The sequence below is a fragment of the Hyperolius riggenbachi genome, chromosome 5, assembly GCF_040937935.1.
Source record: "Hyperolius riggenbachi isolate aHypRig1 chromosome 5, aHypRig1.pri, whole genome shotgun sequence".
NCBI classification, from domain to species: Eukaryota; Metazoa; Chordata; class Amphibia; order Anura; family Hyperoliidae; genus Hyperolius; species Hyperolius riggenbachi.
The window spans coordinates 318,714,518-318,827,604 of NC_090650.1; the positions used below are offsets into that span (position 1 = coordinate 318,714,518).

General features: G+C 44.1%; 1 protein-coding gene across 3 annotated transcripts; it reads right to left on the reverse strand.

The window, feature by feature from the left end:
* Window positions 1–18,795: 18,795 nt before the first annotated feature.
* On the reverse strand, window positions 18,796–84,328 carry CLUL1 (clusterin like 1). Of its 3 annotated transcripts, XM_068237230.1 has the most exons (9): window positions 84,221–84,328; window positions 83,781–83,889; window positions 69,366–69,486; window positions 64,151–64,299; window positions 56,858–57,031; window positions 40,212–40,641; window positions 32,862–32,981; window positions 25,093–25,307; window positions 18,796–20,437 (listed from the first exon to the last, which is right to left on the reverse strand). In XM_068237230.1, the coding sequence occupies exons 2-9, from the start codon at window positions 83,823–83,825 to the stop codon at window positions 20,261–20,263; spliced, it is 1,431 nt and encodes a 476-aa protein (XP_068093331.1). In that variant the 5' UTR covers window positions 83,826–83,889; window positions 84,221–84,328; the 3' UTR covers window positions 18,796–20,260. The 3 variants fall into 3 exon arrangements, with proteins under 3 accessions (XP_068093331.1, XP_068093333.1, XP_068093332.1); XM_068237232.1 differs by lacking the exon at window positions 69,366–69,486; XM_068237231.1 differs by lacking the exon at window positions 56,858–57,031.
* Between the last annotated feature and the right edge of the window lie 28,759 nt (window positions 84,329–113,087).

Here is a 113,087-nt window from a genome sequence, read left to right on the forward strand (position 1 = left end):
AGATCTGCTATGCAGACAGCAAAAGAGTTCTCTTCGCCAGATCATGCGAGTTCTAGGATTGTTCTCAGCATCCATTCCAGCGGTCACCTGGGCCCAACACCACGGCAGAGATCTCCAGTCTCTGCTTTTGGCAAATTGGGACAGGTCCAAACTTTCCCTAGACTCACAGATAGCTATCCCAGAGGTAGTGAAGTCCAGTCTGGTCTGGTGGTTGGACTCTCAGAATCTAACCAAAGGACGTCTTTGGAGACAGGAGGAACCAATAAAGATCTTTACAGATGCAAGCTCTTGGGGATGGGGCGCAACGATGTTGGGCCATCATGCTCAGGGGCATTGGACGCAGCAAATTGCAAAGAAATCGTCCAACTTTAGAGAGTTTCTGGCAGTGCAGAAAGCACTTATATCTTTTCAATCCCTGATAGAAGGGAAGCACGTGTTAGTATTTTCCGACAATATCACGACGGTGGCTTATCTGGCAAAACAAGGAGGCACGAGATCAATCGAGCTCAGGCGCCTATGCTCAGAGACTCTGGACTGGATAGAACCTCAGGTTCTATCTTTGTCGGCGATCCACATAAAGGGGACTCTCAATGTAGAGGCAGATTTTTTAAGTCGTCATCAGGTGAATCAGTCAGAGTGGGAACTTCATCCGGAGGTTTTTCAGATGGTGATAAACAAATTCGGTATCCCAGAGGTAGATCTCTTTGCATCCCCGACGAATGCAAAGACGGACCAATTTTTCTCCCTGCACAGGTGCCAGAGATCTCTGGGGTTGGACGCCCTCAGCTTCCCTTGGGACTTCAACCTCTCCTATGCATTTCCTCCAACAGTACTGTTACCTCAGGTATTGGGGAAATTTCAAAGGGAGAGAGGGAACATGATCCTGATAGCTCCACTATGGCCGAAACGACCATGGTATGCGACCCTGCGGAGGTGGGCAGTGGCTCCGCCTTTTCTCCTGCCAGCTCGGCCAGATCTGCTAATCCAGGGCCCTCTCATCCACCCCAGGCCACAGTTATTCAGACTGGCCGCCTGGATCCTGAAAGGGTAATCTTGAGGAATAAGGGCCTTTCGGAGAAGGTAATTGACACTGTAATGAAATGTAGAAAGCCAGTAACTCAGAAGATATACCGAAAGGTTTGGAAGGTTTATCTAGCCTGGTGTGGAACTAGAACTAGAGATCAGAATTTGACTAGTTCAATTTTAGAGTTTCTTCAGGAAGGTGCAGACATGAAGTTGGCACTTAGTACCCTTAAGGTTCAATGTTCAGCACTTTCAATACTATTAGATAGGCATCTAGCGCAGGAAGAGTTGGTAAAGAATTTCTTCAAAGCACTACAGAGGTCTACACCAGTAAGACAGAAAGTATTTCCACAATGGGATTTATCCCTGGTCCTCAAGTGTTTAACAAAGGCACCCTTTGAACCCATTGAAGAGATTGAGATGAAATTCCTTACCTTGAAATTAGCATTTTTGATCGCAATTACATCGGCTAGACGTATAAGTGATTTACAGGCGTTATCTATCAAAGATCCCTTTCTAATCATTTGCCCTGATAGTGTCAGGCACAGGACTGATCCGGCCTATCTACCTAAGGTAGTCTCTGAGTTTCATAGGTCTCAGGACATTATTCTTCCTTCCTTTTGTGGCAACCCTTCGGGACAGAAGGAGGAAGAATTTCACTGTTTGGACGTAAAGAGATGTCTGCTAGTATACCTTTCGAGATCAAGAGAAATTAGAAAGTCAAGCAGCCTATTTATCTTATTTTCAGGGAAAAATAAGGGGCAGCAGGCATCCAGACAGACCATTACTAGATGGATTAGACAGACCATATCTATAACATATGAGTGTAGTAATTGTCCCTTACCACCTAATATTAAGGCTCATTCAACCCGTTCTCTATCTACATCCTGGGCGGAAAGAGCAGGAGCCACCATTCAACAAATTTGTCAAGCGGCAACATGGGCAAGTGCATCAACTTTTATCAAGCACTACAGAGTGGATGTACTGTCTCAACAAGATCAATCGTTTGGCAGAAAGGTGCTCCAGGCGGTGGTCCCTCCCTAGGTTAGTCTTTTTTTGCTATAAAGACTTTCTTGTTTATCTCTCAGGTTGTCCCGGATGACAATTAGAGAAAGACTCCTATTAGACCTACCGGTAATGGAGTTTCTGATTGTCATCCGGGACAAACATTATAACCCTTTCCCTATCTCGACTGCGCACCTTTCTTGTTACAGTTAAGATCACTGGGATCTAGTACATTCACCTTTTTTGGTGTTTTATGTCTTCCTTCATCTTGGTGTTTCTAGTCTTATATACTTTCAGACGCACTGAGGATGGAGGGTGGGCGGGGGCTTTTAATCTTCTTGGATTAGTGTTTCCACAGATCCGGGGCGGGACCGGATCTCAGGTTGTCCCGGATGACAATCAGAAACTCCATTACCGGTAGGTCTAATAGGAGTCTTTTCTGCACGCTTGCAGAAAAGCATTCAACCGAGATGCCGTGTGAACTGGGGGCTTCTTCCAGCCACCTGAAGCCTTACAGGTCACTCGTTGTGCTCCATTGATCAGCTGTGACACTAGAGCACCCATCGCCGGCTACTGCGTATGCTGGCCACAGAAGCACAAGCAAGGAGCATGTGCAGCGGGACCGCACATGCGCCGCAGCAGGCAATTTCACAGAGGGTACTTCACATCTCACAGCTGATCAATGCAGCGCAACTGGAGGACAGCGAGGAACCAGTAAAGCTTCAGGGGACTGGAAGAAGTCCCAGGTAAGTAAAATAGCACTCGTCCCTCCATGACAGGTACAGGAAAAACTTTGCCCTTGTTCCCTTTGCGTTCCGCTCTGCTTTTCCAGAGAGATTGCATTTTTTCACTTCCTGACGTCAGTGATTTAACTCTTTGAATCAGGAAAATAATAAATACAATGTATTTATTCTTAAAAACGATCACGCAATCACTGCACAAAGCAATTTGGTGAGAATTTTGCATTTTCCTATACCTTCCATTGAGGCAAAATCGCCTCAAAAATGGCCCATGCGGAAACAAACTGCTCAGATGTGAACTTTCTCATAGAGAATTATTGCATAAGCACTTTCAGGATGATTTTGAAAATCGCCAGCGCTTAAAAATTGTCAAAACGCCCCCAGTGTGAACGAGCCCTTAAAGAGACTCCGTAACAAAAATTGCATCCTGTTTTTTATCATCCTACAAGTTCCAAAAGCTATTCTAATGTGTTCTGGCTTACTGCAGCACGTTCTACTATCACCATCTCTGTAATAAATCAACTTATCTCTCTCTTGTCAGACTTGTCAGGCCTGTGTCTGGAAGGCTGCCAAGTTCTTCAGTGTTGTGGTTCTGTGATGCATCTCCCGCATCCAGGCCCCTCTCTGCACACTGCCTGTGTATTATTTAGATTAGAGCAGCTTCTCTCTTCTCTCTTATCTTTTACAAGCTGGATAAATCCTCCTCTGAGCTGGCTGGGCTTTCACATACAGAGGAATTACATACAGGCAGAGCTGTCTGCACTCTGCAGGAAGAAACAGCCTGACACTTCAGTGGAAGATAGCTGCAGGGGGAAAGAAACACACAAATGATCTCTTGAGATTCAAAAGGAAGGCTGTATATAGCCTACTTGTGTATGGATGTATTTTATATGTGTGGACATACTGTACATCAATCTACTTCCTGTTTTGGTGGCCATTTTGTTTGTTTATAAACAAACTTTTTAAAACTGTTTTTAACCACTTTTAATGCGGCGAGGAGCGGCAAAATTGTGACAGAGGGTAATAGGAGATGTCCCCTAACGCACTGGTATGTTTACTTTTGTGCGATTTTAACAATACAGATTCTCTTTAAGGCAGCCATACACTGGTCGATGTGCCATCAGATCGACCAGCTGACAGATCCCTATCTGATTGAATCTGATCAGATAGGGATCGTATGGCTGCCTTTACTGCAAACAGATTGTGAATCGATTTCAGCCTGAAACCGATCACAATCTGTTCAGCTGCTCCTGCCGCCTGTCCCCCCCCCCGTATACATTACCTGATGCGGGCTCCCGGGCGTCTTCTCTGCATCTTCTCAGCGCTGCACCCGCTCCATCCCGGCGCTTCCTGGGTCACTCCGTGACCAGGAAGTTCAAATAGAGCGCCCTCCTGGGATGGAGCGGGTGCAGCGCTGAGAAGATGCAGAGAAGACGCCCGGGAGCCCGCATCAGGTAATGTATTTTTCATCGGATCGGCCGCCGCTAGCGACGCGCACTTAACCGCGGGCGATCGAGGGTAATTTCCCGCACGGCGCGATCGACGGACCGATCCGATTTCGGGAGGAAATCGGATCGTCGGCGGCGTTTACCGCGAACGATTGGCAGCAGATTCGATCCCAGGATCGAATCTGCTGTCGAAACGGCCGGGAATCGGGCCAGTGTATGGCCACCTTTAGTGTTTCTAAGTGGCTGGACAAGCTGCATGTAATTGCTGGGGGCTGAACTTCCAACTGTGGTACTGGTCCTCCCCTTTTCTCACACACACAGCTGTACTTTCCCATATAACTTTAAAGCAGGGGTCTCAAACTCGCGGCCCGCGGGCCATTTGCGGCTATCGATACAATATTTTGTGGCCCTTGCTGGCAAAAGCTTCCTTATAGTTCGCTTCAGTGCTCCCAAGTAATCCGCCACATCCCTGCCGCTAAACGAGGGCTGCAGAGCCCCCAAATCGCCCGGGGGGCAATCCGCCGGCATTTCCTGGAAGGGGCAGAACTTTCAGCTTCAGCTCTGCCCCTCCTGACGTCAATCGCCACACGGATCGCCGCCTCTCCCTGCCCCTCTCTGTAAAGGAAGAGTGAGAGGGGCGGGCAGAGGCGGCGATGCGCCGAGATTGTGAAATTCCTTATGCGGCCCAGCCTCATCCTGACTTCTGCGGCCCCCAGGTAAATTGAGTTTGAGACCCCTGCTTTAAAGAGAACCCGAGGTGGGATTTAATTATGTTAGTGGGGCACAGAGGCTGGTTGTGCACACTAACACCAGCCTCTGTTGCCCCATAGTGTGCCTCCAGGACCCCCCTGCGCGCCGCTATCCCCTCCGCAGTGCTAGCGACACACAGCGTGTCGCCAGCACAATGTTTACCTACGCGTGTCTGTCAGCGCCGCTCCCCCGCCTCCTCTGTATCAGCGCTACCCGCCCGCGTCCCTTCCCTCCAATCAGCGGGAGGAAAGGGACGCGGGCGGGTAGTGCCGATACAGAGGAGGCAAGGGAGCGGCGCTAACAGACAAGGCATAGGTAAACATTGTGCTGGCGGCACGCTGTGTGTCGCTAGCACTGCGGAGGGGATAGCGGCGTGCAGGGGGGTCCAGGAGGCACACCATGGGGCAACAGAGGCTGGTGTTAGTGTGCACAACCAGCCTCTGTGCCCCACTAACATAATTAAATCCCACCTCGGGTTCTCTTTAAGGCTCCCTGCACACTGCATGCAATTCCGATTTTTAATCGTTACTGCATGCTGCGTTTTTTCTGCATTTTTCTGTTGATAGAATTCAGGGAAAATTGGAATCACAAATCGGAATCGCAAATCGGATTTGCAGTGTGCAGGGAGTCTAATTTGCGAAGATCCTACCTTCAGCTTGAAAGTTGGAACAACACAGTGACAGCAACTGAATTTGGTATGCAGGATGTTCACATCCTGCCTGGCACAGAAAGGGTGTTTACATTTCTATGCAGTGCATCATGTGATGAGGAGACCCAGGGGGAAGAGATCAGCACATAGCTCAAATGCAGTTGCCAGAGACAAACGCAGGATTTTCAAGGGGGGGATTCCCCAAAAGGTCTCTTTCAGAAAGCCACACACTACTGCGCATGTGCTACCGCAGCTTTTGCCCACAGAATACACACAGTGTGGCAGCAATTAGGTAGCCAGATAACCCCTCACACACACTGTAGTATATGTAACCAGATGACCCTCCCCCCCCAATTTATAGTATAGGTAGCCAGATGACACCCCCATTTATAGTATATAGCCAGATGACCCCCCCACCCAGTTTAGTATATAAAGCCAAATCCCTCTTTACTGTATACAGGGAGTGCAGAATTATTAGGCAAGTGGTATTTTTGAGGAATAATTTTATTATTGAACAACAACCATGTTCTCAATGAACCCAAAAAACTCATTAATATCAAAGCTGAATATTTTTGAAAGTAGTTTTTAGTTTGTTTTTAGTTGTAACTATTTTAGGGGGATATCTGTGTGTGCAGGTGACTATTACTGTGCATAATTATTAGGCAACTTAACAAAAAACAAATATATACTTATTTATTTTTACCAGTGAAACAAATATAACATCTCAGCATTCACAAATATACATTTCTGACATTCAAAAACAAAACAAAAACAAATCAGTGAACAATATAGCCAGCTTTCTTTGCAAGTACACTCAAAAGCCTGCCATCCATGGATTCTGTCAGTGTTTTGATCTGTTCACCATCAACATTGCGTGCAGCAGCAACCACAGCCTCCCAGACACTGTTCAGAGAGGTGTACTGTTTTCCCTCCTTGTAAATCTCACATTTTATGATGGACCACAGGTTCTCAATGGGGTTCAGATCTGGTGAACAAGGAGGCCATGTCATTAGTTTTTCTTCTTTTATACCCTTTCTTGCCAGCCACGCTGTGGAGTACTTGGACGCGTGTGATGGAGCATTGTCCTGCATGAAAATCATGTTTTTCTTGAAGGATGCAGACTTCTTCCTGTACCACTGTTTGAAGAAGGTGTCTTCCAGATACTGGCAGTAGGACTGGGAGTTGAGCTTGACTCCATCCTCAACCCGAAAAGGCCCCTTAAGCTCATCTTTGATGATACCAGCCCAAACCAGTACTCCACCTTGCTGGCGTCTGAGTCGGACTGGAGCTCTCTGCCCTTTACCAATCCAGCCACGGGCCCATCCATCTGGCCCATCAAGACTCACTCTCATTTTTATTTCATTAGCCATAAAACCTTAGACAAAAAAGTCTTGAGATATTTCTTGGCCCAGTCTTGATGTTTCAGCTTGTGTGTCTTGTTCAGTGGTGGTCATCTTTCATCCTTTCTTACCTTGGCCATGTCTCTGAGCATTGCACACCTAGGGCTTGATTCACAAAGCGGTGCTAACCTACTTAGCACGTCTAAAGTCTTTAGACGTGCTAACCAGGGTGCTAAGTAGGTTAGCACCGGATTTCTCAATCAGATCGCGCGCAAAGTTTTGCGCAAAGTCCTATGCGCGCGCTAAATCCCATAGGCTTTAACGGGCACTTCGCGCGGAGCGCCCTGCGCTCTGTGCAGTACGCACGTAAAGTTTTACGCGCATAAAGTTTTGCGCGCGTAAAGCTCGTTTAGATGTGCTAAGGGGGTTTTCACAGGCGTGCTAACAGTTAGCACCGCTTTGTGAATCAAGCCCCTTGTGCGTTTGAGCACTCCAGTGATGTTGCAGCTCTGAAATATGGCCAAACTGGTGGCAAGTGGCATCTTGGCAGCTGCACGCTTGACTTTTCTCAGTTCATGGGCAGTTATTTTGCGCCTTGGTTTTTCCACACGCTTCTTGCGACCCTGTTGACTATTTTGAATGAAACGCTTGATTGTTCGATGATCACGCTTCAGAAGCTTTGCAATTTTAAGAGTGCTGCATCCCTTTGCAAGATATCTCACTATTTTTGACTTTTCTGAGCCTGTCAAGTCCTTTTTTTGACCCATTTTGCCAAAGGAAAGGAAGTTGTCTAATAATTATGCACACCTGATATAGGGTGTTGATGTCATTAGACTACACCCCTTCTCATTACAGAGATGCACATCACCTAATATGCTTAATTGTTAGTAGGCTTTCGAGCCTATACAGCTTGGAGTAAGACAACATGCATAAAGAGGATGATGTGGTCAAAATACTAATTTGCCTAATAATTCTGCACTCCCTCTATAGCCAGATCCCCATTTACTGTATATAGCTAGATCCTCTTCAGTGTATATAGCCAGAGCCTCCATTAGTATATAGCCAGATCTCCCGTGTATATAGCCAGACCATTGTATATATACAGCCCCCCTCCCACCCCATACACACACACACACACACACACACACACTTGTATATAGCCAGATCCCCCTTCCATATAGCCAAATACCCATTGTAGATAGCCAGATCTCCCTTTTATATAGCCAGACCCCCCTCCATACACACACACACACTTGTATATAGCAAAATCCCCCTTACATATAGCCAGACCATCTTGTATATAGCCATAGCCTGCATCCCCACTGTCCATTTGTCACTTTAAACACCATTACCCTGTATTCAGGCAGAAATACAGGCAGCTTGGACGCATGAAGATCAGAATAGAGAGGATTGTACCACTGGGCAGCATGTCGAAGGGAGGGGCGGAGCCGGAGAACAGATAAGGATTGCCTGAGGCTTGAAAAGACAGTGCGGCAGGGACACTGTACAACAGCGGTTTCACTGCCGATTGCCCAAACTACGGTGGAGGGGTCGAGAGTGTGCCACTGCGGGGGGGGGGGGGTGTTCCAGACACCCGGAACACCCCCTTCCGTGCGCCAGTGGTTGCAGCCTATGACTAAGCACAAGAAGCAGCAGCCACCAGAGAGAAACTGTGAGTTTACATAGTTGCTCAACTGTCTCTACACTTAGCTTATCATGTGGAGTTGAGCTGTAATGTGTGTAACAGAAGGCAAATCGGGCTGCTGCAGTCACTGTCTGACTCACAGTTTCTCTCTGGCTGGCTGGTTGCTGTTTGTGCTCAGTCACAGGCTGTAGCTACAGTAAAGCTCCATCCCGATCGCCTCCACTTCGGTCTCTTCTCCTCTTCATATGATGCATGCACACCGTTCGGCATACCCCTCCAGCTCAACTTCGTCTTCATGCACTTCCGCTTCTCCTCTGTAAGGGCTGAGGTAGGCAGAATGCCAGACGATCACTTCACAGTGCAATTAGGGCCAGATTTACTGCAGAGTGGGTGGCAGCAGTGACATCAAAGGCATTAATTCAGCTGCTGCTCGCTCCTCTGAGCACATAGCGCTGCCTGTAGGCTCGAACCTAGAGTGCCTGTTTCTAAATACGGCCCTGCTTCAGGTCCAAAGCAGTGCTGCGTGATTCATAACTGCGCAGATGGGCGTTCCAAACTGCATATGCACAGCAGTACTTTCTTTACCTGCGCCAGTGGAGTAACTAAGGGACTTGGGGCCCCAGTACGAGTTTTACATGGGGCCCCAAGCCCTCTATTGATATGAAGCCCCAAAACCTAATTGAACAGCTGCAGTGTCAGAGGGTAACATTTATCAAGAGTGTCTGAGACAAAATATTAGTAGGTTTTATAGAAATCCGTGCAGAACTGTCTGAGACAGCTTAAGAGATCACTAGATGCAGATTCCTTCTTATGGTACCCATACACGGTACAATAAAAACGTTAGATTTTCCCATTTTTTTCGACCAAAAGTTGAAAAAAAATTTTTTTCTTTTTTTACAATCAAGAAAATTACCTCATTTTTTCTAAGATTCGATCAGACATGTTGGAAAAATCTATATTCGATCTAACGGAATAATCAAACTAAATGATCTAATCGGAAAAAAAAGAAAAATTGTACTATGTATGGGCACCTTTAGGAAGGTTTCTCAGACAGTGCAGTGTGTGAGGGAAATTGCGGTTGCTGTGGTAACCAATACATGTGCTGTATCGATACAGAAAAGAGAAGTTATAATAGCATAAATATATTATTTACAGTAGATTAGACACAATGTAATGTAGATAAGTATATAATGTAAATGTATTAGAACTAAAACAGTGGATCAATGCCCAGCACTGGAAGGACACTGCTGAAAGCCTATGCAAGCCCCCGAACGAGACACCGCCGCTGGAAGACCTCCGTTTGAACCGGCCCTAACTGTAGTGCTGTTCTAGAAATTCACGCTAACCTGCCACTATTAAGTAGAATTTAAGAAGTTTCTTTTTATCATGCAGAACAGTTGCTCCTGATGGTTAGAACGGTTGAAAGAGACACTGTAATGAGAAAAACGTCCCCTGGGGGTGTCACAGGAGGCCCTAGTGGTCAGACCTCAAATGGCCTTCCAAGCGGTGCCAGCGCACGGATTGTGCGAACTCTGGTCGCAGTCAATGCGCAGGAACCGTTGGGAATTAGCCGCAGACAAACCAGAAGGGAGCCTGTGAGATACGGTAATTACAAAATACACACTAATTCAGGGTATAACTGCCACCACCTCGGTTACCATGGGCCCGAGGAGCCCGCTGACTGACTAGTCCTGCGAATAAAAACGGTTAAACACACTCTATTCTGTCTAGCCAACAACAACCAATAGTAGCGTCTCTTCAGAGATCCGGGATCAGTTCTGTGCGTACTGAATAGTAGGGTAGCTAGAACAACAACTGACGATAGCGTCGGTTTATTGAAAGCAATATAAATAATTAATATATACAGACAATTATTAAAATCAACAATTATTAAAACAGTAATAGCCAGTATGCAAAAATAAAAGAAGGGAGAAAAAATACTTAGTTCCTGGAAAGATGTCCTTTAGTGGGAAAACTTGTAAAGTTCTTGGTTTCAATCAAAGTTCAGAGTTCAGACCAGTTGGATGCCAGCTTATCCTCAAGCTGGCACAGATGAGTTCAAGATGTTTCAGGGTGGAGGACTGAATTGCCCGGGCAGCTCATTCACTTTTAATGGAGCTGAGTTCAGAGGCGGGCTTCCAGAGTCGGCCCCCAGGCCGGATTACGGTAATCACATCTGGGCAGGGGCTTTCAGCAACCTCATAATCCTGACATGTTCCCTAGGCCGACCTACGCGGCCGGCACACAAATAATAATTACATACTATCGATCCCCAGAACCTACCGATTAATATGATATCAGACATGGCTAGTGCAGCGGATCAGGTTCCTGAGAAGATTCATACCTGAGTCGTAGGGGCTCCGGGCCCCCCTCGACTGGTATCAAGAGATTCAGCATGACCCTACGGATCCAATGATACCGCTCTCATAACTGCCCTATTTACTGTATTCTGTAAATAGGCAAAAAATTATATAACACATTCATTTCTTCCTGGTGAGGCTGCAGCCAGGCTGGCTGGTGTCAAGCTGTGACCAGCTTCCTGGGATCTCCCTCTATGAAGAGGACCACCAAATGGAGGTAATTGAGAACAAACATCCTCTTGGACACAGGCCTGGCCCAGGCTCATTAGCATATCAAAAGAGCCATCCTGCAGTTAAGCTGACGCTATCTCTCTGCTGAGAAAAGACTCAGCTGCTCCTACACAATCAATCCAGATTCTAGTGATCTGAAGCGCAATCGATGCAGAGAATCGCGTGCGATCGGTTTTTCTTCACGTTCGGTTCCAGGACGCGTCTGCGGCCCCGCAACCGTCCGTGACAGGGGGGTAGTCACCTCGGGAGCGGGAAGCCTCAGGATCCTATTGAGGCTTCCCCCGTCTTCCTCTGTTCCACAGGGGTCTCGCTGCAGCCCTTCAAAGCCGGCGCGACAAATCCGACAGCCTGTTCAATATTTACCTTTCCAGGCTCCAGCGGGAGCGCTGTTTCGGCTCTTCTGACGGAGATAGGAGGAAATAGCCAATCTCCGTCGGGTACGCTCTACTGCGCAGGATACTTGCGCCTGTGCAGTAGAGCGGCCCGACGGAGATCGGCTATTTCCGCCTATCTCCGTGGGAAGAGCGGAGCCTGCGCTGAAGCCACGGAGGTAAATATTTACATCGCCGCCGCTCCGGGAGGATTTTCGCTGCCACCGTGGGACCGAGGAGGACGGGGGAAGCCTCAATAGGATCCGGAGGCTTCCCCCACCCGAGGTGAATAACCCCCAGGGGACGTTTTTTCGTTACAGATTTTCTTTAAGAAGAAAAAACTGTTGGTAATGCTGTGATAAATCTGGCCCACAGAAGGGTATTTAGAGTTAGGAAACAGTTTGTGTTAATGATTACCATTATGCAATGCACATATAGGGCCAGTGTACACCAAAAAGCGCTAGTGTAATCGCAAATGCTCAGCGCTTTTTGAAGTGATTTTTTTAAGGCATGTGCCTAGCGATTTGCTAAGCATGCCTAGCGATTTTTGGAGCATTTTGTTGTAGCGTTTTTTTTTTGTTTTTTTTTACAGTAGAGCTGTAACTTAAATCGTTCTGATGTAGCGCTTTCCTATACTTAACATTGAGGCTGAATCGCCTCAGAAATCAGCAAATGGGCTGCAGGACCTGCATTTGCGTTTGGGAAAAAAGCTCATCGCTCTAGTGTGCTCCATCCCATTCAAATACATTAGCCAATCGATTTTCAAAGTGCAAGTGTTTTAAAAAGCGCTCAGAAGCGCTCTTGGTGTGCGCCAGCCCATACAGATGTTAATTACCAGCATAGCACCAATCAAAGCTAAAAAGGTGGATAAAGGAGGGTGCCTAATGGGCCCCTATGGTCCAGTGGCCCCCGGAGCGGTTGCAACCTCTGCAACCCCTATTGCTACACCACTGCCTTGCGCATGTGCAGTTCAAAACTCACGCACTTAGTAATATACAGACTTTTGCAGTTTTGACTGAAATTTTCCCAAATTTAACCATAATTTTTTTTTATTACATTTTTTTCTAGTTTTATATTCAATTTGTCACTATTTTGTTTTTAGATGGCAGCAGCATCAGGTTAAAACACCCCAAAATCTATTCTACCACTTGTAACGCTAAAAATGGTACCTCATATGCCTGACTTTATTGGTCTCTGTGCATAATACACTGTTAAACCACTTCATATCTAGACCATGTTTCCCCCTTATGGACCAGAGCGGTTTTGGCATTTTAGCTATGAAAATTTGCATGCAATGGAGACTACTCCATTGACATGCATTGGCTTCAGTTTTGATGCGATGCGATGCAAATTCACAGCTAGTGGAAACAGGCCCTTAATCAACAGTAAATTTATCCCTACCTATTCCACCTAAAAGATGTATATATATTGTTGCTTTCAAGACAAACTAGCCTTTCATTGGACAGTTTTTTTCCCCCAAGAACAATTTTATTTTCTATGTTTTTTAGTGGGAGAAATAAGAAAAAAAATTGAAAAAAAAATACATGAGTTCTCAGTTTTTACCCATTAGAGTCTAAAGAAAAATAGTGCTAAAAACCCCCATTTTTATTTGGTTATTTAATCCGTTTATCACAAAATGTAAATTATGTTCCTGTCACAATTTATGCTACAGTGTGTACTTTTCATGTAGTACTAGCGTCCCCTTTACTCACCCAGTATTGATAGCCAGATGTGCCCCAGTATTAGCCCCCAGTAAGGATAGCAAGGCGTGTCCTAGTATATGCCTGCCCCCCCCCCCATAAATAGCCAAATGTGCCTCTTTATTAAGCCTCTCATATAACCAGGTGTGCCCCCTTTATTAGCCTCCTTATAGCTAGTTAGATGTGTGCTTTTATTACCCCCCCCGACCTGGCGAGGTCAGCATCTGCGCCGTTGGGGACTGGGAGCCAGCGGCTGAGAGCGGAGCTGCGGCGAGGGACATAGCGGCTGCCAGGATACGCATACGCCATATGGATACGCATAACTCATACAATAACAGAGAGCCGGATTAAGGCTAAATGGGGCCCTAAGCAAAGTAACTGATTTGGGCCCCTCCATCATGTCGTAATTGAATCAGAAGATATGCAGATGCACAGCAATATGCCGCACACACCGGGGCAGCCGTGCTACTGGTTGCTATGGGCAACAGCCCGCTTTCCTCTGTGGGTGCACAATGCAGGGAATAGCAGCAGCAAAATGCAGAGTGAGGCCTGGAACCCACTGAAAACCGCAAACGCAAAACGCAACCGCTAGCGTTTTGTCTGAGCGGTTTGCAAGCGGATTCATGCGCGTTTTTGGTCGTGTTTTGCAACATTGTATTTTTTTCCCCAGCGGGTGCCTAGCGTTTTGCGTTTTTATCCTGATTGGTCCTGTGAATTATTTTTCATTTTGTTACAGTGTGCTGAACCGCAAAACGCTAGCAAAACCGCTCAGTTTAGGTTTTGCTGAGCGTTTCCGCTAGCGGTTCAATACTTTACATTGAAGCGCTAACGCTCCCAAAATGCTGCACGTCCTGCGTTTGCGTTTCTGAGAAACGCAAACGCTCCTGTGGAAGTTGCCCCATCCATTAACATTAGCCCAGCGTTTTGGCAAACTGCTAGCGTATCGCAGTGCTGCCAAAACGCTGCCAAAAGCGCTCCTGTGGGTTCCAGCCCTGAGAGATGAATGGATGGGACATTTGTACTCAGGGGCTGGGGCACCCCTGTGAAGAGGGCGCCAGATATCACAGCAGCAGCACTTTCCCCCTGCATCTCCAGCCTGGCAATAGCAGAAAGCTCTGGACACCGCAAACCGGAAGCCGTTCCCCAGACAGAATTACATAACCACCCCCACCACCGAACAACCGATTTCCTCCCAAACTAGACAGCCACCATGCAGCCTCCATCCCAGTGAATACGATAGTCCAGCAGAGAAGGTAGCCGCAGCGGGGGAGAATGACAGCACCAGATGACTCTCATTCACCTATTGCGATCCAAGCAATAGAGGTCCCGTCATCCGGAGCCCATCTGTCGCCTCTAGAGTGCTGCCGCTCTGTTACTACTTCTATTACTACTTCCTACTTCCTGTCTGATCTGAGAATCAGGAAGTTCAGAGTGAGCGGCTGCACTGTAGAAGAGACAGATGGGTTTCAGATGAGGGGATCTCTATCGCTTGGATCATGGATAGGTGAGTAAGCGTTTGCCATCTGCTGCTATCATTCTTGCTGCAGCTGTGGTTCTCTGTGGGAAGGGAGGGAGGAGTGGGCAGCGGCAGAGCGCACAGTAGCAGGAGGGGGACCTAGGAGGAGAGCCTGACTCTGAAGACAATCAGCAGCGCATGGCATCATTTGACAAGACAAGACAAATAACATTTATATCGCGCTTTTCTCCTGGCGTCTCAAAGCGCCAGAGCTGCAGCCACTAGGACGCGCCCTATAGGCAGTAGCAGTGTTAGAGAGACTTGCCTAAGGTCTCCTACTGAATAGGTGCTGGCTTACTGAACAGGCAGAGCCGAGATTCGAACCCTGGTCTCCTGTGTCAGAGGCAGAGCCCTTAAACAGACTCTGAGCAGTGCCTGTGGGTATGCCTTTAAGCATACCCACACTAATTAATTACGTCCTCACACCTACCAGCATGATGTTTGTAATTATATCCCCCTGGGTTCCTTATATTTCATTGCATTGTGCTGAATCGAGCTGCCGAGAAAAGTAGTCCTGTGTAATACAGTGTAACTATGGAAAGATGCATATCATTTTGAAGCTCTCTTTCTCCTTTTTCCAATGATAGATAAACTGCCACCCTCTGCCTTTTAGTTTTCGCTATTTTCCCAAAATTGCCATGGCCGCGATTTCGATCGCGAAAATTGCGAAAACTAAAATACATAGGGCGGTGGTTTATATATCATTGGAAAGAGGAGAACAAGAGCTTTACAATGATATGCATCTTTCCATAGTTACTGCACTGTTTAGAGTCCCTTTAACCATTATACTATCCAGCCACCGCTGACAGGATGGCGAGGGCTGGTTTATGTGCTGATGGGGCCCCTTTGACTCTGAATGGGGGCCCCAAGCGACTGCTTTTGTTGCCTGGCCGGTAATCTGGCCCTGGCATCCACAGATATGCCGACGTGCCTCTGAACTGCAACAAAGCCAGTTTCATTCAGGAGTTCCGACTGTATCGGTGGATGCAATCACTTGCTACACATATAATGAGCATATTCACAATGGGACAGGTCTAATTCAGTTACACTGGGGGCTATGGAAGGACAGAGACAGGGCCAAGGAGAAGGTAGGTCATGTTTAGAAATTGCATTGGTATACATTACAAAAAATACATGCATTTTTAAGAACGCATAGTGCAGACTTCATCAGGCCTATTCAGACATATGCACTACATTTGCATGTGCTCTGTGGTATTTTCTGGTTTTTAGATGCCCTGCATGTTGAATTTTTAGATATAATGAAGCATTTTTTTCCTATGCATACTGTAGAAAACACAAGCATGTTCAGGTTTTTGCTAGCCCAAAAGAAACACTGTTGAATGAAAAAGTCCTTATTTTGTATCTATTATCTTTTTATTTTCTCAGCAAGGGCCCATTCAATATGTTTGATGTGTAAAAAGAAATGTAAAACTAAGGGCAATATTACCATGCTGAACAGACAACCATATCTAAAAACTGATAAAGTCAATAAGCTGACACAAAGTGCTGTGATTCTTTATGTTCTTCAATATTCTAATTTTAAGCAAGATATAAGAAATACATACAAAAAATGATTGCTGTAGTTCCTGAGAGTAATACGTTATATTGGGGACCAGTCCTTTCTCATGCACACCACAACTGCCACACTAACCTGCTGCCCACACTAAGCTGCCACCCACAACTGTGCTTCTCTTAGGGCTGGGGCACACCGAGCGGCTTTTTGAGCGTTTCTGCAGCCGCTTGCGGGTGCGGATCCGCTTGGGTAATGCATTTCAATGGGGGTGTGCACACCACAGCGGGAGGCGTTTTGCAGAAACGAATCCTCCCGGGGTGAGGCATTTTTTTGGATTGCGGAGGCGTTTCTACCTCAATGTTAAGTATAGGAAAAACGCAAACCACTCTGAAAAACGGCAGATCAGAGCGGTTTGCCAGGCGGTTTTGTTACAGAAGCTGTTCAGTAACAGCTTTACTGTAACAATACATATAATGTACTACACTGAAATCCACAGCAGCAATCCGCAAAACCCCTCAGAAAATAAAAAAAAGCGTTTAAAAATCTGCTAGCATTTTGCGGATCTGCTAGCGGGTTTTGGTGTGCACCGGGCCTTACTAAGCTGCTGCCCAGGATCTGTGCATACACATAACCTTCAGCTAGTATATAGGATTCCTGGCGGAAGGGATATTGAACGAGCAATCGCTACTGTGCAGTTTCACATCAATAAGCACAGGTGGCTGTGAGTGGAACGCAACGCGTACGATCGCACACCATTTTTGCTGCTATGCGCTGCGCTGCTCATCCCATTCACTACAGTGAATGGGTCAGTGCTGTGATGCACGAAAAATGCATGCAGCGCAGAGCATATGATGGGAATGGTAGAATTTCTGTCTATGCACTTCTACCGTTCTTGTGTGGCACGCACTATAAGCGATGCCGAAATGAGCATGGCAGTGCGTATGACAGTGGGAACAAGGCCTCAGTGTGTTCATGCCATGCATAATTACTACTATTTTTTAGTTATATAGAGATGGCCTGAACAGTTTGCTGGCTGGCTGTATTCTTCGAACATTGGCCTGTTAGCCGTTCGCGGTGAACAAATTTTTTTTTTTAATTAGCGTTCCCATTTTTCCCATGATGGGTGCTCCAGGGTGCCAGTGTAGGTGGGGGCGATAAGTGCAGTGTGCGGGGAGGACAGCGTAAACCCGTGCAGGGAGATGCAGCTCTGCTATACTTAGTTTAGCAGAGCTGTGCAGGGTGAGCAGCGTTGTGTGGCGTCAGGGTGCGCGGAGATCTTCAATCAATGTATCAAGAAGAAGGTTGCAAGTTAGAGGATATTGGCGTGGGACCTTTTCCGAGGATATTGGCGTGGGGAACTTTTTTTTAAAGGTACAAGTAAGTATTTCTGGTTAATTAAGATTAATAAAGGACTTTTTTCATTGTTGTGTTTAACTTCATTTAACCCTTTGTGGAAATGGCTACTTTGTACCTCTATACTCATTTCTCCTGGGAGAGGGGGGGCATCCCAGATGCCACCATGAACCCCCCCCCCCCCCCCCCGAGAGTTGTCGCCCCCACCTCCTCCTGGGGTACCGGAGATGGGGAAGAGCCCCTTATCCATGGAGTGGACAGGGGCTCAGGGGGAGGGGGAGGCTTGGCCGCCTCCCCCCCAGAGCCCCCCCCCCCCATACCATGGAGCATGAGGGCTGGTATAGCTCAGGGTGCAAGCCTCACTTGCCAAGGGCACCACATTCTGGCTATCCCAGCCTGCATGGGGGACAAGGGGTTAAAGAGGCTTGCGAGGGGGGACCCCATATCATTTTGTTTTAATTTCCCACACTCTGAACATAAAAAGAAGTTTGAAAAAATAGGAAAAGCTGCCAGGGATCTTTATAGAGCCATATTGCGGCTATATAGCTATCCCTAGCCAAAGTGTGTCACTGCGTACGGACCCCCTGAAAACCCTGTCATGAAATTCATTGCTATTTCTTTTGATATATGTAAATTTATACTACCCTTAGGTTTGCTACATTATCTGTAATTTACAGCATTGAAAGAGAGTCTGAAGCGAGTATAAAACTCGCTTTTTCCCTTATATTCACCGGTGGCATGTGTGCCCATGCTAAAACGCCTCTATCCCGCGGCAGAACGAGGGTCCTTTACCCCCCAAATTGCCCTCCTTGCTGTGCCGGGAGCGCTTCCTGCTTGTGGCAGGGCTAACGGCTGCAGCCCTGCCTCTCAGCCCATCAGGGCTGATCGCCCCCTCTGCCCCGCCCCTCTCAGTCTTCCTTCACTTAGAGGGGAGAAGGTGGAGATCCGCCGCTGATAGACGCGCATGGGGCACAGCTACAGAGCTCATAGCTCTGCCTCCATGAGCAGCAAAATCTACGACCAAGTTGGTAGTGGATTTTGCAGGGGGGATATGGGGGTAAAGGACCCCCTTTCTGCCACGGGATAGCAGCGTTTTAGCAGGGGCAGACATGCCCCTGCTGAATATAAGGGAAAAAGCGAGTTTTATTCTCGCTTCAGAGTTTCTTTAAATGTGTACTTTTTTCCTATGAAACTTTAAAATCGATTTTCTCAAAAACTATAATGTCTTTTTGAAAAAAAAATGCTCTTGTACCCACTGTCCCTATTCACATGCCCTGCAAATTTGGTGTTTCTGGCATATAAGGTGGCTTTGCTATTAATCATTAAAGTCGGCGGTTGTTCGCCTGCCATATAAGTCTATGGAGCCAGCAGCGAAAAGCCGGTTCGTGAATTTTTGAGGTAATTTGCATTCGCCGCTTGCTCACGGAAAGTTCTATGTTCGCTACATCTATAGTTATATAGATGCTGTCCTAATGCTTTACACTAAACATCCCTAATTTAAACCTTGACTTTACTAACCCCTGGGGCCTGATACAGTAACTGGTGCTAACCTAGTTAGCACGACTAAAGGCTTTGGGCGTGCTAGCTAGGGTGCTAAGTAGTTAGCACGCAGCAAGCTGAATCAGATCACGTGCAAAGTACCGCGCGCAAAGGCCGGCGCGTGCAAAACGTTGCATCGGGTGCAACGAAAACAGTGCATTGAATGCAACCTTAACGTCGCATAGGTGCGACGTTAAGGTCGCATCCAATGCGACCTTATAGGCGCATAGGGTGCGCCGTTTTTGTCGCACCCAATGCGATGTTTCACACTCGCTGGCCTTTGCACGCGCAAAGTTTTGCGCATGGTACCTTGCGCGCGCAAAGGATTTTTAGTTGTGATAAGAGGCTTTTCACAAGCGTGCTAACAGCACCGCTTTGTGAATCAAGCCCCTGGTGTTTTGGATATTTACCTAGCAGGACAGAGAGCCCCAATAATTCCTTTCTGAACAGCTCACACCCTATGCAGCTTTGTTGAGATGTGCTACTTTGGTTTGCATCTGCTATTCAGTCCAGCAAGTGCTGTTGGGTTACAGAGCTGGCCACAGACATAATAATTATATTGTAGACTTACTGTTTTTATGTGGACCTGTAATTGAGATGATACAAAAGTACAAGCCTTTATATGTCAGCACAGTTACTAGTAGCACTACATGCTATCTCGTTGTTTAGCTATAACTGGTTTCAATGTGGTACTTGCACTCATACAATACATATAGATGCCTTTTAACCCAACCACTAGATTTCCTATCCATCCTGCAGTCTGGAATCTCTGGGCACAGTTTTCTTTTAATATCTTCTGTGTCCATAATTGTATTGTATCACAAGCACGTAATAGTTTGTTTCAGTCCGTCCACTGAGAACCACAAGGTATTTTCTTTTCTTGCATTCTGAATGGTGAATTGGGACAACTGTAAAATTGTGCTTTAGGTTCCTTAGCAGTAACATTATTTGATGGAAATGAATTGTAGATGTAGCCAAGATCTTTGTAAAGTAACTAGTATACAAATATTGTTAGAAATGATGCAAAGCAGCCAGTGTAAGGAAAATGGATGTTCCTACAAATGATCCACCTGGTTCCTAAAAATTGTTTTTGTGATATTCCAGTGCTTTCTCTGTGACATATTGTATGAATTCTTGGCTCTCAATACTGATGTTGGCTGGAAGCTTTATCTCAACATTTGGGGAAGTGAAGATTCTCACTTCTACAACTCTGTCATGTACATTCTGTTCTTCAGCATCTGGACTAAACGACACCTACAAAACAGAGCATGATATCAATTTCATCCAAAAAAGGGTACGTAACGTAACAATGACACAGAACTGTTATAAGAACACAGCTGCTAGCAGAGAAGAGAAAGTATCAGTCATTTTATGCAAATCTGCGCCAGTTACAGTCAATATATTGAGGCATCTTTATAAAATGACATGAAGTTTAACCAGCTAGGGACCACGCTATGTAGATTCACTGCATCTGTGGATCCCTAATTTGGATGCAACGTAGAATCTACACCTGATTTTTGCATTCCCACCGCAATTGTGCACACCCAATGGGAGAGATTCTATTGGCTCCTGATTAGAAGAAGAGCCGATTGGCTCCTGATCACGTGATTACTATGATCGTAGTGACCACTAACAGCCAGCACACGCAGGAGACCCAGTGTTGTGGCTCTCACCTCGTCTCATTCCTCTTGCGATCTTCAGTCCCCTCCACACAGAACGGCATATAGGCTCCAGCACCACACTGCCCCTAGTGTCGCGACCCGGCTTGATGTCGTCATCAAGCCAAGACGCGGTACTTGGCAGCAGTGTGGTGCTGGATGCCGATCTCTGCAAAGGGGAGAGCTGCTCATTGCTGGATCTAAGGGGGGGTGAGTAAGTACTTACCCAGCATGTTTCCTGCTGCCAGCTCTGCATATGGGGGAACATCAGACCACCCCACCAGATCACCAGGGACACCCACCAGCCCACCAGAGGAACCTGCCAGATCCCCAGTGACACCCATCAGCCAACCAGAGACACCCGCCAGACCACCAGGGACAGAGCAGCAAATATTAAAGTTATATATATATATATATTTTTTTTCCTAATAAAAATAGTTTATCGTATGCATACTTGCGGACAGCTAGCAAGGCTGCAACTTGCAAGCAGTCTGCAAAAATGCTGACAATGTAAAGAAAGGCATACAAAATGTACCACTTGGTACAAAAATCTGGCAGAAATTGATGCCAGGGAGGTTAAGGGAGGCTACTAAGAGGAGATATAAAAGTATGCCACATCTTATGGTGCCTGTTGTAATACTACACTGTTTCATATTTACTTTATTGTACATTGTACATGTATTTATTGTACATTTTAATATTGCAAAAAACTGTATAGCATGAATTTATCAACCTGCCACAGCCCAGATTGTGTAGTTGTTTTAAATTATGCAACTAGGGTAATATCTCTGCTACTGAATGAGAGCAATAGCTAAATCTGACATGTTTTTAATTTGCATAGATATTCTGTTAACAAATGTGCAGCTGTAAATAATATGTAGAGGTTGACCAAATGCATTCAGGAAAGTTCAAATAAAGACGACATTCAGATCTTGCTAAAAGGGAGAATACAGCATGCAACTGCAACAACAGATTGTAAATGATTCACAGCTGCTTCAAATAGATACATTTCTAAAAAATAGGTCCACTTGAAGTGAAGATCTCCATGGTCATTTAAACAAACAATAATGTCTTTCCTAATTTTTTTTCAGACATAATTAGGGGGCAGACTGTTAAAACAATCCACATAGGAAGCTTGTTTTATCTTGCTTGGAATGCTGAGTACTCCATACTAGTTTTCTGTGGTGGGTCCAGATGTAGCCTGACACTGCCAGTACCTCCCTGGTGTGACTTGCCTCACATCTTACAGCTTCACATGCTCACAGCAAACCCCTTTGTGTTTAACAAGCTAAATGTGCCTATAGATACATAAGTACAGTATATGTGTATAGACAATAAGATGTGTTTATACATATAATCACATGCAAGCATCCATTGCATTAAAGTGGACTTAAAACAGAAACTGATCATACCTTGGCTTACACAATATTTTTTTTTTCTTTTGAAAGAGAATGTGAAGTAGAAATAAAAATAAAATAAACAGATACTCACCTAAGGAGTGGTAAGGCTCTGGGTACTATAGAGCCTTCCCGGTCTCCTCATGGTCCCTGCATTCCCGTGGTGCAGGCTCCCCCGTTAGCAGTCTCTGACCGATCGGAAACTGCTCTCTTCTGCTTTTGGTGGGCTTCGGTAGTCTTTGGAAGCACTCAGGTTTTCCAAGAAGGGCCGCTCCGTCCTCCGCATGCGGGAGCTCCCTCTCTTGCGCGTCTGCAGAACAGAGCTGCCCGCCCAAAAATTTCCAAACCCTCTCACGGTGGGAGATTTGAACCAGGATCCAGCGCTGGAACGCGGGGACCATGAGGAGACCGGGAAGGCTCTAGAGAACCCAGAGCCTTCCCTCTCCTTAGGTGAGTATCGGTTGTCTTTTTATTTCCACTTCAGATTCTCTTTAAGTATAACCTTCCCTGTAACCAATTGCAAGCTGAAGAAACCCAGCACTTACTGAAAGGGAACCTGAGGTGAGAGGGATATGAAGGCTGACATGTTTGTTTCCTTTTAACTACTTAAGGAACGCCGTAGTTGAAATCTACCCCCTGTTTTGATGGCTATCAGGCTGTCAGGGCGTAGATTTGAACTTACCATCGCTACAGGCATCCGCCGTTGTCGTCGCTCCCGCCGATCTTGCCTCTGTCTCCCATTGCAGCTCACTTGCTCTGCCTGTCTCTATGATGGCAAAGCCCTGTGAGTGGGTTAGGAGCCGATTTTATTGGCTCCTGGCCCTGTTTTTCAATGTAAGCAACTCCCATTGACCAATGAAAGCAGCTCCTGGCCGGCTCACAGGAACTCTGTCTCATAGAGACGGCAGAGTGGGTGGCCCGGTGACGGCAGTTGTATGTGCAGCGATTCGTTGGGATTGTGCCATTTCTGTACCAGCGGTCTCTGGTCCTTAACCCCGTGCCGACCGCACGCTTATACCGTGCGTCGGCAAAGTGGCAGCTGCAGGACCAGCGACGCAGTACTGCGTCGCCAGCTGCAGGCTGATTAATCAGGAAGCAGCCGCTCGCGCAAGCGGCTGCTTCCTGTCAATTCACGGCGGGGGGCTCCGTGAATAGCCTGCGGGCCGCCGATGGCGGCTCCCAGGCTAAATGTAAACACAAGCGGAAATAATCCGCTTTGTTTGCATTGTACGGCGCTGCTGCGCAGCAGCGCCGTAAGGCAGATCGGCGATCCCCGGCCAATCAGTGGCCGGGGATCGCCGCCATGTGACAGGGGACGTCCTATCACTGGCTGCACAGGACGGATAGCGTCCTGTGCAGCCCCGATCACCGGGGGGACAGGTAGGAGAGGGAGGGGGGTGAATGTCGCCGCGGAGGGGGGCTTTGAGGTGCCCCCCCCGCAACTAGCCTGCCCACCAGAGTGATCAGACCCCCCCTGCACACCATCCCCATAGGGGGGAAAAAAGGGGGGTGATCTGATCACTCTGCATGAAACCTGATCTTTGCTGGGGGCTGCAGAGCCCACCCAGCACAGATCACAAAAAATAACGCTGGTCCTTAAGGGGGGGTAAAGGGTGGGTCCTCAAGTGGTTAAGGGAGCAGAGACGGCTGGTACTGAAGTGGTTAAATACTGCATATTTCTTGGCTGTATTTAGACCCTACTGATCAGAAAGATCAGCAGCCTGCCAGGCAGCTGGTATTGTTTAAAAGGAAATAAATATGGCAGCTTCCATAGGTCTCACACCTCGGATTCCTTTCTCTTATGTGCTTCAACATAAGTTTGGTTACCCAGTAAAGCATATCAATCAAAACTTGCTCAGTGGGACACATCTTAAACAGCCTCTCCTCTGCCCACATGATGTTATCATTCATCACAACCTCCTCAGGGGTTTGTGTTTATTTCTATAGGCACAGATTAAATCCCTAAAAAAACCTGTTGAAAATACTGTGCTGAGCACTGTTCTGACCTGTGCTATAGGTGTAGGTGTTCAGTGAATGAGTTCTCTAACAAGTGGCGCAGTAACGACTGTCTTCCGAGCATGATAAGAGTGCGGATGCACTTGATCAAACAGCAGCAAAAAAATGTGTCCCAATTAAGCAGGTGTACAAAGTCAAGGCAGAAAAAGCAGCAAGGAACATGAGACTACTAGCATCTGCACTACAAGATATACATATTATTAAAAGCAAGTATGTTTACCAAGGTACACGCTCGGTAACTCCCCGAATATTTTCAGTTGGGAATATTGTTGGGAAATTGTCAAATAACAACAGATGCAAGGACCAGCTTCAAGAAAAGTGACCAATAATGTTGATTCATTTTTCACATTTATTTTATCGCATTAGTCTGTTTTTATATGGTACTATAAAGCACTTGGTCAGTTCACCTTAAAACTAAGTCTCCATAACAGGACAAGGAGCATTTGGTCCTTGCATCTGGTGTTATTTGTTTTGTAACATTTCTCTTTAGCATTCCTAAGTTGTTATGTACTGTGTTGTACTGCCTATAGTTGCTGATATGGTAAATATATACGGTACCTTTTTTGTTTTTACTGTGATTAATAAAGTTGTAATGTTTTGTTGATAGTGCAGCCACTGGTATTTTCTTTCCCCTTGCTGTTTGGAGTTGATTTGAAATGAAGAACACGTGTGCTGTGCAATTGCATTTGTACTGATCATATTTCAATATATATTTATTATACAGTATTTGTTTTGGTGGATTGCACTGATTATCTACAACAATGTCAATTACTTTGTAGTCTTTTCTTCTAAATGCATTTGCTCCATGCACTATTGTATTAAATTATAGTTGGATTACCTTTTCTATGCTGAAGATGGTACCAGTCCTAGAAGTTGCATTGGCATGCCCAGCCACCCATCCAAACTTTTGTTTCATCTGGCTTACGAGGTGAAACGTGTCATCAGTGTGCTGCTGTGCAAGCTGTACAACATCTTCGTACTGCTCAGCAGACACATTTACCAACTTAAATGCTACTTCAGACTTCAACTGTAACTCTTTCACATCCGGGCAGTCTTGTTACCCATTGATGGTATAGTAAAGAGAGACATGGGAGAAACAATGATAGAATAAAGTACATGAAATCTAGAATTTATATTGCACTTTTTCAAAATCTGTCATATTACTTTTGTAAACAGTGAAATACAAGGCCTGATTCCTAAGTAGAAGGCTTATAAATAGCAGTTGTCCAACTTAGTCTGATGCTGCAGCCATGATTAGTGGCTTGATGCAACTCCATCTTACAAGACAGCTATGCAGATTTGAAATCCAGGGAACTGCAGGACCCTTTGGCTCTCTGCATATTAGACAATAGTAAGGGCCCGTTTCCACTAGTGCGGTGCGAATCGCTGGGATTCCACCGCTGACAAAATCGCATGCGGATGCGATTCCGCATGCGATTTTTGCCGCGATTTCGCATAGGCAGGCTATCAGCGATTTTAACCATGTCACTGCCTGGCTCAATGTACATTAGTTTTAGTGCAAATTCGCACGCGAAATCGCGGCAAAAAACGCATGTGCGATTTCCTCTATTAAATACATTGCCTGCGAATCGCCTGCATTCCACACGCAGGCGAATTCTGCAGGCCCTACCGTGCAGAAAAATCCTGCACAGAAAAACGCACCAAAAAACTGACAAGTGGAAACAGTCTCATCCACTTGTATTGGTTATGCGAATCCGCATGCAGACAACGCATGCGGATTCGCTCTAGTGGAAACGGGCCCTAAGGGTTATCTCGCACACCTTACAGCAGGGGTCTCAAACTCGCGGCCCGCGGGCCAGTTGCGGCCCTCGATACAATATTTTGTGGCCCGCGCCGGCAAAAGCTTCCTTATAGTTCGCTTCAGTGCTCCCAAATAATCCGCCGCATCCCCGCAGCAGGAAATGCCGGCGGATTGCCCCCCGGGCAATTTGGGGGCTCTGCAGCCCTCGTTTTGCGGCGGGGACACGTCGGATTACTTGTAATGGGAGCACTGAAGCGAACTATAAGGTAAAATAGGCAAAATAGTTCGCTTCAGTGTGAATTTGATTTTGAAATAAAAATCAATGCAAAGTTCCGGGGGTGGGGCGGGCTGGGAGCTGCTGATTGACTTTTTTTGTGAAATCCCTTATGCGGCCCAGCCTCATCCTGACTTTGCCTTCTGCGGCCCCCAGGTAAATTGAGTTTGAGACCCCTGCCTTACAGTATAACCAACAGTCTATGATAGCAGGGTGCCAGGGCTGTAGTAAGTGGATGACGCCTCTCATATAGCAAATCAATTGAGTATATGTTGGCACCACCTTGTTTCAAAGGTAAGAACCTTTAATTGTGATGAGTAAGAAAAGCCAACGTTTCAAGACCACACAGGGTCTCTTTAAAAAGATGAAATGTTCTTGAAAAAATCTGGCAGGCTGCCAACACAAGTTCCGATATTTCCAGGATGAAAGATGAAGTGTATTAACCTCCATGTATCCGCTCAGCAGCAGAGTAACTAGTCTTGGTGGCAGCAGTAATTTATACTGTTTCATCAGTAATGTGCAGCCCTGTTAAACTAAGGAAAACAAGAGTTTGCTTTCTTAAAATAGAAAGAATTTGCGATAATTCAGATTGGAGTGAGCTTGAGATGTCTCCCAGTGCATCACTGCTGAATATATGCAAATTAACCATTGTTGCCCTTAGAAGCTAAACACACCTCCAGAACCGCTGGAATGCAATGATGTGTCAGATTGTTAATTTGTACAGAGCCATAATAATCCAACATGCATACAGACTGTTTCAGATTGTTTGATCCTCATCAGTGCATGGCATGGATTAATTTGGCTTTATGGAGTAGGGCTTGTAACACCGAGAGGTACAGACTAACCAGCAAGCTCATGGTGAACCAGAACTCATTGGAGTGTGTGAGGGACTACAATTGTCCTAAAAGCCCCCTTACTAAAATACTAAAGAAAACAAGAGTTTGCTTTCTTAAAACAGAAAGAATTTGCAATAATTTAGGTTGGAGTGAGCTTGAGATGTCTCCCAGTGCATCACTGCTGAATATATGCAAATTAACCATTGTTGCCCTTAGAAGCTAAACACACCTCCAGAACCGCTGGAATGCAATGATGCAAACTCTTGTTTTCCTTAGTATTTTAGTAAGGGGGATTTTAGGACCATTGTAGTCCCTCACACACTCCAATGAGTTCTGGTTCACCATGAGCTTGCTGGTTAGTCTGTACCTGTTAAACTATGTGCATATCTATGAGACCTACTCAGAGGGGTAAATGAAGCAGAGCCACTTTGCTGTTTTATAAAGAGGACTGCTTGTTTACTAAGGCCTCGTTTACACTATACATGTTGCTGTGTGCATTCCTGCAACATGTATAGGGTGCAACATGCTAGAACATCAGAAGTGCTTAGTCTGCACTGTCTGATGTTCAGACTATATGCGCTTTGCAGCAGTGCGGTGGGCTATGGCACTGCTGCACACATTTTTCAGGCAAAGTGTATCACTGACAGCAGCGCAACACATGGCAGTGCAGATCAGGTGCGTTCGCGGGCGTTGCGCCATATGCGCTTAGAAGTGTGATTGAAGCCTAAAAAGGATTGTCTGCTCATCAAGGAGAGTGGGAAATGATGAAGAAAGTTCAGCTGTACATGTAATACTCGATTTTCCATCGAGAGATTAAGCAGTTGCATTTATTAGGTGAACGAAAACAGTGTATGTCATGATATCGCAGCTAGTTATGATGTTGGGATAATACGGAAGCCATATGTTTCATTTTTCTGCCTGTGTCACATGTGTAGGTCTGCTAAAAGGAAGCTGTTACCTTGAGTTGCTAGCCTGGGGCAAGGAAATGGCTCATTAGGCCACTAGCCAGTCACCTTTGATCTGCTGTCTCAGATGTGATTGTCTGTGAAACTACACTTGAGGAAGAATAGGCTGATCTGCATGGCTTTTGAACTCTGTGTACATGTAGACAGCCCATTGTCCCAAAATACAATCGGACTAATTGAGTCTGCCAACTTCATAGGCTATCGGGAAACGCTGGAATTTACATATGACAGCCTGCTGAAATGTTAAGGAAGCCTTAATCAATTGTCACCTGGAGTAGGGAAGTCCTTTTTGATGATCTGAATATTGGGACAGGAAAAACCTTTGAAGCTGCAGATCACAGAAAGGATATGACCAAATCTACAATCAGACTCAGTCTGGAAAGATGAAGTGTTTGAATTGCTTTGAAGTCTGCAAAGTCAAAGTAGGACAGGAAAAGCCTTGAAATTCGCATGTCACAGCTAGCCCAGATGTGACAAGGGGCTCGGCAGGCCGTGATGTCACAATCTGGGAAATTGCGTTAGTTTTGGGGACGGAACATTAAATGCCCCAGGCCACCAAGCGGCCTATATAACTCAGCCTGGGACAGTCACAAATCATCTTCTTTTGGAGGTAGCGCATAGCTAGGGATGATCCCGAGCGAATCGGAACCGGCGTTCTCCCGCCAACCACGTTCTAACCTACGCTGGTAACGTTATTTATTTCCCTTTTATTTTTGCAACTTGTCTTGTTGTGTACCCTTGTAACTTTTATTTTGTAACGTTTTACTTTGTTTTTGTAAATCTTTTGTATATATTATTTTCTGCATTGTTCCACTTTTTTCCTGGAATATTAAATCGTTATTTAATAAGTTTGACTTCTGCTGTACTAAACTAACACTCATAGCCTAGAAGGAGAGACTGCAGTGTAGCTTGCATTACAAGTCAGTGCCTGATTGTGCCGTGCTACTGTACGATTGTACTGTGTGTGCGTGGCGTTCCTGTATTCGGCCTAAAGCGCAAAGCTGACCCGAATACGAAAACACGGATTGCGTGCAGATTACTCGACAACAGAGTGGAAGTGTCTAGCGGCAGCTAGTGGTGGCAGTGAGAAGTGTTTGAGGGCAACAGCCTTGTTGTAGCTTGACTAAGGCTGCTCCCCTCTCGATCTGGTCAAACCCGCAGTCGAGACCGTATCTGCAGGCGTGCCGCGGGCCGGTTCCTGACAGTGTGTTCCAACAAAAGGGAATTGACAAGTGGCCCACACACTGCAAGCGAAATCCTGTCGATTCTCCTTCATTAACCGATCTGAACGATGTTGTGTGTTCTATGCTCTGAAACACAAAATTGATTCTGTGTCAATTGAAATTATGTGAACATTAGCCGATTCCTTTATGATTGACAGATATTTTCCATCCTGGGCAATGTAGTAAATTTGCAAATTCGGGCAGATATTGGCCCATTTCCACCGATCGAAACATAATCGATTCTCCGCCGATCCGATAACCTGATTGAATCGACTGGTCAACGAACAGGAAAATCGAGTAAAGTATGGTTGTTTTATCTCTCTCCCCAGAGGTCTCAGATAGTGCAGTCACCTGCCTGTTAATATGATTTAGTAAAAGAAGTTCATGCTTATCAAGAGTAGTAAAAGGTGGTAAGTTGTGTTCTTTCTAGAGAGCTGCTGAGAGCAGGAAGATGACAGTCGAGTCAGGCAAAAACGGCACTGAAAATTCGGGCGCCACCACAGACCGTAATGTGAGTTACGGCAATAGCGGCGGTGCTCAGGAGCTGGGAGCCGTGTAACGTCTTTCCCCAGTGTCAATGGTAGACTGGAGGGAGAATCGTTATTAACACCCCTGGGACTTTTGCAGGAGCAGGGTGAGCTGTTTTTTGGCTTTACTATGTGCCCAAATTTAATGGCGCCTTAATTACATGTATGTGATGACAGTATCTAGGCAGATTTCTGAGTTGAAGCCTGGTACCCTGCCTTATAGTTCAGGCCAGCAAACCCCAGTCTTGGCAAGTAAAATAATACTGTTTATGGGTCTGACTGCTGATCTCTCTGGTTTTCATCCTGTTGGCTGTGAAGGCCTGAAAGCTTTCTGGATGAATTACAGCCAGAGGTCTGCCCTCCTATTCACTGCCCATCCAGCTCACCCATGGAGCTCTGCCAGGGGTAGAGGGGTGCCGAACGGTGATTGGGAATCTTAGTAATGTGCTGAATGAACTTGCAGCATAGTTTGACAGCCAAACGGTGAACCTTCATTCATGTTGGGATTTTCTGGTAGGTAAACCCACATGGTTACAAACACTAGCTCGCGGGTTCGGTGTTCGATCGCAAACCGTACTGCAAGTGAGTGATACTATTTAACCATTTCAGTCGGACGGACGTGAGCTTCATGTCCTCAGCGGCAGCAGCTAGAGCCGCAGGGATGCACTAGTCACGTCCCTGCAGTTTGGGGTTCTGCAGGTGATCATGCGGGCAGATGCCCGCGATCGCACTGTTGCTGCTAGCAGGGGGGATTGGCTGCAGGGGACAAAAGTCCCCTGAGCCAATCCGAGCATGTCCGCCGAGAATAAACACTGTTTTTTGTTCAAAAACAGTGTTTATTCTGTAAATGGAGCCGCCGCGTTTTTCCGCCGTTGTCCTCTGCCCAATCGTTCATTTTATGATTGTAAACAATGTTCCCATTCATAATCTCCGTGCCGGCAATGTGATTGGAGGCTTCTGATGGAAGCCTATGTCACTTCCCTGGTTACAATGCAGTGATACATTATATCCCAATTAGTGTACATTGTACGCTAATGGGATTTTTGCTCAGCAGGAACATCTTGTGGCCGAATAGTAAAATACACCTACTGACTTTGGGGAATAAAAATAAATTATTCTCTATGTCAAGAGGGCATATAATTAATAAATAAAGGGCTAAAAATTAGTGATGGATGTAAAACTGAAAAAAATGTTCCTTTATTTCCAAATAAAATATTGTCACCATACATTACACTAAGGGGTATAATTTTAACGTTGCAATAACCGGGACAAAGGGCCAAATAAATTGTGTGGATTTTAATTATGGTAGTGTAACGGTTGGGTGTCGCAGCTCAGATGTCTGATTATTTGGTGATCTGCAGAATCACAAATAATGCAGACGCTATACCTGATTATGTGTGATCTGCAGAATTACCAATAATACCAGTATAGCAGCACAAGGAGCTGAGTATGTAGTGCTTGGTGCAACCGTGACTTATAATTTGACAAGACCTCACCAGAGGGGCTAGTGAGGTACTATCGGCTCACTGACCGTGTGAGGGAGTACAATAACTTTAATAGTTTAGCGAGACCTCACCAGAGAGACTGGTGAGATACTATCGGTGTACTGCCCGTATAATAAAGTACAAACCCCAGCAAGCTGGGGATACTGGAACTGAAGAGATAGAATCTCCCAATAGGAGCAGGTGATTCAGACAGTACTGCTACCCAGTAATAGGCGATTACAACAATACTGCAATTACTAATCACCTGAGGCGCAGGCGATTAAGGCTGTACTGCAGCCTAGAGGACACTTGAGGAGCAGGCGTTACAAATAACACTGTAATTACTGATCACCTGAGGAGCAGGTGATTAAGGCTGTACTGCAGCCTAGGGGACACCTGAGGAGCAGGCGTTACAAATAACACTGCAATTGCTGATCACCTGAGGAGCAGGCGATTAAGGCTATACTGCAGCCTAGTAGAGCAACTTCACCAGAGGAGCTGGTTAAGCTAACACCTCACCAGTGGCGAGGGCCCACTGGTGAGCAGAATGGTCAAACAGGCAAGGGTCGGCAACAGAGAAGACAGTATCAGAGCAGAATCATAAGGCAGAAGAGTAAACGGAAATCGGGCAGAGGTCCAGCAACTTGAGGCAGATAGGCAGAGGTACAGAATCAGTAAGCGAGATCAGAGTCAGAGTTTAGCCAGAGTCATACACAGGAATCAATAACAATATAAACAATATCCTAGACTAGGTATGAAGTCCTTGGTTTTAACACCTGGGATCTAATCTAAGGTCTGAGCGCTAACACACGAGGCATTCACGACACCAGACAGCGCCAGACTGAAGCCAGGAGGCCTAAGAAGCAGAGGAGACCTCACTGGCACTCCTCTGAGGTCAGCTGACCAGCCTCCCTCCAGCATAAAGGTCCCGTGTGTGCGCGTGCCCGCGCGAGAATGGGACCCCATTACCTAAGTGACGACCCACCTTGGCGTCCTAGACGCCGGAGGGACGGGTGCGGGAATGGAGGCAGCCGCGGCGACGGTGCTGTTCGCCGCGGTTGCCTCTTCAGTTGTCACAGGTAGCATGAATTCTTTTAAAACTGTAATGGCTGAAAACTGAAAAACGATTTTTTTCCATTTTTTTTCTTACTATTCCCATTATAATGCATTTAGAATAAAATAATGCTTAGCATAATTTACCACCCAAAGAAAGCCTAATTGGTGGCGGAAAAAACAAGGTATAGATCATTTCGCTGTGATAGGTAGTGATAAAGTTATTGGGGAATGAAAGGGAGAAGCACTGACAGGTGAAAACTCCTCTCGTCCATAAGGTGAAAAATACCCGTGGGCTGAAATAGTTAAATTGATAGTAATAAGTATCTGTATGTGCAATGCAGTAACCTTTAAAAAATACAGAAGCGTAAAATGGAAAGTCACAAACTTTGATCTTCCTCTAACATATTTTGTGTCAACACAAACATCATTTTTGTCTATGTAAACAGTTAAACCACAATGCATTCACATACGGTACTGTACCTTTCATTGCAGACTCGTAACATTGTTGACACTTATCTTGAAATAACCAACATTCTGAAGCATTTTGGAGTTCATTGCATTTTATATTGCTTGGTGTAGATTTCAGATGAGCAGGAGCCTCTGGAAAATGCATAAAAAGGTGTATTCTGGTATTCTGAACCTATATACACATGCTCAGTTACTGTCACTCTTAAAGAGACACTGAAGCAAGAATAAATCTCGCTTCTTGTCGCATGTGTGCCCCTGCTAAAATGCCGCTATCCCGCGGCTAAACGAGGGTCCCTGACCCGCCCCCCCCCCCTGCAAAATCAACGAAGTCGAAGATTTTGCTGCTGTTGAGGCAGGGCTAACGGCTGCAGCCCTGCCTCTCAGCGCCGTCTATCAGCGGGGCATCGCCGCCTCTCCCCCACCCCTCTCAGCGAAGGAAGACTGAGAGGGGCGGGGAGAGGCGGAGACACGCGCTGACAGACGCGCAAGAGGCAGGGCTGCGGCGGTTAGCCCTGCCTCAATCCGGAAGAGGGGATGCGCTGTTCGGAGGGGATTTCGGGGGGTAAGGGACCCCCGTTTAGCGGCGCGATGGCGGCGGTTTAGCAGGGGCACACATGCCCCTTCTGACTATGAGGTCTGAAGCGAGATTTTTTCTCGCTTCAGACTCTCTTTAAAGTGGATCCGAGATAAACTTTTACTCATTGCATAATTGTGTTCCTTTCATATAGTTTATAGGGCATTCTTCAAGCCAAATACTTTTTTTTGTTTTGTTTTAATATTCTAATTTCCTATAAACTAAACAAGCCTCGCCGACAGCTTTTCACAGTGCCTTGGCACTGTAGCAAGGGCTTATGAGAGCTCAGTCTGGGCAGGAGGAGGAGGAGGTTACTAGCCATTGATGTCAGAGGCAGAGGGGAGGAGGAGGGGACAATTTACACACAGGCAAGCTGATAGCATCTCCAGCCCTCAGCCTGTGACAATGTGACAAACAGAACATGGCTGCCCTCATTGTATCACAGGAATAAATAATCATAAACTTTTGAAGCTATTTGCAGCTAGATATGCTGTGTAAACTACCTAAACTTTAGATAAGATATATAGACAAGTTACTTGTTATAGTTAGTTTTTCATCTCGGATCTACTTTCATAAGCATTAATCGATCATTAGGGAAACAGGCCCGGAATCGAGCACCATACAAGCATGCTCTTTTCCCTTACCCAAGCAGAGTGCACTGTTCTATGGAGAGGAGGAGCGCGCGGTATCCTGCAGTGCAAAGGAGAAAAGACCATGCTCTTGTTGGTTGCTCGATTTTTACGCGGCTGATCACTAAACATTATTATTCTTTATTTATAAAGCACCAACATATTCCGTGGCGCTGTACAATGTAAGAAAACAAACAAGGGATACATAATGATATAGAAAATGATATACTTCAAGTATGGACACTGGTACAAAATACAGAAGTGGTGATTACAATAGCAAATTTAACATGATGACTAAAATGTATAACAGTGCAAGCTATTCAATGAATAACATTCCAAGACACAAAAGGGTGAGAGAGCTCTGCCCTTGCGAGCTTGCAATCTAAAGGAATGGGGTGGAAACAAGAGGTGGGGAAGTATACAGTATATATGCAGGCAGTGCATGATTAGGTTATTTAATAAGAATTAAATCTAGGCGCGAGGTTGAAGGGTGCATGGTCTAAGATAGAGCATATGCTTGTCGGAAAAGGTGGGTTTTGAGGGAGCGTTTAAAGATTTTAAAGGTGGGAGAGTGGTGGATGTGCTGTGGAAGGGCATTCCAAAGGAGGGGTGAGGCACATGAGAAGTCTTGTACGTGTGAATGTGAAAAGGTAATTGTAGAAGAGGATAAAAGAAGATTGTGTGCAGATCTGAGACTGTGGTTGGGTTGGTATCTGGAAACTAGTGAGGAGATGTACCGGGGAGAGAGATTGTGGAGAGCTTTGTAGGTTATGGTTAAGAGTTTGAACTGGATCCTCTGGTTGATTGGTAGCCAGTGAAGAGCTTGACAGAGAGGAGCAGCAGAGGAAGAGCGAGAGGAGAGATGAATGAGTTGAGCAGCAGAGTTCAGTACAGATTGGAGGGGTGCTAGTCGGTTAGTTGGACATTGTTGTGGGGCAGCTATTCACATACTAGGCTGTCAGCTGAGACAGCTTAAAGAGAACCTGAGGTGAAAGGCAAATGGAAGCTTGCATAATTATTTTCTTTTAAACAACAAATTTTACTTGGCAGTCCTGATGATCTTTTCGAAACCAATAGTGTCTAAATCACACACCTTAAACAAGCATGTTAATAATCTGGTCAGACTTCAATCAGAGCACTTGATCTGCATGCTTATTCAGTGTCTATGGCTAAAAAGTATCAGAGACATAGGATAAGTAGGACAGCCAGGCAATTTGCATTGTTTAAAAGAAAATGAATATATCGGACTCCATATTCTTCTCACCTCAGGATCCCTTTTTCTCTGCCTTGATTGAGGAGTATCTGGCATTCATATGAAGCTTAACCAGATCGGACCAGCCATAGTTAAATCCACTTGTGGCTGCCTAAACCTGATGCAGCGTAGTTGCGATCCTGATGCGATAGCGCTTCCCCTCGGAAACCAAACCCGGCTGTCTAAAGAGAGCTTAGCTCTGTACCTTGGTCAGAAGCCAATTTCATTGGCTCCTGACTCCATGATCACAGTGATCCAATCACACTGATCAGGAACGATAAAATGAAAAAAAAAAAGGCTCTGGTTCTTAACCACTTTATCCACCACTACAGTATATCTTTGTCCTCAATGACTTAATCTAAGCCATGAGGACGTAGATCTATGTCTTGTAGCTGAAACACAGCTGATCATGATTGGGCTTGCTCCTGTGCAAACCTCTTGCACTATCTGCTGTAGCACTAATTGGTGAAAGGGAATATATTTTCCATGAGCCAATAAGATTGATTTTTGCCATTAAAAATACTTTTATTTTCTCAGTTCATAGTAAAAATTCTTACTGTAATATTATTTCATAATCAAATATCCTCACCATAAATTGTGACAGGAACATAATCTAAGTTTTGTGATAAACGGTAGTAATAGCCAAATAAAATTTGTGTTTTTTATCTACAGTAGCGCTTTTTTATTTTTAAACTCTTAAAGAGAACCAGAGATGAAGCACCCTCATGTATTTTATTACATTTATCAGTGGGAACATGACAGTAAACACCTACCCTGCTTTTAGTTTCATTGTTATCTGCTTAATTAGTCTATTAGCAACTGTGATAAGAATCCATCGACTATTCAGTCGAGGTTTGACCTGGAATCATTATAGCTGAGTCACTCTTCTGTGGAGTCCTTTCAAGCCCAAGCCTTCCCCCTCCTGGCTTAGATCTTCTGCTTTGCATACTGAGAGCTGTGATGACTGGGAGGGGCTGCTGCTCCTGAGAGAGAAGCCCTGTGGCTGTAATATGATCCCTGTGTGCTCTGTGTGCACTAGATTCTCATAGGAATGAAACTGCAGTTATTATCAGTGACACTTCCTACTGGCAGATCATACCAAAATGAAAGCACACAGATGAAAGGCTGCATAAGCCTAGATAGCAGCATAGTCTCATATAGCCTAGACAGCACATCCAGAACAACTCATATAACCCGGAAGGAGAAGGGATATGAGCCGGCGGCCATATTTGATTTTTCCTGGAGCAATAATGGATAAAAAACACTAAAAAAGGCACACCAGAGCGGCAAAATTATCAGGTAGAGCATTTATTCTTTACAAGCTATCAACTAATATGTTTATTTTGTGTGAAACGTTCATCTCTGGTTCCCTTTAAGGGCTGAAACCCACTAGCAGCTTTTTCTAAGCGCTAGTGATTTGAAAAAGCTCTTGCTAATGCAATGCTATGGGGGAGTTTTATAAAATCACATTGTTTAAGTGGAATCACACCCATAGCATTAAATTAGCAAGAGCTTTTCAAATCACAAAGTGCTCAGAAAAGCACAGCTAGTGGGTCCCAGACGTAATTGGTAAAACTGAGAAATAATGTGTTTTTTCTATTTGTTTGCTCTTTTTTTCCATTAAAATGCATAAAAAAATAATTTGAGGGAAAAAATGCCATACAATGAAAGCCTAGTTTGTCTTGAAGAAAAACCCTATATATATTTCATTTAGGTGTCATATAAGTAGTAATAAAGTTATTGCTGATTAAATAGGGACACAGCTAAAATGTGAAAAGTGCTCTGGTCCATAAGGGGGGAACAAGGTCTGGATGCGAAGTGGCTAAAGAGAACCCTAGGTGGTCAGATGGGACACAGTGGCATGGTCTCTGCCTCATGACATGTCTGTGTCCCCACAACACCGCTCTCTGGCCCCCAACGCTGCTCTATAGCCACCCGAGATTAGCGACATTATTTGTCGCTATCTCAGAGGTAGAGGAGAGGCATTCCCTATTCAAACGCCCGCCAGGGGGCGTTCCTGCAAGATTTCCAGAGCTGCCATTGGGCAGCTCTCTCTCCCTGGCCCGGCTCCCCCGTCTCCCTGCACGCTGCTAGAGACACACAGTCTCTGCTTGCAGCATTGTGACCTATAGGTCACGAAAGTGAAAGTGGGCCAGTGCGGCCCACAGGAGTGGCGGGGAGCAGCATTTTTTGAGGCTACCTGATCCGCTCAGCCCCCCATATCAGGTAGCCTACTTTTTTTTTTTCATTTTTTGAGCCCACCTCGGCCTCCTCTTTAAGGAGCCAGTGCCGCACAGTCCGCAACCACTTAATTGGCCATTGACACTGCAAAGTGACTTTACAACAACACAATACAATGCAACCACTGGACAGTTAAAGGACTGGTTAAATGAATGCATAGTTTTGGAAGGACCCTGTCACACCAGACTATTTTGGTTCTATCTGTTGCATTTTACATTTTGCCAGAAATCTACCCCTTAGCAGATGCCACACCCTTGGTCAAGGGTTTAGCCAGGATCCGAGCCAGAGCAGTGCAAATGATCTCAGATAGACCTTGGAGAGAAGACTTAAACTCAAGCTTCAATATATGGTTGCAAGAAGATTTGTTCATGGTTGAAGGCTGGAGGACATGACAAAATAGACTATTAAAAAAAAAAAAAAAAATTTCAACCTACATAGAAAAAAAATGTTCTGAAAAGGTTTCATACAGATAGATTTTTTTTCCATTTATATCCCTCTTTTTAAGGCACACCTAAAGGGTACCTGAAGTCATTTTTTGGAATCCACGTTGGCCAGATCGATATGTGCTGACATACCTTTCTGCCAGGTATGTTCAATCTTGCAGCACCCCTATTACCCGAATATTGCTGGTAAAATCTTTGACATTACTGTTGAATCCTCACAGACAGAAAGAGGCTGAGCTCCTCTGTCTGTTCCTCCCCTTTGTGGCCATGTCCTCCTTCACTCCAATGATAACAAATAAAATGGACGTGTTTCATTTGGACACAGGGAGAAGCCAAAAGACGTCTCTCCCTGTGTTAAATACTCTCGGAGAATATAACAAATAAATTCTCTGACTGATTACCTGATTTTATCCTTTGGCCCTGTAATTCAGGGTCTGGTTACTGCCAGCACCAGAATTACAATGATTTCACAGTGAATCAGGCTGCGCTGCTATAGCCGTAATTTAACATTATGGCCCAAATCAGGTGCAGCATGGTGGCAAAAGGAAGCTGAAATTGCATACCCGAGTTGCACTGCTCCTATTTCCAAGTCTGCTGTTCCCTCCCCCCCTGCCCCATATGTCCTTGTGCTTGACTGGCTCATCCCAGCTCAGAGTGCTCTTGTACCAAGTGCATATATTGTGTACATGCAACAATATCCCGGAAGTACTTCCGGGTTTTAACCATCTTGGAAGAATATTTTTAAATGAAAAAAAAAATGGAAAACAGCATTGGGGTATCCATGGAGGCATATGGATTAATTTTTCTTTCCAGGTGCATCCATGGCAGCATGAGGTTTCCTCCCCGCATTCAGTGATTCCGAGGTAAACAAAACTGGGGAGGTCAGCTCAGGGGAAAATGTTGTCTATTCACAGTGTCCTATGGGGTAAAATGGGCAGGGCTTTAAAAATTGTTCTGCCATGGATGCATCTGGAATGGAAAATTACCGGTAAGTGAGTATTCAATTTTCCATTAAATGTACAATTCATGACAACAGTCTAAAGCGGTATTGCAGGACCTGCTGGCACAGTTAGCTAAGGGTTCTTGAGATGGGCACTCTGCAAAAGGGAGCAGAAAGCTTTCCTCTGCCTTGTGAAACTCTTTGTGCACATCTACTCTATTTGGTAACAAAGTACACTTCCCACATATAAAATCATTAATTAAATAATAACAAAAAGCACTTCAGTATCTCAGTAACAACAAGACAAACCTACCTAGCCATTCTAAAAGGCCACATTTTTGTATTATTTTTTTTAATAAAAGAAGAAACGATTCAGTCTACTGCTCAATTGGAATTCTGTCCTTGATCTGTCTACTATAATGGGTTAACAAATAACATACCAATCTTAAAGGACTATTACCATGAACAACAGTAAAATGTAAAATACATGTGTATACATACATATAACAAGTGCATTTGTCCCAGAGTAAAAAAAAATTCCCATGTAGCTGTCACTTACTGTAGGTACCGTAGTATTATTCTGAAAGCTTCGCGCCTCTTAGGTTTTGGACTACTCTATCCCCCCATTGAGGATCTTATAGTTCCCTCTATTTTCAAAATATTTTAAAAGCATTCCCTGGATGTCAATGGCACAGTCCATCCTCCAGCATAGTGTTCACATAAATAGGCAGGGTGACATATTTGTATAGGTGCTTTCCAGGGAGAGCTTTTAAAAAGGATAACAAAAACTTTGAGAATTTCCCGTAAAGAAATGGACCGTCAGTCATACTGACAGTGTGATTACAGCCTGTCAGTGAGAGGTTTATGTCTGTCAGATTGAGGCTACCTACTGTATGTTAAGTGCTTACCAAATTAACTCCTTACCACAACAGATCAGGACAGCTCCATCTCTGGACGTGTTTAAATCCAGACTGAAAACCCACCTGTTCAGTTTGGCATTTGCAGAAATATAACTTTTGTTGTGTGAATACTTCATCCAACTACCAACTAATGAATCTGAGAGAGCCTAAGCGCTAATATGTGTCCTATGGGAGAAAAGCGCTATAGAAATGTTATTGTATTGTATTAAGTGACCATGACATAGGGAAAACAAGTAATTTATAGTGCTTCTTAACTAGGAAAAATGTCAATTTTATATGTACAGTATGTGTATAAATGTATTTTAAATTTTACAATGGTTTGAGATAGTTGTTTACCCCACACTACTAACAATATAATCTTACCTCCAGGCAGTATAGAAAAGTCTTCTGTATTATTGCTGATTGTTTTGTATATCTTTACCACAGCATCACTCATGGCTTCAAAAACGCTTTGTCCAAATTCATATAAGCTTTGAAACAAGCTGGAGAAATCCCAGTGTTCATCATGATTAGAAATGATCACAGGGTCCCTGTCAGGTCCAGCAGTGGTAGCATCGCCTTGTTTCACATCTGATAAAAATAACTTCTGAAATGAGTTCCCAATCACCTTCTGGACGCTTGTGAAAAACACAATGCTTTGATTAAACATAATGCCAACATCAGACATTAGCTGGCTGAATATGCCGTTTGCCTGGCTGAGCTCGTCAGCAACATTATATCCACTCATGGACTTTTCCTCAGTGGTGTTGGTATTGGAACTCGGCAGTGACCATTCTTTAAGGAACTCACAAGCCTGTCCATAGAGAATAAAACATGTCTTAAAGAGTAACTGTTAGGCATAAAATCAAAAATTAATTCTCTATTCTTATCTGGTAAACAAATAATAAGGTTACTAACCAAGTAATCCAAAAGTTAAAACGCACTCTTACTTTTCTTCTCAATAGACAATAATTGCAAAAGAGAAGTTGCAGTGCATGCTGTTTTTTTTCTTGTTTACTCCCCCCCCCCTTTTCCCCTCAGACATAACTAATGCAGCCTGATTGGCTGAAGTTTCTTTCACTCCTGTTTTCCCCTCCCACACCTCTTTTCCTCTGATTGTCCAATATTTCTTGTGCTATGAAGCTGAGAAAGCGACTCGGCTGAAATCCGATCCATACAAATAAACCAAGTCTACAAAGTCGCACAATGATTTGTGACATTATTGCAGAGCTATGTGGGAGTTTTTGAAGACTGGGAGGAAGCCCTGCAAGCATACTAAATCAGAAAGATGAGAGGAAACAGAGTAAGGGAGGAAATGACATCATGATTGGCTTCAGACACAGGGATTGCAAGATGGCAACTGACAGAAACAGAATTCTCTTTATTTTCTGTATAAAACTCACTGAAATCAAAATGTGGGCAGTGCAATACATGTGTTATGTAAGTAGAGCAAGTATTTATTTACTAATATACAGTATGTGGGATTTTTTCCAAGATAGTATGGCTAGCAGCTCCTCTAACATATATTTTGTACAAATCAGATTATCAATGCAAGAAAAAAAATCTCTTTTGTGTATGCAGGGATGGATTATCCACAAGGCAACCAAGGATTTCCATGTCCACCGAACGGGACCCTCCATCCTCCTATCTGATGATTGTCCCAGCATGTCTTTGGCTCCTCATGCAGAGATATACCTCAATGAGGAGACACAGGAGTATCGAACATGCTGATCAGCTTGAGGAGGGATCACAGCAGCAACACAAGTGAGTCACTTGGTGAGTGACCCAGACATGCCAGTGGTGTGGTGGTAGAGTAAGATTTACACCAGTGTCCAGCATTGGGCACCTTTATTTCTAAACTCCCCCCTCAACTGTCCAGCATGTGCATCCCTCCATCAGTCTACATGCTTCCATCATGCCTCTTCTCAGTGACCCAGCGCATATAACACACTGAGAAGATGCGGCCAGTAATGAATGAAGACGAAGTGTACGGACTGATGGAGGAGCGCAGCAGCTGGACTGGGAACACTGGGCAATTGAATAGTTTGCCTCTATGGTCATGACCATTGTGAATAACATGATCTTAGGTGCCCTGCAGGGGCGTAGCAATAGGGGGTGCAGAGGTTACAACCGCATCGGGGCCCTTGGGCCAGAGGGGCCCTCCTTCAACTATAGTATTGTCTCTCTATTGGTCCTGTGCTCATAATCACTTCTATAGATACTTTGAATTGTAGTAATCATTAAACTGTTCCCCATCCCCTTCTTGCACCTCTGACACTGTAGTTGCCATTGGCAGGTTTTGGTGCTGCATATCCATTGTTATATATAGATTACTTGGGGGGCCCCAATGTAAAACTTGCATCAGGGCCCATAGCTCCTTAGCTACGCCACTGGTGCCCTGTGACATACAGTGGTTAGGAGCGCTAAATATTTTTGGATATTTTATCTATGCAAGTGATAAGACTTCTGTAAGTGGCAGATTCAACTTTGTTTTGTGCTGTACTTAACGATAATACTTTAGCATGACGGAGAAAGTGCTTGAGGTGATAATTACATGAAAACAATTCAAAATTGTGCAAAGTTTCCAGCTGTAAGACAGGAGAGCCTATACACTCAGTAAGAGGCAAAGCTGTAGATTGGAAGTTAAATAAGGAAGGCCATAGTCATGACTATGTACAGTACTCTGTAAAGCACTGCAAAATATTTCAGCACTATGTAAGTACACAATGATAATGTGATCCCCGTTAACGTTCAGAAACGCACTCTCTGTGGCAAAACAGTCCTATTTTTCCTCGCTAATATCCGCCCATGTACACAATCCAAAACGCTTGTTCAGCACCTTCAACTCCGTTCTCCATCCCCCTCCTCCTCCTCCTTCATCCTGCTTATCAGCTGAAGAATTTGCAACATACTTCACTGATAAAATTGACAAAATCAGAAGTGAATTCTCCACGCAGCCCTCAAATCCCACCTCCAAACCTCTCATTGACTGCTCTCTAACTGCCTTCTCTACACTCTCTGAACATTCTTTCCTCTATAATATCCAAAGCTAATCTAACCACTTGTTCTTTGGATCCTATTCCCTCCCATTTTATTCCACAGCTATCCTCATCTCTCATGCCTGCACTAACATCGCTATTTAACCTTTCCCTCTCCACTGGCATCTTTCCGTCGCCACTCAAAAAGGCTGTTGTGACACCACTACTTAAAAAAACCATCTCTAGATCCTACCACACTCGCCAACTACCGCCCAGTCTCACTTCTCCTATTTGCATCCAAACTAATTGAACGCCACATACATGCAGAATTAAGCCATTATTTATCAGCTAACTCCCTACTTGATCAGTTCCAGTCTGGCTTTGGCTCCAACCACTCCACGGAAACGGCCCTTACCAAAGTGGCCAATGACCTTCTTACAGCTAAATCCAAAGGTCAATTTTCCATACTCATCCTTCTTGATCTGTCATCAGCATTCGATACGGTCGACCACACCTTACTCTTACAAATACTTTCAAATGTAGGAATAAAGGGCCTTGCTCTCACATGGTTATCTTCCTACCTCTCTGAAAGGTCCTTCACAGTCTCCTACTCAGATCAGATCTCTTCTCCTCATGCTTTGTCTGTCGGGGTTCCTTAAGGCTCTGTCCTTGGTCCCCTCCTCTTTTCCATCTACATGCATGGTCTTGGTGACGATACTTGGCAGACGATACGCAACTGTACCTCTCGGACCCAGACCTTAACTCCCTCCTCAAACGTGTTCCTGACTGCTTGTCTGCTATATCCTCCTTCATGTCCTCTCGCTTCCTTAAACTTAATATGAGTAAAACGGAACTAATATTTTTTCCACCGTCTCTGGCCACCTCTCTGCCTGAAGTAACTATAAATGTTAATAACAGTCCCATAACTTCAGTTCCCAAAGCACGGTGCTTGGAGGTAATATTCAACTCTTCTCTCTCTTTTATTCCTCATCTTAACTCCATAACCAGCTCCTGCCATCTCCAACTCAAAAATATATCTCGCACCCGTCCCTTTCTCACTCAATACACAACCAAAATGTTAATACATGCTCTTATAATTTCTCGCCTGGACTACTGCAACGTACTACTTTGTGGACTACCTTCTAACAAACTGGCCCCACTCCAGTCGGTACTGAACTCAGCTGCTCGTCTCCTTCATCTTTCTTCTCGATCTTCCTCTGCTGGCCCTCTCTGTCAAGCTCTTCACTGGCTGCCAATTAACCAGAGGATCCAGTTCAAACTCCTAACCCTAACCTAAAAAGCTATCCACAATCTCTCTCCCCGGTACATATCATCACTAATTTCCAGATACAAACCCAATCGCAATCTCAGATCTGCACACGATCTTCTGTTGTCCTCCTCTAGAATCACTTCCTCACATTCACGCTTACAAGATTTTGCACGTGCTTCACTCCTTCTCTGGAATCCCCTCCCACAAAACATCCGTCACTCGCCAACCCTTGTTGCTTTTAAACGCTCTCTGAAAATTCATTTGTTCCGACAAGCATGTGCGCTACCTTAAGCCACTTCCCTTTGTCCTAAGACCAAATTGCACTCCTACTAGGTATCCTAAAACACACTGCCTTTATAAATTTTATCGTATACTACCCCTCCTCTTGTTTCCCCCCATTCCCTTTAGATTGGAAGCTCGCAAGGGCAGGGCTCTCTCCCCCTTTTGTGTCTTGGAAATCATTATACATTTTATTCATCATGTTATTTTTATCACTGTCATTACCACTTCTGTATTTTGTATTCTGTATGCTGTATCGTTTTTTGTATTTTGTCACTAATTATGTATCTTGTATATTAGTGTACACCATTGTCTGTGTTATGTACCCCATGTTTGTTTCTTACTTTGTACAGCGCCACGGAATATGTTGGCGCTTTATAAATCAATAATAATAATAATAATAATTATAATAACATGTGACAGCAAGAAGTCAGAAAAAAAAGGAACTGTTCAAATATTATGGGCTGTCAGCTCCTCTTGTTTCTATGAAAGCAATCAGATTCAACCTCTATTGCTTACTGGTATAATGAGGTGGTAGGAATGTATGTATTTCCCTTAACTTTGGAAGTTTCCTCTACAGCATTTATGATCTTTCTTTGCACTCAGAATGTGGACTGGAAGTATTTTGTTCCAACACCAGGGGGAGATAAAGAGCTGTATAGAAGAAGCTGTCTAATACAACTTCCTGCCCCATAGCAGTGATCATTCAGGAAAGCTAGAACACTTCACTTCAGCCATGAAAGTAAATGAATGCTGGTATGAATTGATGTCAGTAGTGTTCACTTTATTGCTGAGGTCGGGACAGACCAACACCAGTGAAAGTTTAAAGCAAGGTTAGAAATATGGAACTTGCTGTCCCTAATCTGTTGTTAAAGGGGAACTTCAGCCTAAACAAACATACTGTCATTAAGTTACATAAATTAAGTTAATTAGAATAGATAGGTTATATAATTTTTTACCCACCCTGTTTTAAAAGAACAGGCAAATGTTTGTGATTCATGGGGGCTGCCATCTTTGTCATGGGGGCAGCCATCTTTGTGGTTGAAAGGAGGTGACAAGGAGCAGGAAACAGTTCCAACTGTCCTGTGTCCTGATAACCCCTCCCAGCTGCACACACTAGGCTTTAAATGTCAAATTCAAAATGAAAAAAAAAAAATTGCACCAAAACAGCAGAACGAGAGCAATAACATCAGAAATCCCATCATGCTTTGCACAGCATCAGGGGAAAAAAGCCCGGGCAGTTTTCTTCTGTGCAGCTAAAAATGAGGCTTGGATAAGAAAAACAAAGTTCTGATGCTGTGAAACTGTTAAAGAAACACCAGGCCTTTTCAGTGCTGCTGAGTCGATTTTTAGTCCGGACGTTCACTTTAAGTGTACCTTTAGTCTGAGAGAATTGTGAATGCTGACATTGCTGACCAGGTTATAAAAAATACTATTTGCCCATATACAGTATAATTCTGATCTGTTGGCTTCAGCGGTTTCAGTCACACATCTGCTAAGCATGCAGCTAATGTTGACAACACCTGATCTGCATACTCAATCTGAGTTAGTGACTCTAAAAATATTAAACACAAAGGTACATAGCAATAGCAGCATTTTTAGGTTAGCAATGACAATGGCAACTTTCATAATATCTCAGTAATAGTCCAATCTAAAGTGAAACTACAGTCAGAATTTCATATCTGCTCTTAAAGCCAATGGGTACCGGTTAAAAAAAGATAAAGTCAGATACTCACCTAAGGAGAGGGAAGGCTCGGTCCTAATGAGCCTTCCTTCTCCTCTCCCGGTGCCCTCGGTGCTGCGCTGGCTCCCCCGTTCGCGTCCGCCGCCGCAGGAACTTCAGAGGTCTTCAGGAGCGCTCGGGCTTCCGAAGACGGGCCGCTCCATACTATGTACGCGCGAGCGCGTCATAGAGGGCGCTCGCGCATGGGTAGTATGGAGCGGCCGCGTCATCGGGAGCCCGAGTGCTCCGAAAGGCTTCCGAAAGGTCCCTTCGGCATGCGGAAGTGGCAGTATTTGACCGAACTGGTCGAATACTGCCACGGGGGATCCTGCGCGGGACCGGGCACCGGGAGAGGAGAGGGAAGGCTCATTAGGACCGAGCCTTCCCTCTCCTTAGGTGAGTATCTGACTTTTTCTTTTTTTAACCGGTAAACATTCACTTTAAAGATTAGCAACACAGTTATAACTTCTAAAAACAAACTCTTTAAAAAAAGTGCCTAAAAGGGTTAATAGGTTATGTTCATTTTGTCCTGGGAGCTTTATCTGTGTGCTACACTGAGTAGCTGCCAGAGTGTTCCTTCATTTCAGACAGCAGAAGATAAGACTTGATTATTGCAGTGAATTTCTGTGTAAATTACACTGACTTATATTCTCCTGAAAGTAGTAGAATTTTGGGTAGTATTACTTTGGGTCAAAGGCAGGTATTGCCTACTGTCTAATGACTACTGTACAGGCAATGAGGAGTTGGGAGACAGATTTTTTGTTATATATTCTACCAGACTGTAGGTGCAAAAAACAAAACAAAAACAAAACATATACTCAGCTATGTAGAGGGGAGGCTCTGGATCCTATAGGGCCTTCCCGTTCCTCTTGCGGTCCCCTTGTTCCAGCTCTGTTGCCTCCATTGTGCAGTGTGGGAGCACTTGGGCTCTCGAAGCCTCCCGTGGCGGCACAGAGCAGTATTTGACCCATCGGTAGAATACTGCTAATAGGAAAGATGGTGCTGGAACGAGGGGACCGTAATGGCTCTATAGGACCCAGAGTCTTTCATCTCCATAGGCTAGTATCTGGGTTTTTTGTTGTTTTTTTGTTTTTGTTTGAGGCCTGCTTTAAAGGGGCACTTAAGTGTAGTAAAAAAAAAAAATGAGTTTTACTCACCTGGGGCTTCCCTCGGCCCCCTTCAGCCGATCGGTGCCCTCGCCGTGTCTCTCCGATCCTCCCGTCCCCGCCGGCGACCACTTCCGGTTTTGCCAACAGGCTGGGAACGTGAGTGATTCTTCGCATTCCCAGCCACAATATCACCCCCTATACTGCTATTGCTGCAAGGAAGGCCGCAATAGCAGCATAGGGGGAGATATTGTGGCTGGGAACGCGAAGAATCACTCGGGTTCCCAGCCTGTCGGGTCCTGACGGTGAAACCGGAAGTGGTTGCCGGCGGGGACGGGAGGATCGGAGAGACACGGCGAGGGCACCAATCGGCTGTAGGGGGCAGAGGGAAGCCCCAGGTGAGTAAAACTCAAAGGTTCACTTTAAGGTTTGCCATACACATCTTGATTTTTCTGCATAGTTTCTAAAAACTTAGATCGAATCTGCTGGGCATATTTGCCCCCAGTATAAACAATTCATTCACTCATGCATTTTGGGCTATTTATCAAATGAAAGTGTGATTGAACATGTTGAAAAGCCTCTGTAAGAGGTAGGAACGGCAGGAGCAGTGGGGGATCGATGGCTACATAGTGTTGCACTACAGTAAGCACTACAGCACGTGGTCTGCTAAATGCTCCAAGTTGAGTTTGCAGTTTGGTGTATTGATCAGGGGCGTCGCTAGCCCTTTTTTGGGGGGCACGTGCCCCCAATCTGTCCTGGGGTGCCACGAATCTCTTCCCCAGGGGTGCCCGCAGGGCCGCGCCTGGGCTGGTGCATTGCACCCAGGCGCCTGTCTCTGACAGGCGCCGCCCGGCCGCCGCTCACCCCCTCTGTCCGCGGCTCCCTCCAGCCGCCGCGTCGTCACTCAGACCTCGATCAGGCGGCGACCAATCGTGCGGGCGCTAGGACCCAGCGCCCGCACTAATATGCGGAAGGGACATCACTTCCGCATATAGAGCGGGTGCGTCCGGCGCCCGCTCGTATTGGTCAGGTCGCCGCTGATCCTGAGGTCTGCTGGCTGCGAGTGCGAGGTAAGGGGGGAGCGGCGGCAGCGGGGGCTCCCTGTCACTCACTCACTACCTAAAGGGGCTCCCTGGCACTCACTACCTAAAGGGGCTCCCTGGCACTCACTCACTACCTAAAGGGGCTCCCTGGCACTCACTCACTACCTACAGGGGCTCCCTGTAACTCACTCACTACCTAAAGGGGCTTACTGTCACTCACTCACTGCCTAAAGGGGCTCCCTGGCACTCACTCACTGCCTAAAGGGGCTCCCTGTCACTCACTCACTACCTAAAGGGGCTCCCTGTCACTCACTCACTACCTAAAGAGGCTCCCTGGCACTCACTCACAACCTAAAGGGGCTCCCTGGCACTCACTCACTACCTAAAGGGGCTCCCTGGCTCTCACTCACTACCTAAAGGGGATCCCTGTCACTCACTCACTACCTAAAGGGGCTTACTGTCACTCACTCACTCACTCCCTAAAGGGGCTCCCTGGCACTCACTCACTGCCTAAAGGGGCTCCCTGTCACTCACTCACTACCTAAAGGGGCTCCCTGTCATTCACTCACTACCTAAAGGGGCTCCCTGGCACTCACTCACTACCTAAAGGGGCTCCCTGGCACTCACTCACTACCTAAAGGGGCTCCCTGGCACTCACTACCTAAAGTGGCTCCCTGGCACTCACTGCCTAAAGGGGCTCCCTGTCACTCACTCACTGCCTAAAGGGGCTCCCTGTCATTCACTCACTACCTAAAGGGGCTCCCTGGCACTCACTCACTACCTAAAGGGGCTCCCTGGCACTCACTCACTACCTAAAGGGGCTCCCTGGCACTCACTACCTAAAGTGGCTCCCTGGCACTCACTGCCTAAAGGGGCTCCCTGTCACTCACTCACTGCCTAAAGGGGCTCCCTGTTACTCATTCACTACCTAAAGGGGCTCCCTGTCACTCACTCACTACCTAAAGGGGCTCCCTGTCACTCACTCACTACCTAAAGGGGCTCCCTGTCACTCACTATCGGGGTCCCTGTCACTCACTACCTAACTGGAGGCGCCTGTCACTCACTAGCTAACCTGGGGGTCCCTGTCACTCACTACCTAACTTGGGGGGCTACCATATTAAGGGGGCATTCTGCCGATTTATGTGAAATGCTGTCTATTTATGTGCCTCATGACTGCTGAATTTGTCTTGTTGGGAGCCTTATGATTTGTTGGGGGCCTCAAGATTGCTGAATTTGTCTTGTTGGGGGCCTTATGATTTGTTGGGGGCCTCATGATTGCTGAATTTGTCATGTTGGGGTCCTTATGATTGCTGAATTTGTCATGTTGGGGGCCTCACGATTGCTGAATTTGTCATGTCGGGGGCCTCACGATTGCTGAATTTGTCATGTCTGGAGCTTCACGATTGCTGAATTTGTCATGTCGGGGGCCCACACGATTGCTGAATTTGTCTTGTCGGGGGCCTCATGATTGCTGAATTGGTCTTGTTGGGGTTCACATGATTGCTAACTGCGAGACTATGGGAAAAGCTGAATCCTTATCATATGAGACAATAGCATTAAACCTACTTTTTTAGCTTTTTAAAACAGAAAATAAAACTGGGAGGTTCTAAAAAATGTAATACATTTTCCTGATACCTCCATGTCGTCATACTTCCTGGGTTAGCTCCGCCCCCTTAACCCCTATAGGACCCATACAAACTATAAATAAAGGTCATGACCCCTGCAACCCCATTCTCTTTTTTGTCCTCAGACACTATAGGATCCAGGACGGTATAGTATATATATTTTGAACTAGTTTCTTCTATTCTTATTCATGCTAAAGTATTTTAGAAAACTCATTGAGTGCCTTATCCTGCCCAGGTTTTTCTTTAAGAAATTCTTTTCCTGGAAGAGATCTTTCCCATAGCTACTAAATGTGCATATATGGGAGATCTATGTATCACTGGGCTTGTCAGGCTAAATGCCTTAAGGATTCACTGTGTACCCATTTGGGTGCGCTTTCACTCTGCTGGAGTTCTGTACTAAGTTATAGGCTATGTTATTTTGTATGGTTTGTTATGGCAGTACTTACAGGAGACTGGTATGAGGTGCCGCTCGCATGTTGTTATGTTCAAAACACGCCGCCATGACAAGTAGCGCGGTTTTCCGGGTTCTCTGAAGCTCTGGGCGAAGGTTTCCGGTGGCGTCCGGAAGTTGTTTCTGCGCATGCGTCCGTTTGGACGCGTCTGCGCATGCGTCCGAAAGGACACTTTGTTACAGCAGGGGAAAGAAGCGGCAGACATGTTTGTCGTGGGCAAACATGCCCTCATAGCGTAACGACGCTACGCACGCTAGGGAGGGCGGTCTATTTAAACCAGGCGAGCTGCTGTCAGATCAGTGGCTCGCCTGGAAGGAGACTGCCTCGCTGCTGTGCTGCTCTGCTGTTCCGCTGCTCCACTGATACTGGGAGAGTGCAAGAGGCATATATATATATATGTGCACATGATTTAAAAACAAGTAAGTGGTTCTCTGATGTAGAGAGGCATTGTTGAAAAGGTTCTCAAAGATGCATACTGATATAGGTCATATGTTTCTTTATGTTCCCCACAGTGAATCCTGCCGCACAAAGTGATACTGCTGGTCCCTCTGGGTAAGGCTTATTTTAAAGGGATATAAAAAAAAAAAAAAAAAAAATAAAGGGGCTCATTTACAAAGCAATTAAATTATTGCTTATGTCTTGCAGTGTATGCGGCACAGCCCAGGAAGCATCAGGATCTAATAGATCACGCTCAAAATCAAAGCATAAGAAACAAAAATCAAAAAAGCATCATCATAAATCTTCAAGGTCGCGGTCAAGATCGCCAAGACGGAGAGATTCTTCAAAATCTTCTCATCACCATCATCACAGATCAAGGATTAAATCTCCTATTCCTTCTACTAACCAGCTACCAAATAAAGGACAATGCTGGGCATGTCCCAGAAAAGCATTACCTGACAAAACGGTATGCGAGGAATGTTTCGCACAACTTGCAAAAGGGCAGGAGGAAAAAACGGAAGATATTACAGAAGTTATCCGTAAGGTAGTTAGAGATGAAGTCATGGCTCATGCTTCTACATCCGGATATCAGGAGGAACCAGCAGAAGCAGAAGAAATATTGGAAGAATCCCCATGCTTATTTGATTTCAAGTTAACTAACCCATTTATCACTGCAATAAAGGAAGCATTAGAATGGGTAGATCCACCTGTGGAACCAGAATCAAATAAGGAGTATTATTCCCATCTCACGAAAAAGACAAATACTTTTCCTATCATGAAAGAGATAAAGAATTTAATTACAGACGAATGGCAGAAGGTGGAGAATAAACAGCCATTAAGTAACCGATTTACAAAGTTATATCCATTGAACGAAGAAGAAGTTCCATTCCTTCAAAACCCTCCTTCATTAGATGCATCACTCTCTAGGCTCGTGAAACATGTCACATTACCAAAAGAAGATTCTGCTATTTTTAAAGATGTTTTGGAAAGACGTATAGATAACGATCTCAGGAAATCATATTTGTTAGCAGGCGCTTCTTGTAAACCAGCAATTGCATTAACATCCGTAGCGAAGGCAATGAAGATATGGACTGGCAACATTGAACAAGCAATATTAGCAGATGCTGATAAGTCAGAAATTATCTCTGCCATGGAGGACCTCAAGATCACGGCAGACTTCATAGGAGAAGCTGCTATGGACATTTTAAAAAATTCTTCCAGAGGAATGTTAACGGCAGTTACAGCAAAGAGGGCCTAATGGCTTAGGCCATGGTTGGCAGATATAGGATCAAAACAAAATTGGATCAAGATACCATATGATGGAGCTACATTATTCAGGAATGAAATGGATAAAGCAATAGCAAGAGTAACAGGAGGAAAATCGGGTCTTATACCGCAGAACAGACCACAGAGAAAAAATTTCTCTAATCCAAAACGACAACAAACCAATAGGTTTAATGAAGCCAGATCATACAAGCCGGGAAGACAGTACAGAAAAAAACTGGAAGAGCTCGCAAGCATCCCTAGCGAGATCATTGAAGTCCAATACACAGAACCTTACTCAATCAAAGCAGTCCTTTTGAAATTACGCCCACTCATTTGCCCAAAGTAGGTTCGAGACTTCGAACATTCAAGGACAGATGGGTGGAGAAAGTTCGAGAACACTGGGCGATTTCAACAATAACAAAAGGTCATCGATGGAAATTCCATTGGAAGCCTCGAGAAAGATTTATTCAAACAAAACTTTCGAAGAATACGCACAAAGCAGCCACATTGCTAGAATATGTAAGTTCATTACAATCTCAAAATGCAATTATTCCAGTTCCCACAAAGGAGAGGTACAGAGGCATATACTCCCAGTTATTTCTAGTAGAAAAGAAAAGTGGGGGATTCAGGCCAGTCATAGACCTGAAATACCTAAACAAAGCCATCATGGTGCCAAAATTCAAGATGGAATCACTACAGTCAATTATTCTATTAATAATGCCGAACGATTGGTTGCTATCGATAGACTTGAAAGATGCGTATCTGCACATTCCAGTACATCAAAAGTATCAAGAATTTCTCAGGTTCTCAATAGACGATGTTCATCTCCAGTTCACTTCATTACCCTTCGGTCTCTCAACAGCACCCCGCACGTTTACCAAAGTTTTGATAGCAGCCATAGCGATACTGAAAGCAGAAGGGATAAGAATACATCATTATCTAGACGATATCCTGATCATAGCAGACTCGGAGGGCAAGCTTCTTGCCCACAGAGACAGGACATTGAGCTTCTTAATGGATCTAGGTTGGATCATAAATCAGGAGAAGAGTCAGCTTACCCCAACGAAGAAACTGATCTACTTGGGGGCAACCTTCAATACCTCAACAGCGACTGTGTCTCTCCCAACAGTCAAAATATGCAGGATCAGGGGAATTATTCTGCAGGTAATGAAGTACACAGTAATATCATCGAGACAATGTTTACAAATACTGGGTATAATGTCTTCCGTGATACCGATAGTGAAGTGGGCGAGATGGCATATGAGACCATTCCAACTCAACTTTCTGAACCAATGGAATCAAACTTCAATGAATCAAAAAATAAAACTGTCGATGTCATGCAGACTCTCTCTCGAATGGTGGACGGTTCCAGAGAATCTCAACCGGGGACACTCACTAGCACCATACTGCTGGAACACGATTACTTCCGATGCCAGCCAGATTGGTTGGGGTGCTCATTTCAAGGAGAAGTGGGCACAAGGACGATGGCCAATAGGTCAGAAAAGGATTGTCTCCAATGTGCTGGAACTAAAAGCGGCATTCAAGGGAACTCAGGCCTTTGCTCATCTCGTGAAGAACTCGGCTCTATGTCTCCAGATGGACAATCGAGCAGCGGTGGCCTACGTTCAGAAGCAAGGGGGAACCAGGAGTTTATCCTTGTTGAAGGAATTAGCCCCATTGATGCAATGGGCAGAATCGAATCTGATGACGATCAGAGCAGTATACTTACCAGGGACACTGAATGTCCAAGCGGATATATTATCCAGGAAGCAAATAGACAACAACGAGTGGAAATTGGACAGCTCTGTATTCAAGCAGATAATTCAACTATGGGGTTTGCCTCAGCTGGATCTGTTTGCTTCGAACACCAACAACCAACTGCCCAATTTTCTCTCCAGGAGATCAGTTCCGGGTACAAGTGGAGTGGATGCATTGATATGTCCATGGCAAGCCTCCCTGGTCTATGCTTTTCCACCAATACCAATGATGTTGAGATTCCTGAAGAGACTGCAGGTGGAAGATGTTTCAGCAATAGTAATTGCACCATTCTGGCCCAAGAGGCCATGGTTCCCTCTGTTACTCAGCATGTCGCAGTGCCCGCCATTGAAGCTACAGGCGGCACCGAATCTACTGTCACAGAACGGTCTTTATCATCAGAATCCTCAAGTGCTCGCCTTAGCGGCATGGAAATTGAGAGGAAGGTCCTTTTAGAAGCAGGGTTTCCTGAGACTGTTGTACAGACACTTCTAAAAGCAAGGAAGTTATCTACGAATAAGTCCACAGAGTATGGAAAAAGTTCATTCACTTCTCAGAGTTGAAAAAAGTGGACTTTCTCAATCCATCTATACCACATGTCTTAGAGTTTTTACAAACAGGAGTGGATATAGGTCTAAGCGTAAGTACATTGAGAGGACAGACATCGGCTATTTCAAGCTTAATAGGAAAAACTTTATCCTCAGATAGACTGGTTCAGTTATTCTTCCAGGCAGTTATGAAGATTAGGCCTCCTATCAAGAAGATTCTCCCTACCTGGGATCTTCCTCTTGTTTTGGAATATTTGTCCTCTCCTATCTTCGAGCCAATGGAATCATGTTCAATATGGAATTTAACACTAAAAACTACATTTCTGATAGCCATTTCATCAGGTAGGAGGGTATCAGAAATACAGGCCCTAGGTTTTTCAGAACCTCATGTGGTGTTCTTTCCAGATAGAGTAGTTCTGAGGCCAGTAATGACTTTCTTGCCTAAAGTGGTTTCAGTCAAACACCTTAATCAGGAGTGGACTTTGCCTTCTTTCCCGGACGAGGAAGGGAGGCCAGGCAATCATCCTCTGGACATTGCTAGAATATTAAAGTATTACATTCAGGTTACGGAATCATTTAGGAACTCTGAGCACCTCTTTGTGTGTCCTTCGGGCCCGAGGAAGGGTAAGGAGGTGACTGCCAGAACTATCGCTACATGGATAGTGAGGCTTATCAAGGCAGCTTATAGGTCCATGGGTACGGAGGACGTACCTTCCACTTCAGCCCATTCCACCAGGAGCATGGCTGCATCTTGGGCAGCTACTACAGGAGTATCTCTGACCACGATTTGTAAAGTTGCAAACTGGACCACACCAAATACTTTTATAAGACATTATAGCATTGATCCGTCTGTACTTACTACTGTTGCATTTGGAAGAAAAGTGCTTTCTGCTGTTGATAAATAACTTGTTGATAAATATTTTGCATTGTACCCTCCCGTCTGGTTATTGAGTGCTAGTTATATCCCAGGAAGTATGACGACATGAAGGTATCAGGAAAGCCAGAAAATTTGTACTTACCTCTGTAATTTTCCTTTCCTGATATTACTCCATGTTGGCATACGACCCACCCTTTTACTTGTCGTGTCTGAGTACTATGGGACAAGAATGGGGTTGCAGGGGTCATGACCTTTATTTATAGTTTGTATGGGTCCTATAGGGGTTAAGGGGGCGGAGCTAACCCAGGAAGTATGCCGACATGGAGTAATATCAGGAAAGGAAAATTACAGAGGTAAGTACAAATTTTCTGGCTTTTCAGGAATAGGATGGATGAAATTGTTTATCTTCACAGTTTATTTTCAACTTGGATTTTCCATAATGTTCATGTATGAGTTAAAACGTTTGTACAGTATTTAGTTTAAATTGCTGTTGCCACTTTGCGAGACATAAGTGACTTTTGGGTTGCAGTTTGGGCACTCGGCCTCCAAAAGGTTCGCCACCACTGTCATAATCTAATGTCCCACCATTGCTAGGTACATGTAAATTTGTCCCCACCCGTTACCACACCTATATTCTGGTCCATGGCCCACCCATTTTTCGGTGTGGCGCGATAAGCACGCCGCACAATGTGATCCTCATATTTTTGGCATGCTAGCTGCAGTGTGCTAAATTCTGCTGCCTACAGTATGTACAGTATACGCTGTTCTCTAGTGCCTGCACTGTGTGCTGATTTACCTCCAGTGTGTACAGTGTAAGGTGTTACTCTGTGCCTTTACTGATTGTAAACCAGCTGTATTGTATGCTGATCCCTGCTACTTTCAGTGTGTACAATATTAGCTGTAAAGCCTGGTACACACATACAATTTTGATTAGCCAATTTTAGCTCTGTTCATAAAATTCATTGTCTGTTGGCCCACTTACTGCATGGGGGTTGTAAAATTGGGGGTCAGTGATTGACCAATAAAAATTGTATGTGCGTATACATTTTTGATCTATGCCTATACTGATTGTAAATTATCTAAACAAAGGACAGGGGGCTCCATCCAATATTTCGATGGGCAGGCCCGTTATCTGTAACTTACACCGCTGCTAAGTTCATGTACATTTGGCCCCACCCATGGCCACGCCCACTCACCTCATGGCCACGCCCATTTTGCCGCATATACCTCCCCACCTGGTGCCCACAGGTGCCCCCGATCTCCAAGGACCCTAGAAACGCCCCTGGTATTGATCCCTATCAGATCGAGTTCCAATCAGATACAGAGAATTGGCTTGGTATATCGGACCATAATTGACCTGTGTATGGCAAGCTTTAAAGTAACGGCTCTGGGGAATTCATCCTTATCTGTGGTTATTGGAACAAGCATGCAGCTAGTAAACCTGATGTGCATCCTTGTCCCAGATTGAGGATTCATTCAGTAATAAAGCATAAATGGCAGCACTGGAGTTTGCCGCAGTGGGAGCCTCATTTCCAAATTCTGACTGCATTCAGCAATGTATGTTCTCCAGAACTGTTTGTGTGCTTTAGTGTAGATATGCTTAAAAGGCATTTTATGGTTAAATAAGCAATCCCTAAAATAACAAGCTTGTGAAAATATTTTAGCCTTACCTTAATGACAAATGCCTTTGAGCCCTGCTGGGAACAGCTGTTTGAATAGGAGGTTATGCAGGACCGTTGGAGGCAAGCTTGACATCCATCCACGTGAGCTCTCAGCATCTGTGTGCAGCTCATTTCTGCTTCCCTCAGCTTTTCACTGATGTCCTGGAAGAGCCTGACAGCCTCCTGTCCAACACAAGCCTGTATGAATCTGAGATCAGTCCACTATTACTCTGTCAGATCTAAGACAGGATACTGCACAATGTTTGTAATTTAATTCACTAATGCATTCTAAATTCTTCAGTTTTATCTTTTATTACTTGCGATGGAAAAGGTGACTTGCTAAACTGGAGCAGACATAAGAGAGTAGTCTTTATGTACAATTCATAATCCAACTACTGTCTTTTTGCCTGCCCAGAGATTACTGTGCAATAATGGATACTCGGGACCAGATTTCTAGAAAGACCATGTAAGCTGCAAATTAGGAGAATACTGCACATGGGGAGGGTCTGCACACAGAATAGGACAGGATGATGTACATCGCAAGAAGATCTAGCAGTAGACATTTGGCCTGACCACATGTGTTTGTTACATGGGGTACAAACAGAGGCACACTAGAGGAGCAAGAAATGGTCCAATTACAATAGTGGTCACCAGCAGATTGCTAGTCCCCTGATTATGGTTTGACATTAGAGGATGGAAACTTCTAGCTATATAGATAATGGTTTCCTGTTTCACTAATGAATGATCTGATCAGTTAATAATCATTTACTGTTTTTATAGAGCTTTAACCACTTCCCAACTACAGGTTTTTCCCATCAAAAACCAGAGCAGTTTTCACATCACTCTCCTCCTATACATTCGCCAATAACTTTTTTATTGTTACTTATCACACAGATATTACCTATTAATGTATTTTTTTCACCACTAATTAGACTTTCTTTGGGTGGTACTTTTTGCTAAGAAATATTTTATTTTATATGCATCGTACAGGGAATAAAAGGGAAAAAAAATCTAATTTTTCGACCATTATAGTTTTAAAATAAAACCTACTCATTTTATTTGCCCATTTGCCCCAGTTATTACACCATTTAAATTATGTCCCTAGTACAATGTATGGCGATAATATTTTACCTGGAAATAAAGGTATATTTTTCAGTTTAGGGATTTTTAATAATATATTGCTAATTACAAGCAATAATTTGCAAAATGTACAGTAATTTACAGTAATATACCATCATGACATACATACATACATATTAAAATGTCCATAAGGTAACTATTTATGTTTTGTTTTTTTAAATGGTGTAATTTTTATGTGTTAAAGTGAGATGAAACTCAATTTAATCTGTAAAAACATTAAACATAGCATAACACTAATAGGAAAAATATCTGTTTGTTTCAAAGATACTGGGTTATTAATCAAACTTTCACTTTACTCGGAAGTTAATTGATAAGACTACCCTTTGCCATATTCAAACGTCTTACTGTGTTGAGTAGTATTAACATCTTTATGCTCTTCGAATTAGGAAACGCGTTCCAAATTCTTCCTATCGGGACCTGCATGCGGACACGGCAGGGGTGTTAACTTGTCACCACCTCTGGCCGCTGCACTTCACATTGCGTTCCAGTTCTCTGATCCTTCCTCCTTTAACCTCCCTGGCGTTTTAAATCCCCATGGCCGCGGGTGTTTTTTTTCCTCTAATTTTTTTTTATCATGTAGCTAGCCAAGCCTAGCTACATGATTCCCTGCTCCCTCCCTCCCACCCTTCCGATCGCCGGCGGCGATCAAACCCATCAGGAAATCCTGTTCTGAATGGGATTTCCTGTAGGGCTTCCCCCATCGCCATGGCGATGAACGGAATGACGTCATCGACGTCGTGACGTTAGGGGGAGTCCGATCCACCCCATAGCGCAACCTGGCGGTAATTGGCCAGGCTGTGCAAGGGGTCTGCGGGGGGGGGGGGGGTACAGCGATCGGGTAAGACACGCAGCTAGCAAAGTGCTAGCTGCGTGCTTTAAAAAAATGCAATTCGGCCCACCGCCCTGAGCAATCCAGCGCGGCGTTACTGGACGAGCTGAGCTCTTCCATAATGACCAGGAGGTTAAAGCCAAAAAGGAGGAAGTACTGAAGTGATGTGAATCGTGATGTGGAGTGCAGCGGGCAGAGGCGGCGACTAGGGTGAGTTAACACCCCCTGCTGTTTTCCGCATGCAGGTTCTGATCATTAGAAATCGGAACGAGTCAGCTCTAGGGTTGGACTATATTTTGGAGATTAAACAACACAGAAAAGCTTCACTGTATCTATGCTTTTTGGCTCAGCAATTACTTCATTCATTACAAGAGAATTTCATTATGTGTCCTGCAATGTTATCAGTTAGCTTAAGTCTTTCTGTGATTTCTGTTAGTTCTATGCTGTGTTAAACATTTTACACCATAGATAAATACATTTCCTACCCCTATAAGCAATTTTACCAAATGGAAATTAGGCCAACTACAATTTAAACCTTGTACTGCAACTACTTTATTTTACACCGAGTGTTAACATAGCAATGTGCATGTTGCTCAAGCCCCAGAAGGCTTCTCCTCATATAAATGATAAACAACAACCATAATGCATCACTTCATGGGAGTGTAAAATGCACATTTCATTCAGAACATTACAGAACACATTCAGAACAGTACACCTATAGCTTACATATAGTCCTCCCACATACCCAGAAAAACACAGATAAGTTAATTGGCTTCCCCCTAAAATTTTTATGCATACATAGACCTAGATTTCGATACATACATAGACATATGACTATGGTGAGGATTAGATTTTGAGCCCCTCTGAGAAACAGTTAAGTGACAAGACAAGACAATATACTCTGTACAGTGCTGTGGAAGATGTTGGCGCTATATAAATACAGTACTTAATATTAATAGTTGTTTCATACTGCCTTTTATTTATGCAACACTGGCGCTATATAAATACCATACTTAATATTAATAGTAGTTGTTCCATACTGCCTTTATTTATGCAACACTCATTGCTCTTTGATTAGGTCTCTTCAGAGCAGTATTACTGGCTGCCTAATTATATGTGAATTACTTCACCCGTGTCCCCCTCTTAAATCTGTGCTCACGCACTAAGCACTAAAATTACTATTTTGCCTTCTTTAAACAGAAGGAATTTTCAAATTTCACCTCCAAAAGCAAGAAGTGAAACTCATGAGCTGCCCAGGTCCAGCTGATGGCCTAGTGCACTGATGTGGCAACAGGGATGCAGAGGTTGTTGTGACCACATTAGGGTCTCTGTAGTTCCACATTGGATCCTTGTCCGATCACTGCATTAACTCTTTATTGGTGCTGTGGTGGTCAAGGCTGAAAATTTACTTTATGTGCCCCTAGGCCAATTATGTTGTGGTTCCCCTTCCATATTCAGCCCCCTCTTCCATGTGTATCATCCATGTATGCAGCCCATCACTCAGCAACCCCTCTTTCATGTTCAGATGCCACCTCGGGCTTCCAGAAAGCCATCCCTGGAAGTGGTAATGATCACCTCTGTATGTGCTTTGAATAGTGGTATTCATTATAAAACCTTTCCACCTCTCTCACGCAGCAGCTGTCCTTCAAATCCTGGTTTGGTGGTCTGTATCATGTGATTATTATGCATACTGCGCTGGGAGGGGCATAGTGTAAAATTAGAGGTAGCTATGCCTCTGGCCCTGTGTAACTTATCATAAGAAACCTGACACAGCATTGAACGTCCTCATGTCTTTAATAAGCAGCATTTTGCCTTTATATGCTATTTTCTTTCCTCCCAACGCTGGTGTGAAGTGTAGACAGAGAATGTTAAAGCATACTGTGCTGCACATATCTTTCATTCCTCACATTACATCCGCTCAGAGTGAGGCCATCAGTGGGACATGCGGAGAGCCACAAGCTGGCTCCTGGAGTGAGCAGATGTAGTGGAAACAAAAAAAGTGAAATGGCTCATGAGGACAGTGTGGTTAATTGATTGTTTTTATTTTGTAAAGCCCCAGTGGGAATGTTCCTGATCAATGGCTGTTTACTTTAAGCGTCGGCTTTGGAACTATAATCAAACTGTGATCGTTTAAAGAAGCGGGCTATGTTGCCTATTTAAATAGAATACGTTCCAAGAAAACCATGTTGAAAGACTCAAGCTCGGCCTGGTAGAAGATGCTCATGATTGCAATGTCAGCAAGCGAATAAACATTCCATTTCCTTTGACATTTACACACAAATAAGTGAAAATCTTGCTAAGATCAGGGGTTATCCAACCACGGGCTGTGTATACACATTGCACTACATGGCACATTCAGAAAGAAACTTCAGTGGTTCGTGTTATTGATACAAATTCCAGATAATTACGTTTATTACCTAAATGTTTTACTAATTCCAGTCAAGTTGATCTTGCGTCTTACTAGGCTTTGTTCAATTCAGAGTGAGAATATTTCTTCACAGGCCACACACACAACATTTCTATGTAAATTTTAAAAGATCAGCATTGCCACTGAACCTGCAAGTGGAAGAATCTTGAAAGCTGCCAAGAACCTGATTAATATGTATAAATCTATCCAAGGCCAGGATAAATAAGCTTTCCATATCAAGGAGCGTGCGGAGGACAAAGGCTCCATCACATGAGGCTACAGGAGAAGTGCCCATTTAAGGAACGTTTGGGAGTTTCTAACATTTAAAGGAAAACCACGTGGTCACTGCAAAATTACCATAAACATACATCAGTGCTCCACAAGTCTTTTTGCCATTTAATGTTATTCAGGGATCGTTCAAACTAGAGGCGTTTTCAGCCTTTTTTCAAGCGCGGGCGATTTTTAAAATCGCCCACAAAACGTTTGTGCAATGAATCTCTATGAGAAGGTTCATATCAGTGCGGATCATGCGATGTGCGTTCAGCAACGCGGTGCCTGGACCATTCTGGGGGCGATTTTGCCTCAATGGAAGGTATAGAAAAAACGCAAACGCAGATATTGCGTTCACGTTTTTAAGAATAAATACATTGTATTTATTCTTTTCCGGGTCAAAGAGTTCACTTCCTGACTTGCGCCAGGGAGTGAATTAAAAAAATGCACGGGAAAAGCGCTTAGAAAAGCGTTTTTCACAAAAACGGAACACCCGCCCAAGCGACAGAAATAAAAAAAATTGCGGCAAAAAAGCCCAACGCTAACGCGGGCAGAACACAATGTGAACGAGCCCTAAAAAAAGATCTATTTTACTCTGCAGCATGCAAAGAATAAGCTGAAATTGCTTTTTGTTTGGCAGCAGTACATGGGGCTGTCCAGAAGGGCTTATCCTGCTGCAGGAGTAATTAGCTGCACTGAGCAGGAGGCTTTGCTGCTTGCTTTCAGCATCTGGACTAATCAATTTTCGAAGTTGTGTTACAATCGCTGTGAAATGAGTATGTTTTATCTGCACATAAGGACATGGTAATCGAGCTGAAATAATTTCTCCATCAGAGAATGCAGCTATTGGGCACAGTCCTGGTAATGTTGATGATTGCAGTGGTGCAGAACACATTAATAAAAGCCAACATAATTCCATACATGTTGTGGACATTGCAGGGAGACTAATGGACAGCCACAACAGCTGTTTTGCATCCTCAGACATTTGCTCTCATGTAGTCAAGTGGAGCATGCTGTAGCCACAACTGGAATTACATGCAGGTGAGTCACCCTATTATTCCATTACACACTAATTATTATTATAAATTTGCCACAATCTGTAGTTTTGCTTACTTTGAGTGAATGCTATATTTATTGCTTGTGGATCTACAACACAAGCAGAAATTATGTTTGACTTACAATTTATAACTGTAGGATGAAATGGAAAGCCTTATTAAAAATTAAATTTTCCTTTAAAATGGCAGCATTTTTTGCTACGGTTCTTATGCTGGGCCTAGTATCTGACTATACTTTCTGTTAGGCCCCTTGAGCGCATCTGCAAATGGCATTGACACTTGCGTTCTAATGCGATTTTTAGCAATGCGATTGTGATTTTATTTATTATAATGAATGGAAATCGCAATGCATTTTATTCGTCGGCAATCATGCCTTACAATTCTGCTGTGAATCGCTACGCTACGCATGGATGGGGACATCAGACAGTGCAGCCTATGTACTTCTGATGTCCCTGCGGATCAGGTCGCATCACGTTGCCACAAACTGCGGCAAACAAACGAGTGTGGGTAACAGGCCTTACTCTCATAGCCTTTGGTAAATGTCTCCCTTACAGATACTTACCTAAGGAGAGGGAAGGCTCTTGGTCCTAATGAGCCTTCTCGTTCTCCACCTGGTGTCATCGTTCCCTCGCAGGCTCCCCTGTTTTGGTCATGGCCTGCTCTCTTCTGGGTTGGGGAGACTTTGGCAGCCTTCGGAAGCACTCGGACTTCTGTAAAACGAACCGCCCCATACTGCGCATGCGCCCTCTCTGGTGCAGTAGCATTGTGCAAGGGCTGCTGAAGGCTCATTAGGACCCATAGCCTTTACTCTCCTTAGGTAAGTATCTGTTTTTTATTTTAAAATTGCAGAATTTTATTTTAAGATTGCAACATTTCAGATTCACTTTAGTCAGTGATGACTCATCTTAAAGTTAGTCAATGATATGCTAGTAATTCTGAGCTTATGCATATTTTATGCTGCACAGATTTTCAAAAAAAAAATTCCATCGCCTCATTAAAGCTAATGGGAATCCATGTGTTTGTAAAAAAAAGTCAGATACTCACCTAAGGAGAGGGAAGGCTCGGATCTTAATGAGCCTTCCCTCTCCTCTCCGGGTGCCCTCGGTGCTGCGCTGGCTCCTCCGTTCAATTCCGCTGCGGGGACTTCAGAAGTCTTCGGGAGCCGAGTCCTCCCGAAGACAGGTGGCTCCATACTGCGCATGCGCGAGTGCGTCAGACTGCGAATGCGCGAGTGCGTCAGAGTGCGCTCGCGCATGCGCAGTGTAGAGCGGCCCGTCTTCGGGAGCACTCGGGCTCCCGAAGCATTTCCGAAGCCTCCCTTCGGCGGGGAAACAGCGGTATTTGACCGAAATGGTCGAATACGGCTACGGGGGAGCCAGCACAACAGCGGGGACTGTGAAAGGAGAGGGAATGCTCTATGGGACCCAGATGTGAGACAAAAATTACATGATTATCTGCAGATCAGGAAAATATACACTAAACTCAATTGAAATTTGAGGTTTCATGAAAGATTTTTGTTTGTAAAACATTCCATAGTTACCAGATTCACTGATCAATTTGTTCACTTTTGTTCAATTACTTGCACTCCCATTTAAACATACCTCCTTTTCTTCTTGTGTTTTCTTGAGAGATTTTTGTATATTTTCATGTTGTTCTGCATTTTTCTCCATAATTTCCTTCATCTGTCTCATTCCCAGCAAAGCTTTCTTTATTTCTTGCCCCAAATAATCCTCTCCAAGTTTTGAAAGTTCTGAATGCAAAAATAAAACAGAAATTATGCTGATTTTTATTTTTAGATCATGTCTTCTTTCTTGCATAATTGGAAAGCATAAAAGTGTTGTAAGCTCTCCCATGCTGAGGGAACTCCATAAATTCTTATATGGCTGCACCGAAACTTCTCCGGGACAGAAAAATAGCAGCGGTGATTGAGAAGGGACGATGGTGGGCTGCTGCCAGAGTTGAGCTACACAGCCGCGGGCTCGCTCCTAGCAGTAGTGCACCGGAGTTTGGACATTGTAGCCGAACTCTGGGTTTTGGGGGTGGTTGGTGATAGGCGTAGATGGGGGAGGATAGTTTGAGGCATAGATAGGGTAGGGTTAAGGTTAACAGTAGATGTAGTTTGTTAGTATTATGCATCAATATGGGAGGGTCCAAGAGTTCGGGAACATCTGCTGAAAAGCTTTATGGAGATGAAGATTTCATTTTTCAGCACGACCTGGCACCTGCTCACAGTGCCAAAACCACTGGTAAATGGTTTACTGACCATGGTATTACTGTGCTCAATTGGCCTGCCAACTCTCCTGACCTGAACCCCATAGAGAATCTGTGGGATATTGTGAAGAGAAAGTTGAGAGACGCAAGCCCCAACACTCTGGATGAGCTTAAGGCCGCTATCGAAGCATCCTGGGCCTCCATCTGAGCCGTGCCACAGGCTGATTGCCTCCATGTCACGCCGCATTGAAGCAGTCATTTCTGCAAAAGGATTCCCAACCAAGTATTGAGTGCATAACTGAACATAATTATTTGAAGGTTGACTTTTTGTTTTAAAAACACTTTCTTTTATTGGTCGGATGAAATATGTTAATTTTTTGAGATAGGAATTTTGGGTTTTCATGAGCTGTATGCCAAAATCATCAAAATTAAAATAATAAAAGCCTTGAACTACTTCAGTTGTTTGTATTTGAATCTAAAATATATGAAAGTCTAATGTTTATCAGTACATTACAGAAAATAATGAACCTTATCACAATATGCTAATTTTTTGAGAAGATCCTGTATATATATATATATATATATATATATATATATATATATATATATATATATATATATATATATATACACACATATATATATATATATATATATATATATATATATATCTATATATATAGATATAGATCTATATATATAGATAGATATATAGATATATATCTATATATAGATATATATATCTATATATAGGTGGTTGGGAGGGGATCAAGGGATACATGGGGGGGAGATCTGGATAAAAAAGTGTTTTTTTTACACTAAAATCGCACAGCCTGTCACGGCTGCAGGCTGTGCGTCTCTCCCTGTCACACAAGATCCACAGTGACAGGGAGAGGGAGGCGGAGAGGGAGGCGGAACGGCAACTATGTTGCCTTTCGGAGGGTGATCGCTGTGATTGGCTCACAGCGATCACACGGCAGGGAGCCAATCAGTGACGGCTCCTGCCGATACCCGGAAGCCTTAGCTGTCATAAGACAGCTAAGTGCAGCCGGTTCAGTGCGCACGATCGCGGCGGGGAGCGGCGGCGCCGGTGATAGAGTTCTACGCCCTGCCAGCCAGGAGCCCATCAAAACAGGGCATAGATCTCTATCACCTCGGTCCGGAAATGGTTAAGCTGATTCTTTACTTTATTCTATATTGTACTCTATATTAAAAAAAAGAACTTCAGTTCAGGTCCAGCAGTGGCAGTGGCTTGGGGGACTGTCTGCCCCTTCCACTACCCCCATCATTTGGTCATGCATCTTGCATACTCTTTCAGCTGGTTGCAATTCGCTACAAGGCAGGGATCCTTCCTTTGGGGTGGGGGAAATGTAGATGGTCCCCCCGGGCAGTGGCCTAGACTGGGGAGTGGGCTATCTGCAGTTCTGTCACCCAGCACCCCCCCCCCCCCCCCCCGGTGCTCATGGTGCTGTTAGCGTTGCCTCCCATTTCTTGCGGGCATGGGAGGCCTACACATAGTGCTCCTGTTGAGTTGCAAACAATCTTGCATGGGCCAACAGGGCATAGCAGTGAGTTAGTTTAGACCGTGCACATTCTGGCAAGCTGTGTAATATGCATTTGTTGTGCTATTTTAATTAGTCAATAGACAATTGCCAGCCAGTATATAAGTCAGGTGATACCTGGTCTGAGCACATACCTCTTTTCGTTTGTGTCCCATAGGGTGATTGGTGATATTCCTGGGGTTCTATTCATTGTTATAAATTCCTTTACAATTGAAGACAGTTTCTTTTTGGTCTCTTCATCTTCCAATAAATTGGGGTCTAATCTACAAATAATATTCTGTTGGGGGCAGCTGCTATCTTTATTGTTAGCCAATTCGGGCATGGTCAGAATAAGTTATCTTCCCAATCTCAGTAAGTCTGTATCCGGTATCTGGCTATTACCTTTGGATGTGTCTTGGGGAGTGATGATTGCAATGTTAAAGTCTCCCCTAATTACAATAGTGCCAATCGCTACCTGTTTTACTTCATCTAAAAATCTTGTGATAAATTTAACTTGTTTTCTATTGGGTGCATATACATTTGCCAATGTGACGTTAACACCATTAACGCTTCCCAACACAATTAGTTCTTTAGCCTCATTATCTTTTATTACTGTATCAACTGTCACAGACAATTTTGAGCTGAAGACTATCGCTACTCCCCCAGCCTTCTTTTCTTGATTTGAACTAATTATCCATCTTCTATATCTTTTGTCAAATGATCTTGGGATTTTTCCCAAGTGAGTTTCTTGGATAAAACCTATATCTACTTTTTTCTAACAAATTCCTCTATAATTCTTCCTCTTTTACAGCCAGAATAAGCTCCTTTTACATTGATTGATTTTATTAGAAAATTCAAGCGTATAAAAATTACAAGAGGTAGAATAAGGGAATGGGTTTCAGGGGTAGAGACAAGGGGCGAACTGACTGATTTCCATTCTTCCACATTCATTCACATCCATAACCCAACACATCCATTTAAATCCATATCTGGAGAGGGACACCTCCCAGTGTCGACTTTGAGGTTATTTGAATAGACCTCTTTCTCCAGATGCCTTCTTTCGTATTCCTCAAAGGATTTTTAATTGAAGGCCCTGAATCTGGTAAGATTGTACCACCTGTCATTTCTTATATTATGCGCAATGCTCAGTCAAAGATTATTTTCCCTTCCCCATCCTCCTCCCCAGCAACACTCTGCCATGCAAAAACAAAGAGAAGAATAGAAAAAGCCACACCGGTCTGAAGAGAACTAGGCTACTGTTAACTTTATAACAATTTCGTCTTACATCTATACTACCTCCCATTCAGAGATCTCTATTTTTTGGAGGTCCAAGGCCTCTGTAAATCCTGCCAGTGGATCTCCATCTCTCAGTATTGCGGATCTATTGTCCAGTGAGCGAATCAGGGAGAGTGGGAACCCCCAATGGTATGTGCCTCCCTTCCTTCTAATCTCCTGCAGGAGAGGCTTAACCAACCTTTATCTTTCCATCGTCCTTTTAGAGAGGTCTTGAAACAATTCTATATTAAAGTCATTATATTTTATAGTACCTGTACTTCTTGCTTTTTTATCTTCTCCTTGACTTGGAACAGCAATAATTTGCAAAGGACATCAGCTCCTCCTCTTTTCTTTTGATGCAAACTATATGTTAATCCTGAGGATTCACTTACTTTTGCCATATGTATATCTGTTATTGGGTCACATTTTTCAATAAATACTTAAATTTTTTGTTTAATTTGTTTCCCTAGGTTTGGTTGATCTAATTTTAGGGGTCGTTTGAAAATTGGATGATGTTTTGGTCATATTTATATAAAATGTAGTAAATGTTAAATGGTTCCCAGGGCCGGCCCGCTCATGAGGCGGGGTGAAACTTTTGCCTCAGGCGGCAAATTTCCAGGGGCGGCAGTGCGGCACCCGCCCGTCCGTGGGTGCGGGGAGCCGGCCCGCCGAGCTGGAGGGGTAGCTGGCAGGACGGGGGTATTGGGCCAGCGGCGGGGAGGGGGGTCGGACCCCCCCCTCCCTCGCCTGGGTCCCCGTCCTCCGCTCCCTTCCAGCCTAAATAGATGCAGCCGAAGTGTAAGAGGCACGGGCGGGGAGGACACTCACCTCCTCCTCGCTCCAGCGTGCTCTCCACTGACATCACTTCCTGCAGGACGCTGCAGGAAGTGACGTCAGTGGAGCGCACGCTAGGAAGAGGTGAGTGTCTTCCCCGCCCGTGCCTCTTACACTTCGGCTGCGTCTATTTAGGCTGGAAGGGAGCGGAGGACGGGGACCCAGGCGAGGGAGGGGGGGGGGGTCCGACCCCCCTCCCCGCCGCTGGCCCAATACCCCCGTCCTGCCAGCTACCCCTCCAGTTCAGCGGCCCCCCAGAGCGCGCCCCCCCCCCCTCTCGGGGGGGGGGGGGAAGGGGCGGCGGTGGCAATTTTTTTAAAATTTGCCTCAGGCGGCAAAAAGTCTAGGGCCGGCCCTGATGGTTCCTAAACTTTCAAGCATCGCTGTATCCCTACGGTTAATTTGGTAGATGCTGTTGGTTGTTGATAGATCTCTTTCTAATAAAAGGTTTGTTTTAGATCATGTTTTGGACAAACTGCACATGAATATATTTTGCCTATAGTGAAGCTCAGAAATACAGCTGTGCATTGCCACATTATAAACAGGCGGTATACTGTATATGTATGGTGATGCTAAGCAGGCCTCAAAGGAAATGTTGCATAAGTATTATTATTATTATTGTTTTGGTTAGTTACACATTGCTGTGGGGAATATTTGACATTTTGAACACGGCTATAACTGCAGACTATGAGTCTGTTAAGCAATCATTGAGAAACCTCCTACACAAAGACAGCAATAGGAGAAAGTAACATTTAGCAGTGGTCTTATTGCGTGCAGATCTCTGTTGACACAAGGCAGCAGGATTTGCCTTAATTTTAGAACTTATTTTATACAAAGTACTTCTTGTGTTTAAACATTCCAGAATCTAGGACAGGGACATTGTTTTAGCTCATTATTATAAAGTAATATACTCCACACTTTGTAATGATAATTAAGGCATTGTAAAAAAAATTACCTTTAAGTTTCTTGCTTTGGGAACTCGCCTCTAATTCTGCCAACACTGGAACAGTTTGATGGTATTTCCAACATAGCAGAAACGTTGACAGTACAAGTAAATACTTCATACCTGATAATAACTGAAAGCATAATTATAAGTTAATGGTAATTACCACAAGTATCATTACTGCCATGGGTACAATACCATACTTAAACAGTACCAAACCTGCTTTTGGTCAAATAAAGAAAAATGTTAATAATCTGTTTCCATTAAGGGTGAATCCTTCACAATATGGAAGGTGACATTGCTAAATTATTTTGAAAATTGCGTCTTCCCTGACTTTTATTATGCTGATCCTACTCTAATACATTTTAAATGGGACAAGCATGCAGCAACAAAATGGTAATTAGGAGTCTCCATATGTATCTCTCTGCCTGCACTTATGGTAGGGAAAATTCAACGTATTTCCTGTCCTGGTGACACTGGACAATAAAGCAATCACATGGTGTCGCAACAAAATCTATGTGTGAGGGTTAGGAATAAGTAAGTAATCAGTGGCAAATAAAATTATCTTTAATGTTAATTTCATGACTTGCAATTGAGGCAGACAGACATAGAGCTGCTGATCAATTAGCTATTACTTTATTAACCGGCAGCTAGAGACTTTTAATTAGCTGGGTTTAAACCCTTCACTGTCTCCGTGGAAGCTTGTATGCCAGGAGTAATGATGCAAATCTGCAAATTACGATTACGCAAATTCTGCGTAACTAAAGATTGCGGGAACGATCTCCACGGTCAGCGCGCCACGTGTACGCTGACAGAGGAGATCTCCCACAAACGCTCACACAGAGGAGCCCAGTAATGGAATACACCTGGGGAGGAACAAATCCAGCCAGCAGGTGGAGCTGTGGAGCACAGCAAGACAAATCCCCTGAACCATCCACAGATGACAGACAGAAATTGCACAAAGCGAATGCAGCGATGAGCAATATAATAACAGAACAGGAACAAATCTACCACAGATCAGATGAATGTCTGTCAAACTGATAGCAGACTTCGAGGAAACAGACATTCATTCACAGAGCATCCACAGATGCCAGACAGAAATTGCCCAATGCGAACGCAGCAATGAGCAATACATTAACAGGAACAGGAACAGATCTACCACCGATCAGATGAATGTCTGTCAAACTGATTTGAGGAAACAGACATTCATTCACAGAGAATCCGCAGATGCCAGACAGAAATTGCCCAATGCGGAAGCAGCAATGAGCAATACAAAAAGTACAGGATATAACAAGTCAGTATACTTTATTTCTTGTGAGAAATACACGTGTTTAGTGCACAGTAAAGTGTCGAACGCCACCAAGGCGGTAAGCCCCAGTGGGAGGAGCCCACTGGTGGCAGAATATTCAAACAAACAGAAGTTGAACACACTAATACAATAATGAAAATAACAAAGAAGCGCCAGTATGTGTATATATTGGCAATGAACCAATATATATCGCAAAACCAACAAAAATAACAAATTTTGCTAAGTGTGAACTCCCCGGTTTCCTCCCGGGTCCATTCACACACGGAACGGACTACGGTCTGAGAGCTATCACAAAGTATTTACAATATACTTATAAGAAATAACCTCACCAGTGGCAAGGCCCCACTGGTGAGTGAGAATAGTCAGGAACAAGCAAAAAGTCAATTACAATATACATGATAATATACAAATATAACTCTAGCTATGTGCAAATAGGCCGGGGTCCTGCCGGGTTCAATGCACTAGGATCTAACTAAAGTCTGACCCAGGACTTGCAGTCCAAAGACTAGCAAAATGTTGGACGGGGAGGCAGACTCAGGAAGTGACTTTTATGGATTAACAACACACCAATCAGAGAGAAGCATGCAAAAGGACAAAGCAGCCATCTGCATTCACTTAGCCTGCATCTCATAAGTTCATGCATCCCCATGCAAACAACATAGCAATTCAGAATAGCAGACCACTCCACAATGGAATGCAAATGAAATGCAAATGGACAATTCATTCATTGTGAATGTCAGAAAATCTCTGCAAACAGCAGGCAACATAGTCTGGCTGCAGTAGTGTCTGAAGACAAAACAGACCTCACAGAGGAGATCATTACAGTAACATTTTTCAATTAAAGCCATATGGGTACTTATCCGTCAGCCGGGCGCATCCGGCAGGTGGCGCTAATTACTATTCCCCCTCCAGGCCGACATGGATAGTAGGGAAAGATGTAACTCTGGTGGAGTTTTGTCGCCACCTAGAGGATGCGACCGGCTAACGGATAAGTACCGCCATATGTAATTACAATTTAGAAATTCAGGTAATTTTGCATAGATTCTTGTCGACTTTAGCAGTTAATGGCAAAGCCCCAATGCATGCCATCAGCAACAAAATTGCTATGTATGTTAAAGGCAATAGTGGAAAGAAGTCAAAAAGAAGGAAAAGTGTTTTTTATTTACCGAGTTTAAAAAACTTTTTTTTTTTTGAGGCTGGATTCACAGTGGGACTTTGTGTTGTAATGCGACGTTAAAGTCACAACGCAGCATTACAACAAAACCCAAAAAAAGGTATTAACTCCTCATTACCATCACATACAGTAGGTACAATAAAGCATACAGGCAATGAAAAGTATGCTTTTCTGTACTTGGGACCGTGTACTTCTTAGAGGTAACAACCTGCACTAGTGTGTTACCATAACGGTACACGTTGCAATGCAACGCTAATGTCGCACTGTGAACGCCCCATAGGATTAGCATTGCAGTGCGGTAAGCTGCGCTTATAAGAGTTTATAACGCAGCTCCACAACGTCCCACTGTGAATGCAGACTCAATGTTTAAAATCGATTTTCTAAAAGTCAACATTTTTTTTTACATTTTTCTCACACATTTGGGTGACGACAGTATGTATGGGGGCTTTGCTCTTTACTACTAAAGTTGGCATGAAATTACACGTAATTGCAAAATTATGGGTCCTGATTACAGTTAGAAACAAAATTATATATATTTTTTTTTTTGCATTATGATTTTGCATTGTAAGTGTGAATTATGATGTGAATTTATGATTATGCGAAATTTGTGCTCAACACTACTTTTTTTGTTCATGAACCGGGATTTCGACACAACAACTTGCACTCACCTAAAGGATTATTAAGAACATCTGTTCAATTTCTCATTAATGCAATTATCTTATCAACCAATCACATGGCAGGTTATTTAACGCATTTAGGGGTGTGGTCCTGGTCAAGACAATCTCCTGAACTCCAAACTGAATATCATAATGGGAAAGAAAGGTGATTTAAGCAATTTTGAGCGTGGCATGGTTGTTGGTGCCAGACGGGCCGGTCTGAGTATTTCACAATCTGCTCAGTTACTGGGATTTTCATGCACAACCATTTCTAGGGTTTACAGAGAATGGTGTGAAAAGGGAAAAACATCTAATATGCGGCAGTCCTGTGGGCAAAAGTGCCTTGTTGATGCTAGAGGTTAGAGGAGAATGTGCCAACTGATTCAAGCTGATAGAAGAGCAACATTGACTGAAATAACCACTCGTTACAACCTAGGTATGCAGCAAAGCATTTGTGAAGACACAACACGCACAACCTTGAGGCGGATGGGCTACAACAGCAGAAGACCGCACCGGGTACCACCCATCTCCACTACAAATAGGAAAAAGAGGCTACAATTTGCATGCGCTCACCAAAATTGTACAGTTGAAGACTGGAAAAATGTTGCCTGGTCTGATGAGTCTCGATAGAGTCAGAATTTGTCATAAACAGAATGAGAAAATGGATCCATCATGGCTTGTTACCACTGTGCAGGCTGGTGGTGGTGTAATGGTGTGGGGGATGTTTTACTTGGCTTACTTTAGGCCCCTTTGTGCCAATTAGGCATCGTTTAAATGCCACGGGCTACCTGAGCATTGTTTCTGACCATGTCCATCCCTTCATGACCACCATGTACCCATCCTCTGATGAATGGCTATTCCAGCAGGATAATGCACCATGTCACAAAGCTCCAATCATTTCAAATTGGTTTCTTGAACATGACAATGAGTTCACTGTACTAAAATGGTCCCCACAGTCACCAGATCTCAACCCAGTAGAGCATCTTTGGGATGTGATGGAACTGGAGCTTCAAGCCCTATCAATATGAGCCAACATTTCTAAAGAATGCTTTCAGCACCTTGTTGAATCAATGCCACATAGAATTAAGGCAGTTCTGAAGGTGAAAGTGGGTCAAACACTGTATTAGTATGATGTTGTAACGATTGTGGAATTCTCTCCGTGGTCAGTGCACAGGACGCGCGCTGACACTGCGGAAATCCTCCACAAGCGTATAATTTGAGAGAACCCAGCAAAAGGTGCAACACCCCTGTAGAGGGAGATTCCTGTCGGCAGATGGAGCTGTGGAGTGCAGAGGAACAGATCCTCTGCCCTGCCACAGACGCCAGACAGGAATTGTACGAAGGGAAGAACGCAGGGTAAGATAGCCCTTAAAGAGAGAGAGTAAAGCGACAGAGTGTATGTGTGTCCACCAATCTAGTCGCCACCCAGCGATGATGAACACACAACCATGAAAATCAGGTGAGAAGGCAATCGCCAGGGATGGCGATTGCTAACAGCGACACAAGACTAAATAAGCGCAGAGGAGAATTGTATGTATGTTCACCAATCTAGTCGCCAACCTGCGACGGTGGACATACAACAGAGGAAACCAAGTGAGAACGCAATCGCAAGAGAAGCGACTGCGAATGAGAATGAGCACAGGGACAGAATGTATGTGTGTACACCAATCTAGTCGCCAACCCGCGACGGTACACACAACAGCAGATACGAAGTAGGAACGCAATCGCGAGAGAGGCGATTGCTAGAGGTGACACAAGGCTAAAGCAAGACAGGGCACCAGAGTAGCAAAGGCACAGCAAATCATACAATGAGAAGATAAGGAAAATAACAAACGCTAACTAAATGCGAACACCGCACTCATTCGCAACAGCGAACGCGTTTACAGCGCGATCTCCGCATGTTAAGCACAACAGAGACAAGCACGCCTAACTAACCACCGACAGACAAACACGAAACAGAGGACGCGAGCGCTTGCTTAACGGTTACCTCACCGAGCCTCCAGCAAGCGTTCGTATCAGACAAGACAGATAAACGAAAACAGGAATAAGTGAGAGATACGATCCACCGCTCTTCCGCCAGAGCGAGTGCGATCTAAATAGGGAAACAGAGTTAGCAGGATCCACTGCTCATTCTGCCAGAGCGAGTGTGATCCAAGTAAAGAAACAGAGGTAGCAGGATCCACTGCTCTTTCCGCCAGAGCAAGTGCGATCCAAGTAAAGCAACAGAGCTAGCAGGATCCACTGCTCTTTCCGCCAGAGCACGTGCGATCCAAGTAAAGCAACAGAGCTTAGCAAGATCCACTGCTCTTTCCGCCAGAGCGAGTGTGATCCAAGTATAGAAACAGAAGGAGCTACCAGTAGCAACCGCTGCTCTGGTAAGCACCCAACAGACAGAAAGAACAGGCAATACAAATATACAACCTGACTGAACTAGAGGGGTGTCTAATACAGCCCCCAGAATTACTCTAAGTTAGCTAACAATCCAACAGAGAAGGCTGACACTCCAGGAGTGTGTTACAAACCGTTATGACCAGCGAAGCCTTCTGGTCAGCAGCAGGCTTTTATACGCGTACATTTGAAATCGGCGCCGGTAGACTTGGGCGCAGGATACAGCGTTATATAGCTGATCCTGCTTCTGCACAAGTCCGGGCCGATTTAATTACTATTCCCCCTCCAGGCCGACATGGATAGTAGGGAAATGAAATAATTCGGCTTCCAGCGATTGCTGGAGGCCGAATTATTATGTTTTTAAGCAACTTCGGCTCTGTCTTCTGACGGAGCCGACGTTACTCACTGAGCACTTCAATAGGAATGATTCCTATTGAAGTCTATGGAGGTGCCGGCTGCGCCCAAATCTAGCAGCGCTGAAAAGCACTGCTCCGTTTTATACTGCCAGCCCTCCAACGAGACAGCTGAGCAATTTGCATGTATGCAAATTCCTCAGCAAAGCAACTCTGAAAGTTGCAAGATGAAGCCAGGTCTCTTTTCCAGAGACCTGCATCTCTCAGACATAAGGAATGGTCAAACAGCTGGCTGCCTGTGCAGCCAGCTGAGCGGATCATTACAGTACCCCTTCCCCCTCTAGGGACGGATTCCAGGCGTCCCTCAAAACTAGTATTTCCACAAAACTCTAACTGAAAACTCATGAAGGTCGGGACAGCCCGACAAGGCCCAATTCCAGAGTCAGTCCACCCGAAACCGACCTCATCGGAAGCAGAAGCCACTGAAACATGCCCATCAGTACTACAAGTCTCAGTGTAACACTCATCAGGACTGTGAATGCCAGAGAAGAAGCCATCGACACCCTCCAGACAATACCCACCACCTTCCAGGGAGCGCCCGAAAACACCAAACCTGCCACAATACCTGTTCGAAGTGTCCCTTTCAACACCAAAGCCATTGTTGATCTTATCCAGGGTACCAAGCAAAATTTCTCCCGGAATCTCCCAGAACCCTTTGAAGCTCCGCAGAGATCCCAAGAGGCCAGAACGCTCACCAGGCTCACATGGAGGACTACCAAGAACCCCTATGGAACCTATGATTATTCTGGATTCAGAATTACCAGGACACCCATCAAGATCAGGACTTTCAGGGACCACTTCTGGGCATGCAAGCAGGCAGGCAATATAAGAGCATGTCTCCACCGAGGAAGCATCTGAGCATGCTGGTAACCGAGGCACACTTGGGCTTTCTGGGTCACAGAGCACATTGGGGTACACCAGCACAGGAGAAACCTCAGGACATGTCGGGGAACTGCCAACCTCAGAGTCCGACATGACAAGATCAAAACCAGAACCGGGCAGAAAATCATCACGAGTAGAGGTCACAGGTATTGGTCTTTCAAAAGAAGACTCGGACTTAAATTCAGAAATTTCTGTGACTGTAATATCATCATTGACTACACATGAGTGGAGCTCCACCAGAGCTGCAAAGGTAGTCAGTACAACAGCAATGCCCACTGAAGTGGGCAAAACCTCAGACGGATCGGGGGGGGGGGGGCAGGAGGCATCTCCTAAAGATTCTGCACCCTCTGGGAGCCAGTCGGAGACCCCCAGATCAACAGGAAAAGGCTCAGGAGCATCTTTTCCCAAGTTCTCTGACACAGAAATCACGGATTCTGAACTATCCATGTTACAGGGCAAAACATCAGATACATTTTGTGGACATAGCAAATGTCCCAGGGATAGTTCTACAATCCGCTGAGACTGAATTTTATCTTCATGAACAGGATGCACGGGAATCTTTACGGGGACACTCACTGATTCCCTAACTCTAATCTTACTGTACACAGGGTTCTGCATAGCAGTTAAACTAGACTGTAATTTCAAAATGGCAGAAAAACAGGTGAGAATGGTAGCAATACCTTGACGAGCCTCTAGGGTCACCACAGGAGATTCTGACTCATCCAGAGTACAGGGTGGAGAGTTAGCACCTGCCTCTGAGCAAGAAAGGGACTCACAAATGTCAGTGCGATTGAACATCATATTGTTATTCATGGTACAGGGCAGGGTCAGAGAAACCTTCTCTGGACAAGGCAAAGATTCCCCAGTAACAGATTCGCAAAACCAAAGCGCTGTCTCACCCTTAGACTCGGCTAACAATGACGAATCCGAGGAGACAGAACGCAAAATTTGTGAATCCAAGATCGCTTTAGGTTGTGAAACTGACGCTTCCATAGCGCAAACCTCCGCAATCTGCAGACCAGACTGTAAAGTGTTCAGGACAGACACACTGGAGCAACTGTCATCAGGCAGCAGGCCTTTACAGGTGTGAACAGAGTGAGGCATAGGTTCAGTAGCAGAAGAAATTGCGACAACAACCGGAGAAACTTTATTGGACATATTAATCTTACTTTTGATGCTGCATAGTTTAGGAATTTTCCCCATAGCAGGGTCATAGATGGAAGATCTTAAAGATCTGTTTTTAAATGACAAGGGATACCACATAGCTTTGAGAAAACTGACGCATTCATGTTGATCACAATCTGCAGGAACATCTGAGAAACAGGCATTACATCGCACCGATTCAGACTGCACCCAGTCAGGAGAGAATCTTTCAGGATTTGCACAGGGACCAACCACAGTGGTACACCCATTCATTTCAGATCGCACAATGTCTGAACTCACATGCTTTACCCCAGAAAGGCAGGAACAATCATCCAATAATGATGTCTCTTTATTGGAATCAATTGATTGGTGTGTGTGCAACTCATCCAAAATCGTCTGCCACACACACATCACTGGATCCACAAAACATTTGTCACACTCAGCAGAATCTATCAAAGTGTACACGGAATTTATACAAGCGTTTAGCGTCTCTGCGCTTTCTGCAATATAGAAATCGCAAAACGCCTTCCAATCCATCTCGAATTCCTCAACCAAAGCTCCAATATCCCAGGGAGCAAATGGGGGCTCAAACAACCCGGTATCTAAGTAGCTCCCATACGGGTTGGGGTCAGGAATATGCATAGACTTTCTTACTCCTTTAATATAGAAAACAATTCTGCCTATTAAAGGATCCACAAAAGCTTTTGATTGGGGTGATAAACCCGGAGACTGAGCAACATCATTGTCAACATCTATAGGGAGTGTTTTATTCAGATGCTTGCGGTTTTTAGTTTTTCCCTTTTTAGCAACTTTGCATATCTGCTGTTTAAATGCAAGAGAGATCTCAAGGCAGTTCTCTTGCATCTGCTTAGAACCTGAAGTGGCAACAGAAACATTGAACGGATTGTCATACTGAATGGTTTTGCACATTTCAGACTTGACAGAAATAACCTCCTTATTTGTAGTTTCTATGGGCAACGGATTTTTTGGCTGAAAAGCCGAATCAGCAGACTGGCCTGCAAGCACCCACTCATTAGCATATGGTAACTAGTGAGAGGTGTTGCATAAACCAATCTGATCAGCATCTTGCACTGCAGGAAAAAACTCATAGAAATAGCCTGGCATGGGAATTCTAAGCTTACGAGAGAACACATGAGCCAGAAACCTGCGAGGGTTATGTCTCAGATTCTTGTGTCTGGCATACTCATCAGCTCACATAAACAGATCCCCTTGGAAAAGATTGTAAACAATCTGACCACTCCAAGTGGAAATATTGGTGGCCTGAAATTCAGGATTTGCCAAAAATCTGGAACATTCTGATATGAACTCATCTCTGGTTTCAGAGTCCAGTATCTTAAACCTCTTAAAGATACAGGACCCATATTCGACCAAATCGTACAAATCGGAAAACCCCTCTACACTGGGAATTTCGGTTTGGCTGGTCATACTGTAACGATTGTGGAATTCTCTCCGTGGTCAGCGCACAGGACGCGCGCTGACACTGCGGAAATCCTCCACAAGCGTATAATTTGAGAGAACCCAGCAAAAGGTGCAACACACCTGTAGAGGGAGATTCCTGTCGGCAGATGGAGCTGTGGAGTGCAGAGGAACAGATCCTCTGCCCTGCCACAGACGCCAGACAGGAATTGTACGAAGGGAAGAACGCAGGGCAAGATAGCCCTTAAAGAGAGAGAGTAAAGCGACAGAGTGTATGTGTGTCCACCAATCTAGATGCCACCCAGCGACGATGAACACACAACCATGAAAATCAGGTGAGAAGGCAATCGCAAGGGATGGCGATTGCTAACAGCGACACAAAACTGAATAAGCACAGAGGAGGATTGTATGTATGTCCACCAATCTAGTCGCCAACCTGCGATGGTGGACATACAACAGAGGAAATCAAGTGAGAACGCAATCGCAAGAGAAGCGACTGCGAATGAGAATGAGCACAGGGACAGAATGTATGTGTGTGCACCAATCTAGTCGCCAACCCGCGACGGTGCACACACAACAGCAGATACAAAGTAGGAACGCAATCGCGAGAGAGGCGATTGCCAGAGGTGACACAAGGCCAAAGCAAGACAGGGCACGAGAGTAGCAAAGGCACAGCTAATCATACAATGAGAAGATAAGGAAAATAACAAACGCTAACTAAATGCGAACACCGCACTCATTCGCAACAGCGAACGCGTTTACAGCGCGATCTCCGCATGTTAAGCACAACAGAGACAAGCACGCCTAACTAACCACCGACAGACAAACACGAAACAGAGGACGCGAGCGCTTGCTTAACGGTTACCTCACCGAGCCTCCAGCAAGCGTTCGTATCAGACAAGACAGATAAACGAAAACAGGAATAAGTGAGAGATACGATCCACCGCTCTTCCGCCAGAGCGAGTGCGATCTAAATAGGGAAACAGAGTTAGCAGGATCCACTGCTCTTTCCGCCAGAGCGAGTGTGATCCAAGTAAAGCAACAGAGTTAGCAGGATCCACTGCTCTTTCCACCAGAGCAAGTGCAATCCAAGTAAAGCAACAGAGCTTAGCAAGATCCACTGCTCTTTCCGCCAGAGCGAGTGTGATCCAAGTATAGAAACAGAAGGAGCTACCAGTAGCAACCGCTGCTCTGGTTAGCACCCAACAGACAGACAGAACAGGCAATACAAATATACAACCTGACTGAACTAGAGGGGTGTCTAATACAGCCCCCAGAATTACTCTAAGTTAGCTAACAATCCAACAGAGAAGGCTGACACTCCAGGAGTGTGTTACAAACCGTTATGACCAGCGAAGCCTTCTGGTCAGCAGCAGGCTTTTATACTGCCAGCCCTCCAACGAGACAGCTGAGCAATTTGCATGTATGCAAATTCCTCAGCAAAGCAACTCTGAAAGTTGCAAGATGAAGCCAGGTCTCTTTTCCAGAGACCTGCATCTCTCAGACATAAGGAATGGTCAAACAGCTGGCTGCCTGTGCAGCCAGCTGAGTGGATCATTACAGATGTTCATAATAATCCTTTAGGTGAGTGTAAGTTTTCTTTATAGATGTTTCTGTCCTTGTGAAGTCATTTACTTCCTGTCTAAGCCCATACTCACCTATGCATGATACTTTTTGTAGGAACCTGGTATAGACAAGGCAGGTGCTAATTAACCTTTTTGTCCCTAACATAGACAGCGATGTACAGTAAACTACTAATGTTAACAACTTCTGGATCCTTGTTACATGCAGGGCCGGTTCTAGACCTTTTGCTACCTGAGGCAAACTTGTGAGGATGCGCCCCCCCCCCATTTGGAATGATCGCACAGCACCCAACAATTTACTCTGCTTCAATTAATGTTCTCACATGACATGCTGCAGCTCAATACAGCACAATGGCTGGCTGTGAATCTTGTTCTCTTTCTGCTCTGTCTACATGCTGTTAGTGTAAACACAGTACAAAAATGCTGCCCCTGTAATCTCTGCTGCCTAATGCAAATGTCTCACCTTGCCTCATGAGAGAACCGTCCCTGGCTACATGTACAGTATATACACCCCTGAAAACTTTACTTCAAGACCAGGGGCATATATATTATATATATATATATATATATATATATATATATATATATATATATATATATATATATATATATATATATATATATATATATATATATATATATATATGCACTGCAGTGTTTTTGCCCCCTGCGCCCCAGCCATGCATTGAACGATGAATGCGAACATGTGTTCCCAAAGCTGATCAACGTGGTCATTCATAAAATGTTTGTTTTGTCATTTTAGCTATGTCCCTATTTAATCTACAATAACCTTATCCCTACTTATGACACCTAAATGAAATATATATAATTTTCTTCAAGACTAACTATGCTGTCAGTGTATGGCATTTTTACCCTCGAACAATTTTATTTTCTATTCATTTTAATAGGAAAAAAATACAAAAAAGACATTATTTCTCAGTTTTACCAATTCCAGTTTAAAAATAAAAGGCGCTATTGTAGAGAAAAAAACACATTTTCACAAGTTATGGTAAAGATGGTTGATTCTGAAATAATGCTACAGTGTGTATTTTTCACTATGAACTAAGAAAATGCAAGTATTTTTAATGGTAAAAATCAATCTTATTGGCTCAGCAAACATATATTCACTTTCACCAATTAGTGCTGCAGCAGATAGTGCCGGAGGTTTTGCACAGGAGCAAGCCCAATCGTGCACAGTTGTGCTTCAGCTTCACGACTTATATCTACGTCCTCATGGCGTAGATGAAGTCACAGAGGATGTAGATATACTGTAGTGGTGAAAAAAGTGGTTAAAGTGGATCGGAGATGAAAAACTAACTATAACAAGTAACTTGTTTATGTATCTTATCTTAAGTTTACATAGTTTACACAGCAAATCTACCTGCATACAGCAGTTTATGACTATTTATTCCTGTGATACAAGAGCGGCCATGTTCTGTTTGTCACATTACACACAGACAAGCTGATCTGTATCTCCAGCCCTCAGCCTGTGAAAACTTCACTCCCTTCTCCTTCTCACTCCTCCCCTCTGCCTCTGAAATCTCTGGCTAGTAACCTCCTTCTCCTCCTGCCCAGACTGAGCTCCCATAAGCCCTTGCTGTGGGCTTATGGGAGCTCAAAGTGCTTTAGTTTATAGGGAATTTGAGTATTAAAACAAAAAAAGTATTTGGCTAGAAGAATGCCCTATAAACTATATTCAATTCAATTCACTTTTCAATTCAATTCACTTTATTCTCATTGTGTAACACAACGAAATTACTTAAGTTGCATATATGAAAGGAACACAATTATGCAAAGAGTAAAAGTTTATCTCGGATCCACATTACCGCAAATACAGAAGCGCTGATAATGGACAGTTTATTCAGGCAGTGCCTGGATTATATTTCTGTATATGTGATGGGTTGATCTAATGATCTTTTTTGTAATTTGAATTTTAAGTAGTTTCTGGTCAGACAGGAATTGTGGAAACTCTACCAAATTGTCAGAGGCAGCTACAATAACACTTTTTGTACAGTGGGAAAGATAATCTTTGACTAGTTTTGATTGGTGTACTGGAATGGTGTGCGTGTGTGTCTATGAATGCGCAATATGGTGGGGGTAAGTCATGCTGTGTTTTACAATTTTTACTACGATATTAAAAAATGTTAAAAGGGGCAAATAGGGTACGGGATATCAACAACCTCTTATTGGCCTGTCTCACCCATAAAGTACAATGATGCTAGTAAATTGAGTATAGGGAGCTCTAGGCTGGTTATAGAAAAATACAAATGTATTTTTCTATAACCAGCCTAGAGCTCCCTATACTCAATTTACTAGATATTAAAAAATGTTTACAAAAAGAAATGTTAAAAATAACAAGACTAACTCTAGGTTAAGTTTACAATATGTACTTTGCGTAAGGCACACGTTATAATGCATGTTTAACGCAGCGCACATTAAAACACCCACGTTATTTTTATAGCATGGACAGATGCTCACAGTACATAGTTACATAGTTACATAGTTATTTTGGTTGAAAAAAGACATACGTCCATCAAGTTCAACCAGAAGAAAATACAGTATCAGTAGAAAATACATTATCATAGGGATGCTCAACTCCAGTCCTCAAGCGCCAGTGTTTAGGATGGACAGAAAAATGGAGAAATGTTCTCTACTTGATGAACCGCACCTTTCCTGATTCGGTCCCATCAATTAATTTGAGCTGCGCCAAAAGTACTCGAGGCACCTCAGCTCTTGAGGACTGGAGTTGGACATGCCTGCGTCAGCATAACGTTATCCATTACAATGCAGAGATGTGAACATGAAAAATCTATGGGCAGTGAGTTCACATACAGTAACGTGTTTGTTCGCAGGGGGTTGATGCTCTAACTGGTGGTAATATTGCCATGCACAGACAGCACACACACAGCAATATCACAATTACTACTTGAGTAATACAAACGTTGCTTTGGTAATGCTTGTCACAAATGCGTTACCATTAGTAATGCTCGTTATAGCAACGTTCGTGCTACTCAAGTACTGCGGGTCGCACTAATATTGTAACTCGTGGTACATGCATGGCAATATTACCCGCTAGTTAGTTTACCAGGCTCAGTGTGAACTGATTGTTTTACTGCATTAATTAACTTTCACTTGAGCATCGCAAGCATTCAATTGGATCAGCCAGTAAAGTGCATGCAATGCAGAGTTTCAGTACTTTTTGCATTGAAAGAAGCCTACGGTGTCTTGCGTAACTAAACATAAAAAGATGTGACAGAAAGTTCTGTGGCTACTATAGGTTTGAACTTCCCATATGGAGAAGGACAACATCTATGGAAAAGACTTGAGATTGGAATTATATAGTCCTATATAATCTGAGTAACAGATGGGAAGATTTATGAAAACTCAAGAGAACAAAAAGAGGCTTGTAGCAAATAACAATAAATCAGATGATAACTCTGACCTGCATTTTTAAGAAGAATGAGTCAAGGGAATCTATCTGCAACATATATCCGCAACACTTCCATTTGCTTCGCTCCGATTTTAATGAAATCCTCCTGACAGAGATTTAGCTGCATCAGATGGACCGGACCAGATCAATAGTTGATAGAAATACAGATGGGGAGATAGATAAACATTAGGATGATAATGCTAATATAACAATGATGATAATAATAACAGTAACCAGCAGCCACAAACAAATTGAAGTACAACAAGGCTGAACCACACAATGCTTGTAAAGATGGGTTGAGCACCCATGGCATTCAGTGCATATTAGATTACATTAAACATGTAAACTGTAAACATAGGCACGGACTTATAGTCATCTATTTTAATTCATGTTTATAACAACAGTAATCTCTATGCCCCTGTCACATTATTATAAAGCTACTACACTCTTACCAGTAATATATGGAGAATTGGCACATCAGCTTAGCTGTGAAATTAGTAAAAGCTTGTAAAACAACACAGCATGCTGACATGTTTCTCGTTGACAGTTGGATGTATCCTCTTCAGTGCTCTGAAGTACCCAGGATTCTGTGCTGCGACTTATCCCATGACTTGCTTGTTAATCTGTTTAACAGAATGTGAAGTGATTAGGCAAATGGACCTTCGCCATCCCATGCCACTCCAATAATCCTTTTTACCTTGAAGGAAAAATGAAGACACTTGGATGTGTCCAGATTTTTTTGACCATTCTGCTCCCTTCTCCATCACTGGAGTAGACACTGTGTTACACACTTGTGTGTCCAGATATGGATATAAATCAGTATTATGAAAAAAAGGGAGGTGGCACCAATATTTATCGCTGATGTTTGGTGTTTTACTTTTACTTAGTATATCTGCAATATAATATAAAGTACAGTAGTTTTAATATCCTGCATTTGTCATATCATTCATCCTCTTTGATGCTGAAATTTCAGTTTTAAATGCTTATTTAGGCATCAGCCTATGAGGCATTAGACTATGAGAGCCGATTGCTCTTGTGCCTCCCGGGGACAGCCGAGTGACACCGGTGCCTGTCCCTAGTACATCGCTGCCGTAGATCGCAGCGTTGTACAATGTAAATAGACAGCGGTTTCCCCGCATAACAGTCTCCTAGTGGTGACCTAGCAGAGCTCCGTCATTCAAATGGGGGTGTGCGCAGTCTAGATACAGTGCCTACCTGGGTAAGTATGGCTCCGCCTGCACAGCAAGTCAAAACCACTCATGCACGATCGGCTCCATGATACTGCATGGTTGCAGAACAGCAAGAAGAAGAGGAGTGTGGTGCAAGGCTTTTTAAGGTAGTTTGGAGGGAGGCACAGTTAGTAAGGTATTAAGTAGGGGCAAGCTTTGTGCTAGAGAAATGACTCAAATTGGATTACTGTCTGTTAGGGTAGATGGGAGGGGCAATTTTTGTAATTTTATGGTGATAAGAATAAGGCTGATAGCTGTGCACTCCGTCTACCTTGTGATATACATTTTCGGTTTATTCAAACAAAACGATCAAATTGAATGAAAGTCAAAAATATATATTTTTTTTCAATAAGAAAAACGAACAATTATCCAATTCTTTCAATAAAATTCCAATCGGACATGTTGGAACAATCTTTATATTCGATCTAACTGAATAATCAAACAAAATTACCGTATTTTTCAGACTATAAGACGCACTTTTTCTCCCCCAAAAGTGAGGGGGGAAAGGTTGGTGCATCTTGTAATCCGAATACTACATTTTCTGACTCCCTTGTCCCCTCTGGTGTCCGATGTCCTTCTGCCCTCCTGTACCCTCAAGTGTCCACTGTCCAGTCCTCTCTGCCCCCTCCAATGTTGGTGTCACGCCCGCTCGTTTTTGTCCCCTCCAAATGTCGCTGTTCCCTGCCCCTCTGTCCCTTCCAGTGAGTGTCCCCTATCCCGGCCCATCGTCTGTGCGTTACTTACAGAAGATGAAAGGCTGCGGTTACCCAAGTTTCTTTAGGCTATGGAAGTTGGCGGTCTGAGGCAGCACCCCCTCCTTCCCCGCCTGATTTGCAGATATTTTCCAAAGCCGTGCGACTACTTCAATAGCCACTTCCAGGTAACCACAGCCTTCATCATCTGTATGTTATGGACACGGAGGGGACGGAATGAGGGACACTCACTTAAGGGGATAGGGAACAGTGACATTGAAGGAGACTAAGGGGGCAGGGGACAGCGACACTGGAGGGAACTGAGGAGACGGGACAGGGGACACTAGAGGGGACAGGGGACACTAGAGGGGACAGGGGTACAGGTACACCAGAAGACACAGGGACACTGAAGGACAAAGGGGATAGAGGGCACAGGGGGACACAACAACACAGGGAAAGAGGACACAAGGGTAAAGAGGACACATGAAAGAGGACACAAGGACAAAGAACACATGGGGACAGAGCACACAGGGGTACAGAGGACACAGTAGAGAGGATACAGGGGGATACAAGAAAGGCACAAGGGGGACAATAATTGGAAGAGGGTATGTCCATACGGTGCCCCTGCACCATGCATGCACCAGGTTTAATAGAATTGTTTTTCCTTACTACTTTGCTTATTGTTAGTCCTCTAAACATAGGTTTGTCTTATAGTCTGAGGCTAATTGAAATAAATTGTACCATGCATGAGCACCATAAGAGGGAATTGTAACATTCAAAAGTAAAAAAGTGCCTAAAAATAGTTTGTGCCACAAATACGGTATACATATGTATACCCCCTTTTTTTAAATAGGTTCCTGTATGTCCTCTAATTTCTCTTTAGTACCTGGTCTGTGTGCCTTTGCTGAACTGTGTCAAACTGTGCAGTGCAAACAGGATTGTGGGAATTTTTTTTTAACTACAGTAACAGGCTTATACCAAAATGCAAATATCCGTGTAATGCCAACAGGCACAGACGTAACCCATGGATGCAGATTCCTGGGCTTTTATTGGGTAGGTTATGTCTATTTTTAGACTTTTTACCAAGTGGTCATCCTGTATAGATGTTTCTACCTCCTTCCTATCATACCTTATGCATCTGCTTTATGTTTTGGAAATAGCTCTTTAATCACTTCATGTCAGGCTAATGAAATGATTTCAGATTTATTTCAGATGATAATGAATACCAGTCCAAAGATACACCAAAATGCGGAGAAGAGCCTATATTAGTTCAATAAGGTAAGGGCTTTGATGTGTCCATGTCTGTATCAATATGATCTAATGGTCTAGACAAGACAAAGAGCAGGGATGAGCACCTAAGAAAAATGTTGCACTAAAACGAAATACAAAGTATAACAAGTCTTGTACACATAAAGGGTGCCAATGGCAACAGATAACATTCAGGTTGAATTTACACTTAAAAGGTGCGGTGATCGCGCGGCGGGGGAGCACCGCACTGCAGAAATCAGTATTCATATGACCCTGTGCCATGGTGGGGCAACACATTCAAATAGTCCACACATGCACGCCACAGGGTTTCTGTCGTCTACACTTACTGCATCGCCCATTGACTTGCATTGCTGCATAAACCGTGCGGTAGCCATGGATCATGCGACAACACGCTGCAGACTTTACGTCGGGAATGCATAGATTTGGATAATTCCGCCACACCGTTTTGCCTTACATGAGGTGTGCAAGTCTCCATAGACTGGCAAGGCCCTTGCGGCTGAGAAGCGTAACGCGGGGCGACGCAGTGCGTAAGCGTGAAAGGGGCTTCACTGCACATTTAAGGGTGCCCATACATTACTCAGTTTTTTTGCTTCAATATCTGGCTGATTTGAATATAATGATTGAATTGGACAGATATCGATGCCACAACATGGCCACCCGTTCGAGTGCTACAGTCAATTTTCCACCCAAATAAGTGGTAGGAATAGATCAGGCATGCTGGAAAATCTCAGTTGCAAGGGCTTAATCGGGTACGCGGCTGTAATGGCATTCGATTCCCCCCAAGGGTATGTGTAAATATGTACAGTATATATATATATATATATATATATATATATATATATATATACACGAATTGGTCATTGGTGACTGTTGCATGCTCACCTGAATTACCACCATGAGCGCCTGTATAATGTGACACTGCACCATGGACTGACATCACTATGTGCACTGGTATCATGTGACACAGGCAGTCGAGGTGTCAATTCAAAAAAACATTAGACGTAGGAGGAGGCCAGGAGTCATGCCGGCAACACCCCGCATAGGCCGGTGGGGGGGATTGGGCGGAAGGGGGTTCCCACACAATACATTATCAGTATCATGCTAGGTCCAGATATAAAAAAGGAGTTACAAGGGTTCCTGTTTGTAATTCCAATTAATCTGGAAGACTGCATAGTTCACAATGCCTTTTGGCTTATTTCCGCTGATTACTTTCAAGTGATTATGTTAAAATAAAATCCAGAGACTTCCTATTGTTGTATATTTACTATGGTATATTACATGTTTCTATTTGAAATGTTTTTTGTTTTACTTACATTTCTTTCAGTTTATCAAGGTTACTGCAATGTGTTCCTGTTGATGCAGTAGAAGTTGTGGCTGTTTCATGTTTTATGAATGATATAATACTGGAAATACCAGCTCAAAAGTAAAAAATGGGCTGAAAGATCTTGCTAGATCAAGCACAAAGCAGACAGAAACTGAGTATTCATGATGTTCTCCTTTCTGCTGATATACTGTATATCTGTTTTTTTTTTATTTTTATATCTTGCTTTTCCTGCTGTCACCTAAGAAATATACAAGGGCTTAGTAAGTGGGCAGTCATTGTAAATTACAGCATGCAGCTTTTCAAGTCTTATCGGAATGCACTGCTCAGCACAACCATTTCCATATGTCTTTACTGAAAAACAGATGATATATATTTCTGAGATTTCCCTGTTGCCCATTGTGTAAAAGAGTAACTATTATACCTGACAAAGGCCTCTGTACGCTAGCATGTCCCTTCTTCATTGTGTCACCTGTCCCCAGCAGAAACACTCCAATCATCTGTAGTGACCTTCCATTTTTTCCTCTCGTCCCCAGGGCCGGTTCTAGACTTTTTACTGTCTGAGACAAACTTGTGAGGATGCGCCCCACCCCACCCGATTTGGAATGATCACACAGCACCCGACAATTTACTCCGCTTCAGTTAATGTTCTCACATGACATGCTGCAGCTCAACACAATAGCACACTGGCTGGCTGTGAGTCTCCTTCTCTTCCTACTCTAACTGCATGCTGTTAGTGTAAACACAGTACAAAAATGCTGCCCCTGTAATCTCTGCCACCTGAAGCAAATGTTTCACCTTGTCTCATGAGAGAACCGTCCCTGCCATACATTGGAATTCGCTACATTATAGTCTCCCACTCTAGCTGATGTTATCTTGGGCTCTTGAAGAATATAGACCAGCTTACTGAAAAAAGGTCTTTTATTCGAGCACATAAAATTGACAACTGCTAAGGCTGTGTAGCGAACATGAGCGCCTCTGTTAATGGGAAGGCTGTCTTTTCCAGCCTTGTTTGTTTTTGTTTTGAAAAAATAAAGGAAACTTTGAGAATCCCCCATGAGGATATGGACTAGCTAATAAGAGGTTCAGAACAGTCAGATTAATAATATCTACTGTAAGTAACAGTGACATGGGAAATAAGTAATTTATAGTGCATTTTACTATGGGGGAAAATGTACATTTTCTATGCACGTATACACAAGTATTTTAAATGGTCCTTTATCCTCCTTGACAGTAATCCCGAGCTAGGGTCAGGGTGGAAAACCACAGCTCAGAGCGGTAATCCCGACCTCTGCTTGGGGTAGCCGCCTGAGGCTGTGTGCAGAGCAATGCATGCAGCGGTAGCGTTTCTATATACCTCCCGGGAGATCCCGGCGTCTGGCGCCATTCTTCTTCCGCTCCTCTGAGGCTCTGCTTCCTCCTGGTGAGATCACTGCCTGTTGTCATAACGACAGCTGGCAATCTCACTTTAGAGTTGCAGCGCCACCCAGAGGATGGAGGGAAAACTGCAGCGCTGGAGGCAGGGAGGTGAGTGATTGTGGAACTGCTGCAGATCTCCCTGGCAGCATTTTTTACAGGTTTTAGGGTCTGAAAGGGTGCAAAACTATTGCACTGCTTTTAGAGCCTAAAATCCTGAAAGAATCATAATGCCAAGGGGGTTAAGAGCAGGTTTGCTTTAAAAAAAAATCAAGCTGCAAACTTTACTGTATATTTGTGATCATACCAACACCTAGCGTGCAATGCTATTTTCCTTATGTTTCCAGAGCACACAGTATTAACTTGCTTTTAATGGCACTGTCTCAATTCTCCATGACCCAGGTGCTCCCGGAGTTGTTCAGTTCAATAGAATTCCATTGAATGCATTGCACATGGCAGGCAGCTCATGCAATGTATTTGTTATTGTTAAAGCCTAGGCATTCTTCTGGAGTACAGCATCCTTTGTTGTTTCTCTCCACAAAGGTCCTCTCCTCTCTTTATAACTCTGTTTTCTCCTTTGACTTAAATACAACAAATCAAAGATGTGATCCAGGTGTGAAAACAAAAACAGATGGCAGATGTCCAGCTATTATTATTATTGGAGGCCACTGAAGAAGATCAGACACCAAGCACTCTGCCGTCATGCAGTCCCTGATTGGACTTTTAAAAGCTCTGAACATGCAAAAGTTAAATGAAAGAAACATACACTACCAAAGATGTTTGACTTTTACACCGATATATATGAAACTAAATGGGTCTGAAAATAGTGCTGAAGATAATAAATAATCATGTAATTAATTTATTACAACCCCCAACATCCCGCTCGTAAGCAAATGAATATTAAGGTGCGTACGCACATTTGACTTATGTCTTCTATCGGGGAATGGGACCCGTCCCCTTTGGTGACATCCCTAGGCTGGCCTGTAGAGATGCGTGTCAGATGACAACGTGTTCGGTTGCTATGCGGAGGGCAGAGGAACAATGGAGGGATGACAGAGTGGCACATACATGACATCACAAAGGGGGCTGGGAAGTGGTGTGTACAAGGAGTTGGCCATCACTTGGCCAAGTTAATCCGCCTGATGAATCGCTTGTGAGTCTGGGACTACTGTATTAATCATCAGCTGAGGCAGTCTATGACTTTAGTCAAACGCATGTACGGTACGAGAGACCTAAACAAAGTGGGCAGAGTTTTTTTTTTTTGGGGGGGGGGGGGGGAAGGGAGAGGAGGGAGATTAGCAAATTTACAAGACTAATCATCGATGATTATCTACAAAGGGTACAAAAGTATGTGGACACATTAAAATCATTTAACATAACTTCAATAGAATAGTATTCAAATTCAGATATATCATGGGAAAGACCTGCTCAACTGGATGAATAAAAGTCTGATCTTTATTGGAAAAGCATCAATGTAAACAGACAGGCATATTAGCTCACGCATATTGGAGCTAGTAATCGCTCCATAATCATAGCTATGATTAAGGAGCGATTACTAGCTCCGATACGCGTGAGCTAATATGCCTTTCTGTTTACATTGATGCTTTTCCAATAAAGATCAGACTTTTATTCATCCAGTTGAGCAGGTCTTTCCCATGATATATTTGATCAGCCTGGCTATGTTTGGTCCTGCTCCTGGTGAATATGGCAGAATGGTGAGCAGTGTTTCTCCGCTTACATATTCAAATTCAGAACCTCATTCTTAATTCTTCCAATCAACTGTAACGATCTGTGTAACAGAGAGGGTCTGATTACCGGTGATCTGCAGTATCACCGAGAATGCAGAATATACCCGATTATTGATGATCTGCAGTATCACCGATAATCAGATATATCTACTAACCTCTGGACACCCGAGAGTGTTTTGGTGCAACAGTAATACTATGAGTACTGCACCTCAGGAGAAGGTACAGGAGCAGTAAAGAGTACTGCACAGAAGTTGGTTCCTTCCGATGGCCTAGACTCTCCCGGGGGAGGAGCTAGGCTAAGAGTAGGAAGGACAGAGCGTGAGTGACACCAGTGAGGGGGTGTCACTAACAGATCTGGGAACTGCCTCTAACAGTAAGGCCAGTTCTCGAGGTCGGGCAAGCCAGGTCGTTAACACACAGACAGATAAGGTACAGATTCAGGAGACAGATACGTAATCCAATGGACAGGCAGAGTTCGGCAACAGGGTATTAGAATAGCGAGGTACAGAGTCAGGAGGCAAATACAGAGTTCAGCAACGAGCAGAGTTTGGCAACAGGATATCAGAAATAGCAAGGTACAGAATCAGAGTTCAGAGGAATAGTCAGGCAGGCAAAAGGTCATAACAAATAATACAGATCAATATTCCTAATGCTAAGGTGTGAGGTCCTTGATCATCAACACCTTTGGAAACTATGATAGAACACAGATACAGACAAGGTCTGAGTGCTACCACGTAGTGATTGCAACGCCAGACGCCAGAGAAGTGACCAGCACCCAGTATATATACCATAGCGCTCACCAGCGCCACCCCTAAGTGCTGGACCAATGGATGGTGGTAAAAATGTCAGCTGACCAGCTTGGTCAGCTGACTCTTCTCTGGCTGTCATATAAGCTCTGCCTCTCAGCGCGCGCGCGCGTCCTTCTGAACCTGTGTGGACTAGCAGTCCCAGCCACACCAGACTTGTCTTGCAATGTATCTGCCGATTCGGGCGCGGGGGTCGCCGCACCGCTCTCCAAGCCAGCGGCGGCTTCCCCGCGTCCAAGCACAATGTTTGTAGTATTGCCATGCGTGCAATCCGCCGCATCCAACGCGGACTCCACCGCTCTGCCCATGCGGCATGCGGCGGTTTCTTCGCGTTGTGCCGCCCTGTTGGACGCGGAAATAGCCGCCTCACTCTGAGTACCTGCGGCGGCTTTTCCGCGTTTCTTCACATCAACCTGAATCTTTATACTTGTATACCACATCACGTGTATTTATATTTGTTATTAGTTTTTGCAGTTAACATGAACACTTTTCATATAAAACTTTTTAGAAATAAGAGAAAAGTAGGTGAACCTTAGCAGCAAAATACCTTATATACTCGTGTATACGGCTAATTTTTCACCACAAAAAATGTGCTGAAAAGTTACCCCCTCTGCTTATATGCAAGTCAGTGGAGCAGAATGGATGGTGGAGCAGGTTTTGTTACTGGCAGAGGAGTGTAAGGATTGTGCATTAGTGATCCTGCTCTTACTAGCTTGCGCCCTGCATGGTGTGCAGAGTGCGCTGCTCAAGACTAACTGTGTCCCCTGGCTTGTGAATCGGAGTGTGCAAGCAACGTGATAGCGGAGCAATAATTGAGGATTTTTCCTGAGTGGCAATCATTGTATCTCATATCTATGACGCCATCTATTGGTGTCTTGGGTCACAGCTGTATCATTCTTGGGGTACATCTGGTTATGGGGAAAGGGGCTGACTTGTACTGGGGTACATCTGTCTACTGTGGAGGGGGCTATACTGGGGAGAGGGATTTTATGCGAGTCAATCACTTTTTCCTGGTTTGTGAGGGAAAAGTGGGTACGTCAGCTTATACCCAGGTTGGCTTATATGCGAGTATATACAGGTATGATGCACTACCTAAAATTAAAGGTTGCACACCAGGCAGAAATGTTCTCCTAGACTTTTGTATTCAGCCAGCTGCAGAGTTTGTTTCATTGCCACAGGATCTCTGTGAATAGCTAATGTCAAAGAAATCACTAAAGTCCAGATGGTGGCCACTTTCTGCACCAATGACTATCAACGTTATAGACTGCAATCTTCTCAAAGAGATTCAGCCTGGGCCTGCCTCTTACAGTCTGAACAATGGGATGGTACAATTCAAGCAGCACCAGCATTTCCATTTACAGAGCTTAATACTAAATTCCTCAAAACAGGTGCATCAAGTCATGTGTTCACATTTTTAAGAGAGAATTTTTTACTTGCAGAAACTGATATCTAAGCTATTAGATGATATTTTGAGGTCTGTCACTAGAGATGGACTTTATAGGCTGTTAGTGTGCATTTCTTTATAAACAGATTAGTAAAGAAAAGAAAGCCATCAACACTGTCTTGGAGCTGAATACACTGATAGTAGCATCAGGCTTTATTGGTAATAAAACTAATTGTACTTAGCAGCTCCCTCTTATGAAAGGGAACCTAAAGTGAGAGAAATATGGAGGCTGCCATATTTATTTCCTTTGAGACAATACCAGGTGCCTGGCAGTCCTGTTGTTCTCTTTGGCTGCAGTAGTGTCTGAATCACACACCTGAAACAAGGATTCAGCTAATCTTGTCTGATTTTTGTCAGAAACAATTCATCTGGATGCTTGTTTGGGGACTATGGCTAAAAGTGTTGGAGGCAGATGATAAGAAGCACTGCTAGGCAACTGGTATTGTTTAAAAGTAAATAAATATGGCAGCCTCCATATACCACTCACTTCATGTTCCCTTTAATTTGCTGTGATAACAACCCTAAATTTCTCCTTTACCTCTGCAGTACAAATAAAATAAAAGGTGAAACATGACTGTAAACACAAGTATTGCAACAAGGGAACAAAGCTAGTTTTACTACTAAAAAGTAAATGGAAGTATTAGGAAGGCTATGCGACTTTTATTACACTGCCATAAAGGAAATAAACTTGAACAAAGTTGTACAATACATCAATGCATGGTAACAATTGATTTTTTTTTTCTACTGTTTTCCATAACTGACAAAGCAGAGAACAAGGAAGGAATACACATTTAGCAGAACCAAACCTCTGATTATATTCTTCCTTTATGGCCATTTGCAACTGCATGTGTTCCAAACTGGTTTTAGGAACACATTAGTTTAGCCAATTGCACCACGGCAATAATAGAAATAATGGTGCACTAAGAGTCAACCCACAGACTAGGACCAAAAACCTACAACATCAAGATGGAGTTACTGTGCACCATTCATGGAGTTACTGTGCACCGTTACTGTGCACCGTTCATCCATTTGGCGCACTTTACACAAGGAGATGCTGTATGCAGAGGAGGCCTTTTCTCCGCCCACAGTGCAAACAGAGCCGCTTGAGGTATGCTAAAGCAAATTTGGACAAACCGGCTTCATTTTGGAATAAGGTGCTGCGGACTGAAGAAACTAAAATTTAGTTATTTGGGCATAACAAGGGGTGTTAAGCATGGAGGAAAAACAACACAGCATTTCAAGAAAAACATCTGCTACCTACAGTAAAATATGGTGGTGGTTCCATCATGCTATGGGGCTGTGTGGCCAGTGCATGGACTGGGAATTGTGTCAAAGTTGAGAGACGCATTGATTCCACTCAGTAACAGCAGATTCTGGAGACCAATGTTCAGGAATCCGTGACAAAGTTAAAGCTTTACCTGGGTTAGATCTTTCAACAAGACAACGACCCTAAACACTGCTCAGAATCCACTAAGGCATTCATGCAGGGGAACAAATACAACGTTCTGGAATGGCTATCTCAGTACCCAGACCTGAATATAATTGAAAATATATGGTGTGAGTTAAAGAGAGCTGTCCATCAGGGCCGGGACAAGGTTCTCCAGCACCAGAGGCAGGCATTCCAAAGTGCGCCCCCCCCCCCAAAAAAAAAATAATTACATTACATACCCAGTATGGTAGACAGCCGGGCCATGCGTGGCTCTGTTCTCCGGACACCATATGCACAAGTTCCTCCTGTGATGCTCTGTAGGTGGTGTCCTTGTTACACCTGCAAAGCTGCAACAACTTCTACGAGACGGGTATTGTATGTAGCAAGGAAGCCGGTTCACGAGGGGCGCTTCCATTAAAGCAGAACTCGGCTTCCTGCTGTTGCATAGCAACAATGAAATCACAGCAGCGCCTGTCATCTCTTTGATGACAGCGCAGCTTATTATAGAGAGAAAGGGAGGGGGAGCGGGCGCAGGATTACAGCGCACACTGTCACGCTGGCACTAACTCACCGGAGCTATACAGACAAATGCATACTCATGGACGGAGGTTGGAAGGCGGGCAGGCAGATCGGAGAGGAATGCGCTCTTATGGTACTGCGCCCCAAGGCTCCAGCCTCTCCAGCCTCTGCCTCGTCCCGGCCCTGCTGTCCATGCTCAGAAGCCATCAAACCTGAATGAACTAGTAAAGAGTAATGGTCCAAAATACCTTCAACCAGAATCCAGACTCTCATTGGAACCTACAGGAAGCGTTTAGAGGCTGTAATTTCTGCAAAAGGAGGATCTACTAAATATTGATTTCATTTCTTTTTTGTGGTGCCCAAATTGATGCACTTGCCTAATTTTGTTTAAACAGTTATTGCACACTTCTGTAAATTCAATAAACTTAATTTCACTTCTCAAATATGACTGTGTGTGTCTCCTATATGATATATTTAACTGACATTTTTTATCGTTACAACCAGGGATTTATACAGGAAAATCATGACGATTAACAATGTTGCTCAAACTTTCGCATCCCACTGTACTGCTACCAACACTCTAAAATGTGTTTCTATGTACTGAGCCCTAGCAAGTCCCTGTTTTAAGTTGTACTCCCTGGCAGGAAAGACCAGCCACATCCTCTTGCCACTCCCGCCACATCATACACAGCCTCTGCACTAATGTACAATACAATACAATACAATACAATACAATAACATTTGTAAAGCGCTTTTCTCCCATAGGACTCAAAGCGCATAGTAGAGGCCAAACACAACAATTTTTGAAGTAGGAATTGGAACTCAACTTGAGTCTGAATCAGATCATTGGGATTCCTACTACCAGGGCCTCTTAAATTCAGTATCTGCTTAAAGCAAATCTGTAGCGATTAAAAAAGAAAAAAGGCAGATACTTACCTATGGAGAGATCCTTTGGCTGTGTAAAATTACCTATTACCTATGGCTGTGTAAAATGTAAAGCTATAGGCTTGCTATACACCAGCGGTTCTCGATGCAAGTCTGGCTACAGGGGCATAAAGAGATAATTTGCATATTCAGAAGCGGTACATTGTGGGTAAGCACAGATGTTAACTTAAAGCTGAATTATTGCAAGTACTAAGCATTACTTTTTAGTAGGAGAGCTTTTCGGTCTCTTTTAGTCGCCTATACTTTCCTAGTGGTTTGGGTCACCCGAGCTGCTTGATTACTCTGTTACCTATGGAGAGGAACGGCTCTGGATTTGATTGAGCCTTCCTTGTCCCCTCTCGGTCCTCTTGTTCCAGCGCTGTAACCCCCGACCATTTGGTGGAATATGCCTTTGTGGACCCTTGGAAGGATTCAGAAGCACTGGTAGTCTTGAGTGCTCCAAAAGACAGGCCGCTCTGTATAACTGAGTGCGCACTCGCTCATGTAAAGGAAGGAGTCGCCCGTCTTCAAGAGCACTCAGGGACCCTAGTGCTCTTGAAGCCTTCTTGGGATCCCTAAGGTCATATTCCACCAATTGGTCAGTGGTGACTGAACTGCGACAAAGAGACCAGGAGGGGTCTAGGAAGGCTTAATTGGACCCAGAGCCTTCCCTCTCCATAGTTTTTACTTTAAAGCTTTATGGTAACAGACACATATTCAGAAGCCATAATAAGCTCTAGTGTATGAACTGCCTCTTCCACATTTCTTGTAAAGAAACTGATAAATCTGTGAATCCTAGAGATGACGGGTGCTGTGTTCTATCTTTGTTCGGAAGGACCACACCTGGCTACTCATTGGATTAAGTTCTCTCCACAAATGAAGTGCGATAACAAATTCTCAGAAGGTTTATGATGCTCAGTGTGATAGATATATAGCCTGTGATTGAAATGATGAAAACTCACAGGAAGCTTCCAAGCTGAAATCCTCTTTTATACAGGAGAATACAGCGCTTAATCACCACTGTTAACAATTGCATGATAAGCCTGCATACTATTGTTTCATTTTCCAGACTAAAGTTACAAATATCCTAGTATTTTTCTGGAAGGGATTGTTTCATACAAGTCTTTCAAACAACCAATCACAATAAAGTTCAGATCTGTCATCCATATCCAGCAAATACAGAACAATCAGTTTGTGTCAGACACCAGTTAACCTAAGAAAGTGTACATGACAACAGAAGCATGCCTATGGTAATTGCATACTGTACATACCTAAAGAGACAAACCATACATCAGTGGACAGTCTTAAGCTACACATATGAATAAATGCAAACCAAATACTTATCATGAGCAGTTGATGTCTTGTCCTGGCCAGTCAGTTAGAGTTCAGCAGCTGGTTACATTCTTGTTTGATAAATATAACTTCACTGTATCTAGAATGTTTAAATTACAGCATGCTTCATTTATATTTGCTATCATTCATATTATACACACCTGGCTGTGTCAAAGTTTCGGTCATTTTCAAGTCACATCATTTCAGATGATGGAGTTCCTTGCAGTAAGGACCTACTGTACAGTTATTATACAGCATTCCATAATAGATCAGCTAAGTACTGACATTTCTCATGCTCATTATAATATACAGACTCCTGACTGGAACTCAAAATAATCGTAAAATGTGTATTTATCAGCTTGATGGAATGGAGCACAAAACATTGCTTAATAAAATGAAATTCAGCTTCAAATTCTTATAAACGTGTGTCAGTCAGTCTTTTTATATTTTAATGTTACTACAATTCTTCTTCTATTTCAGTTTGTTATTTGCTATGAATTTCCAAAGTTTTAATTTTCTGTTGTAATGGCTTCTGTACTCTCTGGCTACTTTTACATTGACATGTTGCTTTGGACAATACTGTATATTGCATGGCAAACACAATGCAATTATATTGTAATGGTACATTCACACTGGTGCATTAGCAGTGTGGTGCAACAGAATCCTTCAACTAACTCGAGGCATGCTGTGCGGTACTGGCCAACATGTGTGTTCACAGTTGCTATGAAGCATAATTTTCATGAACTGTATGCTTCACTGCGTGCGTCACATCACACGTGTAACGCTCTCTTCTCAGTAAATTTTGAGGTGGGTTTGCGCATGATGAATGCGATAATTCAAGTTGCTTTATGGTGGGGGTGGAATCGTGTACAGCTGCACATATATGAAGCTGTTAAAGGGTACCTTAATTGACATGTGACATGATGAGACAAACTGTAATAATTCAGGTATGCAAATTACACTTTCTCTCCAGTGGGACAAAAGCAGTTTCTAGGCTAAACTGCACCCAGTGCAAGGGTGTAAAAATTGCGCCCATCGACCCCCCCGTAGAGCCAGGTATAGGTGCCCGCAGCATAGGTTAGCCAGGTATAGGTATAGGTTAGCCATAGTTGCACCCAGTATAGGTAGCCAGCTATAGGTCCCCCCAGTAAAGATAGCCAGGTAGGTGCCCCCCCCCAGTATAGGTTAGCTAGGTGGGTGCCTCCAATATAGGTAGCCATTATAGTTGCCCCAGTATAGGTTAGGTAGGTAGGTGACTCCAATATAGGTAGCCAGTGTAGTTGCCACTGTTAGAATTTAAGTATGATATGCTTGATTTTGGAGGCCTCAGTCACTTTACTTAACTGGTTTAGTAAAAGGACTTGATCTGCAGAGTGTCTCTCTTTAAGGAGTATTTCTCTTGGAAAGAAATAGAGGCATTTCTGGAAGCACTGTGTTCAGTAGAACATTGTGCTCTGACTCCACAAGGCCTTAGAATAGATATCGGGCTCTAGATGTACAGACATTGTGGTGTAAACATCAAGGGCTTGATTCACAAAAGAGTGCTAACTGTTAGCATGGCCGTTCGATAACGTTTTCGTGCGCAAACGCGAATTTTCGCGCGAAAACGTTATCGCTTTCGCGGTAAAATTCGCGTTTGCGCATGAAAACGTTATCGTTTCGTGTGGAAATTCGCGATCGCGCGCAATGCGAAAATTCGCGCGAAAACGGCCGTGCTAACAGTTAGCACTCTTTTGTGAATCAAGCCCCAAGTGTTTTCATATTTCCTAAAGGTAATCAATAGCCATGGAACAGAAAACAATGTTATCCTAAGAATAAGGGAACAGGTAATTGGAAAATTGAATTTTCTAGTGCATGCGCAGTAGAGACTGTGCTTGTCATGCTATCAAGTGTTCTTATCAGCCAATAGCAGGAGATGGGTTATTGATTCATCCCTGCTGGGTGATATCACATTTAACTCTTTAGTGGCTAGTATAAAATGGCCAACATGGGCTCCAGATGCCACTTCCAGTTTCCACCTTCTAGCGTCAGACTTCACTTCTACTTTCATTTTACTTCTAGTCATCTACCTGTATGCTGTATATTACGCTAAGTGCAACTAGCAGAAATGTACCATAAGAGAAAGCCTGGTCTATTCACAGGCATAGACCAAGAGCATGGAACGCATACGATTCTACAGACTGATTGCTTTGCTGAGTTAACAAAACATTTAACGAAGATAAGATTGTTGCTGAACACATCTGTATATCTGTATTCCGAATAAACACGTTAACCTTTGATGACGACTAAGCAGTTCCATCTCCTGTGCTGTTTGTGGAAATATGTCAGTTCTGGGAAAATCATAAAGTTCGGTTTCAGTAAAGTTCTTTGTTTCAGTAAAGTTCTTTGTTTCAGTCAGAGCAAGATGGCCGAACAAGATGGCCGCTAACCATGTGTCCTCTGGCTAGCAGCAGACAGCTCTCATACAGATGGAATTTGGAGGACTGAGGTCCGCCTGCCGGCCATGTGCTTTTGATGAAGCTGGTTCGGGGGTGTGGCAATGCCCGCCCATTCTGAATTACCCACCAATGACAGTTCATTCCCTCTGAGAGATTTTAGGTTTAAACTTATAAAGTGCCGTAACTCATGAACGATACATGTAATATTTAGGTGCATAACAGATTCATACTTGTCGGAAAATACAGATTAATATGATATCAGCCGTGACTTGGGTAGCTTCATAGGTTCCTGAGAAGATTCATACCGCAATAACTGGACGAGATATTGCCATGAATTTTATATCTGCACGTTGGGCAGACTTTAACGAATAAGACCATATGAATTTCATAGCTGTACGATATACGGTTTTTCGTATACCGACAGGAAATCATACCACACATGCTTTCAGATCTGCCCTTCATCGGTGCCATGAAGTCTGTGCGAGAGCAGGTATTGAATAGCCTCCTGCTGTGAGTAGCTTCCTTGCTCTCCCTGTATGAAAAGGGCTCACCAAATGGTGGGCCATTGACATCTGCCTAAGGTAATTAAAAATAAACATTCTCTGGGACACAGGCCTGGCCCAAGCTAATTAACAAATCAAAAGACATCCTGCACCTAAGTACTGCTAGCTCTCTGCTGAGCAAAGAGGGAGCCCAGATTGACTGCAGATGCTCCTACACAAGCAATCTAGATTCTAGCACTTCAGTGGCAATCGGTGCAATAAACCGATTGTGATTGCGTTTTCGTTTCTCACTGCTGTTCCGTGACACTAATGTCTTTTCTTGGAACACTAAAAACTATTTTGAGGTATTGTAGATAAAGGCAAAATTATTGATTTTCTATTTTGATTCCCTCCAGATTTGATTCATCTGCTGGGAATCAGTTCCCAATTCTGCATTTCATTTGAATTTCAGTAGATTCCCTGCTGGAATCTATTAACAATCGATGTACTGTGTGTGGTATTAATGGATTCTTTTCAGAGTGGATTCTGATCAGAGAGGAATCAATCATTTTGCCACATGGGGTGCCAAATTTTTAGGGCTCTTTCACACTTGGACATTGCGTTTGATGCGACGTTAAGGTCGCATAACGTGCCCCTAACGCAACGCATGTTAGCTTTGAAGTTGGACGTTACATTGAACTGCGTTATGTGTCCCTAGATGCGTACTTGATGCATACTTTTTGACACATACCGATCGAACGAAAACGGCGCATGCGGCACATTTAAAAAAAAAAAATTACTGAGCATGTGCGAACATTCTAACGCAGCGAAATACGAGTATAACGCACAGCATGCTGCACTTTCATTTAACGTGCTGCGTTATACTCCAACGCAACATGGGCACTGTGAACAGCCCATTGATTTATCATTGCTGTGAGTTGGGCTGCGTTACAGGCTGCTGTAACGTGGGACTTTGACGTCCCACTGTGAAAGCAGCCTAATGCTGGGAATACACAGGTCGATCCGGTGGCCGGTTAGCCGCCGGATCGACCCCTGCCGCGTCCCCGCTCGTCCGCGCGGATCGATTACCGCTCGTCCCCGCCAGCGCTCCTTATCAGCTGCTCGATTCCCTGCCATTGTCCGCCGGCGGGGATCGAGCAGGCGGGGGTCGAGCAGCGTGATCGGACCAGCTGAATATTATCAGCTGGCCGGATCAACTGCTCGATACACGGTACAGAAACGTACCGTGTATCCCCAGCATAAAGTGTATGACAGACCAGCTTTTAGTGATGCATAAGTGATGTCTTGGCTCAAATAGGGTGGTCTTCAGAACTCTGGCATTCCAAGTAACAGTAAATGTTTGTGGGAGGAAATGGTTGAGAGAACAATATTGGAAAATTACTAGCTAGCTTTATAACCATAAGGTTTAAATACTGTGTCATTTTGCAGCACTTAAAAACCATAGTCCTTCAAGGACATTGAAAGAACTTGAGCTGGGCTTTCATTCAGTCTATTGTTAAAACTGATTATACTGCAAGAGAAGAAGCTTTTAATGACGTCATAATAACAAATAAATGATGTATGTAAGAAGTCCATGAACTCTAGAATACACCATTGCAGTTATTCCTGTAAAAAGAGTTGACATTTTAATGCTTTGTAAAGGTGAAAATGCACTAAAAAAATCAAGGGAATGTAAACAAAAGATAATGTAATCACCTCTTTGGATGCTGCAGCAAGCTTACCATTGAAGTAGCAAGTGCTGTGTTTAACTGAATGCAGTTCTGCTACATTTTTTTTGTGGTAGCAGATCTATGCTGTAAATAATTGTCCAGAGCAAAGAACAAATGCTGAGTTTCATACCCATGGGGCACACACACACACACACACACACACACACACACACACACACACACACACACACACACACACACACACACACACACACACACACACACACACACACACACACACACACACACACACACACACACACACACACACACACACACACACACACTTTAAAATTAGAAGGCCACTCTAAGCAAATTTCTTTTTAAGACTTTTCATTAGTTCAGCTTAATTTTCTTGGAGATTGCAATAGGACTCTAACACAAACAGACCAAAATATACTTCTGGAAATAAAATAGTGTTAGTATATCCACACTACACCTAAAGCAGGGCATAATCTGCAGAAATACATTGTTCTTGTCTATAAAGGTAAGACGTGGGCTCTCTGAAATAAGTTACAGTATGAAGTAAATAACTACTTTTCATTTTAAAAAATGAAATAGACATATTTCATAAAGTAGTGTAATGTATAATTAATACATGCTTACACAATTTAACCGATCTTTTAAAGGTAAATTATACTAAAAAGTCTTAGGGGCTCGTTCGCAAACTTAACGCATGAATTATCTCTCCTTATTTATGTCTCACTTTATCTATAAAATAAAGTTAGGACTGTCCAAGCAAAAAAACTAAAAATAATAAAAAAAAAATGTCCTAATTAATTTAACTTAGATATGTAACGATCGGTGTCAGCACGCAGAGAGAATCTGATTATTGGTGATCTGCAGTATCACCAAGAATACAGATATATACCTGATTATTGATGATCTGCAGAATCACCGATAATACAGATATATTGCTAACCTCTGGACACCTGAAGCGTGTAAGTGTTTGGTGTAACAAAAGAAATTGGACCACCGGGGTAGCAGGTGGTCCAATAAGTAGAGAGAGACTCTACTGTGGTCAAGGACTCCAGGAGGGGGAGTCCCTGACTGTTTTGCAGCAGCGCCCCCTCTGAGGAGCAGGGGACCCCTGCAGGAGGGCTGAGCACCCCAGGAGAGGGTGACAGCCAGACAGGTCGGGCAGGCCGGGTCGGCCACACACAAACAGATAAAGTACAGAGACAGGAGCCTGATTTGGTAACCAGGGACAGGCAGGGTATATTCATAAACAGATAACCAATAATGCCTGGTCTAGGGTGTGAGATCCGTGGTCCCACACCCAGGAACTGGTCTAAGGAGTAACACAGATGTTATACAGTATTCCTAGTCTGGGGTGTGAGGTCCGTGGTCTCTACACCCTGGAACTGGTCTAAGGAATAACACAGATGATATACAGAATTCCTAGTCTGGGGTGTGAGGTCCGTGGTCTCTACACCCTGGAACTGGTCTAGAGAATAACACAGATGATACACAGTATCCCTAGTCTGAGGTGTGAGGTCCATGGTCTCTACACCCTGGAACTATGCTAGATAATAACACAGATGATACACAGTAAACTGGCTAAGTGTGGATTCCCAGGTCCACCTGGTTCCACCACACTGAAGGATCTGACTAAAGTCTGAGTGCTAACACATAGGTATTCGCAACACCAGACAACCAGCAACTGAACAGCAAGAGATATATATAGTAAAGCGCTCCACAGCGCCGCCCAGCTCCCATCAACCAATTACCTGCTGAGCTGGGATCAGCTGACCGCCTAGATCAGCTGACCCTTCTCCTATTGGCATAAAGAGCCTGTCTTGCGGCGCGCGCGCGTAGCTCTCCATCTGTGTGCACTACTAGGTCCAGACGAGTCAGACGCATGTTGCTGCGGGGAAACCACCGCTCCGTGCGCGGATACCGCCGCCTCACTGTCAGAACGCGCGCCGGCTTCTCCGCAATCCATCACAAGATATTACTTTTCTTAATTTTTTTGTACTTTTTCAGTTAGTGTATGTAACGATTGCGGAATTATCTCCGTGGTCAGCGCACAAGATGTGCGCTGACACTGCGGAAGTCCTCCACAAGCGTATAAAAATTACAGAACCCAGCTTGGGTGCAATGCACCTGTAGAGAGAAAGTGAGCACATAGACAGAATATATGTGTGTCCACCAATCTAGTTGCCACCCGGCGACGGTGAACACACAACAGCGGAAACCAAGTGGGAACGCAATCGCAAGAGTGCCAATTCCCAATAGTGACACAAGACTGAGTAAGACAGAGCACAAGAGTAGCAAGAAAGACACAGCAAATAATAATGATCAAAGCGCCAAGGAAAATAACAAATGCACTCGCTAAGCGCGGTCGCCGCACGAAAAGCGCAACAGCGACAAAGCACGCTAATGGCGCTGTCTCCGCATGAAAAGTGCAACAGAGATAAAACACGCCAACCCTAACTAACCAATGTAACACGAAAATGAATAGAGAACGCAAACGCTTGCTAAACGGTTACCTCACCGAGCCTACAGCAAGCGTTCGTTCCAGACAAGACAGACAGAAGGAGTAACCAGTAGCAACCTCAGCTCTGGCCTACACTTCCAGATGGAGTACAGAAGGAGCCACCACCACTACCGCCAGGGCGAATGCGATCCAGACAGACAAACAGATGGGGCTACCAGTAGCAACCGCTGCTCTGGCTTGCACCCCTAAGGCAGAGTACAGAGGGAACCACCGCCACTACCGCCAGGGCGAATGCGATCCAAACAGACAGAACGATTTCCTGTCAACCGCCACTGGCAACAAGACAATCGCAACAGATAGACAGTACAAGGCAAAACAGATAATACAACCTGACTACGCTAGAAGGAATGCAAGGAGCACTCCCTAAGGGTAACTACTCTAAGGTAGCAATAATAGCCTACTATGAGCAGAGGGCTGAGACTTCCAGGCAAGTTAGCAGGAACAAACCATCATGACCAGCCAGGAATTCTGGGAGGAAATGGTTTTTATACTGCAAGCCATCAGAGGAAGCAGCTAAGCAATTTGCATGACAAGTGGATGCAAATTCCTCCCCAGAACAGCAACTCTGCAGCTTGCAGAGTGGAGACAGGTCTCTTTTCCAGGGACCCGCAGTGCTCAGAGCTACAAAATGGTCAAAAAGCTGTCTGCCTGTGCAGACAGCAGAGCAGATCATTACAGTGCATTTAGATGTGGGAGGCTTTAGTTAACATTAAACATCAGGACAAAAAATTACTGTAATCAATACATAACACAAAACATAAAAAAGCTGGGGTACTGGTTAGAATAAAAATAAATACATGATTTGCAAATCATATAAGCTCTTACTTAAAATAGTATAAAAACAACATATCAAACATCAATTTTATTGTATCATGAAAAATACATATTGAATTTGATGCCAGCAACATGATTGAAAATAGTTGGGAAAAGGGAAAAAAAGACTGAAAAGTTGTGTAACATGCTTGGGTATACAAAAAGCATCTGAGAGAACCCATTCAAATGTAAGGATGGATAGGGGAGTTTCCTTTGGAATGCTCCCCCACAGCCTGCCCATGTGGTCCAAGCCTGGAAATTTTCAAACATACCCTCAAGACACACCTATTCAGACAAGACCCAAACAAAAAGAGTCAAAAAAGTAAAGATAGTATGTAGCTAGCCATATGTAACAACAAACAAAAAAAACAGAATCCATGGTTAACAAATATGATTATAATCCTCCACAGAATAAGTACAAATAATGTTTATTAGGGACTTGTCCCACAACCAATGTAACCTATTAACCTGCTGGGCGTTCACGGCCGCGGGAGGTTTTTTATCGCCTGATTTTTTTTTAATCATGTAGCTAGCCAAGCGCTAGCTACATGATTCTCCCCTTCCTGCTCCCTCCCACCCTTCCGATCGCCGCCGGCGATCACGCCCATAAGTAAAACCCGTTCTGAACGGGATTTCCTTTAGGGCTTCCCCCGTCGCCATGGCAATGAACAGAGTGACGTCATCAACGTCGTGACGTCACAGGGACTCCTGTTCCACCCCGTGCGCAGCCTGACGGCAATTGGCCAGGCTGCGCATGGGGGTCTGCGGGGGGGGGCTTCTTTTGCGTCGGGTAGCGGTGGATCGGCGACGAGCTGCGTGTTTGAAATTTTTTTTTATCAAAATCGTCCCAGCAGGGCCTGAGCGGTGCCCTCTAGCGTCTCTAGATGAGCTCAGCTCGTCCAGAATGCTAGGTAGGTTAAAAACCAGGACAATAAGCAGAGCATAAATGATACAATCTTTCATAAGTACTCATATAATGTATTAAAAACAATCAAATCCTGGGCAAGATCAATAAAAATTATCTCACTATACCACTCACTACAAAAACAAGTGTATAGTCAGCCAGGAGTGAGCGCAGATAGAGGAGAGCGAGAGTTAAGTAGACTGAAATGCAAACTAGTGGCTGCCTTACCCAGAGCAAGAGGAATCAGACTCCACTGACCGACCCAAACGTCTCACGCGTATTGAAACCCCAGTTTCTTCATCGTAGATAAGGTAAGTAATGAGCTGGGGATCCCTAGAAATACCTAAACCATAGCCCAATGGGCATGGCCACACCCCCTGACATCACCATGTTGCGCGTCATGATGTGATGCGCAGCCATAGTTCAGTCACTAATAATGTCACTCAGTGAGACTATCAGGAGGGGCCAGAAGTGTTACTATTGGGTAAAAGGGAGTCAGGTCTGACCTGACGAAATCATAGTATGCCAAAATGCATAGTGACATCATTGACACCACCCACCTCCGCCCACTCTCAACCTGCCGACCATCGCTGGGAGCATCCTTCACAACAGTGGCTAAGCTCAGAGTTCACTGGAAGTCTGACCAATAACTGGTTTTACTTCTTTTTAAAGTTAAGTTCAACTGTATGTGTGTTTTCAATCAGTTCTCCACCGCTGGTACGCATATCTATGTTCCTAAAAACTTCACCCAAATACCAGCGGCATAGATATGCATACCTGTTTATTTACCTCGCCACTCATGGGCGTGCTCCCGTTTGTTTCCGTCTGCATCAGCTCCGTGATCAGTGAATAGGAACATGTGTTCCCAAACCCGATCAAAGTTTCTATAATGAATGAAAGGCGCTATCAGCAATTATGCCGGTGTTCATTCTCAAAGAGAAAGTAAAAACACATACATAACACTTCCTGTTTACTGTGAACAGTACCCCGGAAAAAGAGTGTGGGGACATCTAGTGGTCAAATATTGAAAATACATTCAGTGTGTGTGTGTGTGTGTGTGTGTGTGTGTGTGTGTGTGTGTGTGTGTGTGTGTGTGTGTGTGTATGTGTGTGTGTGTGATTAACCCTATCCACCCCCTACCCCATAGTTATCAAAGTAAAACACTAAAAAACAATCATGTCATCATTAAAAAAATACATAAATAGTTACCTTAGGGACTTTTTTTAAAAATATGTATGCCATTAGAGTATATTACTGTTATTTTTGCAAATAAGAGCTTCTATTTATTTAATTAGTATAAAAAACACTAGACGTAAAAAATACACCTTTATTTCCAAATAAAATATTGTCACCATACATAGTACTAGGGACACAATTTAAATGTAGTAACTGGGACAAATGGGAAAATAAAATGTGTGGGTTTTATCTACAATAGCACATTTTATTTTAAAACTGTAATGGCTGAAAACGGAGAAATAATTATTTTGTTTATTTTTGTTCCTTATTACTCCCTTTAAAATGCAAATAAAATAAAATAATTCTTAGCAAAAAGTACCCCCCCAAAAAAAGCCTAGTGTGTCCCCCCCCCGCCAGGTATACATTACCTGCAACGGCCGGCGAGAGTCCCCTGGTCTCCGCTGTCTCTTCTCTGGTCTGGCCTCCTACAGCTTCACTTTACTTTCTGCTGGGGGAAGTTTAAACAGTAGAGGGCGCTCTACTGTTTAAACTTCCTGCCGGGACAGGAAGAAGTGAAGCCTGCTGGACTTGGAGCCCAGCGCGGAGACGAAGCAGCGGTGACCAGGGGACTTGCGCCGGCGGAACAGGTAATGTATTGCCGCTGTATTGCGTCAGTCATCGGGCATTTGAACGCCGCTATCGACGCACTCCCGACCCGCCGGCGATCGAGCGAAATCTTCTGCACGGAAAGGAACAACGGGAATCGACCGGAACGATCGATTTTGGATGGAAATTGATCGTTCTGTCAGCGTTTGCGCGATGATTTCACTGCCGATTCGATCACAGTGATCCAATCGGCTGTGTATCGGTGGAAAAATCGGTAGGTGTATGGGCCCCTTAAAGGTGGCCATACACTCGTTAGATTAGCATTTCTAGATAGATTTCTGATCTATCTGATGTGTTTAGGAACATTTTTTACTTGGAACAGATTTCCAATAGATTTCAGTATGAAATCTATTAAAAATCGATCTGATGGAATTTTTTTGCTATCAGATTTCCATTAGGTCCAATGCAAAAAGATAAGCAATCTCAACAGATCAACCTAGATTTTCCAGCATGTCAGATCGATTGAAATCGATCGAAAATGGCCACAAATTGATTGACCGGTCAATCGATCAGCCGCTAATCGGCTCAGTGTATGGGACCCTTAAGAGTGAAATACTCGTCTGTATGCTTTATCACTATTTTTGAATTTTCGTTATATAAAACCAGCAACACGGCCCTTCCCACTAAAGTCCACCACGCCCATCAGGAAATGAGTCATTGCTTTGAAACCAAAGGATTACATATCCCCCTTTTGCTTCCTGAATTCTGGTCTAACCACAGTATTTATGTTTTGAGGTTAGATGGGCTTTAGTAAAGAAGTCAGGAGTCTGAGTGACTCCTCTGCTTGGGCACTGAGCACATCATCCTTCTGTCAGATCAGACTGGCCAGGGTTCAGCAGTTATCTAATGCCTCAAGAATCAGCGAAATCTGATGTGCATCCATCTCTGTTCTCAGTGATCCATTCAAAGCTAATTACCAAGCGTTATGTAATTCTGCTCCAAACACAAGCTCAGCTTCTCTTAGGGCTCGTTTCCACTATCGCGAATCTGCATGCGTCCAACGCATGCAGATTCGCACATGTAATGCAAGTGGATGGGCCTGTTTCCACTGTAGCGTTGTTGAGGTGCGTTTTTTTCAGCTGTCAAAAAACGCACAAAAGAGCCAACGAATTCGCCTGCGAGTGGAATGCATGCGAATCGCCGCTAATGTATTTAATAGTAAAAACGCATGCGTTTGTTACATGCGTTTTTACCCGCGATTTCGCGTGCGATTTCGCACCTTTTTCAATTTTATTTTGCCCTGGCAGTGTCATGGTTAATTTTGCATGGCACCCTGCCATGCGAAATCGCACACGAAATCGCGGGTAAAAACGCATGCGGAAACGCATCCGCATGCGTTTTTACAAGCGTCGGAATGCCGGCGAAATCGCGTCGCAACAGTGGAAACAGGCCCTAATGCTATATATTTAATCAGTTCTTAAAAATTACAACATGTCTAAATAGCAATGTACAATGTTCATTCTCTGGCTCACATCCCTCCAGCTGGATTACACTGGAACAAGTTCCCTTTTAAAGGAAACAAATAAGCTATGTAATATTCTCAGCCTTCTAAATTCCCTCAAGACTTAAACCTTATTTTCATTTTTATAGTTCTCGGCTAGTGAATGGTTATTGACGTAGACTAGTTGTCTTAGTGTGTATTGCTTTGTGTTTTCTGTTCTTTACATTTAGGCTGCCAACATTTTTCACTAAACCTTTACAATGTATTGTAAAATCTGTAGCACACTATAAATCACATCATTCTGATATGTACATAAAATGTCATCTGCAAAGATCTGTTTATATCCTTGCATGCATTTATAAAATTGGGGATGACTCCTTTCCAGAAGTGTTCTGTATGAGAATCACTTCTATGGGCTGGTGCACACCGAGCGGCTTTTTGGGCGTTTTCAGATCCGCTTGCGGCTGCGGATCTGCTTGGTCAATGTATCTCAATGGGGTGGTGCACACCAGAGCGGCAGGCGTTTTGCAGAAACGAAAAATGCCTGGGTGAGGCATTTTTTGGATTTCGGATGCGTTTCTGCCCCAATGTTAAGTATAGGAAAAACGCAAACCGCTCTGAAAAACGCCTGTTCAGGGCTGGTGCACACCAAAACCCGCTAGCAGATCCGCAAAATGTTAGCAGATTTTTAAACGCTTTTTTTTATTTTTATGAGGCGTTTTGCTAGCGTTTTGCGGATTGCTGCTGCGGTTTTCAGTATAGTAGATTTCATATATTGTTACAGTAAAGCTGTTACTGAACAGCTTCTGTAACAAAAACGCCTGCAAAACCGCTCTGAAGTGCCGTTTTTCAGAGCGGTTTGTGTTTTTCCTATACTTAACATTGAGGCAGAAACGCATCCGAAATCCAAAAAATGCCTCACCCAGGCATTTTTCGTTTCTGCAAAACGCCTGCCGCTCTGGTGTGCACCACCCCATTGAGATACATTGACCAAGCAGATCCGCAGCCGCAAGCGGATCTGAAAACGCCCAAAAAGCCGCTCGGTGTGCACCAGCCCTCAGAGCGGTTTTGCAGGCGTTTTTGTTACAGAAGCTGTTCAGTAACAGCTTTACTGTAACAATATATGAAATCTACTATACTGAAAACCGCAGCATCAATCCGCAAAACGCTAGCAAAACGCCTCATAAAAATAAAAAAAAGCGTTTAAAAATCTGCTAGCGTTTTGCGGATCTGCTAGCGGGTTTTGGTGTGCACCAGCCCAAAGTGCTTAGGGATGAAGCGGGTTACTAATTACATTAGGTAAAATGTGTCTTAAGGTGGCCATACATAAGGCGACTTGGCGGCGATCGACCATCCAATTTGATTATTATATTTGGAATTGGGTGAAAATCGGTGCCGCCAAGTGCATGCCCGATCGACAATGCAACCAATTTCAGGCACAAAATTGATTGCATTAATCAATCAGACATGCTGCAAGATGTAGGTCAGATTTGCTCGATCGTGTGCGCGGTGCTAACGGCGAGCAATATTGGACTAAGCGACAAACGCGACGTGACCCCCAACGATGTTCCCCCTAATGTGTAATGTGCCCCCGCCAGTGCACTATAAATTACCTGTCCATGGCCGCCGCCTGTCCTCCGCTGGAACCGGGCGCACTCCTTGCTCCATACACTAGCCCCATGTGGTTGCCGAGTAATGGAGTCATGTGTGTGACGCCACACACGCGCCCGCATCTATGCAAACACGTGGGTCACGTGTATGGAGCAAGGAATGCGCCTGGAACCAGCAGAGGACAGGTAATGTATGCTGCATCATCGCTAGATGTATGGCTACCTTTACTATCCAATACTTGAGTAAATACTTAAAGGACAACTGAAGCGACAGGGATATGGAGGCTGCCATATTTATTTACTTTTAAGCAATACCAGTTGCCTGGCTATCCTGTTGATCCTCTGTCTCTAATACTTTTAGCCCTAGACCCTGAACAAGCATGCAGCAGATCAGGTGTTTCTGACATTATTGTCAGATCTGACAAGATTAGCTGCATGCTTGTTTCTGGTTTTATTCAGACACTACTGCTGCCAAATAGCTCAGCAGAGCTGCCAGGCAACTAGTGTTGTTTAAAAGGAAACAAATATGGCAGCCTCCATATTCTTCACGCTTCAGTTGTCCTAAGCCTGGTTCGCAATTTTGCCACGGACACCGTACAATTTCCGGCATGCTCCTGGCACATGTTACACCAGCTGCTGCTGCATTGCCCTGCTCCTGCTGCCCGTGCTGCTCCCACCGCCACGGTGCCACGGGCCACTGCTGCTGATACCACCTATATTTAATCTAAAATACAATTGCTGTGTAATTTTTTTGAGGTGTCTGGGCTGAAAACTGTGTAGTCCCAGTTGTGCGGTTGGACTTTGGCCACAATGTGGGCTGCACGACTGCTGTCTGGAACATAGTCCTGATGTTAATTTACAGCCTTTTTTTTTTTTTGCATTCTAACTCCCCACATAATTAATTAGTGTTTCTCTTTTTAAAAAAAAACCAAAAACATGATGCTACATGCATCATTTAACTTAAAAAACGTTTTGGAAGCAATTTAAGGCTTCTTTCCCATTAAGATGTTGCGTTAGATGCCACGTTAAGGTTGCATAATGTGACCCTAACGCAACGCATAGTGGGGTTGAAGCTGGACGTCAGATTGAGCCGCATTATGTGGCTCTCAAAACCGCCGCTCCAGGATAGTGATGGGAAGTTCAGGGGCTTGATTCCCAAAGCGGTGCTAACCTACTTAGCATGTCTAAAGTCTTTAGACGTGCTAACCAGGGTGCTAAGTAGGTTAGCACCGGATTTCTCAATCAGATCGCGCGCTAACTTTGCGCGCGCAAAGTTTTACGCGCGCAAAGTTTTACGCGCGCTAAGTCCCATAGGCTTTAATGGGCACTTCGCGCGGAGCGCCCTGCGCTCTGTGCAGTACTCGTGTAAAGTTTTACGCGCATAAAGTTTTGGGCGCATAAAGTTTTAGACGTGCTAAGGGGGTTTTCAC

Excerpts from the sequence above, each read along its gene's own strand:
- CLUL1 (XM_068237230.1), bottom strand. The coding sequence starts at position 83,825 with ATGTTGCAGATAGATTCCCTTGACTCATTCTTCTTAAAAATGCAG. Across the intron at positions 64,300-69,365 it reads CCAAAGCAAGAAACTTAAAG|AACTTTCAAAACTTGGAGAG; the intron begins GTAATTTTTTTT and ends TTTTGCATTCAG. Across the intron at positions 57,032-64,150 it reads AAACACAAGAAGAAAAGGAG|GAGGCTGTCAGGCTCTTCCA; the intron begins GTATGTTTAAAT and ends TGTGTTGGACAG.